The sequence below is a fragment of the Hyperolius riggenbachi genome, chromosome 4 (assembly GCF_040937935.1).
Source record: "Hyperolius riggenbachi isolate aHypRig1 chromosome 4, aHypRig1.pri, whole genome shotgun sequence".
Lineage (NCBI taxonomy): Eukaryota > Metazoa > Chordata > Amphibia > Anura > Hyperoliidae > Hyperolius > Hyperolius riggenbachi.
In genome coordinates this window covers 15,837,106-15,981,284 of record NC_090649.1, presented here as the reverse complement: position 1 = coordinate 15,981,284, position 144,179 = coordinate 15,837,106, and the positions used below count along the sequence as shown (strand labels likewise).

Below are 144,179 nucleotides of genomic sequence, written 5' to 3'. Positions count from 1 at the left end.
TTAGGTCCCCTCCCATGGAGGAAAGACTTCTTCGACAGTGGGAGGGACGAGTACCTAACAAATTGCATGCAAGCTGTTAGTGGAAACTAACATCCTCCAAGTGGTAGACAGGTTGTATGTGTGCTCATTGTGTATTTTATCCCATGAGTGGGGTTTGCACTTTTTTGCAGGTAAGCATTCATCTGTTTTTAAGTAGCGCTGTTCATTTCTTTGCTATGCATTAGTTTATTTTCGCCTCGGGTGTCCTTTAACCACTTGCCGACCGCCCACAGCCGATGGGCGGCGGCAAAGTGGACGCCGAAAGGACCGCGTTGCGTCCTTTCGGCATGCCCGGGGAGCAATCGCGTCACTGGTGATGCATGCTTCCCCCGGCAACTGGCTCCGCCCACCCACGACGACAACCCGCCGGCCGTTCGGAAGCGCCGGCGGGTTGTTAACCCCACGATCACTGCATACAAAGTGTATAATACACTTTGTAATGTATACAAAGTGTATTATACAGGCTGCCTACTGCCCTGGTGGCCCCAGTGTCTGAGGGACCACCAGGGCAGGCTGCAGCCACCCTAGTCTACACCAAGCACACTGATCCTGCCCCCCCCTTCCCTCTGATCGCCCACAGCACCCCTCAGACCCCCCCCTCCTGCCCACCCCTCAGACCCCTCTTTACACCCAATCACTCCCCTAATCACCCATCAAGATTCACCCCTCAGATTCTCCCCAGACCCCCCCCCCCCCCGTGTACTGTATGCATATATCCCCCCTGTAATAACCCACTAATCACCTGTTAATCACCTGTCAATCACCCATAAATCACCCCCTGTCACTGACACCCATCAATCAGCCCCTAACCTGCCCCTTGTGGGCAATCTGATCACCTACCCACACCATCAGATCGTCCGCAGACCCGACGTCAGATCACCTCCCAAGTGCATTGTTTACATCCTCTAAACACCCACTAATTATCCATCAATCACCCCCTATCACCACCTGTCACTGTTACCCATCAGATCAGACCCTAATCTGCCCCTTGTGGGCACCCAATCAACTGCCCACACGCTCAAATTGCCCTTAGACCCCCCCTTATCAATTCGCCAGTGCATTATTTACCAAAACAACAACAGAAATGAATCCCATAAAGACCGCACCACAGCAGTATATATCAAATATAAAGAGCTTTATTGTTTATATAATTGCACTAGAAAATACTAAAAACAAATTAAAACCATGATCTCCAGGTTGACACTGATACATTAAGCCAAATGGCTATAAATTTCATGAACAATTATTATAAATAGATAAATAGGTAAAGCCCAGCCCTTCACTCAACCACAATAATCCAAATATGAAAGACATGGATGAGAAAAGTGACCCGTGCAAAGTGCATGGAAGCCACTCCTAGACAATGGATAAGTCAGGAGTGCTAATGAAGTGCATAAGGTAAAATTAAGGCAAGAAGAAAATAGCAGTGCTAAAGACAGTGGAACCACCCAGTAGTGTGATGGCAAAATTGAAAGGAAACAAAAACGGAAATGAGTATAATCCGTGAACCCAAGATGGTGGAGTGCAAAGAAAGGACTCACCCAGTAAGGGACTGGAGGAGGAAGGGCTGTGTCAGCCTGGAAGGATCAGCCTTCGCGATTCGCCGCCTTTAGCGGCTTCTACCGGGCATAATGAATGCCTAAGCGTCCCCCGTATAAATAAGAAGTGCGTCATCAGAAGGGGTGGGTCCAGCCAGTCAGAGCGTACGTGGCCACGTACACTGAGACGCAAAGGTCGCGTTCGCCTGGAATGCACCTTCCGTCTCATAGCACTACAGTCGAGTTAAGGAGGCGGGGCGTAGTCATGGCAACTATATACAATCAAGGATCTGAAGCGCGCTAGTGCGCCAAATTGCCTACGTGAGAAAGAGAGAGAAGGACAGAGCGGGTATGAAAGGAACTGACCAAATAGGACAATGTATATGGAAAGTTTATATAGAAAAGGTACATGGACAAATATATATCTACATCCAATTACAAATTATATACATAGTTGATGCAATCACAACACACCACTGATAATGAGGATAGGCTAGTACACTGAGGGCCTCTAGTGGTTCAAAGTATATACACTCCACAATGAATGGATAGAAATCCAACTTTTACATGTAAAAATACATTCTCCACATAAATGTGTGATTCAACAGATAAGGACACACTTCAGTATATAAAATTATTATAGGAGCAGGTAGTCCAATAGGTCCCCTGATTTGAGTCCAGATACTTGTCAGGAAGATTCCATCCAATGCTTCACAGGAATCCAAGTGTAATATTTCTTGAAAATAAACAAGAAAAAAGACAAAATGTATAAAAACTGGGGGATATTCCAACCATTCAGGCAAATATTCACATCCTGGCCCTAGATATCACAATACCACTAACTCAATAGTGAGGTGTATTCAATCGTGACTCAATGTCAATCATAGGTGCCCGGTGAGAGGTACAGACTGCAGCTGAGGGGGGTCAACTCACCAACGACTCCCCCTACAGCGCTAAAATCAGATAATATACGATATCATATCACTCGCACACACATTTAGATGTGCCTACTCACACAGCACATCCATATGGTAAAAGCATGTTACCGCACATGCCGGTCTAGAGGGTAGAGATACATAATGGAGAGAAATGTGTGATAGAAAGATCTACAAAAAAACAGTGACAAAGGGTCAGAATGATCCACACACACCCCATATTAATGAAGATATCCTAAAAATGTAAAGTCATCATTTAAACCCACCGGTGCTCTGGTATCTAGTTCATAGATCCACCGGGTTTCCTGTCGAAGTAGTGCCTGGGTAATATCTCCACCCCTGAAAGATAAAGAGACATGGGTTAATCCACATACCCTCCAACCCTCTGTTGTTCCCCCATGCGCCCTTAAAGCATGCTCTGCCACCGTGGTAAGAACCTTACCATCAGTGGCATCTCTCTGTGCTAAAAGAATGGTAGACATATGTTTTTGTATTCTGGTTTTTAGGGCATTTCTGGTCTGTCCCACATACCATTTCTCACAAGGACACCTCAGCAAATACACGACACCCGTGGTTTGACAATTGATGTAGTCCTTGATGTGGTGTTTGAATCCATTCCGTGGACTAATTATAAACTTCATTGGTTGCATCATCTTGCAAATATTACAACGTCCACATGGGTAGCTCCCACAGACAATAGGTCGTTTGTCACCAGTTCTTTGAAAGTGACTCCTACACAAACGGTCCTTGAGGTTTGTTGCCCGTTTAGCTGTAATCAAAGGCCTGGGAGTCAAATATTGTGTTAGGATAGGGTCCGTTTTTAATACCGCCCAATGTTTAGACAAAATGGAACGCAATCCCTGCCAATTATTGTTATATGGAGTGCAAAACCTTACCACATCCTGTTGTTCTCTGGTCCTCTTCCCATATAGTAGACTATCTCTGTTTGAATTAAGGGCTCTATTGTAAGCCATCCGTATAATTTTTTAGGGATATCCTCTCTGCGTGAACCTTTCTTTTAGATCATCTGCTTGTATGCGAAAATCTCTTTCATCCGAGCAGTTTCTTCTCAGACGCAGAAACTGTCCTACCGGTATATTGTCCTTTAAGGCTTTTGTGTTAAAGGAACTATAATGCAGGAGGCCATTAACCGACGTTTCTTTCCTATACAGTTTACTTCCGATCTGCCCAGTACCTGTAAGATATGAATGTAGATCAAGGAAGTCCAAGGCATTATCTGAAATGTGGGAAGTCAATACAATATTATGTTCAATTTGACCCAACGCTGCAACAAATTCAAGTGCCACTTGTCTAGGGCCATCCCACACAAGCAGGATATCATCTATGAAACGAAACCATCCTATAACATGACCATAATACTTCTCAAAAGCTGGGCCCCATACTTTTTCTCGTTCCCACCAACCCAAAAACAGATTGGCCACTGCCGGAGCACACTTGGCCCCCATTGAAATGCCGTGTATCTGTAAGTAGTACTTACTATCAAAGATGAAATAGTTATGTTTGAGGACGAATTCCAAAAGGGAAACAAGGAAGTCGTTAAACTCAGATCGCATTTGTGTAGTCGTTGACAGAAAATAGCGGACAGCATTGCAAGCATCCTTGTGGTCAATGTTGGTATACAAGGCTTCTGAATCAAGGGATATCAATAGTGTACCTGTTGGAACAGAGATATGATTTAATTTGGTGATCAGGTCCAGTGAGTCACGGATATAGGAGTCCAATGTACAAACATGTTCCTGTAAAAAGAAATCCAAAAAAGTGCAGGCTTTCTCAATGAGACTACCAATCCCGGAGACTATAGGTCTACCGGGTGGGTGCATCTGGTTATGTATTTTAGGAAGTAAATAAAAGGTGGGGGTGACCGGTTTCTGCACTGTTAAGAACAATTTTTCACGCTGAGAGATGATGCCCCTCTCCTTGGCGTCATCTAGAAGGGAATCTAATTCTTGTTTAAATACATGACCTGGATTCATTCTCAAGATTCTATAGAACCTATTAGTCTTCAATTGTCTCATAGATTCCTTTACATATTCCTCAGTCGACCACAACACCACATTACCGCCCTTATCGGCTTCTCGTATAATGATATCTTTACATTGTGATAGATCATTGAGAGCTCTCCGTTCCTCTCTAGTCAGATTGTCTTTAAGATGTTTGTTACCTCTCAGACCCTCTACATCCTTAGTAACCATTTCAAAAAAGATCTTGACTGCTGGGCAGGATGAAAAATTGGGCATAAATACAGATAGAGGTCTGAACTTACCTGATCGTTTATCAGTAGCTGGTATGTCCTCGCCCGAGCCCCCATTCTCGCCCAGGAGTTCCATTAGATCCTGAAAGACCTGTCTGTCTACCGCATCTGGTAAGTCCACCAATTGTCTTGTTCTCTCATCAGCTGTGTTATTATGATACATTTTTTTAAGGGTAAGTCTTCGACAAAATAAATAAAGATCTTTAACTGTCTCAAAAATGTCCATGTCTTTGTTGGGAGAAAAACAAAAGTTTGCTTTCCTAAAACAGAAAGAATTTGCGATAATTCAGGTTGGAGTGAGCTCGAGATGTCTCCCAGGCACCACTGCTGAATATATGCAAATTAACCATTGTACCCTTAGAAGCTAAACACACCTCCAGAACCGCTGGAATGCAATGATGTGTCAGCTTGTTAATATGTACAGAGCCATAATAATCCAACATGCATACAGACTGTTTCAGATTGTTTGATCCTCATCAGTGCATGGCATGGATTAATTTGGCTCTATGGAGTAGGGCTTGTAAATCCGAGAGGCACAGACTAACCAGCAAGCTCATGGTGACCCAGAACTCATTGGGGTGTGTAAGGGACTACAATGGTCCTAAGGTCTGGGTCTCTGTTTTCTGTGCTTTTTGCCTTTCTTATTACCCCTATGTTTCCATCTAAAGGGCTGTCCAGTAGCATAGTCATTTCTATCACGTGCCAATGGCTTTTAGGACCATTGTAGTCCCTTACACACCCCAATGAGTTCTGGGTCACCATGAGCTTGCTGGTTAGTCTGTGCCTTTGGGAGAAAAAGAAAGGCCACGCTGTAATACACTTATTTCTGCCTGAGATAACTCCCTGGCTGTGAGATTGATTATTTGCAATGCATCTACATTACTGTCTGTTCCGGGCTCAGTTCCACTCTGGTTCTCTTGTTGTCTCTGTAAGTTCCTATTCCTCTTTCCCTTAAAAGCGCGCCCGCCCCTTCGGGTTCGCTTTCCGTATCTAAAAAATCTGTGCTTGATTCAGAAACAGATGAGTAGGTAGGGATGCCAGGTGTAATGTTTGTGGGGGGTTGGCCTTGAGGTTTGGCAGGTCTGGGTCTCTGTTTTCTGTGCTTTTTGCCTTTCTTATTACCCCTATGTTTCCATCTAAAGGCCTGTCCAGTAGCATAGTCATTTCTATCACGTGCCAATTTGGATTTTTTTCCCTCAGTAGTCTTTTGTTCAACTTTAGAAACTTCTGTTTGTAATTGTAATAGAAATGGCCGTACTAGACCCACTGAATCAAATTCATTCAACTTCTGTAAAAATGTACTTATTTTTGTTTTCAATATAGGTAGTAATTATTTATCATGATTCAGTAGCATGTCGATAATAATAACAGAACACTGTCCCAAACCACACTCCCACTCTTTCTTTTCTTGTGGGGTCACCTCCCAAGATGGAAAAATTTGGACCCTCAGGCCCCTTGGAAAGATCCCTCTTGTAGTTCTCCAAACTTTGGATATTCCACCAGAGGCGAATATATTCCGCGTGGGTATTTTTTATGTCAATGCATAATTTCTTAAAGAAACTCTGTAACAAAAATTGCATCCTGTTTTTTTATCATCCTACAAGTTCAAAAAGCTATTCTAATGTGTTCTGGCTTGCTGCAGCACTTTATACTATCACCATCTCTGTAATAAATCAATGTATCTTTCCCCTGTCAGACTTGTCGGCCTGTGTCTGGAAGGCGCGTACGTTAAAAAAGGGCGCCGGGAAAAAAGGGCGCAGGGTTTTAAAAGATAATCATGAATAACGTTTAAAAAAAAAAATTGTGTTATATTTCGTTTAAAAATAATGTTTTATAAAGTTATAAATCATTAAATAATGTGTATAAAATCGGCAATTTTAAAAACGTTAATCTTCCCTGTTTAAAAATTGAAATGTATAATAACGTTTTATAAAACATTAATAAGAATTTTACTAAAGCTATACCTAACCCTACTCTCACACAGAACCCTCCCTGTACCTATCCCTAACCCCTAGACCCCCCTGTTGGTGCCTAATCCTAAGACCCCCCTGGTGGTGCCTAACCCTAAGACCCCCCTGCTGGTGCCTAAACCTAAGACCCCCCTGGTGGTGCCTAACCCTAAGACCCCCCTGTTGGTGCCTAAACCTAAGACCCCCCTGTTGGTGCCTAAACCTAAGACCCCCCTGTTGGTGCCTAAACCTAAGACCCCCCTGTGATAAGCATTAATAACGTTTTAAAAAATATGGTGCGGTTTTTCGTTTAAAAATGTAAAAAAAAAAAAAAAAAAAAAAAAAAATTGTAAAGTTTTTCGTTTAAAAGTAATGTTTTAAAAAATATTGTACTGTTTTTCGTTTAAAAATAATGTTTTAAAAATTATAAATCATTAAATAATGTGTAATCATGAGAAACAGTTATAAAACATTAAAAGTCTCCGGGCGCCGCTTTTAAAACGTTATTTTTCTCTGGCGCCCTTTTTTCCTGTTGGGCGCCGATTAAACGATATTTATTATGGGAGTGAATGGCGGCGCCCTTTTTGTCCACCTGCCTCATGCGCCCAAATTTCCTGCTTCCCTGGAAGGCTGCCAAGTTCTTCAGTGTTGTGGTTCTGCTATGAACTCCCCCTTCCAGGTCCCTCTATGCACACTGCCTGTGTGTTATTTAGGATTAGAGCAGCTTCTCTCTTCTCTCTTATCTTTTACAAGCTGGATAAATCCTCCTCTGAGCTGGCTGGGCTTTCACATACTGAGGAATTACATACAGGCAGAGCTGTCTGCACTCTGCAGGAAGAAACAGCCTGACACTTCAGTGGAAGATAGCTGCAGGGGGAAAGAAACACACAAATGATCTCTTGAGATTGAAAAGGAAGGCTGTATACAGCCTGCTTGTGTATGGATGTATTTTCTATGTGTGGACATACTGTACATCAATCTACTTCCTGTTTTGGTGGCCATTTTGTTTGTTTATAAACAAACTTTTTAAAACTGTTTTTAACCACTTTTAATGCGGCGAGGAGCAGAGAAATTGTGACAGAGGGTAATAGGAGATGTCCCCTAACGCACTGGTATGTTTACTTTTGTGCGATTTTAATAATACAGATTCTCTTTAAATTCAGACATACCCTCCGGTACAATCCCTCCCACTGACTCAACTGCCCCAAATATGGCATTTAATTGGGAATTCCAACCCCTTTCCAATTGATTGAGGGTTTCCATAACTCTCAAGAGAAAGGGCACTAAGAATACAACAGATGTGGACCAGCCACTAAGTTACAAATCAAATCACAGCCAGACAGCTACCCGGGCACTAGCTGACCAAATCTCTCCCTGAAAAAAATGTATATATGTCACTATCAGACCAACTGCATTCCAAAGACCACTACAGTCCTCTCCCATGTGCAAAACCGTGCTAGCCCTGAAAAAGACCAAAAGAAAGTCAAATTAGCAACTTTGTAACTCCACCTAGTGGGCAGCACCAGTACTTTGTAATAAGTAAGCTCAACAATATAGCAATAATAATCAATTATTTGCGCAGAAAGGATTCAAGGCAAAATTGAAAGGAAACAAAAACGGAAATAGCCCTTCCTCCTCCAGTCCCTTACTGGGTGAGTCCTTTCTTTGCACTCCTCCATCTTGGGTTCACGGATTATATTCATTTCCGTTTTTGTTTCCTTTCAATTTTGCCATCACACTACTGGGTGGTTCCACTGTCTTTAGCACTGCTATTTTCTTCTTGCCTTCATTGTACCTTATGCACTTCATTACCACTCCTGACTTATCCATTGTCTAGGAGTGGCTTCCATGCACTTTGGACGGGTCACTTTTCTCATCCATGTCTTTCATATTTGGATTATTGTGGTTGAGTGAAGGGCTGGGCTTTACCTATTTATCTATTTATAATAATTGTTCATGAAATGTATAGCCATTTGGCTTAATGTATCAGTGTCAACCTGGAGATCATGGTTTTAATTTGTTTTTAGTATTTTCTAGTGCAATTATATAAACAATAAAGCTCTTTATATTTGACATATACTGCTGTGGTGCGGTCTTTATGGGATTCATTTCTGTTGTTGTTTTGGTGAGTTATTACCTTGAATCCTTTCTGCACACATAATTGATTATTATTGCTATATTGTTGAGCTTACTTATTACAAAGTACTGGTGCTGCCCACTAGGTGGAGTTACGAAGTGCATTATTTACATCTGTTCTTCCCTGTAATAACCCACTGATCACCTGTCAATCACCCATCAATCACCCCCTGTCACCCCGTCACTGCCACCCATCAATCAGACCCTAACCTGCCCCTTGCGGGCAATCTGATCAACCACCCACACCATCAGATCGCCCGCAGACCCGACGTCAGATCACCTCCCAAGTGCATTGTTTACATCTGTTCTCTCCTCTAAACACCCACTAATTACCCATCAATCACCCATCAATCACCCCCTATCACCACCTATCACTGTTACCCATCAGATCAGACCCTAATCTGCCCCTTGTGGGCACCCAATCACCCGCCCACACGCTCAGATTGCCCTCAGACTCCCCCTTATCAATTCGCCAGTGCATTATTTACATCTGTTCTTCCCTGTAATAACCCACTGATCACCTGCCCACACCCTCAGAACGCCCTCAGACCCCAGCCCTGATCACCTCGCCAGTGCATTGCTTGCATCTATTCCCCCCTCTAATCACACCTTGAGACACCCATCAATCACCTCCTGTCACCACCTGTCACCCCCTAGCACACCTTCCCATCAGATCTGGCCCTAATTTGCCCCGTGTGGGCTCCTGATCACTCTGCCAAACCCTCAAATCCCCCTCAGACCCCCTTCCGATCACCTCCCCAGTGCATTGATTGCATCTATTTTCCCCTCTAATCACCCCCTGAGACACCCATCAATCACCTCCTGTCACCCCCCCCCCCCCCCCCCCAGCACTCCTATCCATCAGATCAGGCCCAATACAACCTGTCATCTAAGAGGCCACCCTGCTTATGACCGGTTCCACAAAATTCGCCGCCTCATAGACCACCTGTCATCAAAATTTGCAGATGCTTATACCCCTGAACAGTCATTTTGAGGCATTTGGTTTCCAGACTACTCCTCATGGTTTTGGGCCCCTAAAATGCCAGGGCAGTATAGGAACCCCACAAGTGACCCCATTTTAGAAAAAAAGACGCCCCAAGGTATTCCGTTAGGTGTATGACGAGTTCATAGAAGATTTTATTTTTTGTCAAAAGTTAGAGGAAATTGTTTTTAATTTTTTTTTCACAAAGTGTCATTTTCCACTAACTTGTGACAAAAAATAAAACCTTCTATGAACTCACCATACACCTAACGGAATACCATGGGGTGTCTTCTTTCTAAAATGGGGTCACGTGTGGGGTTCCTATACTGCCCTGGCATTTTAGGGGCCCTAAACCGTGAGTAGTCTAGAAACCAAATGCCTCAAAATGACCCGTGAATAGGACGTTGGGCCCCTTAGCGCACCTAGGGCTCGATTCACAAAGCGGTGATAACCCAGTTAAAGACTCTAGGGGCTCGATTGACAAAGCGGTGATAACCCAGTTAAAGACTTTAGGCATGATAACCATTTTATCATGCCTAAACTCAGTTTAGGCATGATAAGTTTAGGCATGATAAGTGTAGGCATGATAAGTTTAGGCATGATAAGTTTAGGCATGATAAGTTTAGATAAGTTTAGATCGTGCGCAAAGACCCGCATGCAAAGCAGTGCCATTAAACTCTATGCAAAGTGCACCAGACTTTGCTAGCGCAAAACTTTTGATCAGCTGTGCACAGCGGTGCTAACCCAGTTGGTGCTTAAACTTATCACGCCTAAAAACTTATCACACCTAAACTTATCATGCCTAAACTTATCACTCCTAAACTTATTACACCTAAACTTATCATGCCTAAACTGAGTTTAGGCGTGATAAAGGGCTTTTCACTAGCGTGCTAACTGTTAGCACCGCTTTGTGAATCAGGTCCTTTAGGGGCTCGATTCACAAAGCGGTGATAACCCAGTTAAAGACTTTAGGCGTAATAACCATTTTTATCATGCCTAAACTCAGTTTAGGCATGATAAGTTTAGGCATGATAAGTTTAGGCATGATAAGTTTAGATAAGTTTAGATCGCGCGCAAAGTCCCGCACGCAAAGCAGCGCCATTAAACTCTATGCAAAGTGCACCAGACTTTGCTAGCGCAAAACTTTTCATCAGCTGTGCACTGCGGTGCTAACCCAGTTGGTGCTTAAACTTATCACACCTAAAATCTTATCACACCTAAACTTATCATGCCTAAACAGAGTTTAGGCGTGATAAAGGGCTTTTCACCAGGGTGCTAACTGTTAGCACTGCTTTGTGAATCAGGCCCAATGTGTTTTGGGGTGTATTTTTACACATACCCATGCTGGGTGGGAGAAATATCTCTGTAAATGACAATTTTTTAATTTTTATACACAATTGTCCATTTACAGAGATATTTCTCCCACCTAGCAGGGGTATGTGTATAAATACACCCCAAAACACATTATAATACTTCTCCTGAGTATGGCGATACCACTTGTGTGACTTTTTTGCAGTCTAGGGGCCTGATTCACAAAGCGGTGCTAACAGTTAGCACCCTGGTGAAAAGCCCTTTATCACGCCTAAACTCTGTTTAGGCATGATAAGTTTAGGTGTGATAAGTTTTTAGGCGTGATAAGTTTAAGCACCAACTGGGTTAGCACCGCAGTGCACAGCTGATCAAAAGTTTTGCGCTAGCAAAGTCTGGTGCACTTTGCATAGAGTTTAATGGCGCTGCTTTGCGTGCGGGACTTTGCATGCGATCTAAACTTATCTAAACTTATCATGCCTAAACTTATCATGCCTAAACTGAGTTTAGGCATGATAAAAATGGTTATCACGCCTAAAGTCTCTAACTGGGTTAGCACCGCTTTGTGAATCGAGCCCATGGTGCGCTAAGGGGCCCAACGTCCTATTCACAGGTCATTTTGAGGCATATGGTTTCCAGACTACTCCTCACGGTTTAGGGCCCCTAAAATGCCAGGGCAGTGTAGAAACCCCACAAGTGACCCCATTTTAGAGGGAAGACACCCCAAGGTATTCCGTTAGTAGTATGGTGAGTACATAGAAGTTTTCATTTTTTTGTCACAAGTTTGTGGAAAATGACACTTTGTGAAATAAAAAAAAATCAATTTCCGCTAACTTGTGACAAAAAATAAAATCTTCTATAAACGCACCATACTGCTAACGGAATACCTTGGGGTGTCTTCTTTCTAAAATGGGGTCACTTGTGGGGTTCCTATGCTGCCCTGGCATTTTAGGGGCCCTAAACCGTGAGGAGTAGTCTAGAAAACAAATGCCTCAAAATGACCTGTGAAATCCTAAAGGTACTCATAGGATGTTGGGCCCCTTAGCGCAGTTAGGGTGCAAAAAAGTGCCACACATGTAGTATCACCATACTCAGGAGAAGTAGTATAATGTGTTTTGGGGTGTATTTTTACACATACCCATGCTGGGTGGGAGAAATATCTCTGTAAATAGACAATTGTGTGTAAAAGAATAAAAAAATTGTCATTTACAGATATATTTCTCCCACCCAGCATGGGTATATGTAAAAATACACCACAAAACACATTATACTACTTCTCCTGAGTACGGCGGTACCACATGTGTGGCACTTTTTTGCACCATAACTGCGCTAAGGGGCCCAAAGTCCAATGAGTACCTTTAGGATTTCACAGGTCATTTTGAGAAATTTGGTTTCAAGACTACTCCTCACGGTTTAGGGCCCCTAAAATGCCAGGGCAGTATAGGAACTCCACAAGTGACCCCATTGTAGAAAGAAGACACCCCAAGGTATACCGTTAGGGATATGGTGAGTTCATAGAAGATTTTATTTTTTGTCACAAGTTAGCGGAAATTGATTTTTATTGTTTTTTTTTCACAAAGTGTCAATTTCCGCTAACTTGTGACAAAAAAAAAATCTTCTATGAACTCACCATACACCTAACAGAATACCTTGTGGTGTTGTCTTTCTAAAATGGGGTCACTTGTGGAGTTCCTAAACTGCCCTGGCATTTTAGGGGCCCTAAACCGTGAGGCGTAGTCTTGAAACCAAATGTCGCAAAACGACCTGTGAAATCCTAAAGGTACTCATTGGACTTTGGGCCCCTTAGCGCAGTTAGAGTGCAAAAAGTGCCACACATGTGGTATCTCTGTACTCAGGAGAAGTAGTATAATGTGTTTTGGGGCGTATTTTTACACATACCCATGCTGGGTGGGAGAAATATCTCTGTAAATGGACTATTGTGTGTAAAAATAATCAAAACATTGTCATTTACAGAGATATTTCTCCCACCCAGCATGGGTATGTGTAAAAATACACCCCAAAACACATTATACTACTTCTCCTGAGTACGGCAATACCACGCGTGTGGCACTTTTTTGCAGCCTAACTGCGCTAAGGGGCCCAAAGTCCAATGAGCACCTTTAGGCTTTACAGGGGTGCTTACAATTTAGCACCCCCAAAATGCCAGGACAGTAAACACACCCTACAAATGACCCCATTTTGGAAAGTAGACACTTCAAGGTATTCAGAGAGGGGCATGGTGAGTCCGTGGCAGATTTCATTTTTTTTTTTGTCGCAAGTTAGAAGAAATGGAAACTTTTTTTTTTTGTCTCAAAGTGTCATTTTCTGCTAACTTGTGACAAAAAATAAAATCTTCTATGAACTCACCATGCCTCTCAGTGAATACTTTGGGATGTCTTCTTTCCAAAATGGGGTCATTTGGGGGTATTTATGCTATCCTGGAATTTTAGCACCTCATGAAACATGACAGGTGCTCAGAAAAGTCAGAGATGCTTCAAAATGGGAAAATTCACTTTTTGCACCATAGTTTGTAAACGCTATAACTTTTACCCAAACCAATAAATATACACTGAATGTTTTTGTTTTTTTATCAAAGACATGTAGCACAATACATTTGGACAAAAATGTATATAGAAATATAGTTTCTTTATTTGAAAAATGTCAGCACAGAAAGTTGAAAAAAATCATTTTTTTGACGAAATTCATGTCTTTTTTGATGAATATATTAAAAACTAAAAATCACAGCAGCAATCAAATAGCATCAAAAGAAAGCTGTATTAGTGACAAGAAAAGGAGGGAAAATTCATTTAGCTGGTAGGTTGTATGACTGAGCAATAAGCATGAAAGCTGCAGTGGTCCGAATGGAAAAAAGGCTCTGAAAGACTGTGGTCCTTAAAGAGAACCCGAGGTGGGATGTAATTATGCTAGTGGGGCACAGAGGCTGGTTGTGCACACTAAGACCAGCCTCTGTTGCCCCATTGTGTGCCTCCATGTCCCCCCTGCGCGCTGCTATACCCCTCGCAGTGCTGGCGACACGCAGCGCGTCACCAGCACAATGTTTACCTAAGCGCTGTCTGTCAGCGCCGCTCCCCCGCCTCCTCCGCATCGGCGCACCCGCCCGTGTCCCTTCCCTCCCGCTGATAGGAGAGAAGTGACACGAGCGGGTAGCGCCGTTGCGGAGGAGGCGGGGGAGCGGCGCTGACAGACAGCGCTTAGGTAAACATTGTGTTGGTGACGCACTGCGTGTCGCCAGCACTGCGAGGGGTATAGCGGCGCGCAGGGGGGACATGGAGGCACACCATGGGGTAACAGAGGCTGGTCTTAGTGTGCACAACCAGCCTCTGTGCCTCACTAGCATACTTAAATCCCACCTCGGGTTCTCTTTAAGTGGTTAAGCTGGTGCTGAGCGGAGGCACCAAAACATTCTATCTAGTTTTTAAATGTTTAAATAGAAATTAAAACAATTAAATATCTAAACAAAAAGTCCTTTTTAGTAGTAGGAGGATAAATACAATCGTTTATCTCACCAGTTTATTCTCACCTCGGATTCACTTTAAATAGACTAGATTCATGCAAAGACATGTTCCTCTATCCTTTGTTTATTATTACTAAAGTTTGCCTTTTTGAAACAGAAGGTATTTGTGATTATTCAGGTTAGAGTGAGCTCTGAGATATCTCCCACAATGCATCATTGCTGAGTATGCAAATTATTCTTTACTAGTAGACCCAAGCCCGTTTAAAAACTGCACGAGCACGCGCCCGCACCCGTCCCCTCGCTCGCCCGCCCACCTTGTTCGCCCGCCTCGCTCCCTGGTCCCGTCCAGCTTTCCGTGTCCGTTACTGCGCACGCGCCCGCACCCGCCTCCTTGCTCGCCCGCCCACCTTGCTCGCCCGCCTCGCTCCCTGGTCCCGTCCAGCTGTCCGTGTCCGTTACTGCGCACGTGCACGCACCCGCCCCCTCGCTCGCCCTCCCCGCCTCGCTCCCTGGTCCCATTCAGCTGTCCGTGTCCGTTACTGCGCACGCGCATGCTCCCGCCCCCTCTCTCGCCCGCCCACCTTGCTCGCCCGCCTCGCTCCCTGATCCCGTCCAGCTGTCCATGTCTGTTACTGCGCACATGCACGCACCCGCCCCCTCGCTCGCCCGCCCACCTTGCTCGCCCGCCTCGCTCCCTGGTCCCGTCCAGCTGTCCGTGTCCGTTACTGCGCACGCTCCCGCCCCCTCTCTCGCCCGCCCACCTTGCTCGCCCGCCTCGCTCCCTGATCCCGTCCAGCTGTCCGTGTCCGTTACTGCGCACATGCACGCACCCGACCCCTCTCTCGCCCGCCCACCTCGCTCCCTGGTCCCGTCCAGCTTTCCGTGTCCGTTACTGCGCACGCGCACGCTCCCGCCCCCTTTCTCGCCCGCCCACCTTACTCGCCCGCCTCACTTCCTGGTCCCGTCCAGCTGTCCGTGTCCGTTACTGCGTACGCGCACGCTCCCGCCCCCTCTCTCGCCCGCCCACCTTGCTCGCCCGCCTCGCTCCCTGGTCCCGTCCAGCTGTCCGTGTCCGTTACTGCGCACGCTCCCGCCCCCTCTCTCGCCCGCCCACCTTGCTCGCCCTCCTCGCCTCGCTCCCTGATCCCGTCCAGCTGTCCGTGTCCGTTACTGCGCACGTGCACGCACCCGCCCCCTCGCTCGCCTGCCCACCTTGCTCGCCCGCCTCACTCCCTGGTCCCGTCCAGCCGACCGTGTCCGTTACTGTGCACATGCACGCACCCGCCCACCTTGCTCGCCCGCCCACCTCGCTCCCTGGTCCCGTCCAGCTTTCCGTGTCCGTTACTGCGCACGCGCACGCTCCCGCCCCCTTTCTCGCCCGCCCACCTTACTCACCCGCCTCACTTCCTGGTCCCGTCCAGCTGTCCGTGTCCGTTACTGCGTACGCGCACGCTCCCGCCCCCTCTCTCGCCCGCCCACCTTGCTCGCCCGCCTCGCTCCCTGGTCCCGTCCAGCTGTCCGTGTCCGTTACTGCGCACGCGCACGCTCCCGCCCCCTCTCTCGCCCGCCCACCTTGCTCGCCCTCCTCGCCTCGCTCCCTGATCCCGTCCAGCTGTCCGTGTCCATTACTGCGCACGTGCACGCACCCGCCCCCTCGCTCGCCTGCCCACCTTGCTCGCCCGCATCCCTCCCTGGTCCCGTCCAGCCGTCCGTGTCCGTTACTGTGCACATGCACGCACCCGCCCACCTTGCTCGCCCGCCCACCTTGCTCGCCTGCCTCGCTCCCTTGTCCCGTCCAGCTGTCCGTGTCCGTTACTGCGCAGTAGGCAAATAACTGGGACACAGGGACAAACGTTGGAGGCAGCGACACAGGGGTTTTACAGTATAGAATTGTACGTGATAGCTAGCCACACCTCCAGAGCCGCTGGAAAGTAATGATGTGTCAGCTTGTTCATTGTACACACTCCAATGAGATCTGGTTCGCCAGGAGCTTGCTGGGTAGTCTGCAACTTTGTTTACTATTGTGAGTTGTTTGACCTTGTAATGAGGATAAGTGACGCTGTAATGTCCCCGCCAGTCACATACAGATATAATTAGAGATCTGGGCACCTCTGCACTGTGTATACTGCTGTGCGGCAGGGACATTGACCCCATTATACCGGATGTATATGGTGGAATTTCTGCAGGGCAGCCAGACTATAGGAACAAAGTGTTTTCCACCAGCGTGAGGTCTGCCAGGAGTCAGTAAACATTTCACAATGTGACCTTCTGTAAAGAGACTATAGGCCTGTCCTCCGGGGTAAAGGTAACGCTGATGGGTTAGGCACATTTTTGGCTCACAAAGTTTTTTGTCTACTGTACATTTCATCTCTCCCTGAGGCTCTCCTGATCGTTCCCTTCACATATGACGGAATTCAGGGGTGTTTCCGTGTGAATTCACATTCACCGCACATCTAATGCAAGTCAATGGCATCGCCTCGGACCATCTTTGTACAAATGTTCACATCCAAATTTTCTGCCCAAAAAAAACAGACTTGACACCTGTGCTGGTGCGAGTTCATGTGCGTATTTGTATTCACGTCCGTCAGTCCGTGGCTGGATAGTGTACTGGTTAACGTGGACCGGAACTCTTGCACAGGACAGAAGGAAAGCACAGAGAAACGCACCCTGTATGTATTTAGAGAGCTTAGCCTGATTCATTCTCCCTCATTTGTGTCTAATCACAAGTTGTAATTTGATCTCTCCCCGTGTCACATGACTGCCGCGGCAGAGATGGCAGATAAGCCTATTTTAAAGCACAGGATGTTAACCCTATGTAGAAACAGTGCAGATTTATTTTAGGATTTGTATCAGCTGTAACAAGGAAATGTTTTTTTGTCTATAGGTTATTATGCTGTTGCGTATCTTTTAGAGCAGAAAAGATGTTCTGAGTTCAGGTGCGCTTTATAAGGGTTCCGCCTCTGACACAGGAGACCAGGGTTCAAATCTTGGCTCGTCCTGTTCAGTAAGCCAGCACCTAGTTAGTAGGAGACCTTGGCCAAGATTCCCTAACACTGCTACTGCCTATAGAGTGCCTCCTAGTGGCTGCAGCTCTGGCGCTTTGAGTCCACCAGGAGAAAAGAGCGATATAAATGCTTTGTATCTTTCCTTGTGTTGTGTATCGCTTTGATGGGCCATGTGCAGCAATGGGGATTCAGATGCATGTTGTGGAACCTGCAGCAGGCATCATGTTTTCCCTGCATACATTTCTGATGCAGCATATTGGTCTCAACAGGCTGTGATTCCGCTATTCATATTGCGTCCAGAAAATGGCCACTATTCTCAGTTACTGGAAACTGGCATTACATGGATGCATTTCTTCGGAACGGACGTGTAAATCGCATTCAATGGAAGTCAATCAAAAATGTTATATTTCCATTCTGAATGTGAAAATTCCCAAGTAAAATGAAAAGTTAATAAAATACAAATTCATTAAAACTAACTTTATTGATATGCATGGAAAAATCACAATGCAAAAAAAAAATAAAAATCACAAAATGCAGAATCGCTTATACAAAAAAAATGTGCAAAAAAGGGGCCAAAACACTTGTCAGGGGTAAGTGTGGACGCGCCCCTCTTCTTCTGCTCCACTTCTGTAATAATTCTTTTTTTCTCCCCTCTGCTGAGTATTGCTTCCTCCATATTCCTGGATGTGTGTTTTTCTTCAGGCTCAATTCACCAGTGATGCTCGGATGGAGGTCATGCTCACGACTTGCCGTGATTCCACGACCATTTTTCAGCTATTCGCCACGGACATTCCTCGCCGTGGCCCACTTTTCATTCACTAAAAGCCGCTTCGGCAGACCGTGAATGCGTACATCCGAACGCATTCACACTCGTGAAAACGGCACAGAAGTCGTGGTTAGGGCGTGAATAGCGGAAGTAGGCAGAAGTGACTTCCCTGGGCCAATCAGAGGCTCCCAGCCAGGCCCTAGCAACCAATCACAGGAGTAAAGGCTATGCCCTCCCCTCCTGCATATAAAGCAGCGGCCATGATGGAAAAGCTTCCTCCTTGCTAGACTCTGGTACTGAGAGGATCATCTCCAGGCCAGTGTTCCTTCAGCAAGCGTGTTTTCTGTGTCAAAACCCAGCATTTTTACTCCTAACAGTGCTCTTATATTGTACTTGTCAGCAGGGCCGGTTCAAGTAACAATTGGGCCCTAGGGCAAAATAAGCCTGGGGGCCCCCAACAGACACCCCCGACCAAAAAGTGTCATTAGAGGCCCTTTGTTGCAGCCAAATTTCCCTCCTGGGCCCCTGAGCTGGCTGCTGACCCTCCCCCAATCAACTCCCAACTTAACAGACTCTGCAGAGTCTCTGGGGAGCAACAGTCAAGATGGGGGAGGGACACCTTGGGGGCCCCTACAGGCTCTGGGGCCCTGGGGCAATTGCCCATTTTTTCCTATGGTAGCTCCGGCCCTGCTTGTCAGTTGTATTTAGTTAGCTAGCCAGTGAGTCATTGCTGTAGCCAGTGTAGTCAGAGTGTACTGGTGATTAGTGTGTTTAGTGCAGGCAGGCAGGCAGGTTCAGAGTGCTCAGTTGTATTCAGCTAGCCAGTCATACACTTCAGCTACTACTTACAGACAGTCACACTGCCCAGGGGCGTAGCAATAGGGGTTGCAGAGGTTGCGACTGCATCGGGGCCCTTGGGCCAGAGGGGCCCCAGAAGGTCCCTCCCTCAACTACAGCATTAGCTCTCTATTGGCCCTGTGCTCATAATAATCACTTCTATAGATACTTTGAATAGTGGTAATCATTAACAAACTGTTCCCCATCCCCTTCTTGCACCTCTGACGCTGTAGTTGCCACTGGCAGGTTTTGGTGCTCGTGTCAATTGTTATGTATAGAGTGCTTGGGGGGTCCCATTGGAAAATTTGCACCGGGGCCCACAGCTCCTTGGCTACGCCACTGACACTGCCACTGCCAGTGCTGGTCATTCAGTAAGTTTCGTGAGTGACATTGTGTACTTTGCTCACTGATCACTGGTATTATTCATCTCATTAGCCAGTGCTTCGCTTCAGTTACGTTGCACTCAGGGATGCTCATCCGGATCCCGGATACCCGGATTAACCCGGGTATCCGACCTTTTTCAGCTATCCGGGTCGGATCCGGATTCCGGATACCTGGGCCAATATCCGGATAGCTCTATCCGGATATCTGGTCGCATAATCCGGATACCCGCGGGTACCCGCGGGTATCCGATGGATATCCGGATCCGGGTAGGAAGTCATTGAGCCAATCAGAGGGCTCCTAAGCCCTGGCACCCAATCACAGAAAGGAACCCTGGCCAGCCCCCCTTTCGCGTTTCGTTCATGCCGTAATTTCGCATTAAACGTAACCGTAATTTCGCGTTAAACCATAACGCTCCCGTATAATATAAAAAAGCCGCCGACTTTAAGGGTTAATAGCAAAGCCCCCTTAAATGCTAAGAGCCTCAAATTTGGAGAATATATTAAGGGGATCAGTGGGAATGAGAGGAAAAATTTTTTTTTTCAAAAAGACCTTATAGTTTTTGAGAAAATCGATTTTTAAGTTTCAAGGGCGAAAATGTCTTTTAAATGCGGAAAATGTCAGTTTTTTTTGCACAGGTAACAATAGTGTATTATTTTCATAGATTCCCCCAAGTGGGAAGAGTTTTACTTACTTCGTTCTGAGTGTGGGAAATATAAAAAAAAAACGACGTGGGGTCCCCCCTCCCAGACCTCTTTAACCCCTTGTCCCCCATGCAGGCTGGGATAGCCAGAATGCGGAGCACCGGCCACGTGGGGCTCCGCACCCTGACTATACCAGCCCGCATGGTCCATGGATTGGGGGGTCTCGGAAGGGAAGGGGCAGCCAAGCTTTCCCCTCCCCCTCCGAGCCCTTGTCCAATCCAAGGACAAGGGGCTCTTCTCCACCTCCGATGGGCGGTGGAGGTGGAGGCCGCGATTTCCTGGGGGGGGGGTTCATGGTGGCATCTGGGAGTCCCCTTTAAAAAGGGGTCCCCCAGATGCCCACCCCCCCTCCCAGGAGAAATGAGTATAGAGGTACTTGTACCCCTTACCCATTTCCTTTGAGAGTTAAAAGTAAATAAACACACAAACACTTAGAAAAGTATTTTAATTGAACAAAAAACATAACCACGAAAAAAGTCCTTTAATATTCTTAATTAACCATTAATACTTACCTGTCCCTTTAAATAAATGATCCCTCGCAATAGCCTCAGAAATGTTCTATCAGTTACAATGTAACAAAGTTATTACAATGTAACAACTTTGTTACATTGTAACTACGCCGCACCCGACGTCACTCACCGCTCAGCCGCCGCATACGCGTCCGTGCAGGACCCGACAGAGCTCTGAGCTATATAGCTCAGAGCTCTAAGCATCTTTGAATTTGGGCTCCAAGGAGCCCCATAGCAGACCAATGGGGTTCCTTCTGATTTGAAGGAACCCCATTGGTCTGCTAAGGACCAATGGGGCTCCTCCTTGGAGCCCAAATTCAAAGATGCTTAGAGCTCTGAGCTATATAGCTCAGAGCTCTGTCGGGTCCGTGCAGCACGGACGCATATGCGGCGGCTGAGCGGCGAGTGACGTCGGGTGCGGCGTAGTTACAATGTAACAAAGTTGTTACATTGTAATAACTTTGTTACATTGTAACTGATAGAACATTTCCAAGGCTATTGCGAGGGATCATTTATTTAAAGGGACAGGTAAGTATTAATGGTTAATTAAGAATATTAAAGGACTTTTTTCGTGGTTATGTTTTTTGTTCAATTAAAATACTTTTTCTAAGTGTTTGTGTGTTTATTTACTTTTAACTCTCAAAGGAAATGGGTAAGGGGTACAAGTACCTCTATACTCATTTCTCCTGGGAGGGGGGGGGGGGGCATCTGGGGGACCCCTTTTTAACTCCCAGATGCCACCATGAACCCCCCCCCCAGGAAATCGCGGCCTCCACCTCCACCGCCCATCGGAGGTGGAGAAGAGCCCCTTGTCCTTGGATTGGACAAGGGCTCGGAGGGGGAGGGGAAAGCTTGGCTGCCCCTCCCCTTCCGAGACCCCCCAATCCATGGACCATGCGGGCTGGTATAGTCAGGGTGCGGAGCCCCACGCGGCCGGTGCTCCGCATTCTGGCTATCCCAGCCTGCATGGGGGACAAGGGGTTAAAGAGGTCTGGGAGGGGGGACCCCACGTCGTTTTTTTTTTTAATTTCCCACACTCAGAACGAAGTATTTCCCTTTAAAAAAACATGATGCTACATGCATCATTTACCCTAAAAACCATTTTAAAGCTATTTAAAGGGCACTTCCGGGTTTTCTATCCGGATACCCGAATAGGTCGGGTACCCGCGGGTAATTTGGTCGGATATCCGGATCGGATCCGGATATCCACAAGGTCGGATCCGGATATCCGGATCCGGGTATCTGGGTACCCGGATCCGGATCCGGGCGGGTAATGAAAAGCACTACCCGAGCATCCCTGGTTGTACTGCTCACTGCTCGCTGGTATTATTCATCTCATTAGCCAGTGATACTCTTCAGTTACGTTGTACTGTGCTCACTGCTCACTGGTATTATTCATCTCATTACCCAGTGATACCCTTCACTTAGGTAGTACTGCTCACTGCTCACTGATATTATTCAGCTCATTAGCCAGTGCTTCGCTTCAGTTACTATTTACAGACAGACTGCCACTGCAGTTCGTCCACCACGTTTCGTGAGCCCATCATGAGTTTCTCCGAGACCTCCGCTGTGAGCAGCACTCCCAACAGCAGCAGCAGCCAATGCCCCACGCAAGTTATGAAATCCACCCCAGCAGCCAGTGGTCAGCAGCTCTCCTCGGACGAGAGCGTTGTGTCCCTCAGTCTGGCGTCTGGGCAATTATTGAGGGCTGCCGTTGAGGAGATGATGGGGCCTGATGTGGAGGAGGAGGTCGGGCTCAGGCCAGCATCCCAAGTTTATGTTGAGGACGATGAGGGGTCTGTGTCTGGGAATGTTGGGGTGGCAGAGGTGGTGGTGGGGGGGGGGGGTCAGGAAAAGAGTTCTATGATGATGATGATCGGGACCATCTGTATGTGCCTCAGACCCCGGAAAACATGTTGTATCTTGTGTTTAGGTACTAAAGTCTGCGTTCCCACTGCCCGGGTCCACGGATGCATATCATTTTTGGGCAGCACTATCAAACTGTGGTACTATTAGTGAGTTGCCATGGTCCTTCTGTGCTGCCGCACTGACCGTCCACTTTGTCATCATGACTTAGTCACTGCTAAAGTCTGTATTCACACTGACCGGCAATCGCTGCAAATAAATACAGTGGCTTGCAAAATTATTCGCCCCCCTTGAAGTTTTCCACATTTTGTCACATTACTGCCACAAACATGAATCAATTTTATTGGAATTCCACATGAAAGACCAACACAAAGTGGTGTACACGTGAGAAGTGGAATGAAAATCATACATGATTACAAACATTTTTTACAAATCAATAACTGCAAAGTGGGGTGTGCGTAATTATTCAGCCCCCTGAGTCAATACTTTGTAGAACCACCTTTTGCTGCAATAACAGCTGCCAGTCTTTTAGGGTATGTCTCTACCAGCTTTGCACATCTAGAGACTGAAATCCTTGCCCATTCTTCTTTGCAAAACAGCTCCAGCTCAGTCAGATTAGATGGACAGCGTTTGTGAACAGCAGTTTTCAGATCTTGCCACAGTCTGATTCTCGATTGGATTTAGATCTGGACTTTGACTGGGCGATTCTAACACATGGATATGTTTTGTTTTAGACCATTCCATTGTTGCCCTGGCTTTATGTTTAGGGTCGTTGTCCTGCTAGAAGGTGAACCTCCACCCCAGTTTCAAGTGTTTTGCAGACTCCAAGAGATTTTCTTCCAAGATTGCCCTGTATTTGGCTACATCCCTCTTCCCATCAACTCTGACCAGCTTCCCTGTCCCTGCTGAAGAGATGCACCCCCCGAGCATGATGCTGCCACCACCATATTTGACAGTGTGGATGGTGTGTTCAGAGTGATGTGCAGTGTTAGTTTTCCGCCACACATAGCGTTTTGCATTTTGACCAAAAAGTTCCATTTTAATCTCATCTGACCAGAGCATCTTCTTCCACATGTTTGCTGTGTCCCCCACATGGCTTGTGGCAAACTGCAAACGGGACTTCTTATGCTTTTCTGTTAACAATGGCTTTCTTCTTGCCACTCTTCCATAAAGGCCAACTTTGTACAGTGCACAACTAATAGTTGTCCTATGGACAGAGTCTCCCACATGAGCTGTAGAGCTCTGCAACTCGTCCAGAGTCACCATGGGCCTCTTGACTGCATTTCTGATCAGCGCTCTCCTTGTTTGGCCTGTGAGTTTAGGTGGATGACCTTGTCTTGGTAGGTTTACAGTTGTGCCATACTTCCTCCATTTCTGAATGATCGCTTGAACAGTGCTCCGTGGGATGTTCAAGGCTTTGGAAGTCTTTATGTAGCTTAAGCCTGCTTTACATTTCTCAATAACTTTATCCTTGACCTTTTTGGCATCAGCCGCTCATCCTGGTGGCTGCAGTGCAGCAGGGAAACCTCCAGCATATCCCCTGCTTGGCCCATGTGCTGAATCTTGTGGTGCAGCGCTTCCTGCGCACCTACCAGGGGATGAGTGACCTGCTGCCAGATGCCCGGGAGGTGGTACGGTTTTTCCACCACTCAGACACTGCCTCTGCACTCCTGTCCACCTTACCGCAGCAATATGGCAAGCCACACCGCCTAATAATAGATATGCTAACTCGCTGGAATTCAACTCGGGCCATGTTGGAGCGACTGTCAGCACAGGCTGGCTCTTTTAAGTGGCCACACACCATACAATTTTTTAAATATTTGTTCAATTCAAGGATTGCAATCAATTTCTCTGACTGATTGTAACATTTAAAAAAGCTGACCAATGTACCACACACGTATGTTAAATTTTTCTGCAATTATGATAAAAATGATTGTAAACTCTGAGAAAGTTGCTTGGGTGTAGGGATGGTCGCTGGATTCCACGGAATTGTAAATTCCGTGATTCCGGACGGAATTAGGTGATTCCGGTTCCGATATGACGGAACGGAATTGCTATAGCACTAAAACAGAATTCCGCTGAAAAATTTAGAATTCAGCGGAATTTTACGGAATTCAAATTTGTTTCCCCACCAAACTGATTACTGCCTGCTAACAGGTATTTCTACTCCATATCTTTCTCCTTCTTCTCGGAGGGAGGAGGGTCATGTCTTCCAGAGAATTGTAGTATTTCAAAAGCCAGCTTACATACCTTGGCCGGGAATTGAACCCAGGTCTGAGTGCATGGTAGGTAGCTCTCTTCACCACTATACCACCACCAACACTACATGCTGAAGCCAGCCTAGCATGTACCATTATGATATATCCAAGAGAAAAATTAGCTTGCTTAAGGCTTTGTAGCATGTCAAACTAACTTAGAGATGGATAAACAGTGAGCTTTCGGCTTATAAAAAGCCTTCGTCGGACTGGTTCCTGACCAGAACTGAAAAACACAGCTTATATACACTGACATACAGAGGAGAAACATTCTTTAACAAACATAAATGTAATTAGATACCTCAACTGTTATTCAGGAGGCTTTCCCGGGCTAAATTGATAAGATCAACAGTTCCCTCAACATGACATGAATCAGACTCTGGTGATGGGGAGACATCGTAAATTCCAAGTTCAACTTGTAACTGGGCTGGTTACATGCACCATTAATTCTAAGCTTGATGGGACATACTCACGGGCTATAATTGTCGCTGCAACCACGTGGCACGTGCGTGTTGCGGCAACAGGTCGCCCGTGAGTATGGCGCGCACGCCCCGAACCGTCGCTCGTCGCTGCTGTCGCCAGGCAATTGGCGCGGTCAATCACCTGGCGACAGTTGCCGCCGCAACTTCGCCACAACTGTCGCTAGTCCGCGTGTGTATGCGGACTAGCGACAGCAACCAAATAGCAGTGCACAGAGTTTCCGGCGGGGGGGAGGAACGTCGGCGACAGCTTCCGTCGCACCACTAATCCCTCTTCCGCAGTGTGTATGCGGAGGGACCCGGCGACGAGCTGTCGCCGATCTGTCGTGCACACGCTCCCGTGTGCTAGCGGCTAGCTACATTTGTAGCTCATGAGTATGGGCCATTAGAGAATTGTGGCATTTAAAGCCAGCACATGAAAGCAAATAAAATGAATAGTGACAGTGAATTCCATCTTACACAGCATATGGCACAAATATAAATGAAAAGATAGAAAAATTAAAAGAATTGTGGCATTTAAAACCCATCGTACCAGCACAAGAAGTTAGAGTCCTTGTTTAAACCATCTTCTACAGTTTTGAACCAATGTATAAACTTTGTTTCTTAGCAAAAAACAAATGTTCCCAGTAAGTTGTTTCTGATTAGCATTGAGGAAGGATTTGCTTTGTTTTTCTCCCTCTCTATAAGGATAGCTAGGTTATAGTTTACTCCTAGTTACACTGTCTGGTAATCTGTTAATATTTACCAGAAGCAGCAGTGACAACAAGGCCAGAAATAGACAGCCGCCACTCCTGTGCTGGACATGGAGACCCTCATTCTCTTCTTCCTCCTCTTCCCCTTCTTCTACCTCCTCCTCTCAGCATGGCGGATGCACAGGAGGCGGGAGCAGCTGCCGCCAGGCCCCGCCCCTCTGCCGCTGGTGGGGAACCTGCTCCACGGGGGTGCCACACTGTATGACACCTACCCCAAGGTAAGTCACACTGACAGATAACTGACAGACTAAGGCCCCGCCCCCTCTGCCTGGTGGGTGGGCTATAATGCAGTGTATAGGCTGCCATTATATGCAATGCGTCTGTCCTTTCACATAAGTCCTGTTCATACATTGGGCTTGATTTACAAAAGCATGCTAAGTGTTAGCACGCCAGTGAAAAGCCACTGAGCACGTGCAAACTGGCTCTGCACGTGCTAATATGCGCGTAAGAGTTTACACGCGCAAAGTTTCGCGTGCAGCGCTTCGCGTGCAAAATCAGCCGCTTTGCATGCTTAGTAGCGTTAAAAGCACGCGAAGTCACGGCTTATCACGCGAGCTTTGCCCGTGCAAACTACTTAGCACCCTAGTTTGCACGTGCAAAGCCTTAGCGCTGCTTAGTGAATCAAGCCCATTGTCATTGTGTTCCTGTGAAGTACTGCTGTACACATTTGTCTGGACAGTGGAATGTATTACCATTCAACAGATGACAGTCATGCATCCACCTCGGACCACTGTGGACTCAGGCTACAGTAGTGTCTGAATCACACCAGGAAAAAGCATGCAGCTAATCTTGTCAGATCTGACAATAATGTCAGAAACTGGTCTGCTGCATGCTTGTTCAGGGTCTATGGCTATTAGTATCTGAGGTAGATGCTCAGCAAGATAGCCAGGCAAATGGTATTGTTTAACCCATTCAGGTTCCGTCGTTTTCACGTGAGAAATGTTCACCTCCCATTCATTAGCCTATAACTTTATCACTACTTATCACAATGCACTGATCTATATCTTGTTTTTTCCGCCACCAATTAGGCTTTCTTTGGGGGGTACATTTTGCTAAGAGCCACTTTACTGTAAATGCATTTTAACAGGAAGAATAAGAAAAAACGGAAAAAATTCATTATTTCTCAGTTTTCAGCCATTATAGTTTTAAAATAATACATGCCTCCATAATTAAAACTCACGTATTGTATTTGCCCATATGTCCCGGTTATAACACTGTTAAAATTATGTCCCTATCACAATGTATGGCGACAATATTTTATTTGTGTGACGGGCGAGCCGTCAGTGCGCAGAAAACGCAGCCGCAACCGACTTCCTGCCTCGGTTGTCGTTGCGCTGCCCCAATCAGAATCTCATGTCTGTGGACACCAGGCAGTCCAGCCTGGGGGGTCTCTGCTGTCTTCAGAGAAATAGTTAGCCTAGTTCTTTTCATGAAGCCTGTGCCCTGTGACTTGCTAATGAAGCCAGAGGGGTAACACTCAGATGTTAATTAACAAACCAGGAGTCTTTTCAGAGCCAAGGAAGCTAATCCCAGCAGGGGGCAGACTTAGCGGAACCATTCAGCCAGGATAGGGAAACATAGAGTTATGATCTTTATGCATGTTTTAGAAGTACCATACATCGGAGAAATGTGGAAGTTATATCATTCTGCTGGTCCGGAGCTTGTGAGTGTTTTGATATTAAATTTGGGCCCCTAGCCTAACCAGAACGCTGGGAATTCCACCGTTTTTTTAACCGGGCATGCAAACATGCCCAAGTTTGATATCATATTAATCGGTAGGTTCTGGGGATCGAGAATATGTAATTATTATCTGTGTGCTGGCCGCGCAGGTCGGCCTAGGGAACCTGTCAGGATTATGAGTTTGCTAAAGCCCCTGCCCAGATGTGATTACCATAGTCCGGCCTGGGGGGCCGACTCTGGAAGCCCGCCTCTGAGCTCAGCTCCATTAAAAGTGAATGAGCTGCCTGGGAAGAAGTTCCTCCCTTTACCATCTTCAGGACACACGGCCACTATGAGGAACAAGTGGTGGCCATATTGCCAGAGCTAAAACAAAGGACATCCTCCATTTTGTTTGGATTCTAAATCTTGCTGAACTTTACTCTGCAACAAAGAACTCTAAGAACTTGAAACCGTTTTGCTTGAACTTGACGATTTTCCCACAAAAGGACACATTTCCACAAACCATAAGTATTTTTCTCCCTTCTTTTATTTTTCATACTGGCTATTACTGTCTTAATAATTGTGATTTTTAATAATTGTCTGTATATATTAATTATTTATATTGCGTGAATAAACGACTTTCTCCAAGTCATTCACTGTTTCGCTACCCTGCTTATCAGCACACACAGAAATGATCCTGGGTCTCTGAAGATACGCTACTGTTTGTTTGTTGTTGGCTAGACAGAATATCGTGTGTTTAACCGTTTTATTCGCAGGATTAGTCAGTCAGTTAGTGGGCCCCACGGTCCCATGATAACCGCGGTGGTGGCAGTTTACTCTGAACCAGAGGGTGAAGTGGTAATCACCCGTGTCTCACAGGCTCCCTTATGAGTTGTCTGCGGCTAATTCTTAACGGTTCCTGCGCATTGACTGCGACCAGAGTTCGCACGATCTGTGCGCTGGCACCGTTTAGAAGGCTAAGTGCGGTCAGCCACGAGGGTCCTTGTGACAATTTGGAAATAAAGGTGCATTTTTTTCGTTTTGCATCTATCACTATTTACAAGTTTAAAATAAAAAAAAAATAGAAATATTTCATCTTTACGGTGATATTTAAAAAGTTTAGACCCTTAGGTAAATATTTACATGTTTTTTTTTTTTATTGTAATGTTTTTTTTTTTTATTGTAAACATTTTATTTGGGTAGTTTTGGGAGGGTGGGAGGTAAACAATAGATTTATAATGTAAATGTGTGTTAATTTTCAAATTTTTTTTTACAGGTGTAGTATTAGTTTTTGGCCACAAGATGGCGGCCATGAGTTTGTTTACATGACGTCACTCTAAGCGTAACATACGCTTACAGTGACGCATCGGGAAGGGAACGGCCAGAAAAGGCGCAGCTTCTGAGAGAAGCTATCGCTTTTTCAGCGGGGGAGAGGAATCAATGATCAGGCACCGTAGCCCGATACATTGATTCCCTGGCTACCGAATCCGCGGCCGGGAGTGCGTGTGCACACGCGCGATCGGCTGCGGGAGCGCGCTGTAGCGCGCATGGTTCCTGGACGTAGAAACTACGTCCAGGAACCAAAATAGGTTAAAGAGAGTCTGAAGCCAAATTAAAAATGGCTTTTAAGCTTACATTCAGCAGGTGCATGTTTGCCCCTGCTAAAACGCCGCTATCCAGCGGCATAACGAGGGGTCTTTACCCCCCAAATCCCCCCTGCTACCTCCGGGGAGCGCTTCCGTGTGAGGCAGAGCTATGAGCCGCAGCCCTGCCTCACACGCGTCTATCAGCAGCGGATCTCCGCCTCTCCCCCGCCCCTCTCAGTCTTCCTTCTCTGAGAGGGGCGGGGGAGAGGTGGAGATCCGCCGCCGATAGACGCGTGTGAGGCAGGGCTGCGGCTCATAGCTCTGCCTCACACGGAAGCGCACAGGGGCAGCAAAATCCACTACCAAGTGGGTTGTGGATTTTGCAGAGGAGGATTTAGGGGGTAAAGACCCCTCGTTATACTGTGAGATAGCGACGTTTTAGCTGGAGCAAACATGCCCCTGCTGAATATAAGCATAAAAGCCGTTTTTAATTTGGCTTCAGACTCTCTTTAAAAGGAAATAAATATGGCAGCCTCCATATCCCTCTAACTTCAGTTGTCCACGTTTTTCTTATAGTTCCTCTACATGAGACCGACAGATGTGAGACATAATGGACTTTTTCCTAAGGATGTTGTTAATTAAGCAAAGTGATTGATGAATATTTACCTTGGGGTACAAATTACAGACCATGTAAAGTGGCCACACAATCTGTTTCTAATGCTGGGCATACACAGGTCGATCCGGCGGCCGATTAGCCACCGGATCGACTCCCGCTCGTCCCTGCCGGCGCTCCTTATCAGCCTCTTGATTCCCCGCTATTGTCCGCCGATGGGGATCAAGCGGGGAATCTATCCGGCGGGTCATCGGACCTGTCGGTATTATCAATCGAGACATCAGCGGCTCGATTGATAAGGGAGAATCTATCCGTGTATGCCAGGCATTAGAGCAAGAACAAAACATCACATTAGGACAACTGAGTGAGGAGACCACTCTTTACATCATATTTGGATGTCTCACCTGCTTCAGGATGGACCTAAAGCGGCAGAACCAGAAGTAAGGTGACTGAATTACACATAAGAACAGAAAAACTGTGGATGATCTCTAATCTCTTTTGAATTGACCAGCAGTCCTGGAGGTGTCTTTAGCTATCAGGGGCACCAAAGGGATAAATTGCATATTCAGCACTGACGCATTGTGGGAGACATTTCGGAGCTCACTCCAACCTGAATAATCACAAATACCTTCTGTTTTGACTCTGAAGTCTTATTAAAATCAAGTTTTTATGTTAAAAATGTTTTTAACTTGATTGTTCCGCTACTGAACTAAATCCACCCAAACTCCCCTCGCAAAATCCATGACTTTCTTGGTCGTAGATTTTGCTGCCCTGTGTGCTTCTGTGAGAGGCAGAGCTTTCAGCTGCAGCTCTGCCTCCATGCGCATCTATCAGCGCATATCTCCGCCTCTTCCCCGCCCCTCTCAGTGTAGGAAGACTGAGAGGGGCGGGCGGAGGTGGAGATACGTGCTGATAGACGCGCATGGAGGCAGAGCTGCAGCTGAAAGCTCTGCCTTTCACAGAAGCGCTCCCCATAGTGTGCCCCGGGGAGTTTGGGGGGATTTAGTTAGATTTCAGCCGCGGGGATGCAGCGTTTTAGTTAGGGCAATCATGTTAAATACATTTTAATATAAAAACTTGATTTTAATGAGACTTCAGAGTCTCTTTAAGAAGGCGAACTTTTTTTTTTGCATAACATCTTAGTAAGGCCCCTTATATACACCTAGGAGTTCTGGTTCACCATGAGCTTTCTGGGCAATCTGTAACTCTTTTGAGGAAGTCAGGATTAGAACTTATATTCATGAGATATTCCACAGCCATAGAGATAAAGGGGGCAATTTCCCTAGGACCCCAGACCCCAAGGTGCCCCTCCAGCTATGGCAACCCATGACAGTGGCTGGAAGGGAGGGTCGAGAGGGCCCCCAAGTTACTTTTGCCCCAGGGGCCCATTGTTGCTGAAGTGACACACCTTTGTGGACATCTGTGTGGTCGTAGCAGTCTTTCTCTCTTCTTATCCTTTCAGTTCTGGAAGAAGTACGGCGATGTCTTCACCATATGGCTGGGACCTTCTCCTGTAGTTGTGCTAAATGGATTCAAGACAATCAAAGAAGCCTTGATCAATTATTCCTACCAGTTCGGAGAACGTGGAACTATGCCCATAGCAGCAAGATTAGGAGATGGATACGGTGAGGGCTAAAAAGTATATATATATATTGGAGAAAAGTGATGAGAAGCGCAAAGCTCCTATGTTTGCGGGACAACCCAAGTGCAGTCTGGGCAATACTGCCTTTTATGTGCCAGGAATAGAGTTGCTCTAACAGACAGCTGAACTGGCTTTATACCTGTCAGGGGTCAGGGGGTGGGGCTCATGAGAGAGTAGCACTGCGATATGGGCGCACACCTGATGGGGTGGCTTAGAGGGGTTTTTTTTTTCTTCAGTCTTGATGGTTTTCTCCCTTATGTCACACCAATTAAGTTCACTGTCTTAAAGAGGAGCTGTTAGGTATAAGGTCTCAGAGAAAATAAACACATATATCAGTAGCTAAAGATTGGCTGTACTTACATTACATATGCATTTCACTGTCCACGTTTGGATTTCACAGAATTTTTATATAGTATATGCAGAGAATGATGCTCCTGACAGCCCATGGCAGGTTCCATGTTTGTGAAGCCAAATGTGTCGTCATGTCCTGCCTGCTTCCTGATCACAGAGGAGCTCGTACAGAATAACACAGTGTGCAGTGAATATTAATGAGCCATGTGGCTAGGAACAATAGCGGACTCCTGCAGTGTACTCTGCCCTGCCCGGAGATTTATCTGTGCTGTGGCTGGACTGAGTTAGAAGCTGCTGAAACTTGATCCCGTCTTCTCCTTAGCAGCCGAGGGGAGGGCCCCAGAATGCTTTGCAGTATGGAATGCGGCTTGCGTCCTCCTTAGGAGCTTAGCTTTGCTGATAAGCACACATCAAATGTAAGAGAGATTTTTATCTTTAGTAATGCCTTTTTGGCTTCTGTCTAAACTGTTTAACACAGGAGAATAGAGGTTTAAATTAGCTTCTGCAGCCTGACAGTTACTCTTTAAAGAGACTCTGTAGTGTTGCTAAAATCATGTTTTTATTTTAAATACCTCTTTAGCATGTTTGCACCACCTAAAACGCTGCATCCCTGCATCTGAAAACTCAATTACTCACCCCAAACTCCCTGGGGTACACTGCAGGGAGCGCTTCCATGAAGAGGCAGAGCTTTGGGCTGTAGCTCTGCCTCTACACGTGTACATCTGTGCGGATCTCCGCCTCTCCCCGACCCTTTCAGTCTTCCTTCACTGAGAGGGGCGGAGGAGAGGTGGAGGTACGTGCAGATGGACGCGAATAGAGGCAGAGCTGCTGCCCAAAGCTCTGCCTCCCCCGGCAGCAGAATCCACGACCAAGAAAGTCGTGGATTTTTGCCTCGGGAGTTAGGGGTAATTAATTTAGTCTTCAGCAGCTGCGATGCGGCGTTTTAGGTGCTGCTAACATGCTTAAGTGGATTTTAGCGAGGCTTCCGAGTCTCTGTCATATACGCTAGTTGTGCTGTTGTGTTGTGTTTGCGTTATAACCAGCGGCCTAACCAGAGGGAGCAGCCCCTGTAATCGTGCGGGGGGGGGGGGGGGGGCGAGCTGTGGGGGGGCCACAATTACTAACCTCCCCCCCTCCCATACAGGGGACTATACTACAGATCAGGTTTTGTTACTACACTTGTTATGGGTGTGAAGATCATGATGGCCATACTTGTTTTATGACCCTTTTGAGATGGGCCCCAAAGCCGTAAGGGGCACCGAGGGGAGGCAAGAGAAAGGGTGTGAACATGGGGGGGGGGTTATCAAAGTTTTGAGGGGGGCCTCAGGATTTGTAGTTAGTCCATTGTTTGTGAATCGCGCGATTCCCGCTCATGGCAAACCGATAGCGGTTTTACGAAAACCGCTACACATAGTAGCAAGTGGCAGGGTTCTGACTGCCGCGTTTGTGGTTAGCGATAACCGCAAACGCATTGCATGCAGCGGTTTGGCAGCGATTTGCGATTAGCGATCGTGATTAGTGTGCAAAGCACGCTAATCGCGATCGCTCTAAAACCGCCGCAGTGTCCAGTGATTTTTCTGCGTTAATCACGGGAAAATCACTCCCGCAAAACATTATAAGTGTGAATGGGCCCTAACTGTTTTGATGCTGACAGTTGTAGAGAAGGAAGGAGTGACAGTTAGAGGAGGTTAGTGAGATGCAAATAATTCCAAGTTGCATGCAAATTTAACTACAAAGTTTATGCACATTGTCGGACTGGGAGCTGGAAAAGCTGAGGAAATCCACTTGCTGGCCAAGCAGCAGTAATCAGGTGTTGCTGCTCACAGTGAAGACTTGCTGCAGGTTCCTATTGGGAGTGATAACACAGGGTTACTGCTGCTTGGCCAGCAGGTGGATTTCCTCAGTTTTTCCACCTCCCAGTCCGACACTGTTTATGCACATGAGCGTAGCAATCACTCCTGCAACCCCTGCCATCTCAGGGGGGCACAGAGGCCCTCCACATCCCTCTCCCCAATTATCAAATAAACCTCCCCTCAGTCACTAACAAAAGCCATGTGCAGGAGCATGTGTAATTTTTCCTGCTTCCAGAGGCTGCTTCAGAACACTCTGCTGACATTTGCTGACTCCCAATCCCATGGGGTTCGGTGATAAAGGGGGCCCCATGCTATTGTTTTTGCAGAGGGGCCCTATTAAGTCTAGTTACGCCCCTGTTTATGCATCTTGAAAGCTAGCCAGTCAAATATACTTCTTGACTGCACCAGTTCAAGGCTGAAAAATTTGCTACAAAATTTGCATCGGCTATAAGAAAAAAAAAGAGCATCTTGTTGATCATCTCCATTCTCCAGCACCCCCACCAGTCCCAGCAGCACAGGGTCTTCCCACGTCGCTCTACATTCTCCAGCACCCATACCTGTCCACCAGTCCCAGCAGCACAGGGTCTTCCCACGTGGCTCTACATTCTCCAGCACCCATACCTGTCCACCAGTCCCAGCAGCACAGGGTCTTCCCACGTGGCTCTACATTCTCCAGCACCCCCATACCTGTCCACCAGTCCCAGCAGCACAGGGTCTTCCCACATGGCTCTACATTCTCCAGCACCCCCATACCTGTCCACCAGTCCCAGCAGCACAGGGTCTTCCCACGTGGCTCTCCATTCTTCAGCACCCCCATACCTGTCCACCAGTCCCAGCAGCACAGGGTCTCCCCACGTGGCTCTACATTCCCCAGCACCCCCATACCTGTCCACCAGTCCCAGCAGCACAGGGTCTCACCACGTGGGTCTACATTCCCCAGCACCCCCATACCTGTCCACCAGTGCCAGCAGCACAGGGTCTTCCCACGTGGCTCTACATTCCTCAGCACCCCCGTACCTGTCCAGCAGTCCCAGCAGCACAGGGTCTTCCCACGTGGCTCTCTATTCTCCAGCACCCCCATACCTGTCCACCCGTCCCAGCAGCACAGGGTCTTCCCACATGGCTCTACATTCTCCAGCACCCCCATACCTGTCCACCAGTCCCAGCAGCACAGGGTCTCCCCACGTAGCTCTACATTCCTCAGCACCCCCATACCTGTCCACCAGTCCCAGCAGCACAGGGTCTTCCCACGTGGCTCTACAGTCTCCAGCACCCCTACACCTGTCTCCCAGTCTCAACAGCTTAGGGCCTCACCACGTGGCTCTCCATTCTCCACCACCCCCATACCTGTCCACCAGTCCCAGCAACACAGGGTCTTCCCACGTGGCTCCACATTCTCCAGCACCCCCATACCTGTCCACCTGTCCCAGCAGCACAGGGTCTTCCCACGTGGCTCTGCATTCTCCAGCACACCCATACCTGTCCACCAGTCCCAGCAGCACAGGCTCTTCCCACGTGGCTCTACATTTTCCAGCACCCCCATACCTGTCCACCAGTCTCAGCAGCATAGGGCCTCCCCACGTGGCTCTACATTCTCCAGCATCCCCATACCTGTCCACCAGTCCCAGCAGCACAGGGTCTCCCCACGTGGCTCTCCATTCTCCAGCACCCCCATACCTGTCCACCAGTCCCAGCAGCACAGGGTCTCCCCACGTGGCTCTACATTCTCCAGCACCCCCATGCCTGTCCACCAGTCCCAGCAGCACAGGGTCTTCCCACGTGGCTCTACATTCTCCAGCACCCCCATACCTGTCCACCAGTCCCAGCAGCACAGGGTCTTCCCACGTGGCTTTACATTCTCCAGCACCCCCATACCTGTCCACCAGTCCCAGCAGCACAGGGTCTTCCCACGTGGCTCTACATTCTCCAGCACCCCCATACCTGTCCACCAGTCAAAGCAGCACAGGGCCTCCCCACGTGGCTCCACATTCTCCAGCACCCCCATACCTGTCCACCAGTCCCAGCAGCACAGGGCCTCCCCACGTCGCTCTCCATTCTCCAGCACCCCCATACCTGTCCACCAGTCCCAGCAGCACAGGGTCTTCCCACGTGGCTCCACATTCTCCAGCACCCCCATACCTGTCCACCAGTCCCAGCAGCACAGGGTCTTCCCACGTGGCTCTACATTCTCCAGCACCCCCATACCTGTCCACCAGTCCCAGCAGCACAGGGTCTTCCCACGTGGCTCTACATTTTCCAGCACCCCCATACCCGTCCACCAGTCCCAGCAGCACAGGGTCTCCCCACGTGGCTCTCCATTCTCCAGCACCCCCATACCTGTCCACCCGTCCCAGCAGCACAGGGTCCTCCCACGTGGCTCTACATTCCTCAGCACCCCCATACCTGTCCAGCAGTCCCAGCAGCACAGGGCCTCCCCACGTGGCTCTACATTCTCCAGCACCCCCATACCTGTCCACCAGTCCCAGCAGCACAGGGTCCAGGGCCGGGCCGAGGCAGGGGCTGAAGAGGCTCCAGCCTCAGGGCGCAGTGTAGGAGGGGGCGCACAATTCATTCAGCTGTCATTCCCAATTGTGTTTGAAGCACAAAGAAATAAGAAAAGGGCATACATGGCAGTGACTGCAAGCCAGATAACTAGAGATTAAGGTGTTGGGGGCCCGGGGGCGCCTCTTAGTCTAATAGCAATTAGTGTGTGAAGGCTGGTGTGGGTGGGATGGAGCGGCGCACTTTGCTGTCTCAGCCTTGGGTGCTGAAGGACCTTGTCCCGGCTCTTACAGGGTCTCCCCATGTACCTGTCCGCCAGTCTCAGCAGCACAGGGTCTCCCCATGTGGCTCTCCATTCTCCAGCACCCCCATACCTGTCCACCAGTCCCAGCAGCACAGGGTCTCCCCATGTGGCTCTCCATTCTCCAGCACCCCCGTACCTGTCCACCAGTCCCAGCAGCACAGGGTCTTCCCACGTGGCTCTACATTCTCCAGCACCCCCATACCTGTCCACCAGTCCCAGCAGCACAGGGTCTTCCCACGTGGCTCTACATTCTCCACCACCCCCATACCTGTCCACCAGTCCCAGCAGCACAGGGTCTTCCCACGTGGCTCTACATTCTCCAGCACCCCCATACCTGTCCACCAGTCCCAGCAGCACAGGGTCTTCCCACGTGGCTCTACATTCTCCAGCACCCCCATACCTGTCCACCAGTCCCAGCAGCACAGGGTCTTCCAACGTGGCTCTACATTCTCCAGCACCCCCATACCTGTCCACCAGTCCCAGCAGCACAGGGTCTCCCCATGTGGCTCTCCATTCTCCAGCACCCCCATACCTGTCCACCAGTCCCAGCAGCACAGGGTCTTCCCACGTGGCTCTACATTCTCCAGCACCCCCATACCTGTCCACCAGTCCCAGCAGCACAGGGTCTTCCCACGTGGCTCTACATTCTCCAGCACCCCCATACCTGTCCACCAGTCCCAGCAGCACAGGGTCTTCCCACGTGGCTTTACATTTTCTGGCACCCTCATACCTGTCCACCAGTCCCAGCAGCACAGGCTCTTCCCACGTGGCTCTCCATTCTCCAGCACCCCCATACCTGTCCACCAGTCCCAGCAGCACAGGGTCTTCCCACGTGGCTCTACATTCTCCAGCACCCCCATACCTGTCCACCAGTCCCAGCAGCACAGGCTCTTCCCACGTGGCTCTCCATTCTCCAGCACCCCCATACCTGTCCACCAGTCCCAGCAGCACAGGCTCTTCCCACGTGGCTCTCCATTCTCCAGCACCCCCATACCTGTCCACCAGTCCCAGCAGCACAGGGTCTTCCCACGTGGCTCTATTATCTCCAGCACCCCCATACCTGTCCACCAGTCCCAGCAGCACAGGCTCTTCCCATGTGGCTCTCCATTCTCCAGCACCCCCATACCTGTCCACCAGTCCCAGCAGCACAGGCTCTTCCCACGTGGCTCTCCATTCTCCAGCATCCCCATACCTGTCCACCAGTCCCAGCAGCACAGGGTCTTCCCACGTGGCTCTACATTCTCCAGCACCCCCATACCTGTCCACCAGTCCCAGCAGCACAGGCTCTTCCCACGTGGCGCTCCATTCTCCAGCACCCCCATACCTGTCCACCAGTCCCAGCAGCACAGGCTCTTCCCACGTGGCTCTCCATTCTCCAGCACCCCCATACCTGTCCACCAGTCCCAGCAGCACAGGGTCTTCCCACGTGGCTCTATATTCTCCAGCACCCCCATACCTGTCCACCAGTCCCAGCAGCACAGGCGCTTCCCATGTGGCTCTCCATTCTCCAGCACCCCCATACCTGTCCACCAGTCCCAGCAGCACAGGCTCTTCCCACGTGGCTCCACATTCTCCAGCACACCCATACCTGTCCACCAGTCCCAGCAGCACAGGGTCTTCCCACGTGGCTTTACATTTCCGGCACCCCCATACCTGTCCACCAGTCCCAGCAGCACAGGGTCTTCCCACGTGGCTCTACATTCTCCAGCACCCCCATACCTGTCCACCAGTCAAAGCAGCACAGGGCCTCCCCACGTGGCTCCACATTCTCCAGCACCCCCATACCTGTCCACCAGTCCCAGCAGCACAGGGCCTCCCCACGTCGCTCTCCATTCTCCAGCACCCCCATACCTGTCCACCAGTCCCAGCAGCACAGGGTCTTCCCACGTGGCTCTATTATCTCCAGCACCCCCATACCTGTCCACCAGTCCCAGCAGCACAGGCTCTTCCCATGTGGCTCTCCATTCTCCAGCACCCCCATACCTGTCCACCAGTCCCAGCAGCACAGGCTCTTCCCACGTGGCTCTCCATTCTCCAGCACCCCCATACCTGTCCACCAGTCCCAGCAGCACAGGGTCTTCCCACGTGGCTCTACAATCTCCAGCACCCCCATACCTGTCCACCAGTCCCAGCAGCACAGGCTCTTCCCACGTGGCGCTCCATTCTCCAGCACCCCCATACCTGTCCACCAGTCCCAGCAGCACAGGCTCTTCCCACGTGGCTCTCCATTCTCCAGCACCCCCATACCTGTCCACCAGTCCCAGCAGCACAGGGTCTTCCCACGTGGCTCTATATTCTCCAGCACCCCCATACCTGTCCACCAGTCCCAGCAGCACAGGCGCTTCCCATGTGGCTCTACATTCTCCAGCACCCCCATACCTGTCCACCAGTCCCAGCAGCACAGGCTCTTCCCACGTGGCTCCACATTCTCCAGCACACCCATACCTTTCCACCAGTCCCAGCAGCACAGGGTCTTCCCACGTGGCTTTACATTTCCGGCACCCCCATACCTGTCCACCAGTCCCAGCAGCACAGGGTCTTCCCACGTGGCTCTACATTCTCCAGCACCCCCATACCTGTCCACCAGTCAAAGCAGCACAGGGCCTCCCCACGTGGCTCCACATTCTCCAGCACCCCCATACCTGTCCACCAGTCCCAGCAGCACAGGGCCTCCCCACGTCGCTCTCCATTCTCCAGCACCCCCATACCTGTCCACCAGTCCCAGCAGCACAGGGTCTTCCCACGTGGCTCCACATTCTCCAGCACCCCCATACCTGTCCACCAGTCCCAGCAGCACAGGGTCTTCCCACGTGGCTCTACATTCTCCAGCACCCCCATACCTGTCCACCAGTCCCAGCAGCACAGGGTCTTCCCACGTGGCTCTACATTTTCCAGCACCCCCATACCCGTCCACCAGTCCCAGCAGCACAGGGTCTCCCCACGTGGCTCTCCATTCTCCAGCACCCCCATACCTGTCCACCCGTCCCAGCAGCACAGGGTCCTCCCACGTGGCTCTACATTCCTCAGCACCCCCATACCTGTCCAGCAGTCCCAGCAGCACAGGGCCTCCCCACGTGGCTCTACATTCTCCAGCACCCCCATACCTGTCCACCAGTCCCAGCAGCACAGGGTCCAGGGCCGGGCCGAGGCAGAGGCTGAAGAGGCTCCAGCCTCAGGGCGCAGTGTAGGAGGGGGCGCACAATTCATTCAGCTGTCATTCCCAATTGTGTTTGAAGCACAAAGAAATAAGAAAAGGGCATACATGGCAGTGACTGCAAGCCAGATAACTAGAGATTAAGGTGTTGGGGGCCCGGGGGCGCCTCTTAGTCTAATAGCAATTAGTGTGTGAAGGCTGGTGTGGGTGGGATGGAGCGGCGCACTTTGCTGTCTCAGCCTTGGGTGCTGAAGGACCTTGTCCCGGCTCTTACAGGGTCTCCCCATGTACCTGTCCGCCAGTCTCAGCAGCACAGGGTCTCCCCATGTGGCTCTCCATTCTCCAGCACCCCCATACCTGTCCACCAGTCCCAGCAGCACAGGGTCTCCCCATGTGGCTCTCCATTCTCCAGCACCCCCATACCTGTCCACCAGTCCCAGCAGCACAGGGTCTTCCCACGTGGCTCTACATTCTCCAGCACCCCCATACCTGTCCACCAGTCCCAGCAGCACAGGGTCTTCCCACGTGGCTCTACATTCTCCAGCACCCCCATACCTGTCCACCAGTCCCAGCAGCACAGGGTCTTCCAACGTGGCTCTACATTCTCCAGCACCCCCATACCTGTCCACCAGTCCCAGCAGCACAGGGTCTCCCCATGTGGCTCTCCATTCTCCAGCACCCCCATACCTGTCCACCAGTCCCAGCAGCACAGGGTCTTCCCACGTGGCTCTACATTCTCCAGCACCCCCATACCTGTCCACCAGTCCCAGCAGCACAGGGTCTTCCCACGTGGCTCTCCATTCTCCAGCACCCCCATACCTGTCCACCAGTCCCAGCAGCACAGGGTCTTCCCACATGGCTCTACATTCTCCAGCACCCCCATACCTGTCCACCAGTCCCAGCAGCACAGGATCTTCCCACGTGGCTTTACATTTTCTGGCACCCTCATACCTGTCCACCAGTCCCAGCAGCACAGGCTCTTCCCACGTGGCTCTCCATTCTCCAGCACCCCCATACCTGTCCACCAGTCCCAGCAGCACAGGGTCTTCCCACGTGGCTCTACATTCTCCAGCACCCCCATACCTGTCCACCAGTCCCAGCAGCACAGGCTCTTCCCACGTGGCTCTCCATTCTCCAGCACCCCCATACCTGTCCACCAGTCCCAGCAGCACAGGCTCTTCCCACGTGGCTCTCCATTCTCCAGCACCCCCATACCTGTCCACCAGTCCCAGCAGCACAGGGTCTCCCCACGTAGCTCTACATTCTCCAGCACCCCCATACCTGTCCACCTGTCCCAGCAGCACAGGGCCTTCCCACGTGGCTCCACATTCTCCAGCACCCCCATACCTGTCCACTAGTCCCAGCAGCACAGGGTCTTCCCACGTGGCTCCACATTCTCCAGCACACCCATACCTGTCCACCAGTCCCAGCAGCACAGGGTCTTCCCACGTGGCTTTACATTTCCGGCACCCTCATACCTGTCCACCAGTCCCAGCAGCACAGGGCCTCCCCACGTGGCTTTACATTTTCCAGCACCCCCATACCTGTCCACCAGTCCCAGCAGCACAGGGTCTTCCCACGTCGCTCTCCATTCTCCAGCACCCCCATACCTGTCCACCAGTCCCAGCAGCACAGGGTCTTCCCACGTCGCTCTACAGTCTCCAGCACCCCCATACCTGTCCACCAGTCTCAGCAGCATAGGGCCTCCCCACGTGGCTCTACATTCCTCAGCACCCCCATACCTTTCCACCAGTCCCAGCAGCACAGGGTCTTCCCACGTGGCTCTACAGTCTCCAGCACCCCCATATCTGTCCACCAGTCCCAGCAGCACAGGGTCTCCCCACGTAGCTCTACATTCCTCAGCACCCCCATACCTGTCCACCAGTCCCAGCAGCACAGGGTCTCCCCACGTGGCTCTACATTCCTCAGCACCCCCATACCTGTCCACCAGTCCCAGCAGCACAGGGCCTCCCCACGTGGCTCTCCATTCTCCAGCACCCCCATACCTGTCCACCAGTCCCAGCAGCACAGGGTCTCCCCATGTGGCTCTACATTCTCCAGCACCCCCATACCTGTCCACCAGTCCCAGCAGCACAGGGTCTTCCCATGTGGCTTTACATTCTCCAGCACCCCCGTACCTGTCCACCAGTCCCAGCAGCATAGGGTCTTCCCACGTGGCTCTACATTCCTCAGCACCCCCATACTTGTCCACCAGTCCCAGCAGCACAGGGTCTTCCCACGTCGCTCTACATTCCTCAGCACCCCCATACCTGTCCACCAGTCCCAGCAGCACAGGGTCTTCCCACGTGGCTCTGCATTCTCCAGCACCCCCATACCTGTCCACCAGTCCCAGCAGCACAGGGTCTTCCCACGTGGCTCTGCATTCTCCAGCACCCCCATACCTGTCCACCAGTCCCAGCAGCACAGGGTCTCCTCACGTGGCTCTACATTCCTCAGCACCCCCATACCTGTCCACCAGTCCCAGCAGCACAGGGTCTTCCCACGTGGCTCTACATTCTCCAGCACCCCCATACCTGTCCACCAGTCCCAGCAGCACAGGGTCTTCCCACGTGGCTCTGCATTCTCCAGCACACCCATACCTGTCCACCAGTCCCAGCAGCACAGGCTCTTCCCACGTGGCTCTACATTTTCCAGCACCCCCATACCTGTCCACCAGTCTCAGCAGCATAGGGCCTCCCCACGTGGCTCTACATTCTCCAGCATCCCCATACCTGTCCACCAGTCCCAGCAGCACAGGGTCTCCCCACGTGGCTCTCCATTCTCCAGCACCCCCATACCTGTCCACCAGTCCCAGCAGCACAGGGTCTTCCCACGTGGCTCTACATTCTCCAGCACCCCCATACCTGTCCACCAGTCCCAGCAGCACAGGGTCTTCCCACGTGGCTCTACATTTTCCAGCACCCCCATACCTGTCCACCAGTCCCAGCAGCACAGGGTCTCCCCACGTGGCTCTCCATTCTCCAGCACCCCCATACCTGTCCACCAGTCCCAGCAGCACAGGGTCTCCCCACGTGGCTCTCCATTCTCCAGCACCCCCATACCTGTCCACCCGTCCCAGCAGCACAGGGTCCTCCCACGTGGCTCTACATTCCTCAGCACCCCCATACCTGTCCAGCAGTCCCAGCAGCACAGGGCCTCCCCACGTGGCTCTACATTCTCCAGCACCCCCATACCTGTCCACCAGTCCCAGCAGCACAGGGTCCAGGGCCGGGCCGAGGCAGAGGCTGAAGAGGCTCCAGCCTCAGGGCGCAGTGTAGGAGGGGGCGCACAATTCATTCAGCTGTCATTCCCAATTGTGTTTGAAGCACAAAGAAATAAGAAAAGGGCATACATGGCAGTGACTGCAAGCCAGATAACTAGAGATTAAGGTGTTGGGGGCCCGGGGGCGCCTCTTAGTCTAATAGCAATTAGTGTGTGAAGGCTGGTGTGGGTGGGATGGAGCGGCGCACTTTGCTGTCTCAGCCTTGGGTGCTGAAGGACCTTGTCCCGGCTCTTACAGGGTCTCCCCATGTACCTGTCCGCCAGTCTCAGCAGCACAGGGTCTCCCCATGTGGCTCTCCATTCTCCAGCACCCCCATACCTGTCCACCAGTCCCAGCAGCACAGGGTCTCCCCATGTGGCTCTCCATTCTCCAGCACCCCCATACCTGTCCACCAGTCCCAGCAGCACAGGGTCTTCCCACGTGGCTCTACATTCTCCAGCACCCCCATACCTGTCCACCAGTCCCAGCAGCACAGGGTCTTCCCACGTGGCTCTACATTCTCCAGCACCCCCATACCTGTCCACCAGTCCCAGCAGCACAGGGTCTTCCAACGTGGCTCTACATTCTCCAGCACCCCCATACCTGTCCACCAGTCCCAGCAGCACAGGGTCTCCCCATGTGGCTCTCCATTCTCCAGCACCCCCATACCTGTCCACCAGTCCCAGCAGCACAGGGTCTTCCCACGTGGCTCTACATTCTCCAGCACCCCCATACCTGTCCACCAGTCCCAGCAGCACAGGGTCTTCCCACGTGGCTCTCCATTCTCCAGCACCCCCATACCTGTCCACCAGTCCCAGCAGCACAGGGTCTTCCCACATGGCTCTACATTCTCCAGCACCCCCATACCTGTCCACCAGTCCCAGCAGCACAGGATCTTCCCATGTGGCTTTACATTTTCTGGCACCCTCATACCTGTCCACCAGTCCCAGCAGCACAGGCTCTTCCCACGTGGCTCTCCATTCTCCAGCACCCCCATACCTGTCCACCAGTCCCAGCAGCACAGGGTCTTCCCACGTGGCTCTACATTCTCCAGCACCCCCATACCTGTCCACCAGTCCCAGCAGCACAGGCTCTTCCCACGTGGCTCTCCATTCTCCAGCACCCCCATACCTGTCCACCAGTCCCAGCAGCACAGGCTCTTCCCACGTGGCTCTCCATTCTCCAGCACCCCCATACCTGTCCACCAGTCCCAGCAGCACAGGGTCTCCCCACGTAGCTCTACATTCTCCAGCACCCCCATACCTGTCCACCTGTCCCAGCAGCACAGGGCCTCCCCACGTGGCTCCACATTCTCCAGCACCCCCATACCTGTCCACTAGTCCCAGCAGCACAGGGTCTTCCCACGTGGCTCCACATTCTCCAGCACACCCATACCTGTCCACCAGTCCCAGCAGCACAGGGTCTTCCCACGTGGCTTTACATTTCCGGCACCCTCATACCTGTCCACCAGTCCCAGCAGCACAGGGCCTCCCCACGTGGCTTTACATTTTCCAGCACCCCCATACCTGTCCACCAGTCCCAGCAGCACAGGGTCTTCCCACGTCGCTCTCCATTCTCCAGCACCCCCATACCTGTCCACCAGTCACAGCAGCACAGGGTCTTCCCACGTCGCTCTACAGTCTCCAGCACCCCCATACCTGTCCACCAGTCTCAGCAGCATAGGGCCTCCCCACGTGGCTCTACATTCCTCAGCACCCCCATACCTTTCCACCAGTCCCAGCAGCACAGGGTCTTCCCACGTGGCTCTACAGTCTCCAGCACCCCCATATCTGTCCACCAGTCCCAGCAGCACAGGGTCTCCCCACGTAGCTCTACATTCCTCAGCACCCCCATACCTGTCCACCAGTCCCAGCAGCACAGGGTCTCCCCACGTGGCTCTACATTCCTCAGCACCCCCATACCTGTCCACCAGTCCCAGCAGCACAGGGCCTCCCCACGTGGCTCTCCATTCTCCAGCACCCCCATACCTGTCCACCAGTCCCAGCAGCACAGGGTCTCCCCATGTGGCTCTACATTCTCCAGCACCCCCATACCTGTCCACCAGTCCCAGCAGCACAGGGTCTTCCCATGTGGCTCTACATTCTCCAGCACCCCCGTACCTGTCCACCAGTCCCAGCAGCATAGGGTCTTCCCACGTGGCTCTACATTCCTCAGCACCCCCATACTTGTCCACCAGTCCCAGCAGCACAGGGTCTTCCCACGTCGCTCTACATTCCTCAGCACCCCCATACCTGTCCACCAGTCCCAGCAGCACAGGGTCTTCCCACGTGGCTCTGCATTCTCCAGCACCCCCATACCTGTCCACCAGTCCCAGCAGCACAGGGTCTCCCCATGTGGCTCTACATTCTCCAGCACCCCCATACCTGTCCACCAGTCCCAGCAGCACAGGGTCTTCCCATGTGGCTTTACATTCTCCAGCACCCCCGTACCTGTCCACCAGTCCCAGCAGCACAGGGTCTTCCCACGTCGCTCTACATTCCTCAGCACCCCCATACCTGTCCACCAGTCCCAGCAGCACAGGGTCTTCCCACGTGGCTCTGCATTCTCCAGCACCCCCATACCTGTCCACCAGTCCCAGCAGCACAGGGTCTTCCCACGTGGCTCTGCATTCTCCAGCACCCCCATACCTGTCCACCAGTCCCAGCAGCACAGGGTCTCCTCACGTGGCTCTACATTCCTCAGCACCCCCATACCTGTCCACCAGTCCCAGCAGCACAGGGTCTTCCCACGTGGCTCTACATTTTCCGGCACCCCCATACCTGTCCACCAGTCCCAGCAGCACAGGGTCTTCCCACGTGGCTCTACATTTTCCGGCACCCCCATACCACATCACACTACTGTAGATTGTGATGTGCATGCACAGACTGATCCTAGCCACATGATTGGCCAGGACATGAGCACTAGAGTGCGTCTTAGCAAAGTCTCACACTTTACCGGGCCACCCAGCAGATAAAGGATGAAGACCAGGAGGTCAGTGAGGGAACTACGAGACTGGAAGGGACCCCAGGTATGTAAAAGAACAATCTTTATTTTTAACTTGAGTATCCTTTAAAAGTTTATAAAATAACATGCTCTGATTCCACAATACATAAACATACATACAGTATAGATGGCTCCTATGTCAAAGGATGTCTGAGCTGAACAATCAGAGAACATACTGTACATGTGTCCTCCGTTCCTCCATATCTGCTCCCTTTCTAGGCCCCGACTAGCACTAGTTGTGACCTTTGAAGTTTGAACTGAATATAATAGGCTGCACGCATGCGCAGTTGGGTCCATGACGCCGCTGTGGCCATGCTCTCGGGGGACTCCTGAGCGCGGTGCACTCAGGAGGCAGCCAAGAGTATGGCCACAGTGTACTAATGGACCCAACTGCGCGTGTGCACAGCAACATCCAGTTCAAAAGATCCTAACCAGTACTGAAAGGGGCTTAGAACTGGAGCAAATACAGAAGAACAGAGGATTGGGAGGGAGTACTCATCCAGATAGCATTGTGCACACATGTATGTACTCAACTTCCTGTCTATGGATTGGATGTCCTGTAGGCACACTTTTCCACTTGAATTTCAAAAAACCTCACTGACACCAGGAAGGATTCTCATCCTTCTTGGTGGACCAGCTATAATCCTTCCTGTTTGTCTTTTACAATCTAATGGGGACCAACGCTTCCACTCTGAGCTATATATGAGGTTCTGAAGATTCTCTTCTCTTTTATCTGATTTTCTGCTGTAACTAAGTGCTATAAGGGGGAGGGGCACAATATTAGTGCTTGCCATAGGTGGTGTTTTCCCTAGATATGCCTCTGATTTTGTACTCGAGATTCGGCTTGGATACACTTTATGCTGTATAAACTGTGACAGTCGTGTGCCTTGTCTTCATTTTAGGTATAATCGCAGTGAACGGGGAACATTTTCAACAGACAAAAAGATTTGCAGTGATGACACTTAGAAACTTTGGAATGGGGAAGCGATCCATGGAGGAGCGAGTACAGGAGGAAGCTCAGCACCTGATACAGGCCATAGAGGACACAGCAGGTAAGAGGTCACTCATGGAGGAGAGAGTGCAGGAGGAAGCTCAGCACCTGATACAGGCCATAGAGGACACAGCAGGTAAGAGGTCACTCATGGAGGAGAGAGTGCAGGAGGAAGCTCGGCACCTGATACAGGCCATAGAAGACACAGCAGGTAAGAGGCCACTCATGGAGGAGCGAGTGCAGGAGGAAGCTCAGCACCTGATACAGGCCATAGAGGACACAGCAGGTAAGAGGTCACTCATGGAGGAGAGAGTGCAGGAGGAAGCTCAGCACCTGATACAGGCCATAGAGGACACAGCAGGTAAGAGGTCACTCATGAAGGAGAGAGTGCAGGAGGAAGCTCAGCACCTGAGATGGGTCATAGAGGACACAGCAGGTAAGAGGTCACTCATGGAGGAGAGAGTGCAGGAGGAAGCCCAGCACCTGATACAAGCCATAGAGGACACAGCAGGTATTAGGTCACTCATGGAGGAGCGAGTGCAGGAGGAAGCTCAGCACCTGATACAGGCCATAGAGGACACAGCAGGTAAGAGGCCACTCATGGATGTGAGAGTGCAGGAGGAAGCTCAGCACCTGATACAGGCCATAGAGGACACAGCAGGTAAGAGGTCACTCATGAAGGAGAGAGTGCAGGAGGAAGCTCAGCACCTGATACAGGCCCTAGAGGACACAGCAGGTAAGAGGCCACTCATGGAGGAGAGAGTGCAGGAGGAAGCTCAGCACCTGAGACAGGCCATAGAGGACACAGCAGGTAAGAGATCACTCATGGAGGAGAGAGTGCAGGATGAAGCTCAGCACATGATACAGGCCATAGAGGACACAGCAGGTATGAGGTCACTCATGGAGGAGCGAGTGCAGGAGGAAGCTCAGCACCTGATACAGGCCATAGAGGACACAGCAGGTAAGAGGCCACTCATGGAGGAGAGAGTGCAGGAGGAAGCACAGCACCTGATACAGGCCATAGAGGACACAGCAGGAAAGAGGTCACTCATGGAGGAGCGAGTGCAGGAGGAAGCTCAGCACCTGATACAGGCCATAGAGGACACAGCAGGTAAGAGGTCACTCATGGAGGAGCGAGTGCAGGAGGAAGCTCAGCACCTGATACAGGCCATAGAGGACACAGCAGGTAAGAGGTCACTCATGGAGGAGAGAGTGCAGGAGGAAGCTCAGCACCTGATACAGGCCATAGAGGACACAGCAGGTAAGAGGCCACTCATGGAGGAGAGCGTGCAGGAGGAAGCTCAGCACCTGATACAGGCCATAGAGGACACAGCAGGTAAGAGGTCACTCATGGAGGAGAGAGTGCAGGAGGAAGCTCAGCACCTGATACAGGCCATAGAGGACACAGCAGGTAAAAGGTCACTCATGAAGGAGAGAGTGCAGGAGGAAGCCCAGCACCTGATACAGGCCATAGAGGACACAGCAGGTAAAAGGTCACTCATGAAGGAGAGAGTGCAGGAGGAAGCTCAGCACCTGATACAGGCCATAGAGGACACAGCAGGTAAGAGGCCAATCATGGAGGAGAGAGTGCAGGAGGAAGCCCAGCACCTGATACAGGCCATAGAGGACACAGCAGGTAAGAGGCCACTCATGGAGGAGAGCGTGCAGGAGGAAGCTCAGCACCTGATACAGGCCATAGAGGACACAGCAGGTAAGAGGTCACTCATGGAGGAGAGAGTGCAGGAGGAAGCTCAGCACCTGATACAGGCCATAGAGGACACAGCAGGTAAAAGGTCACTCATGGAGGAGCGAGTGCAGGAGGAAGCTCAGCACCTGATACAGGCCATAGAGGACACAGTAGGTAAGAGGTCACTCATGGAGGAGAGAGTGCAGGAGGAGGCAGGGCCAGGAGGCAGAAGTGACAGTAATGCAGGAGAGGACAGGAGGCAGCAGTGACAGTGATGCAGGAGAGGAAAGGAGGCAGCAGTGGCAGTGACGCAGGCAGGGACAGGAGGCAGCAGTGACAGTGATACAGGCAGGGACAGGAGGCAGCAGTGACAGTGATGCAGGCAGGAACAGGAGGCAGCAGTGGCAGTGATGTAGGAGAGGACAGGAGGCAGCAGTGACAGTGATGCAGGAGAGCACAGGAGGCAGCAGTGGCAGTGATGCAGGAGAGGAAAGGAGGCAGCAGTGGCAGTGATGCAGGAGAGGACAGGAAGCAGCAGTGACAGTGATTCAGGAGAGCACAGGAGGCAGCAGTGGCAGTGATGCAGGAGAGGACAGGATGCAGCAGTGACAGTGATTCAGGCAGGGAAAGGAGGCAGCAGTGACAGTGATGCAGAAGAGGAAAAGAGGCAGCAGTGGCAGTGATGCAGGAGAGGACAGGAGACAGCAGTGACAGTGATTCAGGCAGGGACTGGAGGCAGCAGTTACCGTAATGTAGGTGGGGACAGAAGGCAGCAGGGACAGTGATGTGGGCACTGGGCAGGGACAGGAGGCAGCAGTGACAGTGATGCAGGTTAAGAAAGGAGGCAGCAGTGACAGTGGTGCAGGAGAGGACAGAAAGGAGCAGTGACAGTGATGCAGGCATGGACAGGAGGCAGCAGTGACAGTGATGCAGGAGAGGACCGGAGGCAGCAGTGATAGTGATGCAGGAGAGGACAGGAGGCAGCAGTGATAGTGATGCAGGCAGGGACAGGAGGCAGGAGTGACAGTGATGCAGGCAGGGACAGAAGGCAGCAATGACAGTGATGCAGGAGAGGACAGGGGGCAGCAGTGACAGTGATGCAGGAGAGGACAGGAGGCAGCAGTGATAGTGATGCAGGCAGGGACAGGAGGCAGGAGTGACAGTGATGCAGAAGAGGGACAGAAGGCAGCAATGACAGTGATGCAGGAAAGGACAGGGGGCAGCGGTAACAGTGGTGCAGGAGAGGAAAGGAGGCAGCAGTGATAGTGATGTAGGAGAGGACAGGAGGCAGCAGTGAAAGTGATGCAGGAGAGGACAGGAGGCAGCAGTTACCGTGATGCAGGAGAGGAAAGGAGGCAGCAGTAACAGTGATGCAGGAGAGGAAAGGAGGCAGCAGTGACAGTGATGCAGAAGAGGACAGGAGGCAGCAGTGACAGTAATGCAGAAAAGGACAGGGGACAGCAGTGACTGTGATGCAGGAGAGGACAGGAGGCAGCAGTGATAGTGATGCAGGAGTGGACAGGAGGCAGCAGTGATAGTGATGCAGGCAGGGACAGGAGGCAGCAGAGACAGTAATGCAGGCAGGTACTGGAGGCAGCAGTGACAGTGATGCAGAAAAGGACAGGGGGCAGCAGTGACTGTGATGCAGGAGAGGACAGGAGGCAGCAGCGACAGTGATGCAGGCAGGGACTGGAGGCAGCAGCAGTGACAGTGATGCAGGAAAGGACAGGGGGCAGCAGTGACTGTGATGCAGGAGAGGACAGGAGGCAGCAGTTACCGTGATGCAGGCAGGAACAGGAGGCAGCAGTGACAGTGATGCAGGCAGGAACAGGAGGCAGCAGTGCCAATGATGCAGGTAGGGACTGGAGGCAGCAGTGACAGTGATGCAGGCAGTGACTGCGATGCAGGAGAGGACAGGAGGCAGCAGTGACTGTGATGCAGGAGAAGACAGGAGGCAGCAGTGACTGTGATGCAGGAGAGGACAGGAGGCAGCAGTGACAGTGATGCAGGAGAGGATAGGAGGCAGCAGTGGCAGTGATGCAGGAGAGGACAGGAGGCAGCAGTGGCAGTGATGCAGGAAGGGACAGGTGGCAGCAGTGACAGTGATGCAGGCAGGGACAGGAGGCAGCAGTGACAGTGATGCAGAAGAGGACAGGAGGCAGCAGTGACAGTGATGCAGAAGAGGACAGGAGGCAGCAGTGACAGTGATGCAGACAAGGACAGGAGGCAGCAGTGATAGTAATGCATGAGAGGACAGGAGGCAGCAGTGACAGTGATGCAGGAGAGGACAGGAGGCAGCAGTTACCGTGATGCAGGAGAGGACAGGAGGCAGCAGTTACCGTGATGCAGGAGAGGAAAGGAGGCAGCAGTAACAGTGATGCAGGAGAGGAAAGGAGGCAGCAGTGACAGTGATGCAGAAGAGGACAGGAGGCAGCAGTGACAGTAATGCAGAAAAGGACAGGGGACAGCAGTGACTGTGATGCAGGAGAGGACAGGAGGCAGCAGTGATAGTGATGCAGGAGTGGACAGGAGGCAGCAGTGATAGTGATGCAGGCAGGGACAGGAGGCAGCAGAGACAGTAATGCAGGCAGGTACTGGAGGCAGCAGTGACAGTGATGCAGAAAAGGACAGGGGGCAGCAGTGACTGTGATGCAGGAGAGGACAGTAGGCAGCAGTGACAGTAATGCAGGCAGGGACTGGAGGCAGCAGTGACAGTGATGCAGAAAAGGACAGGGGGCAGCAGTGACTGTGATGCAGGAGAGGACAGGAGGCAGCAGCAGCAGTGATGCAGGAGAGGACAGGAGGCAGCAGTGATAGTGATGCAGAAAAGGACAGGGGGCAGCAGTGACTGTGATGCAGGAGAGGACAGGAGGCAGCAGCGGCAGTGATGCAGGAGAGGACAGGAGGCAGCAGTGACAGTGATGCAGAAGAGGAAAGGAGGCAGCAGTGACAGTAATGCAGGCAGGGACTGGAGGCAACAGTGACAGTAATTCAGGCAGGGACTGGAGGCAGCAGTGACAGTGATGCAGAAAAGGACAGGGGGCAGCAGTGACTGTGATGCAGGAGAGGACAGGAGGCAGCAGCGACAGTGATGCAGGCAGGGACTGGAGGCAGCAGCAGTGACAGTGATGCAGGAAAGGACAGGGGGCAGCAGTGACTGTGATGCAGGAGAGGACAGGAGGCAGCAGTTACCGTGATGCAGGCAGGAACAGGAGGCAGCAGTGACAGTGATGCAGGCAGGAACAGGAGGCAGCAGTGCCAATGATGCAGGTAGGGACTGGAGGCAGCAGTGACAGTGATGCAGGCAGTGACTGCGATGCAGGAGAGGACAGGAGGCAGCAGTGACTGTGATGCAGGAGAAGACAGGAGGCAGCAGTGACTGTGATGCAGGAGAGGACAGGAGGCAGCAGTGACAGTGATGCAGGAGAGGATAGGAGGCAGCAGTGGCAGTGATGCAGGAGAGGACAGGAGGCAGCAGTGGCAGTGATGCAGGCAGGGACAGGTGGCAGCAGTGACAGTGATGCAGGCAGGGACAGGAGGCAGCAGTGACAGTGATGCAGAAGAGGACAGGAGGCAGCAGTGACAGTGATGCAGAAGAGGACAGGAGGCAGCAGTGACAGTGATGCAGACAAGGACAGGAGGCAGCAGTGATAGTAATGCATGAGAGGACAGGAGGCAGCAGTGATAGTGATGCAGGAGAGGACAGGAGGCAGCGGTGACAGTGATGTAGGCAGAGATAAGAGGCAGCAATGACAGTGATGCAGGCAGGGACTGGAGGCAGCAGTAACAGTGGTCCAGTAGAGGACAGGAGGCAGCAGTGACAGTGCAGGCAGGTACAGGTGGCAGCAGTGACAGTGATGCAGACAGGGACAGGAGGCATTAGTGACAGTGATGCAGGCGGGGACAGGAGGCAGAAGTGACCATGGTGCAGGAGAGGACAGGAGGCAGCAGTTACCGTGATGCAGGTGGGAACAGGAGGCAGCAATGACAGTAATGCAGGCAGGGTCAGGAGGCAGCAGTGACAGTGATGCAGGAAAGGACAGGAGGCAGCAGTGACTGTGATGCAGGAGAGGACAGAAAGCAGCAGTGACAGTGATGCAGGCAGGGACAGGAGGCAGCAGTGACAGTGATGCAGGAGAGGACCGGAGGCAGCAGTGATAGTGATGCTGGAGAGGACAGGAGGCAGCAGTGATAGTGATGCAGGCAGGGACAGGAGGCAGGAGTGACAGTGATGCAGGCAGGGACAGAAGGCAGCAATGACAGTGATGCAGGAGAGGACAGGGGGCAGTGGTGACTGTGATGCAGGAGAGGACAGGAGGCAGCAGTGATAGTGATGCAGGCAGGGACAGGAGGCAGGAGTGACAGTGATGCAGGCAGGGACAGGAGGCAGCAGTGACAGTGATGCTGGCAGCCAGGGACAGAAGGCAGCAATGACAGTGATGCAGGAAAGGACAGGGGGCAGCGGTAACAGTGATGCAGGAGAGGACAGGAGGCAGCAGTGATAGTGATGTAGGAGAGGACAGGAGGCAGGTGTGACAGTGATGCAGGAGAGGACAGGAGGCAGCAGTGACAGTGATGCAGGAGAGGACAGGAGGCAGCAGTTACCGTGATGCAGGAGAGGAAAGGAGGCAGCAGTAACAGTTATGCAGGAGAGGAAAGGAGGCAACAGTGACAGTGATGCAGAAGAGGACAGGAGGCAGCAGTGACAGTAATGCAGAAAAGGACAGGGGACAGCAGTGACTGTGATGCAGGAGAGGACAGGAGGCAGCAGTGATAGTGATGCAGGAGTGGACAGGAGGCAGCAGTGATAGTGATGCAGGCAGGGACAGGAGGCAGCAGAGACAGTAATGCAGGCAGGTACTGGAGGCAGCAGTGACAGTGATGCAGAAAAGGACAGGGGGCAGCAGTGACTGTGATGCAGGAGAGGACAGGAGGCAGCAGTGACAGTAATGCAGGCAGGGACTGGAGGCAGCAGTGACAGTGATGCAGAAAAGGACAGGGGGCAGCAGTGACTGTGATGCAGGAGAGGACAGGAGGCAGCAGCAGCAGTGATGCAGGAGAGGACAGGAGGCAGCAGTGATAGTGATGCAAGAGAGGACAGGAGGCAGCAGTGATAGTGATGCAGAAGAGGACAGGAGGCAGCAGTGACAGTGATGCAGACAAGGACAGGAGGCAGCAGTGATAGTAATGCATGAGAGGACAGGAGGCAGCAGTGATAGTGATGCAGGAGAGGACAGGAGGCAGCGGTGACAGTGATGTAGGCAGAGATAAGAGGCAGCAATGACAGTGATGCAGGCAGGGACTGGAGGCAGCAGTAACAGTGGTCCAGTAGAGGACAGGAGGCAGCAGTGACAGTGCAGGCAGGTACAGGTGGCAGCAGTGACAGTGATGCAGGCGGGGACAGGAGGCAGAAGTGACCATGGTGCAGGAGAGGACAGGAGGCAGCAGTTACCGTGATGCAGGTGGGAACAGGAGGCAGCAATGACAGTAATGCAGGCAGGGTCAGGAGGCAGCAGTGACAGTGATGCAGGAAAGGACAGGGGGCAGCAGTGACTGTGATGCAGGAGAGGACAGGAGGCAGCAGTTACCGTGATGCAGGCAGGAACAGGAGGCAGCAGTGACAGTGATGCAGGCAGGAACAGGAGGCAGCAGTGCCAATGATGCAGGTAGGGACTGGAGGCAGCAGTGACAGTGATGCAGGCAGTGACTGCGATGCAGGAGAGGACAGGAGGCAGCAGTGACTGTGATGCAGGAGAAGACAGGAGGCAGCAGTGACTGTGATGCAGGAGAGGACAGGAGGCAGCAGTGACAGTGATGCAGGAGAGGATAGGAGGCAGCAGTGGCAGTGATGCAGGAGAGGACAGGAGGCAGCAGTGGCAGTGATGCAGGCAGGGACAGGTGGCAGCAGTGACAGTGATGCAGGCAGGGACAGGAGGCAGCAGTGACAGTGATGCAGAAGAGGACAGGAGGCAGCAGTGACAGTGATGCAGAAGAGGACAGGAGGCAGCAGTGACAGTGATGCAGACAAGGACAGGAGGCAGCAGTGATAGTAATGCATGAGAGGACAGGAGGCAGCAGTGATAGTGATGCAGGAGAGGACAGGAGGCAGCGGTGACAGTGATGTAGGCAGAGATAAGAGGCAGCAATGACAGTGATGCAGGCAGGGACTGGAGGCAGCAGTAACAGTGGTCCAGTAGAGGACAGGAGGCAGCAGTGACAGTGCAGGCAGGTACAGGTGGCAGCAGTGACAGTGATGCAGACAGGGACAGGAGGCATTAGTGACAGTGATGCAGGCGGGGACAGGAGGCAGAAGTGACCATGGTGCAGGAGAGGACAGGAGGCAGCAGTTACCGTGATGCAGGTGGGAACAGGAGGCAGCAATGACAGTAATGCAGGCAGGGTCAGGAGGCAGCAGTGACAGTGATGCAGGAAAGGACAGGAGGCAGCAGTGACTGTGATGCAGGAGAGGACAGAAAGCAGCAGTGACAGTGATGCAGGCAGGGACAGGAGGCAGCAGTGACAGTGATGCAGGAGAGGACCGGAGGCAGCAGTGATAGTGATGCTGGAGAGGACAGGAGGCAGCAGTGATAGTGATGCAGGCAGGGACAGGAGGCAGGAGTGACAGTGATGCAGGCAGGGACAGAAGGCAGCAATGACAGTGATGCAGGAGAGGACAGGGGGCAGTGGTGACTGTGATGCAGGAGAGGACAGGAGGCAGCAGTGATAGTGATGCAGGCAGGGACAGGAGGCAGGAGTGACAGTGATGCAGGCAGGGACAGGAGGCAGCAGTGACAGTGATGCTGGCAGCCAGGGACAGAAGGCAGCAATGACAGTGATGCAGGAAAGGACAGGGGGCAGCGGTAACAGTGATGCAGGAGAGGACAGGAGGCAGCAGTGATAGTGATGTAGGAGAGGACAGGAGGCAGGTGTGACAGTGATGCAGGAGAGGACAGGAGGCAGCAGTGACAGTGATGCAGGAGAGGACAGGAGGCAGCAGTTACCGTGATGCAGGAGAGGAAAGGAGGCAGCAGTAACAGTTATGCAGGAGAGGAAAGGAGGCAACAGTGACAGTGATGCAGAAGAGGACAGGAGGCAGCAGTGACAGTAATGCAGAAAAGGACAGGGGACAGCAGTGACTGTGATGCAGGAGAGGACAGGAGGCAGCAGTGATAGTGATGCAGGAGTGGACAGGAGGCAGCAGTGATAGTGATGCAGGCAGGGACAGGAGGCAGCAGAGACAGTAATGCAGGCAGGTACTGGAGGCAGCAGTGACAGTGATGCAGAAAAGGACAGGGGGCAGCAGTGACTGTGATGCAGGAGAGGACAGGAGGCAGCAGTGACAGTAATGCAGGCAGGGACTGGAGGCAGCAGTGACAGTGATGCAGAAAAGGACAGGGGGCAGCAGTGACTGTGATGCAGGAGAGGACAGGAGGCAGCAGCAGCAGTGATGCAGGAGAGGACAGGAGGCAGCAGTGATAGTGATGCAAGAGAGGACAGGAGGCAGCAGTGATAGTGATGCAGAAGAGGACAGGAGGCAGCAGTGACAGTGATGCAGACAAGGACAGGAGGCAGCAGTGATAGTAATGCATGAGAGGACAGGAGGCAGCAGTGATAGTGATGCAGGAGAGGACAGGAGGCAGCGGTGACAGTGATGTAGGCAGAGATAAGAGGCAGCAATGACAGTGATGCAGGCAGGGACTGGAGGCAGCAGTAACAGTGGTCCAGTAGAGGACAGGAGGCAGCAGTGACAGTGCAGGCAGGTACAGGTGGCAGCAGTGACAGTGATGCAGACAGGGACAGGAGGCATTAGTGACAGTGATGCAGGCGGGGACAGGAGGCAGAAGTGACCATGGTGCAGGAGAGGACAGGAGGCAGCAGTTACCGTGATGCAGGCAGGAACAGGAGGCAGCAGTGACAGTGATGCAGGCAGGAACAGGAGGCAGCAGTGCCAATGATGCAGGTAGGGACTGGAGGCAGCAGTGACAGTGATGCAGGCAGTGACTGCGATGCAGGAGAGGACAGGAGGCAGCAGTGACTGTGATGCAGGAGAAGACAGGAGGCAGCAGTGACTGTGATGCAGGAGAGGACAGGAGGCAGCAGTGACAGTGATGCAGGAGAGGATAGGAGGCAGCAGTGGCAGTGATGCAGGAGAGGACAGGAGGCAGCAGTGGCAGTGATGCAGGCAGGGACAGGTGGCAGCAGTGACAGTGATGCAGGCAGGGACAGGAGGCAGCAGTGACAGTGATGCAGAAGAGGACAGGAGGCAGCAGTGACAGTGATGCAGAAGAGGACAGGAGGCAGCAGTGACAGTGATGCAGACAAGGACAGGAGGCAGCAGTGATAGTAATGCATGAGAGGACAGGAGGCAGCAGTGATAGTGATGCAGGAGAGGACAGGAGGCAGCGGTGACAGTGATGTAGGCAGAGATAAGAGGCAGCAATGACAGTGATGCAGGCAGGGACTGGAGGCAGCAGTAACAGTGGTCCAGTAGAGGACAGGAGGCAGCAGTGACAGTGCAGGCAGGTACAGGTGGCAGCAGTGACAGTGATGCAGACAGGGACAGGAGGCATTAGTGACAGTGATGCAGGCGGGGACAGGAGGCAGAAGTGACCATGGTGCAGGAGAGGACAGGAGGCAGCAGTTACCGTGATGCAGGTGGGAACAGGAGGCAGCAATGACAGTAATGCAGGCAGGGTCAGGAGGCAGCAGTGACAGTGATGCAGGAAAGGACAGGAGGCAGCAGTGACTGTGATGCAGGAGAGGACAGAAAGCAGCAGTGACAGTGATGCAGGCAGGGACAGGAGGCAGCAGTGACAGTGATGCAGGAGAGGACCGGAGGCAGCAGTGATAGTGATGCTGGAGAGGACAGGAGGCAGCAGTGATAGTGATGCAGGCAGGGACAGGAGGCAGGAGTGACAGTGATGCAGGCAGGGACAGAAGGCAGCAATGACAGTGATGCAGGAGAGGACAGGGGGCAGTGGTGACTGTGATGCAGGAGAGGACAGGAGGCAGCAGTGATAGTGATGCAGGCAGGGACAGGAGGCAGGAGTGACAGTGATGCAGGCAGGGACAGGAGGCAGCAGTGACAGTGATGCTGGCAGCCAGGGACAGGAGGCAGGAGTGACAGTGATGCAGGCAGGGACAGGAGGCAGCAGTGACAGTGATGCTGGCAGCCAGGGACAGAAGGCAGCAATGACAGTGATGCAGGAAAGGACAGGGGGCAGCGGTAACAGTGATGCAGGAGAGGACAGGAGGCAGCAGTAACAGTTATGCAGGAGAGGAAAGGAGGCAGCAGTGACAGTGATGCAGAAGAGGACAGGAGGCAGCAGTGACAGTAATGCAGAAAAGGACAGGGGACAGCAGTGACTGTGATGCAGGAGAGGACAGGAGGCAGCAGTGATAGTGATGCAGGAGTGGACAGGAGGCAGCAGTGATAGTGATGCAGGCAGGGACAGGAGGCAGCAGAGACAGTAATGCAGGCAGGTACTGGAGGCAGCAGTGACAGTGATGCAGAAAAGGACAGGGGGCAGCAGTGACTGTGATGCAGGAGAGGACAGGAGGCAGCAGTGACAGTAATGCAGGCAGGGACTGGAGGCAGCAGTGACAGTGATGCAGAAAAGGACAGGGGGCAGCAGTGACTGTGATGCAGGAGAGGACAGGAGGCAGCAGCAGCAGTGATGCAGGAGAGGACAGGAGGCAGCAGTGATAGTGATGCAGAAGAGGACAGGAGGCAGCAGTGACAGTGATGCAGACAAGGACAGGAGGCAGCAGTGATAGTAATGCATGAGAGGACAGGAGGCAGCAGTGATAGTGATGCAGGAGAGGACAGGAGGCAGCGGTGACAGTGATGTAGGCAGAGATAAGAGGCAGCAATGACAGTGATGCAGGCAGGGACTGGAGGCAGCAGTAACAGTGGTCCAGTAGAGGACAGGAGGCAGCAGTGACAGTGCAGGCAGGTACAGGTGGCAGCAGTGACAGTGATGCAGACAGGGACAGGAGGCATTAGTGACAGTGATGCAGGCGGGGACAGGAGGCAGAAGTGACCATGGTGCAGGAGAGGACAGGAGGCAGCAGTTACCGTGATGCAGGTGGGAACAGGAGGCAGCAATGACAGTAATGCAGGCAGGGTCAGGAGGCAGCAGTGACAGTGATGCAGGAAAGGACAGGAGGCAGCAGTGACTGTGATGCAGGAGAGGACAGAAAGCAGCAGTGACAGTGATGCAGGCAGGGACAGGAGGCAGCAGTGACAGTGATGCAGGAGAGGACCGGAGGCAGCAGTGATAGTGATGCTGGAGAGGACAGGAGGCAGCAGTGATAGTGATGCAGGCAGGGACAGGAGGCAGGAGTGACAGTGATGCAGGCAGGGACAGAAGGCAGCAATGACAGTGATGCAGGAGAGGACAGGGGGCAGTGGTGACTGTGATGCAGGAGAGGACAGGAGGCAGCAGTGATAGTGATGCAGGCAGGGACAGGAGGCAGGAGTGACAGTGATGCAGGCAGGGACAGGAGGCAGCAGTGACAGTGATGCTGGCAGCCAGGGACAGAAGGCAGCAATGACAGTGATGCAGGAAAGGACAGGGGGCAGCGGTAACAGTGATGCAGGAGAGGACAGGAGGCAGCAGTGATAGTGATGTAGGAGAGGACAGGAGGCAGGTGTGACAGTGATGCAGGAGAGGACAGGAGGCAGCAGTGACAGTGATGCAGGAGAGGACAGGAGGCAGCAGTTACCGTGATGCAGGAGAGGAAAGGAGGCAGCAGTAACAGTTATGCAGGAGAGGAAAGGAGGCAGCAGTGACAGTGATGCAGAAGAGGACAGGAGGCAGCAGTGACAGTAATGCAGAAAAGGACAGGGGACAGCAGTGACTGTGATGCAGGAGAGGACAGGAGGCAGCAGTGATAGTGATGCAGGAGTGGACAGGAGGCAGCAGTGATAGTGATGCAGGCAGGGACAGGAGGCAGCAGAGACAGTAATGCAGGCAGGTACTGGAGGCAGCAGTGACAGTGATGCAGAAAAGGACAGGGGGCAGCAGTGACTGTGATGCAGGAGAGGACAGGAGGCAGCAGTGACAGTAATGCAGGCAGGGACTGGAGGCAGCAGTGACAGTGATGCAGAAAAGGACAGGGGGCAGCAGTGACTGTGATGCAGGAGAGGACAGGAGGCAGCAGCAGCAGTGATGCAGGAGAGGACAGGAGGCAGCAGTGATAGTGATGCAAGAGAGGACAGGAGGCAGCAGTGATAGTGATGCAGAAGAGGACAGGAGGCAGCAGTGACAGTGATGCAGACAAGGACAGGAGGCAGCAGTGATAGTAATGCATGAGAGGACAGGAGGCAGCAGTGATAGTGATGCAGGAGAGGACAGGAGGCAGCGGTGACAGTGATGTAGGCAGAGATAAGAGGCAGCAATGACAGTGATGCAGGCAGGGACTGGAGGCAGCAGTAACAGTGGTCCAGTAGAGGACAGGAGGCAGCAGTGACAGTGCAGGCAGGTACAGGTGGCAGCAGTGACAGTGATGCAGACAGGGACAGGAGGCATTAGTGACAGTGATGCAGGCGGGGACAGGAGGCAGAAGTGACCATGGTGCAGGAGAGGACAGGAGGCAGCAGTTACCGTGATGCAGGTGGGAACAGGAGGCAGCAGTGACAGTGATGCAGGCAGGGACAGGAGGCAGCAGTGACAGTGATGCAGAAGAGGACAGGAGGCAGCAGTGACAGTGATGCAGAAGAGGACAGGAGGCAGCAGTGACAGTGATGCAGACAAGGACAGGAGGCAGCAGTGATAGTAATGCATGAGAGGACAGGAGGCAGCAGTGATAGTGATGCAGGAGAGGACAGGAGGCAGCAGTGACAGTGATGTAGGCAGAGATAAGAGGCAGCAATGACAGTGATGCAGGCAGGGTCTGGAGGCAGCAGTAACAGTGGTCCAGTAGAGGACAGGAAGCAGCAGTGACAGTGCAGGCAGGTACAGGTGGCAGCAGTGACAGTGATGCAGACAGGAACAGGAGGCATTAGTGACAGTGATGCAGGCGGGGACAGGAGGCAGAAGTGACCATGGTGCAGGAGAGGACAGGAGGCAGCAGTTACCGTGATGCAGGTGGGAACAGGAGGCAGCAATGACAGTAATGCAGGCAGGGTCAGGAGGCAGCAGTGACAGTGATGCAGGAAAGGACAGGAGGCAGCAGTGACTGTGATGCAGGAGAGGACAGAAAGCAGCAGTGACAGTGATGCAGGCAGGGACAGGAGGCAGCAGTGACAGTGATGCAGGAGAGGACCGGAGGCAGCAGTGATAGTGATGCTGGAGAGGACAGGAGGCAGCAGTGATAGTGATGCAGGCAGGGACAGGAGGCAGGAGTGACAGTGATGCAGGCAGGGACAGAAGGCAGCAATGACTGTGATGCAGGAGAGGACAGGGGGCAGTGGTGACTGTGATGCAGGAGAGGACAGGAGGCAGCAGTGATAGTGATGCAGGCAGGGACAGGAGGCAGGAGTGACAGTGATGCAGGCAGGGACAGGAGGCAGCAGTGACAGTGATGCTGGCAGCCAGGGACAGAAGGCAGCAATGACAGTGATGCAGGAAAGGACAGGGGGCAGCGGTAACAGTGATGCAGGAGAGGACAGGAGGCAGCAGTGATAGTGATGTAGGAGAGGACAGGAGGCAGGTGTGACAGTGATGCAGGAGAGGACAGGAGGCAGCAGTGACAGTGATGCAGGAGAGGACAGGAGGCAGCAGTTACCGTGATGCAGGAGAGGAAAGGAGGCAGCAGTAACAGTTATGCAGGAGAGGAAAGGAGGCAGCAGTGACAGTGATGCAGAAGAGGACAGGAGGCAGCAGTGACAGTAATGCAGAAAAGGACAGGGGACAGCAGTGACTGTGATGCAGGAGAGGACAGGAGGCAGCAGTGATAGTGATGCAGGAGTGGACAGGAGGCAGCAGTGATAGTGATGCAGGCAGGGACAGGAGGCAGCAGAGACAGTAATGCAGGCAGGTACTGGAGGCAGCAGTGACAGTGATGCAGAAAAGGACAGGGGGCAGCAGTGACTGTGATGCAGGAGAGGACAGGAGGCAGCAGTGACAGTAATGCAGGCAGGGACTGGAGGCAGCAGTGACAGTGATGCAGAAAAGGACAGGGGGCAGCAGTGACTGTGATGCAGGAGAGGACAGGAGGCAGCAGCAGCAGTGATGCAAGAGAGGACAGGAGGCAGCAGTGATAGTGATGCAGAAGAGGACAGGAGGCAGCAGTGACAGTGATGCAGACAAGGACAGGAGGCAGCAGTGATAGTAATGCATGAGAGGACAGGAGGCAGCAGTGATAGTGATGCAGGAGAGGACAGGAGGCAGCGGTGACAGTGATGTAGGCAGAGATAAGAGGCAGCAATGACAGTGATGCAGGCAGGGACTGGAGGCAGCAGTAACAGTGGTCCAGTAGAGGACAGGAGGCAGCAGTGACAGTGCAGGCAGGTACAGGTGGCAGCAGTGACAGTGATGCAGGCGGGGACAGGAGGCAGAAGTGACCATGGTGCAGGAGAGGACAGGAGGCAGCAGTTACCGTGATGCAGGTGGGAACAGGAGGCAGCAATGACAGTAATGCAGGCAGGGTCAGGAGGCAGCAGTGACAGTGATGCAGGAAAGGACAGGAGGCAGCAGTGACTGTGATGCAGGAGAGGACAGAAAGCAGCAGTGACAGTGATGCAGGCAGGGACAGGAGGCAGCAGTGACAGTGATGCAGGAGAGGACCGGAGGCAGCAGTGATAGTGATGCTGGAGAGGACAGGAGGCAGCAGTGATAGTGATGCAGGCAGGGACAGAAGGCAGGAGTGACAGTGATGCAGGCAGGGACAGAAGGCAGCAATGACAGTGATGCAGGAGAGGACAGGGGGCAGTGGTGACTGTGATGCAGGAGAGGACAGGAGGCAGCAGTGATAGTGATGCAGGCAGGGACAGGAGGCAGGAGTGACAGTGATGCAGGAGAGGACAGGAGGCAGCAGTGACAGTGATGCTGGCAGCCAGGGACAGAAGGCAGCAATGACAGTGATGCAGGAAAGGACAGGGGGCAGCGGTAACAGTGATGCAGGAGAGGACAGGAGGCAGCAGTGATAGTGATGTAGGAGAGGACAGGAGGCAGGTGTGACAGTGATGCAGGAGAGGACAGGAGGCAGCAGTGACAGTGATGCAGGAGAGGACAGGAGGCAGCAGTTACCGTGATGCAGGAGAGGAAAGGAGGCAGCAGTAACAGTTATGCAGTAGAGGAAAGGAGGCAGCAGTGACAGTGATGCAGAAGAGGACAGGAGGCAGCAGTGACAGTAATGCAGAAAAGGACAGGGGACAGCAGTGACTGTGATGCAGGAGAGGACAGGAGGCAGCAGTGATAGTGATGCAGGAGTGGACAGGAGGCAGCAGTGATAGTGATGCAGGCAGGGACAGGAGGCAGCAGAGACAGTAATGCAGGCAGGTACTGGAGGCAGCAGTGACAGTGATGCAGAAAAGGACAGGGGGCAGCAGTGACTGTGATGCAGGAGAGGACAGGAGGCAGCAGTGACAGTAATGCAGGCAGGGACTGGAGGCAGCAGTGACAGTGATGCAGAAAAGGACAGGGGGCAGCAGTGACTGTGATGCAGGAGAGGACAGGAGGCAGCAGCAGCAGTGATGCAGGAGAGGACAGGAGGCAGCAGTGATAGTGATGCAAGAGAGGACAGGAGGCAGCAGTGATAGTGATGCAGAAGAGGACAGGAGGCAGCAGTGACAGTGATGCAGACAAGGACAGGAGGCAGCAGTGATAGTAATGCATGAGAGGACAGGAGGCAGCAGTGATAGTGATGCAGGCAGGGACAGGAGGCAGCAGTGACAGTGATGCTGGCAGCCAGGGACAGAAGGCAGCAATGACAGTGATGCAGGAAAGGACAGGGGGCAGCGGTGATAGTGATGCAGGAGTGGACAGGAGGCAGCAGTGATAGTGATGCAGGCAGGGACAGGAGGCAGCAGAGACAGTAATGCAGGCAGGTACTGGAGGCAGCAGTGACAGTGATGCAGAAAAGGACAGGGGGCAGCAGTGACTGTGATGCAGGAGAGGACAGGAGGCAGCAGTGACAGTAATGCAGGCAGGGACTGGAGGCAGCAGTGACAGTGATGCAGAAAAGGACAGGGGGCAGCAGTGACTGTGATGCAGGAGAGGACAGGAGGCAGCAGCAGCAGTGATGCAGGAGAGGACAGGAGGCAGCAGTGATAGTGATGCAAGAGAGGACAGGAGGCAGCAGTGATAGTGATGCAGAAGAGGACAGGAGGCAGCAGTGATAGTGATGCAGGCAGGGACAGAAGGCAGGAGTGACAGTGATGCAGGCAGGGACAGAAGGCAGCAATGACAGTGATGCAGGAGAGGACAGGGGGCAGTGGTGACTGTGATGCAGGAGAGGACAGGAGGCAGCAGTGATAGTGATGCAGGCAGGGACAGGAGGCAGGAGTGACAGTGATGCAGGCAGGTACTGGAGGCAGCAGTGACAGTGATGCTGGCAGCCAGGGACAGAAGGCAGCAATGACAGTGATGCAGGAAAGGACAGGGGGCAGCGGTAACAGTGATGCAGGAGAGGACAGGAGGCAGCAGTGATAGTGATGTAGGAGAGGACAGGAGGCAGGTGTGACAGTGATGCAGGAGAGGACAGGAGGCAGCAGTGACAGTGATGCAGGAGAGGACAGGAGGCAGCAGTTACCGTGATGCAGGAGAGGAAAGGAGGCAGCAGTAACAGTTATGCAGTAGAGGAAAGGAGGCAGCAGTGACAGTGATGCAGAAGAGGACAGGAGGCAGCAGTGACAGTAATGCAGAAAAGGACAGGGGACAGCAGTGACTGTGATGCAGGAGAGGACAGGAGGCAGCAGTGATAGTGATGCAGGAGTGGACAGGAGGCAGCAGTGATAGTGATGCAGGCAGGGACAGGAGGCAGCAGAGACAGTAATGCAGGCAGGTACTGGAGGCAGCAGTGACAGTGATGCAGAAAAGGACAGGGGGCAGCAGTGACTGTGATGCAGGAGAGGACAGGAGGCAGCAGTGACAGTAATGCAGGCAGGGACTGGAGGCAGCAGTGACAGTGATGCAGAAAAGGACAGGGGGCAGCAGTGACTGTGATGCAGGAGAGGACAGGAGGCAGCAGCAGCAGTGATGCAGGAGAGGACAGGAGGCAGCAGTGATAGTGATGCAAGAGAGGACAGGAGGCAGCAGTGATAGTGATGCAGAAGAGGACAGGAGGCAGCAGTGACAGTGATGCAGACAAGGACAGGAGGCAGCAGTGATAGTAATGCATGAGAGGACAGGAGGCAGCAGTGATAGTGATGCAGGAGAGGACAGGAGGCAGCGGTGACAGTGATGTAGGCAGAGATAAGAGGCAGCAATGACAGTGATGCAGGCAGGGACTGGAGGCAGCAGTAACAGTGGTCCAGTAGAGGACAGGAGGCAGCAGTGACAGTGCAGGCAGGTACAGGTGGCAGCAGTGACAGTGATGCAGGCGGGGACAGGAGGCAGAAGTGACCATGGTGCAGGAGAGGACAGGAGGCAGCAGTTACCGTGATGCAGGTGGGAACAGGAGGCAGCAATGACAGTAATGCAGGCAGGGTCAGGAGGCAGCAGTGACAGTGATGCAGGAAAGGACAGGAGGCAGCAGTGACTGTGATGCAGGAGAGGACAGAAAGCAGCAGTGACAGTGATGCAGGCAGGTACTGGAGGCAGCAGTGACAGTGATGCTGGCAGCCAGGGACAGAAGGCAGCAATGACAGTGATGCAGGAAAGGACAGGGGGCAGCGGTAACAGTGATGCAGGAGAGGACAGGAGGCAGCAGTGATAGTGATGTAGGAGAGGACAGGAGGCAGGTGTGACAGTGATGCAGGAGAGGACAGGAGGCAGCAGTGACAGTGATGCAGGAGAGGACAGGAGGCAGCAGTTACCGTGATGCAGGAGAGGAAAGGAGGCAGCAGTAACAGTTATGCAGTAGAGGAAAGGAGGCAGCAGTGACAGTGATGCAGAAGAGGACAGGAGGCAGCAGTGACAGTAATGCAGAAAAGGACAGGGGACAGCAGTGACTGTGATGCAGGAGAGGACAGGAGGCAGCAGTGATAGTGATGCAGGAGTGGACAGGAGGCAGCAGTGATAGTGATGCAGGCAGGGACAGGAGGCAGCAGAGACAGTAATGCAGGCAGGTACTGGAGGCAGCAGTGACAGTGATGCAGAAAAGGACAGGGGGCAGCAGTGACTGTGATGCAGGAGAGGACAGGAGGCAGCAGTGATAGTAATGCATGAGAGGACAGGAGGCAGCAGTGATAGTGATGCAGGAGAGGACAGGAGGCAGCGGTGACAGTGATGTAGGCAGAGATAAGAGGCAGCAATGACAGTGATGCAGGCAGGGACTGGAGGCAGCAGTAACAGTGGTCCAGTAGAGGACAGGAGGCAGCAGTGACAGTGCAGGCAGGTACAGGTGGCAGCAGTGACAGTGATGCAGGCGGGGACAGGAGGCAGAAGTGACCATGGTGCAGGAGAGGACAGGAGGCAGCAGTTACCGTGATGCAGGTGGGAACAGGAGGCAGCAATGACAGTAATGCAGGCAGGGTCAGGAGGCAGCAGTGACAGTGATGCAGGAAAGGACAGGAGGCAGCAGTGACTGTGATGCAGGAGAGGACAGAAAGCAGCAGTGACAGTGATGCAGGCAGGGACAGGAGGCAGCAGTGACAGTGATGCAGGAGAGGACCGGAGGCAGCAGTGATAGTGATGCTGGAGAGGACAGGAGGCAGCAGTGATAGTGATGCAGGCAGGGACAGAAGGCAGGAGTGACAGTGATGCAGGCAGGGACAGAAGGCAGCAATGACAGTGATGCAGGAGAGGACAGGGGGCAGTGGTGACTGTGATGCAGGAGAGGACAGGAGGCAGCAGTGATAGTGATGCAGGCAGGGACAGGAGGCAGGAGTGACAGTGATGCAGGCAGGGACAGGAGGCAGCAGTGACAGTGATGCTGGCAGCCAGGGACAGAAGGCAGCAATGACAGTGATGCAGGAAAGGACAGGGGGCAGCGGTAACAGTGATGCAGGAGAGGACAGGAGGCAGCAGTGATAGTGATGTAGGAGAGGACAGGAGGCAGGTGTGACAGTGATGCAGGAGAGGACAGGAGGCAGCAGTGACAGTGATGCAGGAGAGGACAGGAGGCAGCAGTTACCGTGATGCAGGAGAGGAAAGGAGGCAGCAGTAACAGTTATGCAGTAGAGGAAAGGAGGCAGCAGTGACAGTGATGCAGAAGAGGACAGGAGGCAGCAGTGACAGTAATGCAGAAAAGGACAGGGGACAGCAGTGACTGTGATGCAGGAGAGGACAGGAGGCAGCAGTGATAGTGATGCAGGAGTGGACAGGAGGCAGCAGTGATAGTGATGCAGGCAGGGACAGGAGGCAGCAGAGACAGTAATGCAGGCAGGTACTGGAGGCAGCAGTGACAGTGATGCAGAAAAGGACAGGGGGCAGCAGTGACTGTGATGCAGGAGAGGACAGGAGGCAGCAGTGACAGTAATGCAGGCAGGGACTGGAGGCAGCAGTGACAGTGATGCAGAAAAGGACAGGGGGCAGCAGTGACTGTGATGCAGGAGAGGACAGGAGGCAGCAGCAGCAGTGATGCAGGAGAGGACAGGAGGCAGCAGTGATAGTGATGCAAGAGAGGACAGGAGGCAGCAGTGATAGTGATGCAGAAGAGGACAGGAGGCAGCAGTGACAGTGATGCAGACAAGGACAGGAGGCAGCAGTGATAGTAATGCATGAGAGGACAGGAGGCAGCAGTGATAGTGATGCAGGAGAGGACAGGAGGCAGCGGTGACAGTGATGTAGGCAGAGATAAGAGGCAGCAATGACAGTGATGCAGGCAGGGACTGGAGGCAGCAGTAACAGTGGTCCAGTAGAGGACAGGAGGCAGCAGTGACAGTGCAGGCAGGTACAGGTGGCAGCAGTGACAGTGATGCAGACAGGGACAGGAGGCATTAGTGACAGTGATGCAGGCGGGGACAGGAGGCAGAAGTGACCATGGTGCAGGAGAGGACAGGAGGCAGCAGTTACCGTGATGCAGGTGGGAACAGGAGGCAGCAGTGACAGTGATGCAGGCAGGGACAGGAGGCAGCAGTGACAGTGATGCAGAAGAGGACAGGAGGCAGCAGTGACAGTGATGCAGAAGAGGACAGGAGGCAGCAGTGACAGTGATGCAGACAAGGACAGGAGGCAGCAGTGATAGTAATGCATGAGAGGACAGGAGGCAGCAGTGATAGTGATGCAGGAGAGGACAGGAGGCAGCAGTGACAGTGATGTAGGCAGAGATAAGAGGCAGCAATGACAGTGATGCAGGCAGGGACTGGAGGCAGCAGTAACAGTGGTCCAGTAGAGGACAGGAGGCAGCAGTGACAGTGCAGGCAGGTACAGGTGGCAGCAGTGACAGTGATGCAGACAGGGACAGGAGGCATTAGTGACAGTGATGCAGGCGGGGACAGGAGGCAGAAGTGACCATGGTGCAGGAGAGGACAGGAGGCAGCAGTTACCGTGATGCAGGTGGGAACAGGAGGCAGCAATGACAGTAATGCAGGCAGGGTCAGGAGGCAGCAGTGACAGTGATGCAGGAAAGGACAGGAGGCAGCAGTGACTGTGATGCAGGAGAGGACAGAAAGCAGCAGTGACAGTGATGCAGGCAGGGACAGGAGGCAGCAGTGACAGTGATGCAGGAGAGGACCGGAGGCAGCAGTGATAGTGATGCTGGAGAGGACAGGAGGCAGCAGTGATAGTGATGCAGGCAGGGACAGGAGGCAGGAGTGACAGTGATGCAGGCAGGGACAGAAGGCAGCAATGACTGTGATGCAGGAGAGGACAGGGGGCAGTGGTGACTGTGATGCAGGAGAGGACAGGAGGCAGCAGTGATAGTGATGCAGGCAGGGACAGGAGGCAGGAGTGACAGTGATGCAGGCAGGGACAGGAGGCAGCAGTGACAGTGATGCTGGCAGCCAGGGACAGAAGGCAGCAATGACAGTGATGCAGGAAAGGACAGGGGGCAGCGGTAACAGTGATGCAGGAGAGGACAGGAGGCAGCAGTGATAGTGATGTAGGAGAGGACAGGAGGCAGGTGTGACAGTGATGCAGGAGAGGACAGGAGGCAGCAGTGACAGTGATGCAGGAGAGGACAGGAGGCAGCAGTTACCGTGATGCAGGAGAGGAAAGGAGGCAGCAGTGACAGTGATGCAGGAGAGGAAAGGAGGCAGCAGTAACAGTTATGCAGGAGAGGAAAGGAGGCAGCAGTGACAGTGATGCAGAAGAGGACAGGAGGCAGCAGTGACAGTAATGCAGAAAAGGACAGGGGACAGCAGTGACTGTGATGCAGGAGAGGACAGGAGGCAGCAGTGATAGTGATGCAGGAGTGGAGAGGAGGCAGCAGTGATAGTGATGCAGGCAGGGACAGGAGGCAGCAGAGACAGTAATGCAGGCAGGTACTGGAGGCAGCAGTGACAGTGATGCAGAAAAGGACAGGGGGCAGCAGTGATAGTGATGCAGGAGAGGACAGGAGGCAGCAGCAGCAGTGATGCAGGAGAGGACAGGAGGCAGCAGTGATAGTGATGCAAGAGAGGACAGGAGGCAGCAGTGATAGTGATGCAAGAGAGGACAGGAGGCAGCAGAGACAGTAATGCCGTCAGGGACTGGAGGCAGTAGTGACAGTGATGCAGAAAAGTACAGGGGGCAGCAGTGACTGTGATGCAGGAGATGACAGGAGGCAGCAGTGACAGTGATGCAGGCAGAGACAGGAGGCAGCAGTGACAGTGATGCAGAAGAGGACAGGAGGCAGCAGTGACAGTGATGCAGACAAGGACAGGAGGCAGCAGTGACAGTGATGCAGACCAGGACAGGAGGCAGCAGTGACAGTGATTTAGCAGAGGATTTGGGCAGCAGTGACAGTGATGCAGGCAGGGACAGGAGGCAGCAGTGACAGTGATGCGGGCAGGGACTGGAGTGCCATGTCACGTGCAAAGTGCAAAGCGCTATGTCACGTGCAAAGTACAAAGTGCCACATCACGTGCAAAGTGCCACGTCACTTACAAAGTGCAAAGTGCCACGTCACGTGCAAAGTGCCATGTCACGTGCAAAGTGCCATGTCACGTGCAAAGTGCCACGTCGCATGCAAAGTGCCACGTCACGTGCAAAGTGTCACGTGCAAAGTGCCAGGTCACGTGCAACGTGCCACGTCATGCAAAGTGCCACGTGCATAGTGCAAAGTGTCACATGCCACTTTGCACGTGGCACTTTGCACGTGGCACTTTGCACTTTGCACGTGGCACTTTGCACTTTGCACGTGGCACTTTGCACGTGGCACTTTGCACGCGGCACTTTGCACGTTGCACTTTGCACTTTGCACGTGATGTGGCACATTGCACTTTGCACGTGGCACTTTGGCATGTGACGTGGCACTTTGCACGTGACCAGGGGAGCCGCCAGGCACCAAGCAGACCAAGCAGCCACTTGGGGCCTCATGTTTTTAGGGGCCTCGGAGGCTCCATGACATCATTCTGATGTCACACTGTTGCCCGCACTGACGCCGTGCCAGCTCCTTCCCAGTACAGAGCAAGGCTATGGAAAGATGGCTGACGAAGCCCTACTCTGGAGACTATTTGTGTCTCCAGTACAGGGCTTCGGGCGCCATCTTCCCGTAGCCCTGCTTTGCCTGACTGCCAGCGCGGGAGATTGGAGGAGCAAGATCTCCGGGGGAGCTGCACACCAGAGGCCGGCCGGGAGAGGAGACTTCTGTCAGGTGAGTAAGTTCTTTTGTTTTTTTTTTTGTTTTGTTTTTTTGCTGAAATGTGGCCCAAATTGCGTTTATTATCTGTTGAAATGTGGCCCAAATTGCGTTTATTATCTGCTGAAATGTGGCCCGAATTGCGTTTATTTTCTGCTGAAATGTGGCTCAAATTGTGTTTGTTTTCTGATGAACTGTGGCTCAAATTGCGTTTATTATTATCTGCTGAAATGTGGCCCAAATTGTGTTTATTTGCTGAAATGTGGCCCGAATTGCATTTGTTTTCTGCTGAAATGTCGTTCAAATTGCGTTATTTTCTGCTGAAATGTCGCCCAAATTGTGTTTATTTTCTGCTGAAATGTTGCCCGAATTGCATTTGTTTTCTGCTGAAATGTGGCCCGATTTGCGTTTGTTTTCTGCTGAAATGTTGCCCAAATTGTGTTTATTTTCTGGTGTAACTGTTGCTGCATTTATTATTTAATGGTTATAGTTAGCTATATTTGCTGCTTTGGGGTTATGGTTATGCTCCGCCCATACAATGTCATGGCCACACCCATTTTTCGACGAACACCCCCCCAATCCCCCCACGCCCATTTTTCGGTGCGCTAATGCCCCCCAAGCCCCCCTCCCGCTCCACCCACATGTCATGGCCATGCCCACTTTCTTGCAAAATAGCCACACCCATTTTTTGCCGCGGCAGGATAGGGCCACTTCCTGCAGTCCGCTTGGAGGCACAAAAAACTTAGCTGCACCCCTGCACGTGACATGGCACTTAGCACGTGCCGAGTGACAGTCAGACAGCAGAGGAGAAGACACTAACTGTCACACTGGCACTGCTCACAGCACAGCAGTTTTGTAGTAAGCTAACACAGTAGTATTACTACTCTAACAACTACTAGCACTGATTGCAGTACTACAGTACTAACTACACAATAACACAGTAATCCTATTCCGTAATCCCTAACCTAACCTATACTGTAGCTAGCTAAGGCTAATAGCAGGCCAGCAGGCATAGGACTCAAAGCGCATAGTTGTGTCTCAGATTAATACAGGGTTGCAGGCTGGGTTGTGTTACAGAGGAGATAGTCAGATGTTCATGAATGCCAGACTAAAGAGGTAGGTTTTTAGTTTAGACTTAAATGCTTCCAGGGATGGAGCTGTCCTGATTGGGTGTGTCAGAGAGTTCCAAAGTGTAGGGGCAGCATGACAAAAGGCTCTGTCTCCAAAGGTTTTGAGGTGGACTCTGGGGGTGACCAAGGTGTTACGTCCTTTTGATCTAAGATTGTGGGGGGTGCGATGCAGTTGCAACAAGTCCTTCAGGTATCCAGGGCCCAGATTGTGCAAGGATTTGAATGTCAGTAAGCCAATCTTAAACAGGATTCTCCATTTTATCGGTAGCCAATGGAGTTAGCACAGGGTTGGTGTTATGTGGCAATGGCGGGGTTGGCTCGTTAACAGCCTTGTGGCGGCATTCTGTACTAATTGCAGGCGGTGTAAGTCTTTCTTATGCAGGCCTGTGTAGAGGACGTTGCAGTAGTCTAACCTTGATGCGACGAAGGCATGAACTAGGGTTGGAAGATTCTCTGAAGGAATTAGGTGTTTAATCTTTGCAATATTCCTTAGATGAATGAAGGAATGTTTCACAACAGCTGAGATTTGATTCCTGAAGCTTCATTTCCCATCAATCAGTACTCCCAGGCTGTGCACACAACTGAGTTGTTCAGGTCTGAGCTCCCTATCCTTAGCGGTGTTGGTTGAGACTGGGGCTGCTTTGCTGTTGAGCCCTGGCCCTCGATGACAAGAACCTCAGTTTTGTCAGCATTAAGTTTTAGCCAATTAATATTCATCCAATCCTGAAGCTCAGCTAAGCATGAGTTTATTTGTGGAGTAGGGTCTGTGAAGCCAGGTTTGAATGACAAATATAGTTGGGTGTCATCAGCATAGCAATGATATGTCAGGCTATGTTTTTGTATGATTTTCTCCAAGTGGCAGCATGTATATGGTAAAAAGAAAAGGGGATAATATTGCGCCTTGAGGTACACCGTATTTTAGTGGTACAGGGTTGGAGAGGAAGGGCCCAAAGGCTACCCTTTGTGTTCTGCCAGCCAGGAAGGAGTTGAACCACTGGAAAGCAATGCCATCTATGCCACAGTACTCTTGTAGCCTGTTGAGCAAGATTTCATGATCGACTGTGTCAAAAGCCGCTGAGAGGTCGAGCAAAATCAGGATGGAACATTGACCCTTGTCTCTTGCAGTGAGCAGATCACTGCAAATCTGGGTGAGGGCTGTTTCACAGCTGTGATATTTCCTGAAGCCAAATTGAAGAGGGTCAAGGATGTTGTTTATGGAGAGCCTGGCTTCAAGTTGAAGGTAGACAGCCTTTTCAATAACTTTTCCCAGAAAGGGGTGGTTAGAGACAGGTCTGTAGCTGTTTAGAGCATCTGGGTCTAAGGATGGTTTCTTGAGTAGTGGCCTGACGATTGCTTCTTTCAGAGTAGAGCCTTCTTGTAAGGAACCGTTGACTATTTTGTGGAATGCCGGTGTAAATAGTTCAGGGAATTTCAACATGAACTTAGTGGGGCCAGGGTCCAGATCGCAGGTAGTCTGGCGAAGGTTTGAGAGGATGTCCAAGATGTCTTTTTCAGTGATTACCTTAAAATCAGACCATGGTGGTAGGCTATTTTCGCACCTGTTATAGGGCTCTGCATGGGTTTCTGGGGCTGTGAATTGAATGGCAGATCGTATGGAGGAGACTTTGTCTGAGAAGAAGTGGGCAAATTTCTCACACAGTTCCTGTGAAGGTCTGATGCTGGATTTCCTGCAAGATGGATTGCAGAGACTGTCAACCGTGTGGAAGAGTTGGGCAGGTCTGTTGGCTGCATTAGCAATTTCGTGAGACAGGAATAAGGACTTCTTTTTGTTAATCGTCGTTTGTTATTTTTTCAGGTGAGCAATTAGGGAATGTTTGTCATCAGGGGACTGGTGTTTGCACCACCTTCGTTCCAGTCTGCGTCCCTGTTTCTTTAGTTCCTTTATAGAGTTGTCAAACCAGTGAGCGTGATGTAATGGTGCGGAACGTTTAATCTTTAAGGGAGCTATGGCGTCAAAAGCGGCTGAGACATCGTGTTTATATTTAAGGACCATGGATTCAAGGCCTAAGTTGTGATCTGTCAGTCCGCCTAGATTGAGGCTGTTCTGAAGATGTTGGGGTGTCAAACCTTTCAAGGAACCATATTTTATTAGTTCTTTCACTTGGTGTTTTGTAGCCGGTGCTGTAAAGGAGAAGTGGACAGTGTGGTGGTCTGACCAAACTACTGGATCAATTTCCACATTGGATATTAGGAGTTCTGAATGGAAAATGAGGTCCAAAGTGTGTCCTTTTTTGTGGGTAGGAAGGTTGACGGCTTGAGAGAAGCCCAGTTCATTCATGCAGACAAGTAGCTCAGATCCTAATTGGGAAGAGTGTGTATCGACCCATGCGTTAAAGTCTCCCAGAATAATCCACCTAGGGTGTTTCAGTGTTATGCAAGATACAAGTTCTGCTATTTCCTTGAGAAAAGCTGAGCCACCATTAGGGGGTCGGTAGACAAGCAGTATGTTTATTTTTTTCTCAGCTGAGAGTTCGACTGCCAGACATTCAAAAGAGTGGGTGGGGGCTACAGCAAGGGGTTTAATATTCAAACTGGATTTGAAGCACAGAGCTAATCCTCCTCCCTTGTGGTTTTGTCTTTCGCAGTGTAACACTGAATAATTGTCTGGTACCGCAGCCGCGAGAGTGGGTCCTGAGTTCTGATCCAACCATGTCTTTGTAATTAAAGCTAGATCTGAAGCCTCTATTAGATCATGAATAACTGCTGTTTTGTTGTTTATGGACCTGGCATTGCAGAGTACTGCTTTAACCATCTTAGCGGTATGGACGAGCTCAGCTCGTCCATCACCGCCGATGGCTGCCGCTCAGGCCCTGCTGGGCCGATTTTGTTCAAATAAAGAGCAGCACACGCAGCCGGCACTTTGCCAGCCGCGTGTGCTGCCCGATCGCCGCCGCTCTGCGGCGATTCGCCGCAAGCAGCGGCGAAAGAGGGTCCCCCCAGCCGCCTGAGCCCAGCGTAGCCGGAACAAAAAGTTCCGGCCAGCGCTAAGGGCTGGATCGGAGGCGGCTGACGTCAGGACGTCGGCTGACGTCCATGACGTCACTCCGCTCGTCGCTATGGCGACGATCTAAACAAAACAAGGAAGGCCGCTCATTGCGGCCTTCCTTGTTTATTCTGGGCGCCGGAGGCGATCGGAAGAACGCCTCCGGAGCGCCCTCTAGTGGGCTTTCATGCAGCCAACTTTCAGTTGGCTGCATGAAATAGTTTTTTTTAAATTTAAAAAAAACCCTCCCGCAGCCGCCCTGGCGATCTTAATAGAACGCCAGGGTGGTTAATGTTGTTTGCCTTAACTTTGAGGCCTGTGTTCCTAGCTCCTGGCTGGGGGTTGTAATCAGGAGTGTGGCAGTTATCTATGTTACCTGGGTCCTTTACTGATGCAGCTGATTTGGAGATATGTGAGGATTGCTTTGGCTTGGAGTTATTGGTGCCTGCACATCTTCCCCTCTTCCCCCGCCTTGTTTTCTTGAGAATCCCAAGGGATTTTAGAGGGGTAATCAAAGCAGAATCTATTTGTAAGAGTTTCTTGGGAACAGAGGTTGCAATAAAGAGAAGCATCTCAGCTGAGTATTTTACTGGTGACATTTGGACAGCTGATAGACATCCTGCTGAGATCAAAGGAAAGGGGTCTTTTGCAAGCTGTACTTCTCAGAAAAAAGGAGATGCTCCAGTTGAAACAAATTAAAACAGTTCCTTGTTTCAATTTAAAAAGTTTGGAATAAATGTAGAAAGAGGAATAGTCATATAACATACAAAGGTCACAAGGTGTTTTTTGCCATTCCCGTTACTTACAGAAGTATCAGGAGCTGAGGGTTGAAGAAAGTTGAAGAATTTCAAAGTTTGAGGTCAGCTTCGAGCAGGCTAGGCATTTTCAGTCCAAGTCCAAATTTTAATCCAGTTTAAATCTCAGCCATCCAGAGTGATCCATAATTTCTGATGAGCTGTAGTTGTTGCCAGAGAGGTGATGAATAGGATTCCTCTGTATTTTGGGTCCTGTCCGTGCCCAAATGTATTTAAATAGTCAAATTTCTGAGACAAGATGTGGAGCAGCTTGAGAGAGCTGCAGCCCAGCCGGATATCCGCACATGCGACCAAATATCTGCAGATAGCTATCCGGATTTGGGCCCAGGTATCCGGAATCCGAATCCAGTCGGATAGCTGAAGAAAGTCCGGATATCCGGGTTACCTGGATATCCGGAATCCGGATGAGCAGCAGTGACAGTGATGCAGGAGAGGACAGGAGGCAGCAGTGACAGTGATGGAGAGGACAGGAGGCAGCAGTGATAGTGATGCTAGTGAGGACAGGAGGCAGCAGTGACAGAGATGCAGGAGAGGACAGGAGGCAGCAGTGACAGAGATGCAGGAGAGGACAGGAGACAGCAGTGACAGAGATGCTGGTGAGCATAGCTCCCAACTGTCCCTTTTTTGGAGTGACAGTCCCTCTTTGGGAGCCCTGTCCCTCTGTCCCTCTTTCCTCCTCATTTGTCCCTCTTTCAGGAGTTTGTCCCTCTTTATATGTAAATATATACATTTTTATACTAAAAATGTGTTTGATTGACTCTAAACTTTATTCCCAACCTTTAAATTGATATATTACTAATTTTAAATTGTTAATATGAAGGAAAATGAACCAGGATAGTAAGGACCAGTGTGGTTTGAATTATAAAACAACATATGTTTCTTATGAAATCTTTATGGTATGCGTGACTAGAGGCGTGGTGAGGGCGTGGCCAGGGGTGTGGCAGGGGTGTGGCTTAAGTGTCCCTTTTTCTCATCTCAAAAAGTTGGGAGGTATGCTGGTGAGGACAGGAGGCAGCAGTGACAGAGATGCTGGTGAGGACAGGAGGCAGCAGTGACAGAGATGCTGGTGAGGACAGGAGGCAGCAGTGACAGAGATGCTGGTGAGGACAGGAGGCAGCAGTGACAGAGATGCTGGTGAGGACAGGAGGCAGCAGTGACAGAGATGCTGGTGAGGACAGGAGGCAACAGTGACAGAGATGCTGGTGAGGACAGGAAGCTGCAGTGACAGAGATGCAGACAGGGACAGGTGATTAGAGGAATCACTGAAGGTATGGACGTGCAATCTGCCTCCAGGCCAGTTCCTTGAGTCTAGGCTTTCTATGGAGGTATACACTGTACATGTATAGAGAGATGGTAGTGCACAGGATAGTGGGGTGGGGGAGGACAGAGAGAGCAAGCATTGGGAGTTCGCAGGTGGGTAAACAGAAGATCAGCATCATTTTTTCCAAAGGAGGTTCAATACTAAAGTCTGTGATTTAGGAACCATGCGGGATTCTGGAGTATCCATCTCAGGTGATGTCTCCTCATCCTCCTCTTTCCAGATGGACCGTTCAACCCAAAAGCGCTTCTGGGACAGGCCTTAAACAACGTGATCAACCTGGTGGTCTTTGGCCGGCGCTGGGACTTGGACTGCAAGGACCAGGACTTCCTGGAGTTCTTCAGAATCATCAACAGTATCTTTGAGTTTGTCCGGGGCCCTCTGGGATTGGTCAGTGCCTTCTATTGAATTTCATGGGTGTTCAGAAAGGTAACTGGGAGGGGGGAAAAAATATTTTACTGGCAGCCAAATAAGAACTTCACCACCGAAAACTGTGACAAAATTCTACAGAGAAGTCCTAGTAAATGTAGATAAACTTTGTTTATGGAACATCAGGGAATGTTATGAGCTGACTATTCATCAGTTTGGCCAATCTCTCGCTTACTCTGGATAAGATTATTATTGTTATTATGAATAATATTTATGTATGTAGTGTCAACATCTTCTGTAGCACTGTACATAGTACAGAACAAATAGAGGGTGACTGGATGGTGTACTGGTTAAGGGCTCTGCCTCTGACACAGGAGACCAGGGTTCGAATCTTGGCTCTGCCTGTTCAGTAAGCCAGCACCTATTTAGCAGGAGACCTTAGGCAAGTCTTCCTAACACTGCTACTGCCTATAGAGCGCGTCCTAGTGGCTGCAGCTCTGGCGCTTTGAGTCCGCCAGGAGAAAAGCGCAATCAATATAAGTGTTTGTCTTTTAGATACGTGAGACGTTTAATACTCTGTACAATCAGGACATCCAGCAGCAATACAAGTACAAATACCATTGATGTAGCAAACATCAAATTTTGTGTTTGCAAACAATGAATTTACCAGAAATGTTCGTGAGCCGGCCAATCGCAGTGGGCTCCACGACTTACATGGCAGGCAAACAGCCACCGACTTTAGTGGTTAATAGCAAAACATTTATTTTTTTTGCAAAAGAAATTTTTGTAAGAAAATTGATTTTAAAGTTCTTGTGCTGAGTGTGAGAAATGGGTTAATGGCTGCAGACTTTAGCGGTTAATAGCAAAGCCCCCGTATGTGCCAGAAACACCAAATTTTCAGGGTTTGTTAAAGAGTAACTGTTAGCCCCCAAAGTGAAATTTAAATCTGTACAGCAATGTTTTATTTAGTATTAAAGTGATCAAAAAAGCCAATGCGTTCTGCAAAAATCAATATAATTTTGCTACTATGTAGCCTTTTGCCCACGCTAACGACGCAAAGCCGCATATCAGATACTGATGACGAGCATGCAGAGCATGCCTATGTTTGCCCGACCCCCCTCTCCTCCCCAGGACCAGGTGCCGATCTATTTGCACCACAAACAGCTGACCGCTCTGACACGGAGAGAGAGCGGCAGCACTTCCAGCGGGAGCACCGCAGAGCAGCCGCCGCCGAGTCACATGTGAGAGAATCACATGTGAGAGATGCACGGCGCTGGCTGCTCTGCGGTGCTCCCGCTGGAAGTGCTGTCGCTCTCTCTCCGTGTCAGAGCGGTCAGCTGTTTGTGGTGCAAATAGATCGGCACCTGGTCCTGGGGGGGAGAGGGGGGTCGGGCAAACATAGGCATGCTCTGCATGCTCGTCATCAGTATCTGATATGCGGCTTTGCGTCGTTAGCGTGGGCAAAAGGCTACATAGTAGCAAAATTATATTGATTTTTGCAGAACGCATTGGCTTTTTTGATCACTTTAATACTAAATAAAACATTGCTGTACAGATTTAAATTTCACTTTGGGGGCTAACAGTTACTCTTTAAGGAGAACTGTGGAAACAAAAGGGAAAAACATTTAAAAAGAGTTTATAGTTTTGTAGAAAATCAATTTTAAAGTTACGATAAGAAAAAAGTATACATTGAAATGTGGTAAATGACAGATAATGTATCATCCTAACAGTAGTGTAAATTTACATATATCAAAAGAAAGAGCAGTGAATTTCATGACAGGGTATCCAGATGGTCAGCAATATGGCTGTATATGGATCCCTGACAACTTTACCTATTTTTGGACCAATTTTTCAGGTTTTTTTGTTTTGTTCAGAGTGTGGGAAATATTAACAAAATGATGTGGGGTCCCCCTTCCAAGCCTCTCTAGCCCCTTGCCCCCCTTGCATGCTAGAATAGTCAGAATGCTGAGCCCCAGGCGCATGGGGCTGCACACCCTGAGCTATACCAGCCCACATGGTCCATGGTATGGGGGGCTCTTAATCCATAGACAAGGGGCTCTTCCCCACCCAGGAAGAGGTAGGGGCCGCCAACGCCCTGGGGAGGGGGGGGGTCATGGTAGCATCTGGGAGTCCCCTTTAACCCTGTAATGACCGCTCCACGCCGATTGGCATGAGCAACGGCAACCCCAGGACCACTTCACGCCAACTGGTGTGAAGTGCTAGGGGCGGGGATTGCAGGAGATCACACATGCGTCTTTGCATGAATGACGGAGCCCCGCCCCACCATCAGTCTCCCAGCGGATCGCCACTAGGAAACTGTTACACGGCGTCCATTTACACTGTACAGCGCTGCGATCTAAGGCAGCGCTGTACTCCTCTAGAGGCACAGAGAGTGATCGCCTCTCATAGGCTGAGGTCTATAATATCAAAAAGCAGTCGAGGATCTATGCAGAGATAGATTAATTAGCATTGGATATGGGGCCTAAAGAGAAGACCTCCGGCTCCAATGCAAAAAATGTAACTCCATCAATCTGCCGCTAACACAACCAGTTAATGGTAACTTAATCAAAGACAATGAATTTTGGTCTCACGTGTAATATAAATGTACAAATACTTTATTATATCAAAAGGGAAAAGGATAAAACAGACATAAAATCAAAGGAAGGGATGTTGCGGAGTCAAAAAATGGCAATATTCATGGCCGGCCATACATACATGACAAATCACTCACTCCAAGCATACCAAACCCCACTCTCTAACCTAGGGAACTAGCGCTGAGGTGATCAGACTAAAAGGAGTACAGCATGTAGCAATTCCATATATCTTCATATATAAATCCAGGTGCTTAGACTAGTGTCCATAACAAAGTTCACGATGCAAAGGTCACAATAGATGGTAATAATAGGTCGCATTCATCATAAAAAGGCATGTAAGGCACGATCAATCTCGTTAATGTAGCTCCAGCAAGCTTCAAATCAGCACACAGCCATGCATGGAGAGAGAATTCTCATCAGTTTAACTTCTAGCAAATGGCAGTAAGCGGTGCATAGGCGTGCATGTCAAGACAATACAGGATGGATCTCACCAGTCTGGATGTAAAGTTCAACAGCGCTGTTCGAATGCTCATAGGTTGAGTAGGTGGGTGGTTGTTTGTCATTGGGGGCCCCCTTCCTCCGCTAGGTCGCCATGTAGCAGAAGCTGTCAGCAGGCATATTGTGGGATTAAGGCTGGCTGGCGTCCCAACTCAGCTGTGGTAACGATCTCCACGCTCCTCCAAATGGAACGCTCGCTCTGCTGTCAGCAAAGGCTCCTGGGTAGGGTAGTCCCATGTGAGGGAACGTCAGGACGACCAGACGTGGTTTTGACTCCGCCCACCGACGCGTTTCACGCCGTGGGCGTTTCTTCAGGGTGTAGTTCCCTCCCCCCCTAATGCAGTCACTTATATCGTACCAAGACCTCCTCCTCTGTCGTCTCCACTCCGCAGCTATTGGTTAATCTTCAGTATTACCATAATAGCTCTCGAAACTCAGCGGGAATACGTATAACTTTTTTCAGAGGAGGGGACTCACAGTATCACTTAGAATCAATAAGGCAATAAGGTATTAGCTAGGCAGATCACTAAACAGTTCCACGTAGTGAACAGATGGTTTGCCACAATGAAGAGCTCTTACAGGGAGCTTCTAGGACTCGTTTTTTGGCTGCACATTTGTTGCATATCGCACATTTAAAGGGGACCTCACATATAAAGATCTATTAATAAATCTAAGACCAGAGGAATGGGCAATCTACAGCTAGCTCACAGGCAATCACATTATAGAATCTCATCATATACCCATACTAACATCCATACGCATTCATGCGCAAAAATGCTCTCAGGTCCAGCTCCCTGTTGAGGCCATGTGGATACAAGGTATTTAACCTATATATCCACATGGCCTCCTTACAGTAAAGTACATCATCATAATCTCCCCTCCTGCTCAAAATATTCAGCTTATATATGCCCCTCACTCTAGTCCCGGTCAGGTCACCATTATGGAACTGGGCATAGTGTACTGCCAAAAAGCTCTTTTCCTCATTATTATCCTCAATCAGACGCAAGTGTTCCAACACCCTGTCTTTCATCATTCTTTTCGTTTTCCCTATGTATTTTAATCCACAGGGACATTCAATCATATATATGACTTTCTTAGTCAAGCAATTTATATGTGATCTAATTTCATACGTATTCTGGCCTGTACTATCGCAGAAATTTTTATTGTCTCTACGATCAATGAATGGACATAGTTTGCACCCAGAGCACCTGTAGGACCCATTAGGGATATGTTTATCTAGCCATGTTGCAGTGTCTCTCCTATATTCACTTTTAACCAATTTGTCTCGAAGGTTAGGTGCACGCTTGGCTGTCAAAAGGGGTCTAGGTCCAACTATCTTTAAAATTTCTGGGGAAGCGGTTAGGATATTCCAATTCTTTTCAAATATACTCCGTAAGGATTCCCAGTGGGACCCAAAGGTGCTGATTAGGCGCAAGTACTTGTCATCTTCTCTTTTTATAATTTCTCGTCTATCTAGAAGGTCAGTTCTATTCACATCCCATGCCTTCCGCAGAGCCCTGCGTAAGGTGCGATGCGAATAGCCTCTTTGTCTGAAGCGATCATACATTGATCTTGCTTCCGTGCGGAAAGTTTCGTCATCAGAGCAATTTCGTCGTAATCGAATAAATTGTCCGTATGGTACCCCTCTGATCAAAGGGGAGGGGTGATGACTGGATGCATGGAGCAGGCTATTGCCTGCTGTTGGTTTGCGAAAGGTAGAGGTTGATATTCCATCTTCCTCAATTCTTAGCTGCAAATCCAAAAAGCTCAACATATAGTTGCTCATTGTATATGTTATATATGAAGATATATGGAATTGCTACATGCTGTACTCCTTTTAGTCTGATCACCTCAGCGCTAGTTCCCTAGGTTAGAGAGTGGGGTTTGGTATGCTTGGAGTGAGTGATTTGTCATGTATGTATGGCCGGCCATAATTATTGCCATTTTTTGACTCCGCAACATCCCTTCCTTTGATTTTATGTCTGTTTTATCCTTTTCCCTTTTGATATAATAAAGTATTTGTACATTTATATTACACGTGAGACCAAAATTCATTGTCTTTGATTGAGGTCTATAATAGCCGATCACTGTGATTAGCTGGCGGAGGGAGGGAGGGGAAATAGAAAATACATTTAAAAATAGTGTAACTTATTAAAAAGAAACAAATAAATATTTATAAAAAAAAAAAAATCATCTGGGAGCGATCAGACCTCACCAACAGAAATCTCTGTTGGTGGGCAGAAAAGGGAGGGGTGGGGGGTAATCACTTGTGTGCTGAGTTGTGCGGCCCTGCAGCGAGCCCTTAAAGCTGTAGTGGCCCTATTGGTAAAAAATGGCCTGGTCAATGGCCCACCTCCCAGGAGAATTGAATATAGGGGTACATAGGAAATAAAATAAGAACACAACAATGAGAAAAGTCCTTTATTATTCTCAATTAACCATGAATACTTACGTGTAACTTTATAAAAAACAATGTTCCCATGCCAATATCCTCGGAAATGTCCCACGCCAATATCCTCTAATGATTGAAGATCTCCGCCGCACACTCGCCGCTCCCCGCGCAGCTCTTGCTGTACTATGTATGGCTAGAGCAAAAGCATCCTTATATTTAGCCAAATTTAAAGGTGCTTTTGGTGTACTTAGTATAGCTAGAGCTCTGTTGTCCCTCTGTCCTCTGCAGCTCCTGCTCTCCTCCCTGCCCACTGCACCAATCACGCCCACCCACTCTGGCACCATAGAGCAGCCATAGCACCCTGATATCCGAGTGCTATGGGTGCCCCAGGGTGCTGGCGTGGGTGGGCACAGTAGGTGCGGTGGGCGTGGAGGAGAGTGGGAAGCAGTGCAGGAGGGAGGACTGAGCTCTAGCTATACTAAGTATAGCTAGAGCTGGCGATAGGGAGCTGCCGTGTGTGGGCGGCGGGTGTGCGGCAGACATCTTCAATCAAGATCATTAGAGCATATTGGGACATTTCTAAGGATATTGGCATGGGAACATTCTCTTAAAGGTACAGGTAATTATTTATAGTTAATTAAGAATATCAAAGGACTTTTCTAAGGATGTAAGTCCACTGCTGCCTCCTCATGTTTTACACTTTTTAGATACTTTTATCCTTTTGGCCCCTCTGTATCCATACTTCGCTGGAATAAAATGTAATTTTTAACTGATTAAACAGTGGCAGGGAGCAGCGAAGAATAGGAGGTTGCAGTCCGGGCATAACAAGGACGAAGTGAAATGTTTATTTCATAAAATGTTACAGTATTTATATCACAGATCTGCTTTGAGTAAAGGTTTGCTTTAAAGAGGTCCTGTAACGCAGTGTGGCAGAACGCATAGGATATCCACGTTTACAGTAATTGTCCTGGTATCAGAAACACTTCCTATAGCTATATATAGCTCTACATTGATATGCAGCCCCGCCTCCTCCCAGTCATGCTTTGCCTAGGCTGTTTATTTTTATCCCAGAGGCATGTGACCACTTGGAGGCTGTGGATACTTCATGTATTTATCTGGGGTCATATTAAACACTGGTGTCTGGGGAACCGCACATACACAGGTGGTGGATGGTGACAGAGTAGAGAGAGGCTGGGGCAATGTGAGTCTATCGCAACTGTCAAGGTTATTACAGTCATTTTTTTACATCCTCCTCAGGTTTTGAGTCACACTTACCAGCAAAGTTAGTGTTTCCTCAGGTATGAGAGGTTTTCCCTATGTCCCTTTTTTGGTTGAGTCTTTGTAAGGTGTTTCATAGCCTCCTCTGTGTCTTCAGATGTACACTATTCTCCATAAGATCATCAACCATCTGCCTGGCCCGCATCAGAAGGTCTTCCAGGATGCCGAGAGGGTGAAATCTTTCATTAAGGAGGAGATCCACAGTCACCGGAAGACCTTAAACCCCAACTCTCCCCGAGACTTCATTGACTGCTTCCTCATCCAGGCCGAGAAGGTTGGTTTATGAGATTTATGGACAGCGGCCATTTGCCACCACGTTCCCTCTGAGAGGGCGTATGCTAGGACAGCTCTTCCATGAGGTAACGTGGAAGCAGCAACATAGAGGTAGAGATGGACTGAACTGTTCGTCCGGTGATTATTTTGTGGCGAGCAAAGCATGTTCATGTCTATTTGTGAACATATGGCGTTCGACCCGCCCCCTATACTTTATAAAGGAGCCAAAAAATGACCCCAGAGTCAGCAGACACATGGCAGCCAATCAATTCAATTCACTTTATTGTCATTGTGTAACACAACGAAATTACTTTTCATGACAACCCCACGGTGCATATAGGGAACATAGTAACAAGGAAGAGAAGAAATTATACAAGTATGCCAGGTATTACAGATGTTTAAACAATTTGTACACAGTGTTAATTATTTCAGAGAGGATTCAGAGTTTATCAAGTTTATGGCGGATGGGAAAAAGCTGTCTTTCAGTCTGTTTGTGTGTGTGCGGATTGATCTAAAACGTTTATCTAATGGAAGGAGCTCAAACAGGGCATTTCCAGGGTGAGTGTTGTCTTTGATAATGTTTTTGGCCCTTCTCAAGCTGCGAGTATTATACAAAAGTTCCAGTGATGGTAGTTCAGTGCCAATAATGGCTTCTGCTGTTTTAACAACTCGCTGCAGGGCTTCTCTAGTAGCCTTCGTGCAGCTGTTGTACCAGGCCGTCATGCAATTGGTCAGAACGCTTTCTATAGTGCATCTGTAGAAATTAACCAGCAGCTTCTGTGGGAGGTTAGCGCTCCTTAGTTTTCTCAGAAAGTAGAGGCGTTGTTGTGCTTTGCCAGTTAGAGCTAAAGCATTGTCAGCCCAGGACAGGTTCTCTGCGATGGTGACTCCCAAAAATTTGAAGCTGGAAACTCTCTCCACAGCCTCTGCATTGATCATTAGCGGTAGGTGAGTAGTCTTTTTGGTGGTCCTCTCACCTGGACTGTCTTCCCATCAATCAGAAAGCCAGCACAGCTGCCATTTTACACTCTGACTGTGGCTGCTGTGAAGGAGACTAGGGACAGAGCTGTGCTGCTATTAGGGAAAGCGTTAGTTAGGCCTGTGTTCTGTGTCCCCAGTGTGGTTTCTTGCTGCTACAGAACCAATTCCCCATCTACATAACCCCAGAGCCTTTCTGAAGGCTGTGTTTTGATCTTGTGATATTGCTGATCAGTGTGTCCACACAGTGCACTTTAGCTGTTGCAGACAGGTGCAGTCAGTGCTTAGATCTATAGTAGTTCACCCTTCTAAGGGCTGCTTTTCTTTTTCTTGCTATTGTTATATTACAATTCTGTGTGTTCAGTGCACCCATTAGCTGTTGGAGACAGGTCTGCTGGTCCTAGTAGTGCACTGACCATAATCCTTCACCACCACTACTGGCATCTAGTATCAGCTACTGACCCCAGTATAAGGTCTCAGTGAAGAATCAGTGTTTTTTAGTCACTGAACTGTCATTGAACTACCTCAGCACGACCATAGAGGCTGGAAATCCGCGATAGCCTGCACTTCAGTGACTGTGCGCACAAGCCCGGTGGCCACTACACACCACTACACAAAGATTGCCACCAGGAGGACTAACATTTATGTCCTGGAGGTGTCAACTAGCAAAAACAATGATTTGCTCACCTGACGTTATCACTAGTTGTCTGTGGTGCGTTAAACGCGGAGTTTCATCCGTCAGTGTGAACCAGGCCTAACCCTTATATTACCTTATTGCCGTGTACACACGCCGGATGTTTTAAAGCACTTCATTACACAAATGTAGGAATGTAGCGTATATTCCGGCGTAGAAGATGACTTTTTAACCCGATTTGATGTTCGCTACATCACTACATAGAGCATACATGTCAGACTCTGGCCCGTGGGCCAAATCTGGCCCTCAGAATCATTCAATTTGGCCCTCAAGTAGTTTCCCCACTTTATATTATATATGGCCCGCTCTATACCACCAAGGAAGCTGTATTGGAGGTGAAGCCCTAGATCACCAGAAGCCATATGGGGGAGGTAGGGGGGAAGCACTAAACACCAGGGAACTGTATAAGGGAGGGTGGGGTCTCTAGACACCATGGAACTGTATAGGGGAGGGTGGGGTCTCTAGACACCAGGGAACTGTATAGGGGAGGGTGGGGTCTCTAGACACCATGGAACTGTATAGGGGAGGGTGTGGTCTCCAGACACCATGGAACTGTATAGGGGAGGGTGGGGTCTCTAGACACCATGGAACCGTAAGGGGGTTGGAGGGGGGGGGGGACATAGGACACCTGGGAACTTTATAAGGGAGGATGGTGCCCAGTAGTCATTGAGGTTGGCCTGCGACTAGGTCCCAGTGTAAAATTTTCGCCCACATTGTCTTTGAGTTTGACACCCCTGGGGTAGAGGGAATAACAATGTTTGTAGATACCTGCATTAATGAGCATTAAGGTGATTTTTGGCAGCAAAACACACCAGGGGCTTGATTCACAAAGCGGTGCTAACCCAGTTAGAGACTTTAGGGGCTCGATTTACCAAGCGGTGCAAAGTGTTAGCACCGTGGTGAAAAGGCCCTCTTCACGCCTAAAGTCACTTTAGGCATGATAAGAAGGGCTTCGCGCGAAGTTTCCGCGCGTAAAGTTTTGCGCGCGCTCCCGCGTGCGTGCGCGCGAAGCGCCCCTCACTTCGCGCGATGCGCCCATTAAACCCTATGGGACTTTGCGCGCGCGCCTGTGCGGGTGCGCGCGCAAAACTTTGCGCGCGATAACTTCGCGCGAAGTGCAGCCAAAAACGGTGCTAACTCAGTGGTGAAGAGGTCATCACGCCTAAAGTCCTTTAGGCGTGATAACTGGGTTAGCACCGCTTGGTGAATCGAGCCCCAGGCGTGATAACCATTGCACCACGCTGGTGAAAAACCAGTTTAGGCGTGATAAGTTTAGGTGTGATAAGTTTAGGCGTAATAAGTTTAGGCATGCTAAGTTTAGATAAGTTTAGATCGCGCGCAAAGTCCCGCACGCAAAGCAGCGCCATTAAACTCTATGCGAAGTGCATCAGACTTTGCTAGCGCAAAACTTTTGATCAGCAGTGCACTGCGGTGCTAACGCAGTTGGTGCTTAAACTTATCATGCCTAAACTTATCACACCTAAACTTATCATGCCTAAACTTATCACACCTAAACTTATCACACCTAAACTTATCATGCCTAAACTGAGTTTAGGCGTGATAAAGGGCTTTTCACCAGGGTGCTAACTGTTAGCACCGCTTTGTGAATCAGGCCCCAGGTGTGATAAGCCTCTAGAATGTAGTGCAGTGGCAGCAGCGGGGAGCAACCTACCTCTTCCTGGTTCCAGGCGCTGGAGCTCTGCATGCAGCTGGTCTGGTCTTCTCTGTTGTCCAATGCCACTCTCACTGTACTTCCTGTGAGACCGGCATTGGACAACCGAGAAGACCAGACCAGTTGCACGCAGTGCTTCGGGGCCTGGAAGAGAAGAGGTAAGTCATTCTCCACTGCTGCCGCTGTGATTCTAAAGGGGGGGAGCGCAGAAGGGGGGGCCCAGGTGAGGGAAGGAGGAGGCTGCCCCCCTCCTCGCTGATCTGTGCCCGCTGCTCCCCCTTCCAGGCTACTGTCTGGGGGCACCTATAGACCTGCCTACCTATACTGGGGACACCTATAGACCTGGCTTCCTAAACTGGGGACACACACAGATGTGGCTAAGTAAACTGGGGACACCTATAGACCTGGCTACCAATACTGGGGACACCCATAGACCTGGCTACCTATACTGGAGACACCTATAGACCTGGCTACCTATACTGGGGGCACCTATGAATCTGTAGCTACCTATACTGGGGCAACTATACTTGGCTATCGGGGGGGGGGGGATTCTGCTACTTTGCTTAGGGCCCCATTTGGCCTTAATCCGGCTCTGGCAGGTGCACCCCAGTGCTAACATGAAACAGTTTTAAATATTGGCTTCACCATTGACTTACGCCACGTAGGTCAATGGTGAAGCCAATATTTAAAACTGTTTCGTGTTATCGTGTTACCGCAGATGTTGTCCCACAAGGCGCTGATGACCCAGCGTCAGATCAGATGCTCCTGGTGCATCGCATCCAATCTGAAATGTTCCATAGACTTGCATTGATTTAGCGTCACACTGCGTTAACATCCTCTAGCAAAGTCTGGTGCACTTCGCATAGAGTTTAATGGCGCTGCTTTGCGTGCGGGACTTTGCACGCGATCTAAACTTATCTAAACTTAATATGCCTAAACTTATCACACCTAAACTTATCACGCCTAAAGTCTCTAACTGGGTTAGCACCGCTTTGTGAATCAAGCCCCAGGTCTCATATAAAGGAGAACTTCATAGAGTGTTAATAAATCAGGCATTCAATAAAAATACATTTTGTAATTTATATCTATGAATGAGTCTGGAGACAGAAGGAAGATGATTCTTTCCACTACAGTTGCAAAAGTAAAATGGCTAATACTAAAGGATGCCTGAGAGAAACAGCTCAACTATCCTGATGTGTGCATGAAAAAAAAGAGTGCCATGAAAAAAGGGCCCGGCTGGATAACAAAATGGCGCCGGAGGATAACGAAATCTGAATAACGATAAACATCGTTGTCAGGCTTGGTTAACCATAAATACCGTTGTAAAAACAGACAGGAAATAATAGCGAAAATATATTAACGTTAAAAATCATTAAAAATCATTACATAATTCAACAATACAGCTTAACCCAACCCTACTCTCACACAGAACCCTCTCCTGGTGGTGCCTAACTCTACCCCCCCCCCCCCTCCCGGTGGTGCCTAACACTAACCCCCTGGTGGTGCCTAAGCCTAACCACACCCCTGGTGGTGCCTAAGCCTAACCACACCCCTGGTGGTGCCTAAGCCTAACCACACCCCTGATGGTGCCTAAAACTAACCACACCCCTGGTGGTGCCTAAAACTAACCACACCCCTGGTGGTGCCTAAGCCTAACCAACCCCCCTCCCCAGTGTTGCCTAAAACTAACCGTCGCCCGGGTGGTGCCTACTTATAACTACTCCCCTCAGCAGAAACACCCTTTTACACATAGAAACGATAATATCTTTGATAACGTAAAATCTGTACATACAAACAAAATAATATTACAAAAACTATAACGTTGCAAGCTTCTAAAACGATAACATACTTCAAAAACTGTAATGTTTTAATGTCGGTGAACACCTCGCACTGTACTACTTCCAGGTCCCTATGACCCGTAGTAGTACGGCTGCGCTGGCGTTGCGTGTCCTTGATCGCGCGCCTGTTGCCGGGCACTTTCTGACTTCATGAGTGACGGCGCGTTCATGCGCAGAGAGTGCCCGGCAACAGGCGAGCGATCAAAGACGCGCACCGCCGGCCCAGCACAGCCGGCCCAGCACAGCCGTACTACTACGGGTCATAGGGACACAGAAGTAGTACTGGCCCTTAAAGATTCGCTGGCGAACTGTTTGCCACCATCTCTAGTTGTTAACGATATTTATCACGGCGCCCTTTTTTCTGGGGTTTTTTTCCCCCATATTAACGATAATTGCATTGGAGTCTATGACGGCGTCCTTTTCGTCCAGCCTCAGCCGGCGCCCTTTTTTCCTGCTACCCTGTACCATCCAGGCACAGCAGGAGGTGTTTTTACCAACAGCAGAAAATCCATTCCCAACAATCTTGCAAAGTGTATTGTAAGTAAGAGACACACATGCATTGACAGATCTCCAATATAACTAGGCATATAGCCAATGTAACACTAATAACAGTTCACAGTAAGTTTGCATGGAAACCAGAAAAACGGACACCTGGTTGACCATCGCTCATCTGTTCAGGGTTTCTCCTTTGATGTGTTTATGTAATAAGGGCACTTGTTCTGTAATAAGCCTTGTTTTCTGCTTTCCACATCGCAGGAGGCTGGGGTGAAGAACAGCAGCTTCTTCTTTGATAATCTGGTGGCCACGGCCTTTGAGATGTTCATCGCTGGAACAGACACTACAGCCAGCACCCTGCAGTATTCCCTGCTGGTGATGATGAAGTATCCGCACATCCAGGGTAGGTGGCAGTTCAGAGGAGCGTGATCGTTGCTTTCCGAGAGACTATGGGTCAGCAGAGTGGCTGCGCTATGAGTGGGAGAGGAGCCGGTATTCCCATGACCTCCACCCCGTGTCCCGGGAAACTGTCTATGGCTTCTATTCACTAAGACAAGTTTGGTAAAATATGAAGGGTCACAAAAATTCTGTATTTGGCGTTTTGTTGATTTTCACACATGCGGCAATAGTTTGGTAAATAACCGCATGTGATAATCTCTGTGAATTCACATTTACCGACAGCTCCAGGTTGGAGACACCGGCCTCCCCGCAGCTGACTCCCCCCTCCATTATGGTGGGTACCTACCTACTGGGGCACCTACCTATCTAACCTATACTGGGGGCACCTACCTATCTAACATTCTGAGGGCTCCTACCTATCTAACTTATACTGTGGGCACCTATCTAACTTTTACTGTGGGCACCTATCTATCTCACATATAATGCGGGCACCTACCTATCTAACCTATACTGGGGGCACCTACCTATCTAGCCTATACTGCGGGTACCTACCTAGCTAACCTATACTGGTGGCACCTATATTGGAGGCTCTTATCTAGCTAACTTATACTGTGGACACCTACCTATCTAACCTATACCAGGGGGACCTGCCTTTCTAACCTATAATGAGGGCTCCTACCTATCTAACCTATACTGCAGGTACCTACCTAGCTCACCTATACTGGGGGAGCCTAACTATCTAACCTATACTGGAGGCACCTACCTATCTAACATATACTTGGGCACCTACCTATCTAACTTATACTGTGGGCACCTACCTATCAAACATATAATTCAGGCACCTACCCATCTAACCTATTCTGAGCGCATCTACCTATCTAACTTATACTGTGGACACCTACCTATCTAACCTATACCAGGGGGACCTGCCTATCTAACCTATACTGGGGGAGGCTACCTTAGTAACCTATACTGGGTGCACCTACCTATCTAACCTATACTGGGAGCTCCTACCTACCTAACCTATTCTGCGGGTACCTACCTAGCTAATCTATACTGGTGGAAACTATACTGGCTACCCATATTGGAGGCACCTACTTAGCTAACCTATACTGTGGACACCTACCTATCTAACCTATACCGGGGGCACCTGCCTATCTAACCTATACTGGGGGCAACTATATACTGGAGGCACCTACCTGGCTAACCTATACTGGGGGAAATTATACTGGCAACCTATACTGGGGCACCTATGCCCGGCTACCTATACAGGGGGGACCTATAGCTGGCTACCCATACTGGGTCAAACTAAACCTGGCTAACCTATACTGCAGGCACCTATACCTGGCTCCACCGGGGGGGGCCACAATTTTTACAACCTTGCCCTGGGTGCAATGTAGGCTAGAAACTGCCCTGAACTTGTGTTACCGCATGTGATAAACTTTGTGAATTCACATTTATTGAGGATTTTACCCCATACGTCTGTAATTTACCTCAAAAGTTTGTAATTTAAGTTTTCCACGGGGAAAAGCATTGTAAATTGAAGCCATCTCATTGTGAGCGATGAGGATGGAAAACACCAGGTAACTTAGGGTTCAAACACATCCAATTTGTATTGGCCAATGCTTAGCCAATATTACCACCTTCACAGAGTATGAGGTCCGATAGACATTGAACACCATGAATAGACTGTGTAGGTAAGCTCTCATATCACGTGACCTGAAGGGTGGAAGGAATGGACCTCGCAAAAAAGAACACAGAGACACCGGGAGCTCGGATGGTGCAGTACGTACAAGTATGGTCTCAGAATAGTGTGCAGTAGAGACTGTGGTACTCACAAGGGTGGTTTGCAACAATGGGCAACAATCCAATCTTTGCTTGTGGGGAATAACCGTCCCCAATTGGGTATGGAAGATCTGTATGGTGATCACTCTCTGAAAAAGCCTTAGAGCTCAGGGGCAGTCCCGGGCTGCCCATGAGGCAGGGTGAGGCAGGTTCCTCAGGTGGCGGAAGTGGGGGGGAGGCGGCATCCTGGCCGTGGGTGGGGGGGTGCCAAGGTGGAGGGGGTAGCAGCCAGGAAGGGGGAGCAGCGGGCACAGCGGTGGGGAAGGGGGTCGGACCCCCCCTTCACCTGGGGCTCCCCCGGCCGAGCTCCCCCTCCAGCTATTTGCACTACCTATACTGGGAAAAGTTATACCACCTATGGGGGGGGGGGGGGGGGGCGGCTGGCGTCCTCAAAAGTTTGCCTCAGGCAGAAAAAAGTCTAGAACCTGCACTACTCAGGGGAGTCACTCCTCACAGAGGGGGATATAAGGAACATACGGAGGAGACTGAGGTGCCCAAGAGTATAAAACAATTAAAAAGTTAAAATTGAGGTGGCTTACCTCATAGACGACAAGACTTACAGTATTGTCCAAAAAGTTTAATGGCACAAGCCTTGTGTTATTGTACTTTTTGAACAATACTGTATTGTCATTTATGAGGTCAGCCACCTCCATTTTAACTTTTTGATTGTTTTATACTCTTGTGCGCCTCACCACCGTGTGTTTCTCATATCGCATGGAAGTGGTACCATTGGACAATAACTGTCCAATGAAAATTGAAAGTGTGTATGCACCCTAACTGGGGGATGCCACCTGGTGGCTGCTTCACAGTGCAGTGGGCTCTTCTCTGTCTTCTGGGGGCTGTTTTGACTACTGAACAGCTGAGTCATTGTAACAGAAGGCCATCATGCTATAGACCTTTCCATCAATAGGACTTTTCCTGGAACTTTATAGTCCTATTTTGTGGTTATAAGATACAAATCTAAGTTTGCATTGTCTTGGATGAATGATGCAAGCTTTTTAATATTTTACAGCTCTCAAGAAATCTTGAACTACTGACCTTTTATATGTGTTCTCTGCTCTTAGAAGTGTTTATCTGCTATGCGAGAGTTTTATGGCCTGTAATTAGTTATCAGTGAGCGGCAGTACGTCAAATAATGATGATGTTCAGTCAGGGCCGGTTTAAGCAGCAATGGGGCCCCAGGGCAAAATAAACCTGGGGGGCCCCCCCAACATATACCCCGGGACAAAAATCGGTATTAGGGGACCTTTTTTGCAGCTGGTATAGTCAGGGTGTGAAGCCCCAATCGGTCGGAGCTCCACATTCTGGCTATCCCAGCCTGCATGGGGAACAAGGGGTTAAAAAGTTTCAGGAGGGGGGACCCCACATAATTTTTTTAAAAAAAAAAATTCCCACACTCTAAACATAAAATAATAATTGGGAAAATAGGAAAAAATGCCAGGGATCTTCATACAGCCATATTGCGGCTGTATAGCGATCCCTGGCCAAAGCACTGCGGCTGCGTATGGGCCCCCTGGACCCCCGTCAGGAAATTTATTGTGCTTTCGTTTGATGCATGTAAAATTACACTACCGTTAGGTTTGCTACTAAAAGTGACATTTACCGCATTTAAAAGTATACTTTTTTCCTTCGAAACTTTAAAATCGATTTTCTCAAAAACTATAAGGTCTTTTTGAAAAATTGTTTTTTCCTCTTATTCCTAATGATCTCTTTAACATATCCTGCAAATTTAGGGTTTCTAGCATTTAAGGTGGATTTGCTATTAACCATTAAAGTCGGCAGGTTTTTAAATGTGTATTTTTTTTTTCCTTTGAAACTTTAAAATCAATTTTCTCAAAAACTATAAGGCCGATTTGAAATTTTTTTTTTCCTCTTGTAGCCACTGGGGGCCCCTACAAGCTCTGGGGCCCTGGGGCAGCTGCCTCCTTTGCCTTAATGGTAGCGCCGGCCCTGTGTTCAGTAATGAAGGACCTTCTGCATGCATAAATCCCATCTCTGCTGCACAGGACTATGTGTACGTGGAGATGGGTTGTCCATATGTGATGATAGTAGTAAAAATGTTTCTGTACCGTGTTAGCCAAACAATATATGTAGGTAGAAAAAAACAAAGTCTTGTAAAGTCTACCTTTTAATGGCTAACTGATAAAGTTAAATAATGCAAGCTTTCTGGTATCTAGTCCCCTTCTTCAGGCATATTTCTAGATGTTAGCTGTAGTAAAACACTGATGCAGGGAAGCTGCATGAAGATGACAGTTGTACTGGTTGCTGTTTAGCAGTTAGATGTCAGGTGATCAGCAGGCTGGAGCCAGTGAGCTTATGCAAGCAAACATGAAATCTAGCAGGTTTCTGAAGATCATGAAGCCAAGTCAATCATGTTACATAAGGAGTCATGAATCCTGTTCCACAATTTAAACCTTCTGTTAATGTCTTGAACATTTTCATAAATTTGTACTCAGAAATCTTTCTTGCTTGTTCATTTTTGAAGTTACCCTTGAGAATAAGTACTTTTAGATCTTGCATGCTGTGTCCTGGTTCACAGAAGTGTTGGCCCACTGGTGTGTCCATTTTACCCTCATTAATTTTAAAGCGGTGATGGTTCATTCTTGTGCGCAGTTTTTGTCCTGTTTCTCCTATATAGATTCCTCTTGAGGGGCATTTCATGCAGCGTATCATGTATACAACATTGGATGACTCGCAGGAAAATTGGTCTGATATTTGATGATATTTCTGTGAGTTTGGTATTTGTATTTGGCTTGTGCACAAGATATAAGGGCAGGTCTCACACTTTGTGTTATTGCAGGGTAATGTGCCTGGAGTTTCTGGTGTAGATAATGCACTTCTGATAATCATTTGTCTCAAATTGGGAGGTTGTCTGAAAGCAAGCATTGGTAAATCAGGAAAAACTTCTTTCAGGCGTTTGTCTTTATGGAGTATCGGTTGTAGGGCTTTCGATATCTTCCTCAGTGTCTTTAATCTTGGGTTGTAGGTGACCACTATTGGGACTCTGTGATGATAAATTCCATCTCTGCTGCACAGGACTATGTGTATGTGGAGAAGGGATGTAAGGGTTGTCCGTATGTGATGGGGGCTAGTGATGGTTGGATTGTTTCTTCACTCACACAGCCAATACATTTCTGACTCATACTGAAGTCTCTGTCCACAGACAGGATACAGATGGAATTAGATGAGGTCATTGGATCAGACAGACTGCCAGGAATCGCAGACCGCTCACAGATGCCATATACTAATGCTGTGGTGCACGAGATCATGAGATACCTGGACCTTGTCCCCTTGTCCCTTCCACACCAAACGGCAGAAGACATCAACTTCAAGGGCTTCACCATACCCAAGGTGGGCAATGACTTACACTTTATCCAATCACTCAATACAAAACTCTTTCACTGGTAACTTTTCCTCTCCCCTCTCTCTCTTGTTGTTCCCCAAGGCTCAGTGCATAGGCCAGTGCTCTTCTTTTGTTATACCTACTTCTTAGGCAAACTCATATCCTCATTCAGCCAAGAATACTAATTGTATGTGGAAGAGATTCAGATTTACCTTCACAAACATGTCTTTGTCCCAAAACTCAACTTTTGTAAGATTGAACTAAGATTGGTTCCTGGACAAGAGCTGCCTGAAGAAGAAAATCTGCAGCACCACGTCAGTAGTTATAGCCCTTTATTTGGAGTAAAACAGAGAGGTAGCCATTAACAGCAACAGACGTTGTTTCGCAGTAACACTCTTTTTCAAGCTGTAAGCATCTGTCTCTCAGATTTAAATAAAGGGCTATAACTACTGACATGGTGCTGCAGATTTTCTTCTTCTTGTTAATTGACCCTGTTGGGCTACAGGGTTTTCCTGCATAGCACATGTCTATCTCCATTGGGTGCTGGTCCACTCCATTGCTATAACACAAGAACTGCCTTACAGGGAAGCTTCTGTAAATGTCCCAGAACTCTTTCAAGACTTTATAACCAGAGATTATTACACCAAATGATTTCTGTGACTTATGAGGTGTCTCAACCCCGCATGACCCATCCAATATTGTACATTTCATCTTCCATAAACAGGTCTTGTGCCGACATCACTGCAGGATATGATAGCTGGTGATGTTGGAGATGAATCCTACAGTTCAAAATGGCATTTCTATTTCAGGGAACCAATGTCATTCCTCTTCTCGCCTCTGCGCTGGCGGACCCCGAGCACTGGAAGAATCCCCACCAGTTTGACCCGGAGAACTTCCTGGACGAAGATGGGAAATTCTGTAAACAAGAAGCACTAATTCCCTTCTCTATAGGTATAACACTGACACCAGATCTCTATAGGCATAACCCCATCACCAGATCTCTATAGGTGTAACACTGACACCAGATCTCTATAGGTATAACACCCACACCAGATCTCTATAGGTATAACACCCACACCAGATCTCTATAGGTATAACACCCACACCAGATCTCTATAGGTATAACACTGACACCAGATCTCTATAGGCGTAACCCCATCACCAGATCTCTATAGGTGTAACACAAACACCAGATCTCTATAGGTATAACACCCACACCAGATCTCTATAGGCATAACCCCGTCACCAGATCTCTATAGGCGTATCCCCATCACCAGATCTCTATAGGAATAACACCCACACCAGATCTCTATAGGTGTAACACTCACACCAGATCTCTATAGGCGTATCCCCATCACCAGATCTCTATAGGTGTAACCCCATCACCAGATCTCTATAGGTGTAACACTCACACCAGATCTATATAGGTGTAAAACTCACACCAGATCTCTATAGGCGTAACCCCATCACCAGATCTCTATAGGTGTAACACCCACACCAGATCTCTATAGGCGTAACACTCACACCAGATCTCTATAGGCGTAACACTCACATCAGATCTCTATAGGCGTAACACTCACACCAGATCTCTATAGGCATAATCCCATCACCAGATCTCTATAGGTGTAACACTCACACCAGATCTCTATAGGCGTAACACTCACACCAGATCTCTATAGGTGTAACACTCACACCAGATCTCTATAGGCGTAACACTCACACCAGATCTCTATAGGCGTAACCCCATCACCAGATCTCTATAGGCGTAACACTCACACCAGATCTCTATAGGTGTAACACTCACACCAGATCTCTATAGGCGTAACACTCACACCAGATCTCTATAGGTATAACACCCACACCAGATCTCTATAGGCGTAACACTCACACCAGATCTCTATAGGCGTAACACTCACACCAGATCTCTATAGGCGTAACCCCATCACCAGATCTCTATAGGCGTAACACTCACACCAGATCTCTATAGGTATAACACCCACACCAGATCTCTATAGGCGTAACACTCACACCAGATCTCTATAGGCGTAACACTCACACCAGATCTCTATAGGTATAACACCCACACCAGATCTCTATAGGCGTAACACTCACACCAGATCTCTATAGGCGTAACACTCACACCAGATCTCTATAGGCGTAACACTCACACCAGATCTCTATAGGTATAACACCCACACCAGATCTCTATAGGCGTAACACTCACACCAGATCTCTATAGGCGTAACACTCACACCAGATCTCTATAGGCGTAACCCCATCACCAGATCTCTATAGGTGTAACACTCACACCAGATCTCTATAGGCGTAACACTCACACCAGATCTCTATAGGTATAACACCCACACCAGATCTCTATAGGCGTAACACTCACACCAGATCTCTATAGGCGTAACACTCACACCAGATCTCTATAGGCGTAACCCCATCACCAGATCTCTATAGGTGTAACACCTACACCAGATCTCTATAGGCGTAACACTCACACCAGATCTCTATAGGTGTAACACTCACACCAGATCTCTATAGGCGTAATACTCACACCAGATCTCTATAGGCGTAACCCCATCACCAGATCTCTATAGGCGTAACACTCACACCAGATCTCTATAGGCGTAACACTCACACCAGATCTCTATAGGTGTAACACTCACACCAGATCTCTATAGGCGTAACACTCACACCAGATCTCTATAGGCGTAACACTCACACCAGATCTCTATAGGTATAACACCCACACCAGGGGCTCGATTCACAAAGCGGTGCTAACCCAGTTAGCATGCCTAAAAGACTTTAGGCATGATAACCATTGCACCATGCTGGTGAAAAGCCAGTTTAGGCGTGATAAGTTTAGGTGTGATAAGTTTAGGTGTGATAAGTTTAGGCATGCTAAGGGCTCGATTCACAAAGCGGTGCTAACCCAGTTAGCACGCCTAAAAGACTTTAGGCATGATAACCATTGCACCATGCTGGTGAAAAGCCAGTTTAGGCGTGATAAGTTTAGGCGTGATAAGTTTAGGTGTGATAAGTTTAGGCATGATAAGTTTAGATAAGTTTAGATCGCTTGCAAAGTCCCGCACGCAAAGCAGCGCCATTAAAGTTTATACAAAGTGCACCAGTCTTTGCTAGCGTAAAGCTTTTGATCAGCTGTGCACTGCGGTGCTAACGCAGTTGCCGCTTAAACTTATCATGCCTAAACTTATCACACCTAAACTTATTATGCCTAAACTTATCACACCTAAACTTATCACACCTAAACTTATCATGCCTAAACTGAGTTTAGGCATGATAAAGGGCTTTTCACCAGCGTGCTAACTGTTAGCACCGCTTTGTGAATCAGGCCCTAAGTTTAGATAAGTTTAGATCGCTTGCAAAGTCCCGCACGCAAAGCAGCGCCATTAAACTTTATACAAAGTGCACCAGTCTTTGCTAGCGTAAAACTTTTGATCAGCTGTGCACTGCGGTGCTAACGCAGTTGGCGCTTAAACTTAGCATGCCTAAACTTATCACACCTAAACTTATCATGCCTAAACTTATCACACCTAAACTTATCACACCTAAACTTATCATGCCTAAACTGAGTTTAGGCATGATAAAGGGCTTTTCACCAGCGTGCTAACTGTTAGCACCGCTTTGTGAATCAGGCCCCAGATCTCTATAGGCGTAACACTCACACCAGATCTCTATAGGCGTAACACTCACACCAGATCTCTATAGGCGTAACCCCATCACCAGATCTCTATAGGTGTAACACTCACACCAGATCTCTATAGGCGTAACACTCACACCAGATCTCTATAGGTATAACACCCACACCAGATCTCTATAGGCGTAACACTCACACCAGATCTCTATAGGCGTAACACTCACACCAGATCTCTATTGGCGTAACCCCATCACCAGATCTCTATAGGCGTAACCCCATCACCAGATCTCTATAGGTATAACACCCACACCAGATCTCTATAGGCGTAACACTCACACCAGATCTCTATAGGTATAATTCCCACACCAGATCTCTATAGGCGTAACACTCACACCAGATCTCTATAGGTATAATTCCCACACCAGATCTCTATAGGTATAACACCCACACCAGATCTCTATAGGCGTAACACTCACACCAGATCTCTATAGGTATAATTCCCACACCAGATCTCTATAGGCGTAACACTCACACCAGATCTCTATAGGTATAATTCCCACACCAGATCTCTATAGGTATAACACCCACACCAGATCTCTATAGGCGTAACACTCACACCAGATCTCTATAGGTATAATTCCCACACCAGATCTCTATAGGCGTAATCCCATCACCAGATCTCTATAGGTATAACACCCACACCAGATCTCTATAGGTGTAACACTCACACCAGATCTCTGTAGGCATAATCCCATCACCAGATCTCTATAGGTATAACACTGACACCAGATCTCTATAGGTGTAACACTCACACCAGATCTCTATAGGTGTAAAACTCACACCAGATCTCTATAGGTATAACACCCACACCAGATCTCTATTGTGTAACACTCACACCAGATCTCTATAGGTATAACACCCACACCAGATCTCTATTGTGTAACACTCACACCAGATCTCTATAGGCGTAACACTCACACCAGATCTCTATAGGTATAACACCCACACCAGATCTCTATAGGTATAATTCCCACACCAGATCTCTATAGGTATAACACCCACACCAGATCTCTATAGGCGTAACACTCACACCAGATCTCTATAGGCGTAACACTCACACCAGATCTCTATAGGTATAACACCCACACCAGATCTCTATAGGTATAATTCCCACACCAGATCTCTATAGGTAGAACACTCACACCAGATCTCTATAGGCGTAACACTCACACCAGATCTTTATAGGTATAATTCCCACACCAGATCTCTATAGGTATAACACCCACACCAGATCTCTATAGGCGTACCACTCACACCAGATCTCTATAGGCGTAACCCCATCACCAGATCTCTATAGGCGTAACACTCACACCAGATCTCTATAGGTGTAACACTCACACCAGATCTATATAGGCGTAACACTCACACCAGATCTCTATAGGTATAACACCCACACCAGATCTCTATAGGTATAATTCCCACACCAGATCTCTATAGGTATAACACCCACACCAGATCTCTATAGGCGTAACACTCACACCAGATCTCTATAGGCGTAACACTCACACCAGATCTCTATAGGTATAACACCCACACCAGATCTCTATAGGTATAATTCCCACACCAGATCTCTATAGGTATAACACTCACACCAGATCTCTATAGGCGTAACACTCACACCAGATCTTTATAGGTATAATTCCCACACCAGATCTCTATAGGTATAACACCCACACCAGATCTCTATAGGCGTACCACTCACACCAGATCTCTATAGGCATAACACTCACACCAGATCTCTATAGGCGTAACACTCACACCAGATCTCTATAGGCATAATTCCCACACCAGATCTCTATAGGTATAACGCGTACGTACGAAAAGGGCGTCGGGAAAAAAGGGCGCGTGGTATAAACGATAAATGGAAATATCGTTTATAGAAATTATTGTGTATTATTTCGTTTATAAATAGTGTTTTAAGAATTTATAAATCACTAAATAATGTGTATGAGATCGGCAATTCTTAAAACGTTAATCTTCCCTGTTTGTAAAGTGAAACTTATATTTTCGTTTATTAAAAACCCTCCCTGTACCTATCCCTAACCCCTAGACCCCCTGTTGGTGCCTAAACCTAAGACCCCCCTGTTGGTGCCTAAACCTAAGACCCCCCTGTTGGTGCCTAAACCTAAGACCCCCCTGTTGGTGCCTAAACCTAAGACCCCCCTGTTGGTGCCTAAACCTAAGACCCCCCTGTTGGTGCCTAAACCTAAGACCCCCCTGTTGGTGCCTAAACCTAAGACCCCCCTGTTGGTGCCTAAACCTAAGACCCCCCAGTTGGTGCCTAAACCTAAAACCCCCTATGGATAATAATATTTTACAGACATTAATAAATAAAAAATGTAAAGAAAAAAAATGTAAATTATTTTTTGGGGTGGATAATAATGTGTTAGAAATGTTTTAGAAATAGTGATTTATTATCTTCATAAACATTATTCGTCACTGGCTCATTTTGTAAACTTAAATCATCACAAACATAGTTATAAATCCTTAAAAATCTCCGGGCGCCGTTATAAACCCTTAAAAATCTCCGGCGCCTTATTTTCCCCGTTCAGCGCCCATTAAACGATATTTATAATGGAAGTGAATGGGGCGCCCTTTTTGTCCACTTGTCTCATGCGCCCAAATCTACTGCTTCCAGGTATAACACCCACACCAGATCTCTATAGGTATAATTCCCACACCAGATCTCTATAGGTATAACACCCACACCAGATCTCTATAGGCGTAACACTCACACCAGATCTCTATAGGTATAATTCCCACACCAGATCTCTATAGGCATAACACTCACACCAGATCTCTATAGGCGTAACACTCACACCAGATCTCTATAGGTATAATTCCCACACCAGATCTCTATAGGTATAATTCCCACACCAGATCTCTATAGGTATAATTCCCACACCAGATCTCTATAGGTATAACACCCACACCAGATCTCTATAGGTATAACACCCACACCAGATCTCTATTGTGTAACATTGACACCATAAAAAAGCCACAAATATTAAAAATTAAGGTAAAAAGAAACTTACCCCCTGTAACAAAATAAGCTTGAAGATTTAGTTGAAAACTTAATTTACACATTTTCAACATGTTTTGCTGGAATAATCTGGACTTATCCGACTTATCCGATACAAGGTCAGAGAGTGGGAAGGGATGAAAAGAAAGATGACGATTAAAACAAAATGGTTCCTGCAGAATGATAGTAACCTACATAATACTTACATCAGTAAATGAAAGGAAATGTACTCTTCATGTTAGGAATAATGCTGCTGAAGAAAATGCTTGGCCCTTAAAGAGAATCTGTACTGTAAAATTCTTACAATAAAAAGCATACCATTCTATTCATTATGCTCTCCTGTGCCCCTCTGTGCTGTTTCTGCCACTCCCTGCTGCAATCCTGGCTTGTAATTGCCAGTTTTAGGCAGTGTTTACAAACAAAAGACATGGCTGCTAACCAGCATGTGATAGGCTGAGAGAAGCTCAGTCTGTGACTCATACAGAGCCTGGAGGGGGTGTGGAGAGGGTGTGTATAGCTTCTTTCTATCACAAGCAGAGCAGCACATTCTTGCTTGAGCCTACAAAGCTGACAAAGGAAAGAAGATTAGATTAGATAACAGAGATATTACAGCGACTGTGCAACTAGGAAAGGCTGCAGTAAGACAGACCACAATAGAACAGATATAGGAACTTCTAGGATAAAAGAAATAAGGCTGAACATTTTGTTGTCTCTTTAAGTTACTTTAACAGAAAGCCTTGAGAGGATAAGCTTTTCCTAGTAAGGGAACTGACTTTCTGTTTGTAGTAAATGAAAGTAAATGTACTCTTCATGTTAGGAAGGATGTGGTTGAAGTAAATGCTTGACATGTATAGGCACATAGATGAAAAGCGAACACTATTGGCTGACAACAGTCAGAGAGAACAAGTCACACAGTTGGGTCTCTGCTGTTGTCCTCTCTTATGTGCACCATAACATATTCCCATGTGTGTTGTTATTGCAGGGAAGAGGATCTGCCCGGGGGAGGGGCTGGCTCGGATGGAGGTCTTCCTCTTCCTCACCGCTCTGCTGCAGAAGTTCACCTTCCGTCCCGCCAACCCCACCGACACCTTCAACCTCATGGTGCTCCGCCGAGCCTTCAGGAAACAGGGGCTGTCCTACCATCTGACAGCCAGTCCCAGGACAGAAAGGAGAGGTGCACTTATAAAATAAACACCCTCAATCCAAGACTTCCCCATCTGAAGAAAGAGAAATTCACTTTTGTGAAATGAATGTAGGATGAATTGATGATTGCATTTGCTCTCGGCACTATATCGCGTTGGAGAGAAATTATTTTTTCATTTAAAAATAAAAAATGTTTATATAATTCATAAACAATAACTTGTATAATTTTATTGTTATTATAAGTTACATAGTTGTCTAGGTTGAAAAAAATACACATGTCCTTCGAGTTTAACCTCAAAAATAAACTCCCTTCTTCATACATCTAGAAATCATAGCTGTGGATTCCCTACAAAGTTATAGGACAGCATGTAACCTTTAAAAAATTCCACTAATTTGACATCCCGGACTCCAGCTCCAGCCTCCGACTTTAATGTCGAAGAGGCATTCAGGTCTCCTTAGAAGGCCACAGAAATACAGACAAGCGGCTCCATACAGGCGAGCACGGACATATCATTACATATCATACATCATATTTGCCCTTTAGAAACGTACTTAAAGAGACTCCGTAACAAAAATTTCATCCAGTTTTCTTCCATCCTACAAGTTCCAAAATCTATTCTAATGTGCTCTGGCTTACTGCAGCACGTTCTACTATCACCATCTCTGTAATAAATCAACTTATCTCTCTCCTGTCGGACTTGTCGGCCTGTGTCTGGAAGGCTGCCAAGTTCTTCAGTGTTGTAGTTCTGTGATACATCTCCCCCTTCCAGGCCCCTCTATGCACACTGCCTGTGTGTTATTTAGATTAGAGCAGCTTCTCTCTTCTCTCTTATCTTTTACAAGCTGGATAAATCCTCCTCTGAGCTGGCTGGGCTTTCACATACTGATGAATTACATACAGGCAGAGCTGTCTGCACTCTGCAGGAAGAAAAAGCCTGACACTTCAGTGGAAGATAGCTGCAGGGGGAAAGAAACACACAAATGATCTCTTGAGATTCAAAAGGAAGGGTGTATACAGCCTGCTTGTGTATAGATGTATTTTCTATGTGTGGACATGCTGTACATCAACCTACTTCCTGTTTTGGTGGCCATTTTGTTTGTTTATAAACAAACTTTTTAAAACTGTTTTTAACCACTTTTAATGCAGCGGGGAGCGGCGAAATTGTCACAGAGGGTAATAGGAGATGTCCCCTAACACACTGGTATGTTTACTTTTGTGCGATTTTAACAATACAAATTCTCTTTAAAGCGGATCCGAGATGAAAAACTAACTATAACAAGTAACTTGTCTATATATGTTACCTAAAGTTTAGATAGTTTACACAGCATATCTAGCTGCAATCAGTTTCAACAGTGTATGATTAATTATTCCTGTGACACAATGGCCTCAATTCACTAAGATCATGCTGGAGATGATAAGGCAAGAGAAAACTTACCTCCACACAGTGAGAGAGTTATCTTATCTCTTCATTCCTTAAGTTACCTCCTCTGTAGTTAATTTACCTCCTCTGTAGTTATTTTCACACACAGGCCTCAATTCACTAAGATCATGCTGGAGATTATTTTAAGGATTTAAGAGTTAACTTAAAGACAGAAGAGTTAACTTTAGGTTTGTCGGAGGTAAAATGTTTCCTGAATACTACATGCCTTATCACCATGGTAACAACTCTAGAAGCGTTATTAAAGACAGGAGATAAGCTTAGTGAATTGAGGCCAATGAGAGCAGCCATGTTCTGTTTGTCACATTACACACAAGCAAGCTGATCTGCATCTCCAGCCCTCAGCTTGTGAAAACTCACTTCCCTCTGCCCCTGAAATTTCTGGCTAGTAGCCTCCTCCTCCTCCTGCCCAGGCTGAGCTCCCATAAGCCCTTGCTACATGGGTCTCAGAGTACCTTGACTGTTTGGAGAAGCTGTGGGCGAGGCTTGTTTAGTTTATAGGGAATTAGAGTATTAAAACAAAACAAAAAAGTATTTGGTTTGAGGAATGCCCTATAAACAATAGGAAAGGAACACAATTATGCAGTGTATAAAAGTTCATCTTGAGTCCACTTTAAACTTTTTTTTTTTTTTAAACGCAGGTATAGTATCTGTCATAACTACTTCCTGTGGTTAGATATTCCACATTTAATTTCTCTCTGTGTGAAGAACACCTTTCTACACAGGTGGTAAAATCTCCTTTCCTCCATATGTAGATCATGCCCTCTTGCCCTTTGTACAGACCAAGGCTGAGTTCACACTGAAAGAAAAAAACCTTCCGCTTACTGGAATGGAAAGGATCAGCAGGCATGCAAATGTATCCTATGCAAAGTAATGAGATCCGTTTTTATTAGTTCGCTCATAAAGGATCTGTTCACTCTATTCTGATGAGCGGAAGACAAGATTGAGCAGTTCCCAATATTTTGCGGATCTGGATACAGACCACTGACGAAGCGGGTGCCGACAGAGTCAATGAAAGCCTATAAGAACGGACAATGTTGGTTCTCAGCTAGGCTAGGCGCTGCACAAGTTTTGCCAATTTACTGACCTATCTTCTGTAACATTCTTCTGTCAGGTCCACCGCGCAGGAGAAGGGCCGGTATACAGATCAGAGCCCCAGCAGAAGCATTTGAGGCTCCCTATTGGATTGCAATAGACTAATGGGAATTCTCTCTACCCAGGGAGGATTCTTATTGGTTCGATGTGTGATGAAGCAATGAGAATCCTGGTGGAGGAGGATTCCCATTGGTCTGTTGCAGTAAAATAGGGAGCCCCAAATGCTTCTGCTGGAGCTCTGAATCTGTATACCGGCACTTTTCTCCTGCTGTGAGCTCAAGCGGTGGATGGAGCCGAATGTGATGGCAGCAAGTGAACCGGACAGGTGGCGAGACAAGCGGACAGGATGCACAGTGTTCTGCATGTGGACAAGGTGACGGACCCTGCGATGAATGCACTTCTGTGTATCCAGAGCAATGTAAACTCACCCTAAGAGATAGAAAGCTCATCTGCCAAACATTTATGTTCTTTTTGAATGTGTTTATATGTGCTAATCAGGTCACCTCTCAGTCATCTTTTTTTCTGAGCTAAACAAGTCCACTTAGTCCAACCTTTTTTTGGTAATTGAGACCTTCCATATCTCTAAATCATTTAGTTGCCCATCTTTGTACCCATTCCAGAAGGTCAATGTCCTATCTATAGTGTGGTGCCCAAAACTGTATTCCATACTCCAGATGTGGCCTCACAAGTGATTTATACAGAGGGAGTAGTGTGTGCCCCTCCCCCTGCATCATGTCACCTCCTCCCCCTGCATCATGTCCCCTCCCCCTGCATTATCCCATACTCCAGATGTGGCCTCACAAGTGATTTATACAGAGGGAGTAGTGTGTGCCCCTCCCCCTGCATCATGTCACCTCCTCCCGCATCATGTCTCCTCCCCCTGCATCATGTCCCCTCCCCCTGCATTATCCCATACTCCAGATGTGGCCTCACAAGTGATTTATACAGAGGGAGTAGTGTGTGCCCCTCCCCATGCATCATGTCGCCTCCTCCCACATCATGTCTCCTCCCCCTGCATCATGTCCCCTCCCCCTGCATTATCCCATACTCCAGACGTGGCCTCACAAGTGATTTATACAGAGGAAGTAGTGTGTGCCCCTCCCCATGCATCATGTCTCCTCCTCCCGCATCATGTCTCCTCCCCCTGCATCATGTCCCCTCCCCCTGCATTATCCCATACTCCAGACGTGGCCTCACAAGTGATTTATACAGAGGGAGTAGTGTGTGCCCCTCCCCATGCATCATGTCGCCTCCTCCCACATCATGTCTCCTCCCCCTGCATTATGTCCCCTCCCCCTGCATTATCCCATACTCCAGACGTGGCCTCACAAGTGATTTATACAGAGGGAGTAGTGTGTGCCCCTCCCCATGCATCATGTCGCCTCCTCCCACATCATGTCTCCTCCCCCTGCATCATGTCCCCTCCCCCTGCATTATCCCATACTCCAGATGTGGCCTCACAAGTGATTTATACAGAGGGATCAGTGTGTGCCCCTCCCCATGCATCATGTCGCCTCCTCCCACATCATGTCTCCTCCCCCTGCATCATGTCCCCTCCCCCTGCATTATCCCATACTCCAGATGTGGCCTCACAAGTGATTTATACAGAGGGAGTAGTGTGTGCCCCTCCCCATGCATCATGTCGCCTCCTCCCGCATCATGTCTCCTCCCCCCGCATTATCCCATACTCCAGATGTGGTCTCACAAGTGATTTATACAGAGGGATCAGTGTGTGCCCCTCCCCATGCATCATGTCTCCTCCTCCCGCATCATGTCTCCTCCCCCTGCATCATGTCCCCTCCCCCTGCATTATCCCATACTCCAGACGTGGCCTCACAAGTGATTTATACAGAGGGAGTAGTGTGTGCCCCTCCCCATGCATCATGTCGCCTCCTCCCACATCATGTCTCCTCCCCCTGCATCATGTCCCCTCCCCCTGCATTATCCCATACTCCAGACGTGGCCTCACAAGTGATTTATACAGAGGGAGTAGTGTGTGCCCCTTCCCATGCATCATGTCGCCTCCTCCCACATCATGTCTCCTCCCTCTGCATCATGTCTCCTCCCCCTGCATAATCCCATACTCCAGATGTGGCCTCACAAGTGATTTATACAGAGGGAGTAGTGTGTGCCCCTCCCCCTGCATCATGTCACCTCCTCCCCCTGCATCATGTCCCCTCCCCCTGCATTATCCCATACTCCAGATGTGGCCTCACAAGTGATTTATACAGAGGGAGTAGTGTGTGCCCCTCCCCATGCATCATGTCGCCTCCTCCCACATCATGTCTCCTCCCCCTGCATCATGTCCCCTCCCCCTGCATTATCCCATACTCCAGACGTGGCCTCACAAGTGATTTATACAGAGGAAGTAGTGTGTGCCCCTCCCCATGCATCATGTCTCCTCCTCCCGCATCATGTCTCCTCCCCCTGCATCATGTCCCCTCCCCCTGCATTATCCCATACTCCAGATGTGGCCTCACAAGTGATTTATACAGAGGGAGTAGTGTGTGCCCCTCCCCATGCATCATGTCGCCTCCTCCCACATCATGTCTCCTCCCCCTGCATCATGTCCCCTCCCCCTGCATTATCCCATACTCCAGACGTGGCCTCACAAGTGATTTATACAGAGGGAGTAGTGTGTGCCCCTCCCCATGCATCATGTCGCCTCCTCCCACATCATGTCTCCTCCCCCTGCATCATGTCCCCTCCCCCTGCATTATCCCATACTCCAGATGTGGCCTCACAAGTGATTTATACAGAGGGATCAGTGTGTGTCCCTCCCCATGCATCATGTCGCCTCCTCCCACATCATGTCTCCTCCCCCTGCATCATGTCCCCTCCCCCTGCATTATCCCATACTCCAGATGTGGCCTCACAAGTGATTTATACAGAGGGAGTAGTGTGTGCCCCTCCCCATGCATCATGTCGCCTCCTCCCGCATCATGTCTCCTCCCCCCGCATTATCCCATACTCCAGATGTGGCCTCACAAGTGATTTATACAGAGGGATCAGTGTGTGCCCCTCCCCATGCATCATGTCTCCTCCTCCCGCATCATGTCTCCTCCCCCTGCATCATGTCCCCTCCCCCTGCATTATCCCATACTCCAGACGTGGCCTCACAAGTGATTTATACAGAGGGAGTAGTGTGTGCCCCTCCCCATGCATCATGTCGTCTCCTCCTACATCATGTCTCCTCCCCCTGCATCATGTCCCCTCCCCCTGCATTATCCCATACTCCAGACGTGGCCTCACAAGTGATTTATACAGAGGGAGTAGTGTGTGCCCCTTCCCATGCATCATGTCGCCTCCTCCCACATCATGTCTCCTCCCTCTGCATCATGTCTCCTCCCCCTGCATAATCCCATACTCCAGATGTGGCCTCACAAGTGATTTATACAGAGGGAGTAGTGTGTGCCCCTCCCCCTGCATCATGTCACCTCCTCCCCCTGCATCATGTCCCCTCCCCCTGCATTATCCCATACTCCAGACGTGGCCTCACAAGTGATTTATACAGAGGAAGTAGTATACAAGCATCTCGTGATCTTATTTCCCATCTTATGCAACCCAGAATATGCTTTGCTTTAGATGCTGCTGCTTGGCATTAAATCGAGCTGTATTGTCAAGTCCTTCTCCAGGTGTGATGTCTGCAGCTGAACACGATTTATAAGTTATGGTGTTCTACCACTGGCATGTCCAAGTCAATGCATGACTTTACATTTATCTACATTACATTTCATCTGTCCTCATTTAACGGGACCTGAGCACTGTTCATGAACCAATATAAAATTGACCTCCTGCGTAAGGCAGTTCCTGATAGAGTGTGCTGTTGGGGGTGGGGGGCTTCTGGTGATAGACTTCACTTGCCTGTGGAGGGGGCTGCTCCTCTAGCCCCCCCCCCCCCATCTGTATGGGGTTTGCCATCTTCACCAGGGAACAACTACAGCTTCACTCCTTCCAGCTGTGTTGTGTGCAATCAGCATGCCAGAAGATGTATTCACATTGACGCACCACCGGCATGCATTGCGGCAATCAGAGCCATGTGAGAGCTTCACACTGTGGCCACACTGCATTGTCTCCCTGGGGAAGAAGGGGGGCTAGCTAGAGGACCCCCCCCCCCATAGGTAAGTAATGCCTATCCCCCCCAACACTCCCCTCCCCCCCCCCTCCCCAACGCACACACACGGTACACTCCATGACAAACCTCCATTATAAGAAGGTCATTTTATATTTTTTAAGTGCTCAGGTCCCTTTAACTGATTCGGGACCTCGGGTAGTTATTACTACACCGCCCTTGTAGCTGCCTAAGCCTTATGCGGAGTCGTTTTAGCAATCCCGAGCATGGGACACAATAGCATGTCCCTGCCGGCTCAGAACCAGCTCCATAACCTGGTCTGCAGCTGTTTTCATTGGCTCCTGGCCTCCTGATGACTGCGATCCAATCACAGTGATCAGGAAGTGTAAACAGAAAAAAAGCCTCAGGCCTGAGGTAACCATCCGAAAGCAAGAACTGTGACTAATAAAAATCAAAAAGTTGTATATTTATCTGAGGAGGGAAGACTCTGGATCCTTCAGAGCCTTCCTGTTCCTCTCTGTGTCCCCTCATTCCACCCCCGGGACCCCCGTTCAAATCTACCGATCTTCGAGTGTCCTGAGAAGGCCGTGGGAGTATTGGGGTCTCTGAGTACTTCTATGGACAGATGGCTCCATACTGCATGTGACTCCACGCTTGTGCATGCGCAGTACAGGGCTGCCTGTCTTTGTAAGTACTCGGAGGCCCAAATACTTCCATGGGCTTCCAAGGACACCCGAAGGCTCTTTGACATTAAAGGATACCCAAAGTGACATGTGACGTGATGAGATAGACATGGGTATGTACAGTGCCCAGCACACAAATAACTAGGCTGTGTTCCTTTTTTTCTTTCTCTAATTTATAGACACTGGAGGGCGCTACCTATATTCCTATTATGCATATTACTAGTATCACAATAATACAAATCCTTCACCACAATTCTCTGCCTCCTGCTGCAGCCATCCAAGGTGGGGTTAAACCCCTTTCCCAATCTCCTAAAAGGAAACAGATTATATAGGAGGTGCGCTGGACATAGGCAATAACAATCTGCTACTTTATTGAGGGGTAATATGTTGTATTACAACCCTTGTATATCAAGTCGTTTATCACTCACTCACACATACACACATAGAGCATGCTGGTACCCCTTAAATAGAAATCCTGAGATGAAAAAATATGGCTATAAAAATTGCAAATGGAAAGAATGGTATATATAAAAGAATAAAAAAGAGAGGTCACTCTTAGAACATTGGGGTCCTATCTATTCCTAAGGGAGATATACAGTACTGCCAATACTTGCATTTCACCACCTAGTCCTTGGATTGGTACCCGTATCCTCTTAAAGTGAACCTCCGGACTAAAAATCGACTCAGCAGCACTGAAAAGGCTTGGTGTTTCTTTACCAGTTTCACAGCATCAGAACTTTGTTTCTCTTATACAAGCCTCATTTTTAGCTGCACAGAAGAAAACTGCCTGGGCTTTTTTTCCCTGATACTGTGCAAAGCATGATGGGATTTCTGATGTTGTTGTTCTCGTTCTGCTGTTTTGGTGCAATTTTTTTTTTTTTACATTTTGAATTTGACATTTGAAGCCTAGTGTGTGCAGCTGGGAGGGGTGATCAGGACACAGGATAGTTGGAACTGTCTCTCCTGCTCCTTGTCACCTCCTTTCACCCAAAAAGATGGCTGCCCCCATGACAAAGATGGCAGCCCCCATGAATTACAAACATTTGCCTGTTCTTTTAAAACAGGGTGGGTAAGAGATTAAATTACTTATCTATTCTAATTAGCATAACTAATGTAACTTGATGGCAGTATGTTTGTTTAGGCTGAAGTTCCCCTTTAAGTCCAACGAACTCTGACTCTATGGTTCCAAAGACTGTTTCACACGGAAATCTTAAACAGCTTAGGGTTACATTTGGAGGGGTTCTTTAAATTTGTATGTTGGAAGATTACACTAGTTTGTTTTGGAATTACCGGATTTTTTTTTAAAGTATTTTTTTAACAAAGTTTTCTCATATATTTTTTGATGTCAATATGTTTCAAATGTATTAAGTTTAGATGTGGGGACAAATTTTAAACCTTTCTCCAACACCTTCTTTTCTGCTTCTTTCAATTCTACCCCACTCAAATTATATCTACCCCTTTTTTTTGTCTGTTTTTACAGTATTACTAGAGATCAATATCTTATTCCTCCCCCTCCCTCCTCTGGTCCTCTCTAGATCGGAGGAACGGAAGTTGTGGGACTGAGCCGGGACGATTGAGTATTGACGGATAGCAGCACTTGCGGAAGTGGTGTGAGGTACAACATATCCGGGCAGACTCCTGGGAAACAGAGGGACACATCGAACCCAGCAAATATTATCATGGATGAGTTTCCTTTGGTATGTGTATCCTTAGGCTACACTTTGGGCATCTCCCTCCTGGAAGACTCTTAGTTCCATGAACCCAGTTGACAACAACTGGGGCAGGGGCGTACGTTAAAAAGGGGCGCTGGGAAAAAAAGGGCGCCGGGTTTTTAACGATAAGCATGGATAACGTTTAAAATTGTATTGTACTGTATTTCGTTTAAAATTAATGTTTTTTAAAGTTATAAATCATTAAATAATGTGCATTAAATCGGCAATTGTAAAAACGTAAATCTTTCGTTTAAATAGTGAAACGTATAATAACGTTTAAAAAAAAATTACTAAGTAACCCTCCCTGTACCTACCCCTAACCCCTAGACCCCCCTGTTAGTGCCTAAACCTAAGACCCCCCTGTTGGTGCCTAAACCTAAGACCCCCCTGTTGGTGCCTAAACCTAAGACCCCCCTGTTGGTGCCTAAACCTAAGACCCTCCTGTTGGTGCCTAAACCTAAGAACCCCCTGTTGGTGCCTAAACCTAAGACCCCCCTGTTGGTGCCTAAACCTAAGACCCCCCTGTTGGTGCCTAAACCTAAGACCCCCCTGTTGGTGCCTAAACCTAAGACCCCCCTGTTGGTGCCTAAACCTAAAACCCCCCTGTTGGTGCCTAAACCTAAAACCCCCTGTTGGTGCCTAAACCTAAGACCCCCCTTTTGGTGCCTAAACCTAAGACCCCCTGTTGGTGCCTAAACCTAAGACCCCCTATTGGTGCCTAAACCTAAGACCCCCCTGTTGGTGCCTAAACCTAAGACCCCCCTGTTGGTTTTTTCGTTTAAAAATAATGTTAAAAAAAAAAAAAAAAAAGTAATGTTTTTCGTTTAAAAATAATGTTTGGAAAAAAATATTGTACTGTTTTTCGTTTAAAAATAATATTTAAAAATGTATAAATCATTAAATAATGTGTAATCATGAGAAGCAGTAATAAAACATTAAGTCTCCGGGCGCCGCTTTTAAAACGTTAGTTTTCTCCGGCGCCCTTTTTTCCTGTCGGGCGCCCATTAAACGATATTTATTATAGAAGTGAATGGCGGCGCCCGATTTGTCCACTAGCCTCAGGCGCCCGAATTTACTGTTCCCGGGGCAGGGGGGTCCTCTTGTGCCTTTAGGCAGGAGAGGGCCCAAGCCCCCCCCCCCCCCCCTCCCCCCCGAGCCTCTGCCAAGGGGAGAAGGGAGGTGTACGTTAAAAAGGGGCGCTGGGAAAAAAGGGCGCGGGGTTTTAAACGATAAACATGGATAACGTTTAAAAATATAATGTACTATATTTCGTTTAAAAATAATGTTTTATAAAGTTATAAATCATTAAATAATGTGCATGAAATTGGCAATTGTGAAAACGTTAATCTTCCGTTTAAAAAGTGAAACGTATAATAACATTTAAAAAAAATAGTAAGTAACCCTCCCTGTACCTACCCCTAACCCCTAGACCCCCGTGTTGGTGCCTAAACCTAAGACCCCCCTGGTGGTGCCTAAACCTAAGACTCCCCTGGTGGTGCCTAAACCTAAGACTCCCCTGGTGGTGCCTAAACCTAAGACCCCCCTGGTGGTGCCTAAACCTAAGACCCCCTGGTGGTGCCTAAACCTAAGACCCCCCTGATGGTGCCTAAACCTAAGACTCCCCTGATGGTGCCTAACCCTAAGACCCCCCTGGTGGTGCCTAAACCTAAGACCCCCCCTGGTGGTGCCTAAACCTAAGACTCCCCTGGTGGTGCCTAACCCTAAGACTCCCCTGATGGTGCCTAAACCTAAGACTCCCCTGGTGGTGCCTAACCCTAAGACTCCCCTGATGGTGCCTAAACCTAAGACTCCCCTGGTGGTGCCTAAACCTAAGACCCCCCTGTAGGTGCCTAAACCTAAGACCCCCCTGGTGGTGCCTAAACCTAAGACCCCCCCTGTGATAAGCATTAATAACGTGTGAAAAAAATATTGTGCTGTTTTTCGTTTAAAAATAATGTTTTAAAAAATTATAAATCATAAAATAATGTGTAATCATGAGAAGCAGTTATAAAACAGTAAAAGTCTCCGGGCGCTGCTTATAAAACGTTATTTTTCTCCGGCGCCCTTTTTTCCTATCGGGCGCCCATTAAACGATATTTATTATGGGAGTGAATGGCGGCGCCCGATTTGTCCACTTGCCTCAGGCGCCCGAATTTACTGTTACCGAAAGGAGGGCCTAGGGGTTCTTTCCCTTTGTGAAGGACTCAGAGGGGGAAAAAAAAATCAGACAGTACAGTCTATGCATTTCTGATGTTCGTGCTTGTCTGCCTCTCGCATGCGTTGCCTAAATACGGACGGCAAGGCGTGCAATGTGAACGAGGCCTGAATATGGGTCAATCAAATTATTTTACTGCAAGATCTGACTAATCCATTATACAACAGATTTTATATACTAGTATGGTTCTGCATCTTTCTAAATTTATTTACACCTGAATATAAATGTTACTGACTAATGTGGACTTGTAGATTTGGATAAGACATTAAATTAACACAATACGAACGCAGCTGGCACTGGGGTGTAGCTAATACATAATGCCTGAGCCCACTGACCAGGCATGGGCTTCCGAATTCCGCGGAAGCTAAAATTCCGAAATTCCGTCGGAATTGGGGTTTCCGGATGGTTCCGCGGAATTCGGAATTTGCAATCCGGAATTCGGAATTCCGGAAAAATCGGAATCGGAATGAATTGACCAATCAGGAGATGCGGAATGAGTTGACCAATCATAATCAGCGGAAAGTTACCGCGCTAAAATAACGGTTTCAACCTTTTTTTATCCAAATTTACAAAATACAAATCAATTTTATTAACAATAGATATTTCAAATGAGCGATTGAGTATTTCCTCCTAAATTTACGGAAATCCGTTTAAAAATTACGGAAGTCCGTTTAAAAATACGGAGAGTGCACGTGGCGGAATACCGCAGAATTCAGCGGAATGTAACGGAATTCCACCGGAATGTAGCGGAAGCGGAATTTCGGTAGAGGCGGTATGCGGAATTACCGCGGAATCGGAAATTGGCTCTTCCGACCATGCCTGCCACTGACGCAGTTCTGTTACAGAGGATAAAAAGCAGACACAATTGCGTCAGTGGGCTCAGGCCTCCAGGCCCCATTTACACTTAATCAGTTAGTGCGCATTGTTTTTCCTTCTCCATAGCACTGCATTAGGAAAAATCTTTCAGTTAAAGAGACACTGTAGCGAGAATAAATCTCGCTTCAGAGCTCATAGTTAGCAGGGGCATGTGTGCCCCTGCTAAAACGCTGCTATCCCGCGGCGAAACGGGGGTCCCTTCACCCCCAAACCCCCCCCCCTGCAAAATCAACGACCAAATTGGTCGTAGATTTTGCTGCTCCTGGAGGCAGGGCTAACGGCTGCAGCCCTGCCTCCAGTCGCGTCTATCAGCGGCGCATCGCCGCCTCTCCCCCACCGCTCTCAGTGAAAGAAGACTGAGAGGGGCGGGGGAGAGGCGGAGATACGCACTGACAGACGCTTGTGGGGCAGGGCTGCGGCGGTTAGCCCTGCCCCAACCAGGAAGCGCTCCCCGGCTGTACGGAGGGGGATTTGGGGGATCAGGGACCCCCGTTAAGCCGCGGGATAGCGGCGGTTTAGCAGGGGCACACATGCCCCTGCTATCTATGAGGTCTGAAGCGAGATTTATTCTCGCTTCAGACTCTCTTTAAAGGAGTCATTAGGGGAAAAAGGATAAAATAAGTGGTACTTACCGGGGGATTCCTCCAGCCCCAAGCTCCCAGCATGTCCCACGCCGCAGGTCCGTCCCAGTCCCCGGCGATGACGTCAGAGCGACCTCCAGGTCCCTCTGTACTGTCTGCGCCTGCGCAGTCCGCTCGCGCAGGTGCAGTACAGGCCGACCTGGAGGTCGCTCTGACGTCATTGCCGGGGACCGGGACAGACCTGCGGCGAGGGACATGCTGGGAGCTTGGGGCTGGAGGAATCACCCGGTAAGTACCACTTATTTTATCCTTTTTCCCCTGATGACTCCTTTAACCCTCCTGGCGGTTTGCAAAAAAATCGCCAGGGGGCAGCAAATCTTTTATTTTTTATTTTATTTTATTTTTTTTCATGTAGCGAGACAAAGTCTCGCTACATGATAGCCGCTGCTCAGCGGCATCCCCCCAGCCCCTCCGATCGCCGCCGGCGATCGGAGATCCGGAGATCCCGTTCAAAGAACGGGATCTCCCGGAGGGCTTCCCCCGTCGCCATGGCGACGGGGCGGGATGACGTCACCGACGTCATCGACGTCGTGACGTCAAAGGGGATTCCGATCCACCCCATAGAGCTGCCTGGCACTGATTGGCCAGGCAGCGCACAGGGTCTGGGGGGGGGGCGGCTGCGGCGCGACGGATAGCGGCGGATCGGCGGGTAGCGGCGGCGATCGGGCACTGCACGCAGCTAGCAAAGTGCTAGCTGCGTGCAGCAAAAAAAAAATTATGCAAATCGGCCCAGCGGGGCCTGAGCGGTGCCTTCCGGCGGCTTACCCCGAGCTCAGCTCGGGCTTACCGCCAGGAAGGTTAAGACGCTTATAGTGTGAACTGAGCCATTGGTAAACATGGGCATTATTTTGAAAATCACTTGTGCTTTTAGTTATAACTGATAGAAACTGATTAAGAGTAAATGACCCTTTTCCACTAGCAATCGCTAAACGCTAGCGATTGAAATTGTGCAAGTCACTAATATTTTTACACAATCTGATTGTGAATTAAATCCAAGTAAAAATCGCTGGGAGGTAGGGATCGCAGCTTCTGCTTTTGTAAAAATCAAATTGCGGTAATGGAAAATATCTACTGTGTGTTAATGATTACCGCTATTCAAAGTATCTATAGAAGTGATTATTATGAGCACAGGACCAATAGAGAGCCAATACTGTAGTTGAGGAAGGGCCCTTTGGGGCCCCTCTGGCCCAAGGGCCCCGATGCGGTCGCTACCTCTGCACCCCCTATTGCTACGCCCCTGGTGATTCCTTTATTAGTTTGCAAACCCTAGTGATTTAAAAATTGCTAGTGATTTGTGATTCAGCATCGCAGATGCTTATAGTGGAGAAGGGCTAGCGGTTTGCAATCTCACAAACCGCTCATAGCAGGAAAGGGCCCTAAGGGTTACATCCAAATGCATGCCCAATGTAGCCTCTGTCTTATTATGTATATATATATAGATATAAATACAGAGGGTAAAATCGGTTTGTGCTGCTCATCCCTTGGCTTATATTATTTTCCCCTGTGAGCGTGCATAACCACACCCATCTCTAGCACAGTTAAGCATTTAAATGAGCGGTGCTCATAGTTCAGTTAGTAGCTAGTAGAAGGTGAGGTGTTTTTAATTTCATTTCTCCCATTTAGCTGACCCCTGGGCTTTTGGCATGGTTCCCACTAGAACGCTGATAAAAACGAGCATTTTTGCCTGGTTAGAGTAGGACTCACCAGATCGGGGACACTTTGGCGCAGTTGGTGAGCTTAAACGTGTTAAAGCGTAACCAAGAGCCCCTGTCACTATTTTCCTGTTGTGTGCTGCAGCACCCTCTGTATTTATATATTTCTTATGGAGATTGGGGTTCTCCAGTGCTGCGTGCATGCTTTGCATAGTATTGCATAAAAATCGGTTTGTGCTGCTCATCCCTTGGCTTATATTATTTTCCCCTGTGAGCGTGCATAACCACACCCATCTCTAGCACAGTTAAGCATTTAAATGAGCGGTGCTCATAGTTCAGTTAGTAGCTAGTAGAAGGTGAGGTGTTTTTAATTTCATTTCTCCCATTTAGCTGACCCCTGGGCTTTTGGCATGGTTCCCACTAGAACGCTGATAAAAACGAGCATTTTTGCCTGGTTAGAGTAGGACTCACCAGATCGGGGACACTTTGGCGCAGTTGGTGAGCTTAAACGCGTTAAAGCGTAACCAAGAGCCCCTGTCACTATTTTCCTGTTGTGTGCTGCAGCACCCTCTGTATTTATATATTTCTTATGGAGATTGGGGTTCTCCAGTGCTGCGTGCATGCTTTGCATAGTATTGCATAAAAATCGGTTTGTGCTGCTCATCCCTTGGCTTATATTATTTTCCCCTGTGAGCGTGCATAACCACACCCATCTCTAGCACAGTTAAGCATTTAAATGAGCGGTGCTCATAGTTCAGTTAGTAGCTAGTAGAAGGTGAGGTGTTTTTAATTTCATTTCTCCCATTTAGCTGACCCCTGGGCTTTTGGCATGGTTCCCACTAGAACGCTGATAAAAACGAGCATTTTTGCCTGGTTAGAGTAGGACTCACCAGATCGGGGACACTTTGGCGCAGTTGGTGAGCTTAAACGCGTTAAAGCGTAACCAAGAGCCCCTGTCACTATTTTCCTGTTGTGTGCTGCAGCACCCTCTGTATTTATATATTTCTTATGGAGATTGGGGTTCTCCAGTGCTGCGTGCATGCTTTGCATAGTATTGCATAAAAATCGGTTTGTGCTGCTCATCCCTTGGCTTATATTATTTTCCCCTGTGAGCGTGCATAACCACACCCATCTCTAGCACAGTTAAGCATTTAAATGAGCGGTGCTCATAGTTCAGTTAGTAGCTAGTAGAAGGTGAGGTGTTTTTAATTTCATTTCTCCCATTTAGCTGACCCCTGGGCTTTTGGCATGGTTCCCACTAGAACGCTGATAAAAACGAGCATTTTTGCCTGGTTAGAGTAGGACTCACCAGATCGGGGACACTTTGGCGCAGTTGGTGAGCTTAAACGCGTTAAAGCGTAACCAAGAGCCCCTGTCACTATTTTCCTGTTGTGTGCTGCAGCACCCTCTGTATTTATATATTTCTTATGGAGATTGGGGTTCTCCAGTGCTGCGTGCATGCTTTGCATAGTATTGCATAAAAATCGGTTTGTGCTGCTCATCCCTTGGCTTATATTATTTTCCCCTGTGAGCGTGCATAACCACACCCATCTCTAGCACAGTTAAGCATTTAAATGAGCGGTGCTCATAGTTCAGTTAGTAGCTAGTAGAAGGTGAGGTGTTTTTAATTTCATTTCTCCCATTTAGCTGACCCCTGGGCTTTTGGCATGGTTCCCACTAGAACGCTGATAAAAACGAGCATTTTTGCCTGGTTAGAGTAGGACTCACCAGATCGGGGACACTTTGGCGCAGTTGGTGAGCTTAAACGCGTTAAAGCGTAACCAAGAGCCCCTGTCACTATTTTCCTGTTGTGTGCTGCAGCACCCTCTGTATTTATATATTTCTTATGGAGATTGGGGTTCTCCAGTGCTGCGTGCATGCTTTGCATAGTATTGCATAAAAATCGGTTTGTGCTGCTCATCCCTTGGCTTATATTATTTTCCCCTGTGAGCGTGCATAACCACACCCATCTCTAGCACAGTTAAGCATTTAAATGAGCGGTGCTCATAGTTCAGTTAGTAGCTAGTAGAAGGTGAGGTGTTTTTAATTTCATTTCTCCCATTTAGCTGACCCCTGGGCTTTTGGCATGGTTCCCACTAGAACGCTGATAAAAACGAGCATTTTTGCCTGGTTAGAGTAGGACTCACCAGATCGGGGACACTTTGGCGCAGTTGGTGAGCTTAAACGCGTTAAAGCGTAACCAAGAGCCCCTGTCACTATTTTCCTGTTGTGTGCTGCAGCACCCTCTGTATTTATATATTTCTTATGGAGATTGGGGTTCTCCAGTGCTGCGTGCATGCTTTGCATAGTATTGCATAAAAATCGGTTTGTGCTGCTCATCCCTTGGCTTATATTATTTTCCCCTGTGAGCGTGCATAACCACACCCATCTCTAGCACAGTTAAGCATTTAAATGAGCGGTGCTCATAGTTCAGTTAGTAGCTAGTAGAAGGTGAGGTGTTTTTAATTTCATTTCTCCCATTTAGCTGACCCCTGGGCTTTTGGCATGGTTCCCACTAGAACGCTGATAAAAACGAGCATTTTTGCCTGGTTAGAGTAGGACTCACCAGATCGGGGACACTTTGGCGCAGTTGGTGAGCTTAAACGCGTTAAAGCGTAACCAAGAGCCCCTGTCACTATTTTCCTGTTGTGTGCTGCAGCACCCTCTGTATTTATATATTTCTTATGGAGATTGGGGTTCTCCAGTGCTGCGTGCATGCTTTGCATAGTATTGCATAAAAATCGGTTTGTGCTGCTCATCCCTTGGCTTATATTATTTTCCCCTGTGAGCGTGCATAACCACACCCATCTCTAGCACAGTTAAGCATTTAAATGAGCGGTGCTCATAGTTCAGTTAGTAGCTAGTAGAAGGTGAGGTGTTTTTAATTTCATTTCTCCCATTTAGCTGACCCCTGGGCTTTTGGCATGGTTCCCACTAGAACGCTGATAAAAACGAGCATTTTTGCCTGGTTAGAGTAGGACTCACCAGATCGGGGACACTTTGGCGCAGTTTTTTTTTTTTTTTTTTTTTTTTTTTTTTTTTTTTTTAAGCTTTCTTGGCCCCTGTTGCATGCAACAGAGGTCCCGGGTAAGCAAGGCTATTAGCCCCGTGCACGGAAAAAGCGTGAGTGCCCTAAAGCACCCCCACAAAACGTGCACGAGTAGCCACGGGCCCCACAATGCTGCAGGGCCCTTCCGGTTGTTCCCCGAAGGGAACCTTCCCCCTTTGCCTTCGGCTCAGGGGGTGGCATCCTCCAACACCCGAGGGGTTGAAGGATCCTGGGGTCCTCCGAGGAGGACCCCTACTGCGCCCAGTGGTTACCCAAAGGGCCTGGCCATGTGGCAACCGTGTCCACATGGTCTGGGTGGCTCCCCCGAGAGGGAGCCGGGTGGGAACCGAAGTCCCCGTGCCAGCAAGCTGGCCCCGACCTTGCGGCCGGAGTGATAAAAATTCCGCACTCTCCCTAGCCAAAAGGCCGGGGAGCTGCGTTAGTTGGTTTTGCATATGGGCAGTACAGACCAAAGCACCCTACTTCCGCCTGAGATCTGCCACATCTCAGGTTTTTTCGGGTGCACCTGGAGCGCCACTTCCAGGGGCAGTACGCCTAAGCAAAGCCCTCAGCCATTCAGCCTCGACCATGGTATAGATCCATTCCATCAGTCCCTGGGAATTACGACCAGGAAGGACACCCTGCCACAGTGCCATCCTTCCAGGTCCCCCCAAAAATTTCAAGAACAGATACTACACTTGAGACACTTTGGCGCAGTTGGTGAGCTTAAACGCGTTAAAGCGTAACCAAGAGCCCCTGTCACTATTTTCCTGTTGTGTGCTGCAGCACCCTCTGTATTTATATATTTCTTATGGAGATTGGGGTTCTCCAGTGCTGCGTGCATGCTTTGCATAGTATTGCATAAAAATCGGTTTGTGCTGCTCATCCCTTGGCTTATATATATAGATAGATAGATAGATAGATAGATAGATACTTCTTCATGCTTTACATTGTGTATGTTTTGTGTTTGCTACAGTTACTTTTACTTCTCTACAGACTGCCCAGCCAGCTCATGCTGAGTCACATCTCAATGCAGCGTGTAAACTTCTGTTTTGCTTCCTTGCCTTTGATGGTATTATGGGAGGTTTCCATGTATCAGATGTTGCTGCCCCCCCTCCCCCCTTTCTGCACAGACAGGACTGCAGCCATCCCACATGGAGAGACCAGGAGGGGGAGGGGAGCTGTCTGCTGCGATCAGCTTGGTAACTAGAAGGATTCGGAGCAGTGCACAGCGCCATCTGTTGGTTACATAGATTATCCTATTTCCCTGTGACGTCTATGCAGAGCTAGCTGATACACAGCGCCATCTGTTGGTTGCATAAACTTCACTACTACTTCACTGGAAAGTCTATGCAGAGCTAGCTGATGCACAGCGCCATCTGTTGGTTGCATAAACTTCACTACTACTTCACTGTGACGTCTATGCAGAGCTAGCTGATGCACAGCGCCATCTGTTGGTTGCATAAACTTCACTACTACTTCACTGTAAAGTCTATGCAGAGCTAGCTGATGCACAGCGCCATCTGTTGGTTGCATAGATTTCACTACTTCACTGTGAAGTCTATGCAGAGCTAGCTGATGCACAGCGCCATCTGTTGGTTGCATAAACTTCATTACTTCACTGTGATGTCTATGCAGAGCTAGCTGATGCACAGCGCCATCTGTTGGTTGCATAAACTTCATTACTTCACTGTGATGTCTATGCAGAGCTAGCTGATGCACAGCGCCATCTGTTGGTTGCATAGATTTCACTACTTCTCTGTGACATCTAGTCTATGCAGAGCCAGCCGAGGCACAGTGCCATCTGTTGGTTGCATGGCTTTTCCTACTTCATTGTGATGTCTATGCAAAACTAGCAGATCTGTTGGTGGCACACAGAAAAGTGTTGTGCTGCTTGGTAGAGATGCGAAGTTCAGATTTTTTCAATGATCCGGATGATTTGAATCGGATCATTGAAAAGATCCAGATCTTTGATCCGAATCTCGGATCATTTTACAAGGGAAGCATTCGGGGGTGAAATGACTAGCAGGACAGGAGAAGGGGAGGGGGTGGGCACACAGAGAAGGGGAGAAGATGGACAGAGGGCAGGGAGTGGACAGAGAAGGGAGGAGGGATGAGCAGAGAGCAGAAATGTTTGCACACAATACCCACATGCCGAAATCATATGCTTTACATATATTTCACCTATATGTTCATCTGTATACTCCCAACTCCCATTCCCCAAAGCATTCCCAGAAGTGAAGTGCAGCTGTTTAGAGCAGTGCAGGAGGATCATATTGCACAGCAATCACAGTGCCTGCCCTGTCCTAGCCCAGCATGCTGCCTGTAACGTTACTGAGCTGTGCCAAAAGCTTCCAATGTGATCACTGTGCACGACTACGGAACAGACAGCCTATAATGAGCAGCACATTATAGCCAGTATGTGTGCTCTACACATATCTGGCAGTGGCACCGATGTCCCCTCTCTCTCATCTACCTGTCCCTGCAAGGCTGGCTCCCCTGAGTCCCCTCCAACAGAGCGATCCATCTCTGCTCTGCTTCCAGGACCCCACTGCCCGCTGAGAGGGGGTGTGTCGCTCCTGGCCCCGCCCCTTTTGCGATCCGAATCACTCATTTTGATGATTCGGATGATTCGACTCACAAAATAGATTCGGATCAAAGATCCAAATCGTTCATGATCCGGACAACACTACTGCTTGGGTATTATGTTGGATACACAATGGCTATCATTCATAAAAGTGCTGTCGGTAATGGGAATCCGTGCGGGGAAACACAGCTGTCGGTATTTGTAGACTTCTGGGTGGTCATTCATAAAAATGTTGCCTGTCGGTAAGCTGGCGGAAACGGCTGCCTGAGTCCCTCCGTGCGCTGCTCTCTCTGCTGCTGCTTGGGAGGTCTGTCTCCATTTAGTTACATATATTCTGCATGCTTATCGTTACTGCCGAGGGAGCGGTAATCCCCGTCCTCATAGCGCTTGCTCTAATCTTTATGCATTAACATTTTGTTACTTTTTCTAGATAAATCTAGATAATTACTGCACAAGGCGGAAATGTATCGCTCTGCACGGGAATGTCAGCTTTTCATGTGGAAAGAGCTTTTATGAATGGAGATTTTGCCAAGTGGTAGGTAAAGTCAGCTGTTTTCAGCATTTCCACATGCGGGAATGCTTTATGAATGATACCCTTTATATGTAAAGCAGTGGATAATATCAGAAGCTCTGAGTGAGCTGTAGTGCACAGCGCCATCTGTTGGTAGTGTAGAAGTTTTGTAGTAAAATCCTGATTTTCATTTGTCATACTGTATTTGGTTGTATAGTAGTGGTGTAACCCACGTCAATGGCATCAATTCATAAAGAATTCCCGCATCATGCGGTAATGCTCAGAACAGCTGACTTTCCCGATCACTCAGCATAATGTCCATTCATAAAAGCTGTTTCCGCATGAACAGCTGACATTCCCGAGCAGTGCGGGAAATTACCGCCTTGTGCAGAGATTATCACAGCACATGTCACTGAAGGTTAATTCATAAAGATTAGAGCAGGCGGTATCAGGATAGAAAATACTGTCTGTTTAGAAAAGGTAATAAGTATGCAGATAACAGCCAAGTTAATGGAGACAGAGCTCCCAGGCAGCAGCAGTGAGAGCAGAGCAAACAAGGCTTCCCAGAATACCCAGGCTTGTTTTTTAACCCCTTGGGTACCTGTTTTCATATAGATTTCCCTTCAGAAAGCCTGCATGTGTAACATTTCTGGAAGTTCTTCTAAGCTGTGCCAATTAAATAGATTGTTTAGAAAGACTAATAGACAGATTCAGAGAAGATTCAGCGCAAAGAGAGGCAGAATACCAATAAGTGCACATGTAAAGGGAATCTGGGGCTGCCTCTTAAGCTGGCCACTAACGGTCCAATTTCTAGCGAAAAATCGTTCGAGCGTTCAGAAATTCTGATCGGACGAAAAATCGTTCACTACACCATCAACTAACCAATCTTTGCTTCCTATCTATCACGACCGCCAAGAAAATCCAAATTTTCGTTTGACGAAAATTCATTTGGGCGACATTTTTTTCACTCGTTCATAATCGATTTTGTCCACCAATGGAGATTATTTACAACCAATCCGATCAGAATTTCTGATCGCTCAAATGATTTTTCGCTAGAAATTGGACTGTTAGTGGCCAGCTTTATTGTAACGCTGTGTCTGCAGGAGAAAATGTATCAACTCAGGCAGCTTCTCATGTTACCGCCAGCCTAGAGCCAGCCTAGTTCGGGAAAATACCGACCTTCTATCACAACTGTACACATTTTTATAAATTAGCACACAAAAGTCTAAAATACAGAATGCGGTATTTTCCTGACAAGATTTTTCCCCGCAGAGCCTTTTATGAATAGAGCCCATTGTATTAACAGAAAGTCACATCACAGTCTCCTATTGCAGTGCTGGGCCTGCTGCTCCAATCTTTCTATTTTAGAAAGAAATTGTACTGTCCGATTTGTACAATAAAAAACATAGCAATCGAGTCACTGTGATCTCCTGAATCCCTCTTTGCCATTTCCGCCACTCCCCGCCGTGATCCTGGCTTTTAATTGCCAGTTTTAGGCAGTGTTTACAAACAAAAAACATGGGCGCTAACCAGGAAGTGATGTATGTGTATGCACTCCAGTCAGGGATTATCACAGTTTCTCAGCATGGGCAGCTCCCTCCCCCCTCAGACAAGCTGAAATTGAGAGCAGAGAGCTGTCTGTGACTAATAAACAAAGTACACACACAGAGCCTGCAGGGGGCGTGGAGGGGGTGTGCATAACTTCTCCCTATCACAGCAGAGGCAGCCCATTCCTCCATAAGTCTACAAAGCTTGACAAAGAAAAGCAGATAAGATATATTACGGAGACAGTGCAACTAGAAAAGGCTGCAGTTAGACAGAGCACATTAGAACAGGTATAGGAACTTACAGGATAGAAGAAATAAGGCTGAAAATTGTGTTACAGTGTCTCTTTAATAGTCACTCCATGTTGGTGCGTGTTTCCTCCCATACAGATAAGGTTCAGGCCTGAGAGCAGTTTTAGCCTATGGTTGATGTTCATCTGTTTTTTTTTTTTTTTTTAGTAAGATTAGGTGAGGCCAAGAATCCATCAGGCCCCTAGACTCTCTCCAGGCCCTGGGCAACTGCCTAGTATTGCCTTGTGGATAATTTGGCTCCGCCTCCATATCACAAAAACATACATAGGAGTGAATCAACTTCCTCGGAAATTAGTAGATGAAAATGAGTTCCTATGTTTTTAAAGTACTAATCTTTTTGCTGCAAAAAAAAAAAAAAAAACAGTTGCTCGGGATGGATCAATTAGATGCCAATTATGTTCAATTGTGGATTAAGATTAGGAAACGTTTGCAATAAATTGTATGCAGTTTGAAAATGGACCAATCAAATGACACCTTGGCAGCTGTATGCCTGGAAGTCTTGCGTTGCTGCAGACACACTCCTGGGCGGAGCCAGAAGACGGCTTGGGAAGAAGGGTGGAGCCATAGGTGCCCATTATAAAAGCTGCAACTAGTGGCAATGGCCAGGTTTGGGCACCCGGAGGCAGCTGATAAAATAGTGAGGGCGGGGCTACCCGCTATGCAAATTGCAGCCATATATAGCAGGTGCTGGCTGCTATCTGCATAGCCCCAGTGCTTGCTATTTTATCACTACACAAACTTCCAGCTATTGCCACTAATCACGGCTTTGCAGGTGGGAGGAGCTTAGGGGGAACCTGAACTGAGGAGGATATGGATTTTTCCTTTTAAAATAATACCAGTTGCCTGACTCTCCTGCTGATCCTGTGTCTCTAATACTTTTAGCCACAGCCCCTGAACAAGCATGCAGATCAGGTGCTCTGACTGAAGTCAGACTGGATTAGCTGCATGCTTGTTTCAGGTGTGTGATTCAGCCACTACTGCAGCCAAAGAGATCAGCAAGGCTGCCAGGCAGCTGGTATTTTTCAAAAGGAAACATCCATATCCCGCTCAGTTTAGGTTCCCTCTAAGAACTAGGGGCCCCAGAAGGGGGTGTGGTTAAGGATTAGGTGCCACCAGGGGTAGTTAGGAGGCACCACCGGGGGGGTGGGGTTAAGGGTAAGTCATTGGTTGAGGGAGGGTCAAGGGTTGGGCATCGATCGATAGAGGGAGGGGTCAGTGTGAGTATGGTTAGGCGAAGTCAGCTCTGGGCAAACCATGGCCAGCGGGCCGGTGCCCTGGATCTCCGGCCCACTGACAGATGGATGGTTTCTTCTCCTTTCCCCCCTCCCTCCCTGCAGAGTTGCATGCGGGTGGTGGGGGATTTGAAACTCACCTTGATCGGCGATTCCCGCGTTGCATCTCCATGGCAACAGGGCATTACATTGCGGTGGTGCAGCCATGTAATTTACGAAATTTACAGAATGCGGCCCGTGGTCCATAGCATGCCGCCCGGACTGCATAAAGTTTGCCCAGCCCTCAGCAAAGTCATATTAAAATATCAGTTAAGATTACTGATATTTTACTGTCATAATTAAGTAGTTGAATATTTATATATTACTAGCAGGAATCCCCTGCACCTTCTTCCAAGCCGCCTTTATTATACATACAGGGAGATCTGAGCTATGAAACACTTTGGGGAAACACTGTGCAACTTAAAGAGAAACTGTGACCAAGAATTGCACTTCATCCCAATCAGTAGCTGATACCCCATTTCCTATCAGAAATCTATTCCTTTTCACAAACGGATCATCAGGGGGCGCTGTATGGCTGAGATTGTGGTGAAACTCCTCCCACAATAAACTCTGAGGACCGTAGTTTCCTGTCTGTGAACCTTGTTGCATAGACTATCATTCATAAAAGTGTGTTTGATAAAGAAAATCCGGGCGGGAAAATACAGCATTCGGTATTATAGACTTCTGTGTGCTCATTCATAAAAATGTGTACAGTTGCGATAGCAGTGCAGTGATTTCCCGAACTAGGCTGGCTCTAGGCTTGCGGTAACACTAGAAGCTGCCTGAGTTGATACAATTTTCTCTGTGTTCTGCTGTTGCCTGGGAGGTCTGTCTCCATTAACTTAGCATGCTTATCGCCACATCCAAGGGAGCGGTATTCCCCGTCCTCATACCGCCTGCTCTAATCTTTATGAATTGACATTTAGTGACATGTGCTGAGATAATCACTCCACAAGGTGGTCATTTATCGCTCTGCTCGGGAATGTCAGCTTTTCATGTGGTAACAGCTTTTATGAATGGAGACTTTGCTAAGTGGTCGGTAAAGTCAGCTGTTTTCAGCATTACCGCATGCTTTATGAATGATAGCCAATGTGGGAAATAGCTGTTTACAGCTGATTCCAACTGCTAAAAAAGCAAGCATCAGCTACATCATCTGCCAGCAGTAAAAATGTCACCATAGGATAAATGTCAGAATGTAAATCAGGGAGAGGAAAGCTTTTACAATGAGCAAACACTGACTAAATTATTTATACATAATTGTGGTAAAAATAAAGCATTTTTTATAACATTATTTTCACTGGAGTTCCTCTTTAAAGCCAGTGGTTACCGATTTCAAAACCAAAAAGTCAGATACTCACCTAAGGAGAGGGAAGGCTCGGTCCTAATGAGCCTTCCCTCTCCTCTCCCGGTGCCCTCGGTGCTGCGCTGGCTCCCCCATTCGCGTCCTCCGCCGCCGCAGGGACTTCGGAGGTCTTCGGGAGCACTCGGGCTTCCGAAGATGGGCCGCTCCATACTACGTACGCGCGAGCGCGTCATAGAGGGCGCTCGCGCATGCGTAGTATGGAGCGGCCGCGTCCTCGGGAGCCCGAGTGCTCCCGAAGGCTTCCGAAAGCTCCCTTCGGCTGCGGAAGTGGCAGTATTTGACCGAACTGGTCGAATACTGCCACGGGGGATCCTGCGCGGGACCAGGCACCGGGAGAGGAGAGGGAAGGCTCATTAGGACCGAGCCTTCCCTCTCCTTAGGTGAGTATCTGACTTTTTGGTTTTTAAATAGGTAAACATTCACTTTAAAGAGAAACCATGAACAAGAATTGAACTTCATCCCAATCAGTAGCTGCTACACCTTTTACATGAGAAATCTATTCCTTTTCTCAAACAGCTATATGGCTGATATTGTGGTGACACCCCTCCAGCAGGAAACTGTGAGGACCATAGTCCTGGCAGTTTCCTGTCTGTGAACCTTGTTGCATTGTGGGAAATAGCTGTTTACAGCTGTTTCCAAATGCAAAACAAATAAGCAGCATCTCCTTCCACTGACATCACCTACCAGCAGTAAAAATGTCACCATGTGATAAATTTCAGAATGTAAATCAGGGAGAGGAAAGATTTTACAATGGGCAAACACTGACTAAATCATTTATACATAATTATTGTAAAAATCAAGCACTTTTTTGTATTACATTATTTTCACTGGAGTTCCTCTTTAACCACTTGCCGACCGCACGCTTATACCGTGCGTCGGCAAAGTGGCAGCTGCAGGACCAGCGACGCAGTACTGCGTCGCCAGCTGCAGGCTGATTAATCAGGAAGCAGCTGCTCGCGCGAGCGGCTGCTTCCTGTCAAATCACGGCGGGGGGCTCCGTGAATAGCCTGCGGGCCGCTGATGGCGGCTCGCAGGCTAAATGTAAACACAAGCGGAAATAATCCGCTTTGTTTACATTGTAAGGCAGATCGGCGATCCCCGGCCAATCAGCGGCCGGGGATCGCCGCCATGTGACAGGGGACGTCCTGTCACAGGCTGCACAGGGGGGACAGGTAGGAGAGGGAGGGGGGTGAATGTCGCCGCGGAGGGGGGCTTTGAGGTGCCAGCCACACGCAGGCAGGAGAAATCGGACCCCCCCAGCACATCATCCCCCTAGTGGGGAAAAAAGGGGGGTGATCTGATCTCTCTGCCTGCACCCTGATCTGTGCTGGGGGCTGTAGAGCCCACCCAGCACAGATCACATAATACAATGCTGGTCCTTAAGGGGGGGTAAAGGGTGGGTCCTCAAGTGGTTAAAGCAAATCTGTAGTAATATAAGAAAAAGTGAGACATAAGGAGAATGAAGATTCTGGGTCCAATAGAGCTTTCCTGCTCCTCTCGCAGTCCCTGCATTGCAGCCCTGCAATCTCCCCCCAGGCGCCTTTCATTCAGTGATTTAGGGCAGGTCTGGTGTATTCAGGTTTGTTGTTGTAAGGCAATGTGAAACTCTAGGCTAGATGATAAAAGTGCAATTAGAGGGCAGGAAAGCTGGTAAATATACACAGCAGCATGATGCAGAGCTTGCATGGAGCGTCTGTGGGCAAAAATCTGTCTGGTCTATCCCCATTGTTATAATGACTGCAAGTGTGGATAAGGTGTTAAACAAGTTGAAAAGTTTTTGACAGTCCCTAGACTCCAAGAGGGCTGCTTTCTGACTTGTGTGAGAGACTGGCAGGGACAGGAGTCAAATTACAGGCAAGTAGCCTCTGTGTGATGTGGGACTGCAATTCTGATAAGCTCTCTGCTCCTTCTCAGTCTCTCTGCACTCCTCCTCTCTCTGGGCTAGTGCACGCCAAAATCATAATAGCAATGGCTAGCAATTTGTGAGTGTGATTTTGTGAAGCTATTTTCAGAGTGATTTTTGAATGAATGGCTCCAAAAAACCCTTCATGCAGTGTGTTTGCGATTTTGAAAAAAATCACAACGCTGCTGTGAGAACACCCTCATAGGGTAACATTAGCCAATCACTTTTCAAATCACTGTCGATTTGAAAAATGCTCAGACGCACTCTTGGTGGGCACCAGCTCTCCCTCATTCGCCTTTGATTCCCCCCTTCCCTCAGTGCTGGGTGTCTGTGTCTTCTTGTCATACAGGAAAGCTAAGTAAGGCTGCTTTCACAGTGGGACGTTAGACTTCTACGTTACAGCAGCCCGTAACGCAGAACAATTCACAGCAACGAAAAATCAGTGGGCTGTTCACAGTGCCCACGTTGCATACGAGTATAGCGCTGCACGTTAAATGTTAGTGCAGCATGCTTTGCGTTATACGTGTAGTTAGCTGCATTAGACTGTTTGCACATGCTCAGTAATGTTTTTTTTTTGTTTTTTTTTAATTTGCCGCATGCGCTGTTTTCGTTCTATCAGTATTGAACAAAAATGGCGCACCAAGAGACGCATAACGCGGCTCTTTATAACCTACAACTTCAACACCACCATGCGTTGCATTAGGGACCCATTGTGCCACCTTAACGTAGCCCCAAATGCAACTTCCTAATGTGAAAGCAGCCTAACAGTGCAATCCTGGTGAGGGTGAGGGATTGAGAACTGTTATTATTATTATTATTATTTATTGTATTTATAAAGCGCCAACATATTACGCAGCGCTGCACAATAGATAAATGGGTTAACATACAGGTAGAACATACGGAAACTCACAACAAAACAAGATCATGCAAATGATTTGATAACAATACAGTGTCATAGGTCAAGATAGAGACTGTTCAAGTCTACAAGAAGGGTGGTTGTGAGTAAGATTGCATAATCAAGATGGATACATTAGGGAGGATGGCCCTGCCAGAGGCTTACAATCTAAAGGGTGGGGTGGAGACAATAGGTGCGTCTTTTGAGAGGGGGTCTAACAGAACATATTATGATACTGGTGTAGGGGGGTATGCAAGCGTGAAGAGGTGAGTCTTAAGAGCTTGTTTGAAGGTATTAAAGGTGGGGGCGAGTCTGACGGCTGGTGGGAGAGAGTTCCAGAGAGTAGGGGCAGCCCTGGTGAAGTCCTGCAATCGTGCGTGTGACTGAGTTATGCGTGGTGCGACTAGGCGCAGGTCATTGGAGGATCGGAGGGGGCGGGCTGGTATGTGCCTGTGGACCAGATCAGAGATGTAGGTCGGGCAGGTCTTGTGCACTGATTTGTAGGCCAAGCACAGGATTTTGAAATTGATCCTAAAGCTGATGGGGAGCCAGTGTAGTGCTTTACAGAGCGGAGTTGTAGAGGCACTGCGGTGAGAAGAATGTATCAGTCTGGCTGCCGCATTCATTACCAATTTAAGTGGGTCAGTACGGTTAGAGGGGAGGCCAGATAGAAGAGAATTGCAGTAGTCTAGGCGGGAGATGACAAGGGCATGGATAAGTAGTTTAGTGGTGTCAAGTGACAGGTAGGAGCGGATCTTGGAGATGTTGCGGAGGTGGAAGTTGCAGGATCTGACAATACCTTGGATGTGGGCTGTAAAGGAAAGTTCAGAGTCCAGAGTAACGCCTAGACAGCGGGCTTGGGAGGTAGGGTGGATAGTAGTATTTTCAATAGTGACGTGCAGATCTGGGAGGGGTGCAGCTGTGCGGGGTGGGAATATTAGAAGCTCAGTCTTGTCCAAATTAAGCTTCAGGTACCTGGCAGCCATCCAGGAGGAAATGGATGTGAGGCAGGCAGAGACTTTGTCCATGGTAGAGGAGGAGATATCTGGGGTGTGGAGATATATCTGGGTGTCGTCGGCATACAGGTGATAATTGAAACCCATGGAGGAGATGATTTTACCAATTGAGGCAGTATAGAGTGAGAACAGGAGTGGTCCTAGGACGGAACCTTGAGGAACACCAACTGAGAGGGGTGTAGGAGTGGATGAGGAGCCATTGAAAAATGTTGTGAAGGAGCGGTTGGAGAGGTAGGAGGAGATCCAGGCTAAGGCTAGGTCCTGAATGCCCATTAGCTGCAGGGAGTGGAGGAGGAGGGAGTGGTCGACAGTGTCAAATGCCGAGGAGAGGTCCAGGAGGAGCAGGATGGAGTATTTACCTTCGGCTTTGGCAAGGGCAAGGTCGTTTACCACTTTGGTGAGGGCTGTTTCTGTAGAATGGGCTGTGCGAAAACCAGACTGCAGGGGATCGAGAAGGGAGTTGGAGTTAAGGAAGTTGGTCAGGCGTTGTTGGGCCAGGCGTTCAAGAATTTTTGAGGCAAAAGGGAGGAGAGAGATTGGGCGGTAGTTGGATGGCAGAGCAGGGTCAAGTGAAGATTTCTTTAGCAGGGGAAGCACAGTGGCCTGTTTGAATATAGAGGGGAAGATGCCGGTGGAGAAGGAGAGGTTGAACAGATGGGTGAGGACAGGGGCCAGATCAGAAAAATGTGGGCGCAGAGAATCAGATGGGACCGGATCTAGGGGGCAGGAAGTGGCAGGTGAAGTTGCCAGCAGCTGGTTGACTTCCTCCACCGTGACAGGATTGAAGGAGGTAAGGGAGGAGAAAGAGGCAGGAGTCGGATGTGGTGGGGAGGCAGGGGCGATAGAGTGGAGGAGAGAAATATCCCTCCGGATTGTTGTAATTTTGTTGATAAAGTAGTTTGATAGGTCAGTGGCTGAGAGGGTGGAGGTTGGGGGGGGAGGTGTGGGGTTAAGTAGGGCATTGAAGGTGGCAAAAAGACGACGTGGGTTGGAGGCTTGGGTAGCGATCAAGTGAGTGAAGTATATCTGTTTACTATCAGCGAGGGCAGTATGGTACGTCTGCAACTTGGTCTTGTATCCCAGGAAATCATTGTTGTGGCGGGATTTCCTCCATTTGCGTTCTGCAGCTCGTGTCTCATTTTGTAGTTTTTTTGTGAGGGCAGTGTGCCAAGGTTGGGGGTTGGGGCGACTGTTGGTACGAAAGGTCAGGGGAGCCGCATGGTCTAAGGCTGCGGAGAGGTTACTGTTGTATTGAGCTGCTGCTTCGTTGGGGCAGGTTAGGCTGGGGAGGGAGGAGGAGAGAGAGTGGAGGGGTGTGGCTAGTACATTGGGGTCAAGGTTGCGTAGATCTCTCTGCCAACGTCCAGTTTGGGGAGGGAGACAGGGGGTGCTGGATGGAGTGAGGGTGAAGGTGATGAGGTGGTGGTCGGAGATGGGGAATGGTGTAATGTCCAGGTTGGTAAGTGCGATGGCTTTGGAGAAAATTAGGTCCAAAGTATTACCAGCACTGTGGGTTGTGGCATTAGTATGCTGAGTGAGGCCAAGGGAGTTGGTGAGTGAGAGAAGCTGAGTGGCAGCAGAGGTGGTAGGCTCATCAATTGGAATGTTAAAGTCTCCGAGGATGATTGTTGGGAGGTCGGAGGACAGGATGTGTGGGAGCCAGGAGGCAAGGTTTTCTAGGAAGTGCGATATTGTACTGGAGGGGGGGCGGTATAGGACTGCAATAATGGCTGGGAGGGGATGATAGAGGCGGATAACATGGGCCTCAAAGGAGGTAAAGTAAAGAGACGGGGGAGGGGTAAGGACACGGAAGGTGCAGGATGGGGAGAGGAGTAGACCCACCCCTCCCCCAGGCCTGTTATCTGGTCTTGGGGTATGGCTGAGGTGTAGACCCCCGTACGATAGGGCTGCAGCTGCAGGCAGGTCAGAGGGGGTGAGCCAGGTCTCGGTAAGGGCAAGAAAGGTGAGGGTTTTTGAGATAAAGAGGTCATGGATAGTTGTAAGCTTGTTGCGGATAGATCTGGCATTCCAGAGAGCGCCAGATAGCGGAAGAGATTGTCTGAGTATGGGGCGGATGGGAATGAGATTGGGGCGAGAATGTTCGTGGGTATGGGGAGGATGGGAGGTGCGGCGGGGAGAGGGGCTTGGTGGGTGAATTTGGTTGTGGTGGGTGAGGGAGGAAGTATGAGGAGGGGAATGGGGGGGCTGGGAGACCGGAGTGGGCCTGGGGTTAGGATGTGTGGTGAGCAGTGGACAAGGGACCAGGGGGAGGAGCAGATGGAGCCAGAACATGAGGCACCAATAGGGCGGGTGATCAAGGGAAAGAGGTGGTATGAGGGGGGTCCGCATAATGATGTGTTGGGGATACATACTGTTGCAATGGGAGTGGTGGTGAAAATAGGTAGGGAAAATGGTGTAGCAGAGGTTGGAGGATATACTTGGTGGTGGGCTTACCTAGGGCAATGGAGCAGTGTTTAGTCGTTATCAGTACAGTTTGTGTTTTTTTTGGTGGGGTGGCTTGTAGGCTGTGCAGTTCAGAATCAAAGGCAGAGATAATCTAGATAGACAGCAATAGTGTGCAGCAATATAAGCAAGTTAAAAAAAAGTTAATGTTACCTTGATGTGGTGCTTATTTCTGCTGAATTACTGTTGAATTCTGGTAAATTCGTTGTTGCCCTTTGAAAACTGCCCTTAGAAAGCGAACCGACTTGTCGAACCGACAAGGTGCTTCTCCTCATATACACATAGCTATAGCATTAGCATGGAAGGAGGGATACCGAAACTTTGGAAATTAGCATTAAAGAGACAGGGATCATGGTGCCAGCAGGAATATCAGTAAGGTTGTGTCTGGTAAAGGGGGAGGGGATATCCGAGGTGGAAGAGGGGCCTATTTGAGAGTTAGTAGAGATGGTAGCGAAGGGGAGGACACAAGTGGGGGGGGGGGAGGAATGAGCTTTGGGGAATTAAGGTGGCCATACATCTGTTGACTTGACAGCCGATCAACCAACCGTTTTGATATTATCGAATCGGATAAAAATTTTGGGTGGAAATTGGTTGAATGTATCACTCTGAGATGTTGGGAAATCTCGGGCCAATGTGGTCTTCAGGTGCGATAATCATGGCATGCGATAACCACAAATGATAGACACGATGTAAACCCCGGCCGTTGTCCCGCAAAATGTATTGTTGTCCCCTGGGGACTTCGGTTCCCACCCGGCTCCCTCTCGGGGGGGGCCACGGACCATGTGGGATGCCACATGGCCAGGCCCTTTGGGTAACCACTGGGCGCAGTAGGGGTCCTCCTCGGAGGACCCCAGGATCCTTCGACCCCTCGGGTGTTGAAGGATGCCAAGTACCCCCTGCGCCGATGGCAAAGGGGATAAGTTCCTTTTGGGGAACACCGGAAGGGCCCTGCTGTATTGTGGGGCCCGTGGCTACTCGTGCACGTTTTGTGGGGGTGCTTTAGGGCACTCATGCTTTTTCCGTGCACGGGGCTAATAGCCTTGCTTACCCGGGACTCCTGTTGCTTGCAACAGGAGCCAAGACAAGCTATAAAAAAAAAAAAAGTGGTATGTGTAGGTAGGGGTGTAGTGTTAGGCACAGATGTGGAGGGGTTAATGTGAGAATAGGTTTATGGGGATGGTGTGATGTATGATATGTAATAACTGCATTTGTTGTTTAATGTATGTTGTTCCTTCTTTGTTTGTTTACTGTAACTGGACCCTGCATTGATTGTGTTACTGGAGTCAGGTGTAGTGTTGTCCGGATCATGAACGATTCGGATCTTTGATCCGAATCTTTTTTGTGAGTCGAATCATCCGGATCATCAAAATGAACGATTCGGTTCACAAAGGGGGTGGAACCCCCCTTTCAGCGGGCAGCGGGGTCCTGGAAGCAGAGCGGAGATGGATCGCTCAGTTGGAGGGGAGCCAGCCTTGCAGGGACAGGTAGTTGGGAGAGGGGGGACATCGGTGCCACTGCCAGATATGTGTAGAGCACACGTACTGGCTGCAATGTGCTGCTGATTTTAGGCTGTCTGTTCCTAGTTGTGCATAGTGAACACATGGGAAAGTTTTGGCTGAGAAGCACAGCTCAGTAACTCTGCAGACAGCGTGCTGGGCTAGAAGGGCAGGCACTGTGATTGCTGTGCAATATGATCCTCCTGCACTGCTCTATACAGCTGCACTTCACTTCTCCCTACATTTATGATGAGTGTTCAGGTGAGAAAAGGGGAATGCTTTCTTTCACTGTGAAACGTTTGCATTCAGAGTATACAGATGAACATATAGGTGAAATATATGTAAAGAGCATCCATCTGAAAATGGCGCCTGTGAATAATGGCGCACAGTGTTGCCGCTAATCCGTTTGCCGCTTATTGCTATTTAACGTTAAAGCCTTATTGTTATTTAGCGGTAAAGCCTTATCGTTATTTAGCGTTAAAGCCTTATTGTTATTTAGCGTTAACACACAAAACCCTCTCTGTACCTATCCCTAACCCCTAACCCCCCCCGGTGGTGCCTAACCCTAACCACCCCCCTGGTGGTGCCTAACCCTAAGACCCCCTGTTGGTGCCTAACCCTAAGACCCCCCCTGGTGGAGCCTAACCCTAAGACCCTCCCTGGTGGTGCCTAACACTAAGACCCCCCCTGGTAATTTCTAACCCTAAGACTTCCCTGGTGGTGCCTAACCCTAACCTTGACAGTGTTACATTAAATCCATTCACCGTTTTGCAGTTAAATAACGTCTGCAGTTTGGCTTATGTAGGGCACTATTGATAAATAACGTTAGTGTGTGCCACTATTGATAAATACCGTTAGTGTGTGCCACTATTGATAAATAACGTTAGTGTGTGCCGTTTTTCTTCTTTTTTCCCTGTGCGCCATTATTATGCAGTACTAACGATAAATAGCAATAAGCGTATCTTTTTAATGCGGCGTCATTTTTATGCATAGGCGCTGTGCGCCATTATTCACTGATCCCATGTAAAGAATATAATTGCAGCATGTGGGTATTGTGTGCAAAAAAAGATTTCTGCTCTCTGCTCACCTCTCTCTGTCCACCTCCTCCTTTCTCTGTCCACTCCCTGCCCTTCTCTGTCCACCATCTCCCCTTCTCTGTGTGTCCACCCCCCTCCCCTTCTCCTGTCCACTGCAGGGAAAGTCCTGTCCTGCTATTTATTTCACCCCCAGAATGCTTCCCTAGTAAAATGATTCAAAGATTCGGATCAAAGATCTGGATCTTTTCAATGATCCGATTCAAATCATCCGAATCATTGAAAAGACCTGGACTTCCCATCTCTAGTCAGGTGGGGGGTATACTATTGTTCTGTTGTGTGTTAGCAGACTGGCCTTCTCCTTATCACTTGATAACATTTGAGGTCTGTTTGTTGACAAGCCTGATATACTGTCTGGTAGAGAGGGAGAGACAGTCAGTCCTGTGTGAGTCAGCCAGGTGAAAGCTGTATGCTGCTCCATGGATGTAACTTTGCTTACAAATGCTTCAGAATAAAGTGTTCCTCATCGGATTCCATGTCTGCTCCCTGTTTATGGACAATCCTCATGTCATATCATGACAGATGGTAGAGAGACTGCTGTGATACTAGTGTAGGCAATACTTCGTCCCCTACTCTCCTTGCGGTGCTTTTACACTGCCACTGACATCTATAGGTGTTGTGTGGTTTTGCTTCCATGCGCCACAGACACTCAAAAATACTGTAATACAAAACTACTTCCACCTGCAGCGGACATCTATAGTCATTTTTGTGTCTCCATATTCCGGCATTCAGTACAAACGTTGTGGCTCACTGCCAACTTTCTACTTTACTTGACATATGCAAATCATTTTAAGTTGATGTATAAATATGAAAATATTACTGCAAATCTATGAGCTTTAGGCCTCGTTCACATTACAACATGCAGATGGCCGTGCGATCAGAACACAACACGTATGATCGCACGGCTATCTGCGTTTATATGCATTGCGTGGCTGATCCCATTAAAGTGAATGGGTCAAGTGCGCATTTCAGGAAAAATTTGTGCAGAATGCGTTTGCGCACCGCACTGGTCCGGAACGCATGCAGTGTGAACATTAGACAGTGCAGTCTATGCCTTTTGGCTAAGATCAAGTGTAGTATCTGTTCTTGAAATTTTTGGGGGGACCTGGAGGGATGGCACTGTGGCAGGGTGTCCTTCCTGGTCGTAATTCCCAGGAGTTGATTGAATGGATCTATACCATGGTCGAGGCTGAATGGCTGAGGGCTTTGCTTAGGCGTACTGCCCCTGGAAGTGGCGCTCCAGGTGCACCTGAAAAAACCTGAGATGTGGCAGATCTCAGGCGGAAGTAGGGTGCTTTGGTCTGTACTGCCCATATGCATCGCCAACTAACGCAGCTCCCCGGCCTTTTGGCTAGGGAGAGTGCGGAATTTTTATCACTCCGGCCGGAAGGTCGGGGCCAGCTTGCTGGCACCGGGGGCTTCGGTTCCCAGGGGACTTCGGTTCCCACCCGGCTCCCCCTCAGGGGAGCCACCCGGACCATGTGGGATGCCACATGGCCAGGCCCTTTGGGTAACCACTGGGCGCAGTAGGGGTCCTCCTCGGAGGACCCCAGGATCCTTCAACCCCTCGGGTGTTGGAGGATGCCACCCCCTGAGCCGATGGCAAAGGGGGAAGGTTCCCTTCGGGGAACAACCGGAAGGGCCCTGCTGTAATGTGGGGCCCGTGGCTACTCGTGCACGTTTTGTGGGGGTGCTTTAGGGCACTCACGCTTTTTCCGTGCATGGGGCTAATAGCCTTGCTGACCGGGACTCCTGTTGCATGCAACAGGAGCCAAGACAAGCTAAAAAAAAAAAAAAAAAAAAAAAAATTAGACAGTGCAGTCTATGCACTCCTGATGTTCGTGTGTGTCGGCCTCCTGCGCACGTTGCAGAAAGCCAGACGGCAATGCGTGCAATGTAAATGTGGTCTGAATATGGACCAATCAAATTATTTTACTGCAAGATCTGACTAATCCATTATACAACAGATTTATCATACTGGTATAGTTCTGCATCTTTCCAAATTTATTTACACCTCAATATACATTTTCCATGCTAGAGAAGAGTGACAGGTGTGTGCTTCTGACCAGTCTTCACATGACTTTAAAGGCTCATACACACATCAGACTATAGTCTTTGGAAAATGAAAGATCACAGACCAATCTTACCACCCTTCATGTAGTATGAGAGCCATACTCTGCACAGTCTATTCTATGGAGTTGCACTCCCCATCAGACAGAAATCTTACCCCCTTCCATGTAGTATGAGAGCCATACTCTACACAGTCTATTCTATGGAGCTGCACTCCCCATCAGACAGAAATCTTACCCCCTTCCATGTAGTATGAGAGCCACACCTACACAGTCTATTCTATGGAGCTGCACTCCCCATCAGACAGAAATCTTACCCCCTTCCATGTAGTATGAGAGCCATACCTACACAGTCTATTCTATGGAGCTGCACTCCCCATCAGACAGAAATCTTACCCCCTTCCATGTAGTATGAGAGCCAAACCTACACAGTCTTCTCTATGGAGCTGAACTCCACATCAGATAGAAATCTTTGCAAGATGCTGCACACACAGATGCTGTACAGACACAAAAGATCAGTATCTGCAAAAGATCTGTTCCTGCCAAAGATCCGTTCCTGCAAATTGCATTCATAGTCTATGATATCTGCAGATCATCATACACACCTTGTTTAACAGACATTCATCTGCAGATCAGACAATCATCTGCAGATATGAAGATACATCCTGGTGGATTTGATCTGCAGATGAATGTCTGTTAAATAAGGTGTGTATGAGGATCTGCAGATGTCATAGACTATGAATGCATTTTGCAGGAACGGATCTTTTGCAGGAACAGATCTTTTGCAGATACTGATCTTTTGTGTCTGTACAGCATCTTTGTGTGCAGCATCTTGCAAAGATTTCTATCTGATGGGGAGTTCAGCTCCATAGAATAGACTGTGTAGGTATGGCTCTCATACTACATGGAAGGGGGTAAGATTTCTATCTGATGGGGAGTTCAGCTCCATAGAATAGACTGTGTAGGTGTGGCTCTCATACTACATGGAAGGGGGTAAGATTTCTGTCTGATGGGGAATGCAGCTCCATAGAATAGACTGTGTAGGTATGGCTCTCATACTACATGGAAGGGGGTAAGATTTCTGTCTGATGGGGAGTGCAGCTCCATAGAATAGACTGTGTAGGTGTGGCTCTCATACTACATGGAAGGGGGTAAGATTTCTGTCTGATGGGGAGTTCAGCTCAATAGAATAGACTGTGTAGGTATGGCTCTCATACTACATGGAAGGGGGTAACATTGGTCTGTGATCTTTCATTTTCCAAAGACTATGGTCTGATGTGTGTATGAGCCGTTATACTGGCTGCCCCAAGTCTAATGACTAATTTAAACTGATTTTCATCTAATTCAAATGGCAAAGCGTTTGCATACTGCATTCGCCTACCAGATTGTGCAGGATCTAAGGCTACCTCCCTGCCATTCCTGCAGGAGTTGGCCCACACAATATATTGCATCTCAACAGGGGCGCCTCGTGTAGGCCTTCTTGTGCCCCCAAGAAATAAGGGGCAGCACAAACACCCCTACAAAGCAACCATTGCCCAAGAGCGCCGCAACTGCCCCTCGGGGGTGAGAACACATGGATTGTACAGGTTCCCTAGGCGTAGGCCGTGTCTGGGGGGTGTACCGTCCATGTGTTCTCAAGACAAGACAAGACAAATAACATTTATATCGCGATTTTCTCCTGGCGGACTCAAAGCGCCTGAGCTGCAGCCACTAGGACGCGCTCTATAGGCAGTAGCAGTGTTAGGGAGAATTGCCTAAGGTCTCCTACTGAATAGGTGCTGGGTTACTGAACAGGCAGAGCTGAGATTTGAACCCTGGTCTCCTGTGTCAGAGGCAGAGCCCTTAACCATTACACTATCCTACAGGAATTCCCAGAACTTCTGGCCATGCTGACTCTGTCTTATCCGAGATGGATCATCCTTGGTGACTTCAACGTCCAGGCTGATAACACTCAATCACAAGATGCAAATGAACTAATAAATCTCATGGGTGGACTAGGCTTCACACAAGTTGTGAAAACAGCTACCCACAGAGGAGGGCATACGCTAGACTTACTGTTCCACCTTGGAATGGACATTAGTAACATAACAGTAACCCCAGTGGTGTGGTCAGACCATCACATAATACAGTTTACTATTGAACATCACCCTATCAAGCAGCTCCCTAAAGAAACAATCAAAACCCGTCCCCTGAGTAAATTAACACCGGAGAGGATAACTGCCAACCTGGATTTTACAAATCTGCTCCACAGCCAAATGGACCGAAACACTCTAGTAACCCAGTACAACACCACGATATATGAAACACTTGACAGTATTGCCCCATGGCGCACCAAATCAGCAACCAAAAAGCAGAAAGCTAATTGGTTTGACAAAACCATCATGGATCTAAAAAAGAAAGGGCGCAGACTAGAAAGACAGTGGCGTAAATCAGGGACTGAGGAGCACAAATCTAGCCTAGTTCAACACCTCAGACAATACCAACAAGCAATAACCAAGAAAAAATCAGACTTTATCTCGCACAAAATATCTACAGCCAACAACAGAGCTGCTCAACTCTTCCACACAGTGGAATCACTCTGCAATCCTTCCTGCCTAAAAGCCCCAACCACATACTCCAGGGAAAGGTGTGAAGAATTCTCTGCCTTCTTCACAAACAAGGTGTCTACCATCCGTGCCAGCATTACACCAACTACATCAATTGACCACTGGACGTTGCATATGCCTACTACCGTACCACCATGGCAAGTCTTTGACACTCTGAGTGTAGAAGATTTTGGAATTCTCATTCAAAGTCTCCGCCCCACTACCTGCGACCTGGATCCTGGCCCAACTGGATCCTTAATGCAGTGCCCAGAGCTGATCAGGCCAGCACTTCACAAAATCACTCAGTGCTCCTTGCAAAGTGGTCTTTTCCCAGAAGAACTAAAGAAAGCAATCATAAAACCCCTCCTGAAGAAACCATCACTAGATCCTGATTCTGTAACCAACTACAGACCTGTGGCGAACTTACCATTCCTATCAAAAGTTATCGAGAAAGCAGTCGCCAACCAGCTAGAAGCCAGGCTTACAGATAACAACATCTTTGATACTTTTCAGTCAGGATTCAGGAAAAGGCACAGCACTGAAACAGCATTAGTCCGAGTAATGAATGATCTACTTACTGCAAGGGACAAGGGTGATTGCTCAGTTCTGATTCTTCTTGACTTGTCAGCAGCATTTGATACTGTGGATCATGAAATACTAATCCAGCGACTGAAGAATTACTGTGGCCTAAGGGGTACTGTTCTTAGCTGGTTTCAGACCTTCCTATCTGGCAGGACACAGCAAGTATGTCTGGGCACACACTACTCAAATCCAGTGCCACTTCCCTATGGAGTTCCACAGGGTTCTGTACTATCACCATTACTCTTTGCAGTCTACATGCTCCCACTGGGCAAAATAATCCAGAACTATGGCCTAGAATACCATTGTTATGCAGATGACACACAACTGTATCTGTCCTTCAAGCCTGGCACCCAAGACCCATCAGCATCCATAAATGCGTGTCTAGTGGATTTACAAAATTGGATGAACACCAGCTGGCTGAGGCTGAACTCTGACAAAACAGAGGTGTTGGTGGTAGGTGGTCCACACATGATGGATAAAGTTCAAAACGCTCACCACCTCAAACTAGCAATTGGGGGAGATACTGTACAGTATAAAGACTCTGTGCGAAACCTTGGGGTGATCCTGGATGGAAATCTAAAACTCAAACAGCAGGTATCAGCTGTCGTCAAGTCTTCCTTCTTCCATCTAAGAAATATAGCGAAAATAAAACACCTTATCCCAGCTGAAGACCTACCTGCCCTGGTTCACGCATTTGTATCCTCCCGCCTAGACTACTGCAACGCCCTGTTAATCGGATCTACAGATAAGGTTCTGCGCCCCTTACAGCTAGTACAGAATGCTGCAGCCAGACTCCTAGCCAATGCCCCCCGCAGCTCACACATCACCCCAGTACTGCAAACTCTTCACTGGTTGCCAGTAAAATGGAGAATCAATTTTAAGATCTGCCTGCTGACATTCAAGGCTCTACACCACATGGGACCCAAATACATAGCGGATCTATTGGAACTTTATGCCCCTCCACGCACCCTCCGCTCTGCCAACAAGATGAAGCTGGTTATTCCCAGGATACACTTAACATTTGGTGCTCGGGCCTTTTCCTATGCAGCCCCTACTCTATAGAACTCACTTCCACAATCAGTACAAGAGGCTCCTTCTCTGGACAGCTTTAAAAAAAGGCTAAAAACTCACCTCTTTTCCTGAGCCATTGAGACTGCATAATGCAGGGTCACAGCGCTTTGAGTCCCCAGGGAGAAAAGCGCTATATAAATATTATTGTTATTGTTGTTGTTGTTATCCAGCCCCCCCCCCCCACCCCCCGAGGGGCAGTTGCAGCGCTCCTGGGCAATGGTTGCTTTGTGGGGGTGTTTGTGCTGCCCCTCATTTCCTGGGGGCACAAGGAGGCCTACACGTGGCGCCCCTGTTGAGATGCAATATACTGTGTGGGCCAACTCCTGCAGGAATGGCAGGGAGGTAGCCTTAGATCAGGCATGGGCAAACTCGGCCCTCCAGTTGTTACGGAACTACAAGTCCCACAATGCATTGCAGGAGTCTGACAGCCACAGTCATGACTCATAAAGGCAAATGCATTGTGGGACTTGTAGTTCCGTAACAACTGGAGGGCCGAGTTTGGCCATGTCTGCCTTAGATCCTGCATAATCTGGCAGGTGAATGCAGTATGCAAACGCTTTGCCCTTTTAATTAGACAAGAGTCAGTTTAAATT

At 49.2% G+C, this 144,179-nt stretch overlaps 1 protein-coding gene and 1 pseudogene across 2 annotated transcripts; both read left to right on the top strand.

Annotated features, from left to right (window-relative positions):
- The first annotated feature begins 26,195 nt into the window (after nucleotides 1-26,195).
- LOC137571131 (cytochrome P450 2C20-like) lies at nucleotides 26,196-103,606 on the top strand. Of its 2 annotated transcripts, none has more exons than XM_068279857.1 (9): nucleotides 26,196-26,406; nucleotides 31,509-31,671; nucleotides 47,020-47,169; nucleotides 77,057-77,223; nucleotides 84,062-84,238; nucleotides 90,176-90,317; nucleotides 95,322-95,509; nucleotides 96,311-96,452; nucleotides 103,230-103,606. In XM_068279857.1, the coding sequence occupies exons 1-9, from the start codon at nucleotides 26,239-26,241 to the stop codon at nucleotides 103,436-103,438; spliced, it is 1,506 nt and encodes a 501-aa protein (XP_068135958.1). In that variant the 5' UTR covers nucleotides 26,196-26,238; the 3' UTR covers nucleotides 103,439-103,606. The 2 variants fall into 2 exon arrangements, with proteins under 2 accessions (XP_068135958.1, XP_068135959.1); XM_068279858.1 differs by lacking the exon at nucleotides 26,196-26,406 and adding an exon at nucleotides 28,192-28,375.
- Nucleotides 103,607-138,319: 34,713 nt separating this feature from the next.
- Nucleotides 138,320-138,452, top strand: LOC137505840 (U2 spliceosomal RNA; annotated as a pseudogene).
- The last annotated feature ends 5,727 nt before the right edge of the window (nucleotides 138,453-144,179 follow it).

Bases quoted from the DNA above. Each gene is read 5' to 3' on its own strand.
- LOC137571131 (XM_068279857.1), top strand. From the start codon at position 26,239: ATGGAGACCCTCATTCTCTTCTTCCTCCTCTTCCCCTTCTTCTACCTC. The intron at 31,672-47,019 runs GTGAGGGCTAAA...TCTTCATTTTAG, and splicing joins AAGATTAGGAGATGGATACG to GTATAATCGCAGTGAACGGG. The intron at 47,170-77,056 runs GTAAGAGGTCAC...TCCTCTTTCCAG, and splicing joins GGCCATAGAGGACACAGCAG to ATGGACCGTTCAACCCAAAA.